The sequence below is a fragment of the Tachypleus tridentatus genome, chromosome 1 (assembly GCF_004210375.1).
Source record: "Tachypleus tridentatus isolate NWPU-2018 chromosome 1, ASM421037v1, whole genome shotgun sequence".
Taxonomy (NCBI): Eukaryota; Metazoa; Arthropoda; class Merostomata; order Xiphosura; family Limulidae; genus Tachypleus; species Tachypleus tridentatus.
In genome coordinates, this window is record NC_134825.1 from 129,850,983 (window position 1) to 129,974,945 (window position 123,963).

General features: G+C 33.3%; 2 protein-coding genes across 6 annotated transcripts; both read right to left on the reverse strand.

Moving 5' to 3' along the window:
- Positions 1–12,465: 12,465 nt before the first annotated feature.
- Positions 12,466–102,478, reverse strand: LOC143223672 (uridine-cytidine kinase 2-B-like). 5 transcript variants are annotated; one of them, XM_076451925.1, is made up of 9 exons: positions 102,164–102,478; positions 97,692–97,851; positions 86,585–86,681; positions 73,799–73,944; positions 72,436–72,533; positions 70,138–70,186; positions 31,082–31,203; positions 13,903–13,998; positions 12,466–12,687 (listed from the first exon to the last, which is right to left on the reverse strand). In XM_076451925.1, exons 1-9 carry the CDS (start codon positions 102,272–102,274, stop codon positions 12,595–12,597), a joined length of 972 nt encoding a protein of 323 aa, XP_076308040.1. In that variant the 5' UTR covers positions 102,275–102,478; the 3' UTR covers positions 12,466–12,594. The 5 variants fall into 5 exon arrangements, with proteins under 5 accessions (XP_076308040.1, XP_076308041.1, XP_076308055.1 ...); XM_076451926.1 differs by lacking the exon at positions 13,903–13,998 and having other exon boundaries at positions 102,164–102,471; XM_076451940.1 differs by lacking the exon at positions 12,466–12,687 and having other exon boundaries at positions 13,973–13,998; positions 31,135–31,203; positions 102,164–102,459.
- Positions 102,479–113,568: 11,090 nt separating this feature from the next.
- On the reverse strand, positions 113,569–116,765 carry Bx42 (Puff-specific protein Bx42). The gene has a single exon (XM_076451961.1). The coding sequence runs from the start codon at positions 116,742–116,744 to the stop codon at positions 115,122–115,124; it is 1,623 nt and encodes a 540-aa protein (XP_076308076.1). The 5' UTR covers positions 116,745–116,765; the 3' UTR covers positions 113,569–115,121.
- Positions 116,766–123,963: the final 7,198 nt, after the last annotated feature.

The following is a 123,963-nucleotide window of genomic DNA, read 5'->3' on the forward strand; positions in this document are numbered from 1 at the left end:
GACTAAACGTTGATAGGTCATAAATACGTACTAACCCTTTTATCAGGTATAGCTTGCATGTTCCAAAGGCTTAGAGACTCATTATGTTGGTCCTGTGTGTATACACTCTTTGGTGACGGATGAGCTCTTCTTAAGTGCTGGCACAACTACTCGTACACATTTATTTGAGTTATTGGTTTTCTTCCCTATAAATGTTATTTATAACGTCAATAATGTAGGACCGTGCCTTTTAACGTTTTATCTTAATTTCAAAGCTTTGTTTTTATCGTGGGTGGATGTATAGTTCTCAATTGTTGTGCTTTTTGTCCTGTGCAGATGAAAAAAATTCCTCTAAACGCCATTATTGTGGGTGAATTATTAGTTTTATTAAGATATTAATATCTCTCAACAATTGCTATACGTAGTGTGACAAAATGTTTGTACACGTTATCAGTAGATGATAACAATAAAAAGGAAGCTAAGACTTTATTCGGTAACCAATGAAAAAGTAAAATTATTGTCATGTCGTAATAATAATTAAATATTTTACGAGAAAATCCCATTGTTAATAGGATCAGTACTATACAAAAGTACAGGGCGCATCCATAAATTGTCACTTATAAAGTCATTTAGTATAACGTTATCGTATTACATCATGAGTACAAACACCAGATCTTAAAAACAATTATGACAGTTATTCATTTAAATCCCTTAGGAAAAGGTGAAATAGAAATTTTATTATATCGTAATAATTAATATTAAATATTTTAATAAAATAACCGATAAGCGACTAGTGAGTGAAGAACTAATACTTGAGCCCAGGGCCATTAGAAGTAGAAAAATTATCACCTATTCCCTGTCTTCTTTTGAGTGTAAAAAGTTAAATGAGAAAACAAAGTGTACGTTAACTGTAAATTCATGAAGAAAGGAAAGGGAAACTCAATTTAAAAATGGTGATACATCTTCTTCAAAGTTGTCATTTTGCCTTGGTCGATCGGAGATAAGTCTATTTACCATCTCTATCAGCCTAATTTCCTTTTCGGCTTCGATAGGAGCTTGTTCTTTCTCTTTTTCGAATTCTATACTGACTTGTTCGTCTTCGAGACGTTTACTTTCTCTTTCAGCTTCGACACGAACTTGTTCCTTCTCCTTTCGGGCTGCGATAGGAGTTCGTTCAAACTCAATTTGCTTACGTTTTAGCTGGATCTCTAACTTATCTTTATCACTCAACCCCAGTTGGCCAATGGAAACACTAGAGTATTCCCCTAATACTTCCTCACAGAACAAATCATCAGCAACTAGTATTTCAACAATACGCTTTTTTTAGTTCATTTTTTTCTCATTGACTTATTAACCTCTAGTTCTAAAACTTTGAAAATTTCAAGCAATTTTCTTTTGTTATACCCTTCTAATTTTTCAAGGGAGGGTGATTTAAGAAAATCTTGATAATAAGACATTATCTTGTTGGCATTGATAAATATAAATTGAAGAATTAAGATTTGAATATGAATTTAAATCGAATTTTGTCTTTGATTCAGATCGCGGACAAGGTCCCAATTTACTATGTTATAATTTCTCTCGAACGAGCCTTCAATTTATTATGCTACGTATTAAGATTTCGAAGATCCTAAAATTGAAATAAATTTCCATTTAGAAGTTAATTAAATGTAGAGATATATCAATTTTTTTATGTTTGCCAGTAAGATCTAATATACAGTTTTCTTTCTTAATACAAATATATTTTAATAAACAAATATACTACAATACATAATAACTGCTATTGCAAATAATGATTCGTATACAAGCGTTTCACAAACTTTCAAACAATATTGATACTACTATCTGATCTGGAACTTCCCTGATGTACTATCGATGTTAACCTACTAAAGTTTAACGATTTGTAATGTTCGAAATCTATAAACGTTCCAAATATCTGTAGTTTCCCGATTAATAAGCGTTAATCACAGTTATAGCTTCCGGGGTTTATAATATACAAACTGTAGCAAATTAATAATATATATTTTCTCTTTGCGTTGCGTTGGTTATCTTTTATAAACTTGGAAGGAGAGTTTCCTGAAATTTCAGTTAAGGCAACAATATTTGCAGTCACCAGTACTTACATGAACGCGTAAATAGGCGGGATTTTCTCAATACACATTTAACAGTATAAGTTGCATGCAATACTAAATATATATTTTTTCACTGAAACAAACACTGATATTAAAATAAATGTATAACAGTAAACATTTGTTTACATTACAGTTTTGTTCAGTGTACTCACTTTTTGCTCACTAACCCTAGCACTTTAGTCACACATAGTTGTTACTTCTATATCCACTTTTTATTCGTTTATTTGCATATTAAATTATCATACCTTTTGTTTTGAATCTCTTTAACTTATGCGTTCATTTTCTACTTCATTTAATTTTCTTATGTTGTTGCTTTATTCGTGTTTAGCTTGGCATGGCCAAGCGCGTAAGGCGTGCGAGTCGTAATCCGAGGGTCGCGGGTTCGCGCCCGCGTCGCGCTAAACATGCTCGCCCTCCCAGCCGTGGGGGCGTATAATGTTACGGTCAATCCCACTATTCGTTGGTAAAAGATTAGCCCAAGAGTTGGCGGTGGGTGGTGATGACTAGCTGTCTTTTCTCCAGTCTTACTCTGCTAAATGAGGGACGGCTAGTATAGATAGCCCTCGAGTAGCTTTGTGCGAAATTCCAAAAAAACAAACGTCTTCAGCTTTTTATTTTTTTTAATTTAGTTATTATAATTTACTCTATTTTTCACCTTTTTACCGAATAATTTATTAAATATATTTTTAATTTCATGTATCACTTTTCTTTTCTCGTTCAGGGCTGTATAATTTGTTTTCACGTCTTGAGACGTGTGTTATTTGTTATTACGTATTATAATTCTTCTACTTACGATAGTGCTAAACTTATCAGCAGCATACTGCGTATTACACCATATCCTGAAACGTTAACCGCTATAAAATGCCTAGAACAGGATATCGAACATAATAAATGTGAATTGTTGACTAAATCATTTCATAAGTTATCTCATCCATTTTTTTTATTTACATAATCGTTATTATAAATTGTTTTGTAGAATAATTTTAAAATAAATATTATAATAAACTCTATTTCACATAAATATTAAAAAGACATTTAACCACAACAGACAAAATGATATCAATGAGGGCTCGTTGTGGATTTGAACCCGTCACCTCTCGCACCCTAAGCGAAAATGACACTCTTGGGCCAAAGAGCCACGTTCAGTAAAATATAAAATATTTATTAATATATTATTATATTCGTGGTTTGTTATTTATAAATGAAAGTTAAATCATAATTTATGTATTTATAGAAGCTTTATTTTTTCAAGCAAATAAATTTTCCAAAGCTGTTGTCACTATTCATATTGGTTAATGATTGTTTGCAAACTTACAAATGTATTAGCATAATATACCTGCATACTGAAGAACTATTACATCATTCTTTTATTTTGGTTGCTGTTAAGTTCGAAACAACATAATAGGCCATTTTTGCTCTTCCTACCGCAAGCATATATATACTTTGATTTTGAAGAAAGTATAATATAGGGGAAAAGGTAGACAGAAATTTATAGTCTGAGCTTAAAATTATTTATAGAAGCTTTTTAACGTAGCCCCCGTATACAAATGCTTACCGAGAAATATGTATATATACTGCTGGTCAAAATCTTAAGGCCAATGAACATAAAAAAAAAAATATGCATTTTACGTTGTTAGACTCAACCACTTATTTGAGTAGAGCTTCGAAAGATGAAAATAAGAAAAGAGGAAAAAACAAAACTTTTTTAGCATTTAATAGGGAAAATGTGAACACTATGAAATTAGCCTAAACACTAGCTGGTCAAAGGTTTAAGACCATACCAAAAAGAACTCCTAAACAGGGTAGGAAATGCCCAAAAGAGGGCTCAGTAGTGAGTTACATGACCGTCATTGTGAATAACTTCAAACAATTGCTTTGATATGGTCGATATAAGCGTTTGCAGAAGGCTGGCTGGAATGTTATCCCAAGTGGTGAAGATGGATTCACGAAGATCATGCACTGTTTGGAATTGACGTCCGTTTCTATAGACTTCCCAAACATCCACCCCAAACATTTTCAATGGAATTCAGTTCGGGCGAACACGCTGGATGGTCCAAAAGAAGCACGTTATTTGCCCTGAAAAGTCCTTTGTCCTGCGGACATTGTGGATTGCAGCGTTGTTCTGCTGAAAGAGCCAGTCATTTCCACCCAAGCGAGGACCTTCAGTCAGTAAGGATGCTCTTTCCAACATGCCAATGTAGCCAACTGTTTTTTTGACGCCCCTGTCTAACCTGCAGTTACATTGTTCATGGAAGGAGAAAGCACCCCAGATCATGTCTCCGGTGAGATATCCTTATCAAGCCAGTAACGTTGGAAGCCATCTGGACCATCCAGGTTAAATTTTTTCTCATCAGAGAACAAAACCTTCGTCCACTTTTCTACGTCCCATGTTTGATGCTTCTCTTAACCGAGTTGTTTCGTGGTGAGGAAGGAGGCGTGGCCTTTAAAGGTTTTAAAAGCCTTTCTCTCGTAGATGCCGTCTTATTGTTCTTGAGCTGCATTCTGAATTCGTAAGGGCTTTAATCTGGTTTGACGATCGGCTGATGTCTTGCCGGACAACCCGTCGAATCCTCCTGCTCAACGCCGGCGAAATTTTCTTGGGCCGACCACTTCAAATTTTTGTGTCGTATCCCTCAAGGTCTTTTAAGAAATTTGCAACAGCAGTTTTACTATGCCCAATCTCACCAGCGATGGCACGTTGAGAGAGACCTTGCTTTTGCAGCTCGACAATTCTGCCACGTTCAAACTCTGTCAACTTTTTTAGCCTTTGCCGTGTTTTTACCCAATATAACACAGGAGCTAATATTTAGGCTAATTTCATAGTGTTCACATTTTCCCTATTAAATGTTAAAAAGTTTTTTATTTTTATTTTCTCTTTTCTTATTTTCTTCTTTCGAAGCTCTACTCAAATAAGTGGTTGAGTCTAACAAGGCAAGATGCATATTTTTTCTTTATGTTCGTTGGCCTTAAGATTTTGGCCAGCAGTGTATATCTAACTCCACAGGATTTGCTGATTTAAAAGTGCAAAGCACTGCTTTTGACTTTTTCATATATAGGCTTAACAGCTAGTATATTATAGAGGTAAAGCCTAAGACTCGTATTTTTGTGACTATGGTTCCTCGCTCAGTCACAACAACTTAAAAAACAGTCACAAACAATAATTTAACTGTGAAATAATGGAAGTTAATCTCAATAAAGATCAAAACGAGAAATGAGAGAGTACTTAAAACCATTAGAACATTTAATTCTAGTCACATGCATTTATTTTCGGACTTGTGTAGCCTTTCTCCCTAAATATGAAAAATATTACTGCACTGGATGCTGTGTCTGAATAATCACTGTAGATATGTTTGATAATGAAACTGAACTCAAGCATTAGTTTTTTGCCTTGTCTTCAAATGCTTAAAAGAAAAGAAACGATGAAGGTCAATAGGTTAAATGACTAATGTTAATTAGTGCAAGATTCGTATACTCACATACACAAGACTTGGTTGTTGGCGAAGGTTTCCCAAAAATATTCACACATCAAATCTCCTCTCCAAAGCACATTTAAGCATGTAATAAAAAGGCAAAATGTTCAAGAAAGTAGGTTCAAACCTAATATGAATTCCTGAGCTAGTAACTAGAAATGTCAACAAATAATAAATTAAAACGTCCATCATTCATCGTCAACCTACAAAAAAAAAATGCATATGACAGATATACATTTGATACCAAAATATCATTAATAGCAAGCGAATAGTATCCAAACGTTGGATCATTGTCGTTCAGCACAGTACATTTAAAGTATTCTTCATAATTGGTTTATAATGTTAAAACTGATGCACTTTGGTATTGCTGAGAAAAATAACAAATACTTTTGTTCTGATTATAGTTTTTATGGAGTACTAACATAAAGGTGATATTATCTAGTTAAAAACAAAAGCATGAAGACTTCTTATAACTGTATATATACCAATAGATCACAAGTGTTACAGCTCACATTGATCTAATTAATGTAAAAAAAATTGGCATTTCTTTTTAAAAACTATAAGGTTCCTCTATCAATAAACTCCATTGACTGGTAAATACTCGTCATTTTTACAAAAAAACTGCTATTCACACTCGTTTTAGTTAACATTTTTCGTGTTTTCAAGACAGAGGCCAAAAGAATGAAGAAATAAACTCATTTCCAAGCAACAGTAATATTCTGACCATTGCAAAACTCTTACTAGGTCATTTTTTTTCTCAATCTTGTTAATGAAATCAGCAAAACATTTATAATAACATATATTTATAATAACGAGTCAAATTACCATATTGGCCCGATTATTAGGCGATATTTTGGGATTAATTATTAGGCTGTATAACTCACAGTCACCTTATAATCGTGGCCAACGATGAGACTCTTCTCCCTATTCTAGCCAGACACATTCCTGGATGTTCAGATAGCAACTGTTAAGCATGCATGTCAAATGTTCAGTAAAGGTGTGACGGATTTGCTGTAATACATTTATTTTAACGCCAAAGTTTGTTTTAATTCGATACATGTAACTTATATTGTTGGAAGCGTATTGTGCAAGTCCTGTCTGTTCTCTAAATTTGAAGAAGATTTTCGATAGCAAGAATCAACAATATACAGTTTACAAAAACACTAGCGTGTCTTCGAACATTGCTGAACATTCAAGAATCTCACCTTAAAGTATATAAACCGATGCACCAAGAGACACAATAGTATATTATTGGTCAGCTACAGACAATATACTATAAGTTTTATAAGCTATAATTGTGATTAACGCTTATTACTTGGATAACTATAGAATTTGACCAAGAACGTTTATAGATTTAGAACGTTACGAGCCTTTCACCTTCAGAGAATTAACTTCGGACGTTACTATTTCTACGAGTACATTAGATATTTATATTCTCTGTTCTTTAAATTTCAAGAAGATTCTCGAAGGCAATAATCAACAATATACGATTTATGAAAATACTATTGCATCTTCGAATACTGTTGAACGTTCGAGAATCTCGCGTGATTGGTATAAAACAGCGTTCCCCAAACCTTTCCAACTGAGGACTGGTTTACTTTTGTAATTTTTCATAAGTCCAGGTCTCCTTAAATACCTAATTAGATTACCCGCTACAACATGGCTAAGTCTTAACATCAAGCTGGAAGCAATCATTCTGTCAGTACATCATCAATTATAAAATCTACAGGTGTTTTATAGTACTGCTGTGTAAAAGAAATAAAAGAAATTATACTTCATTTTCATTTAATCTTTACATTTTTACAGTTATTAATGCTCTTTTAAGAAATAACTTAACTGATGAGAAGGAAAAGATATCAGTTTGATCCTAAAATCTAGCTCGTCATCTAATCTGTTCCTCTGCTTGTTTTTTTTAAAGAAAACTAACGTTAAGAAACCTGACATGCATTTATAAGTCGTGAGAAAGAGCATAAGAAATCTCACTGCTTTTTCTGATAAATTTGGTTACTCAGCACGACAGCTCAACCAAAAATTAATTAACGATACTTAGCGAAAACAGTCTTTCAGTGCAGTATCACAAAACAATTCAATAATAGAATCAATTTCTGATTCATTGAGTTCTAATCCTTCCTCATTTTTTGTATCAACAATAAAAGGGTCCTTGATCCACATTTTACTGCTGTCAACTGGAGGAAAATATCCCTTCAACCATGATTTTAGCCCCAAAATATGCTCTTTGATTGATAAAAAAATCTCATCTTGAATATTACCTTCTTTAATTTGGTTTTGTAATTCTGTTAAAGTAGAGAAACACTTATAATTTCTCTTCTGAACTCGATGTACCCACAAGTTAATTTTTTACAGCTGCTTTTATCTTTTTGTCGACTTTAAAAATATTTATATTAGCACCTTATAAATTCAGATATAATGCATTTAAGAAGCCAAAAATGTCACATTAATAGATCACCTTAATTAACCAATGTAAATTATGAAACCTGTCTCTCAGTTTAAATATTGCATCCTTTGCTGATTGGGGACTGTTGCTCCAAAAACAAGAGATAACTTCATTCCTCATTTTGATTAGTCTTCTTAAGACAATTCCAGTGTAATAACAGATGCTCATGTTCACTTCCTATTTCTTTGCACAAAACAGTAAAGATTCTGGAATTCAACGAACTAGATTTTGTATAGTTTATGAATTCAACACATTCTTGCATAATTAAACTTAAAAGTAAGAGTATTTTCTTCACAACTAACGCCCCTCTGTGAATGCTACAATGGGCCTATTCACAATCTGGTGCCACTGCTCGAATCCGTTGGAAAACCCCTGTATGGAATCCTGCCATTGCGCGAGCAACGTCGGTACTCAATGCAACACTTTTGTTTTCATTGAATACGACTTCGAATTATAAAACTGTCGATTAAATTAAAAATTTCGTCAGCCGTTGTTCTCCTTGGAAGTGATTTACAAAACAATAAATCTTCATTAATTGTGTCCTTATAATTATATCTTACAAAGCACATTAAACTTTCATTATTTGCTATGTCTACTTGTACTGAAGAACTGACTACAGTGAACTCAACGTATAAGAGTTTCTTCAATATTTTCACCATATCCACCTTCATTGTATTATTAAACAGGACAGTAAATTCAATTGATTTTCTTGATTTTTATAAACACGAGATGTAATTCTTTTTACTGCAAGAAATACTAACGTTTTACCAATAGCATGCAGATAATCTGTATCTGCTATTAGTTTTGAAATTTCATATGAGACCATAACCATGTCTTCATTGAAAGATCTCATGAGAAAAGTGTGTAAAATTATTTGTTTGGAAAAATTGTTTCATTGTTCTTATTTATGAGAAAAATCCCTTGGCTTACTCGAGTATTCTAGATATCTGGTATCCAAGTGGTATTTTCGTTTCGATGGCTTCATAGTCTCATATCATAAAGTTGAACATCAAAGAACACAGAGTGGCAAATCATTATTGCTACCACCACTTATAAAACCATACTTCATGGATTCATCACAATACTTTCAAGTCCAATAGCTCTTTGTTTTCTTTTCTTTGCTACCAAGCTGCATCTCACTTAAACGTTTATAATTAGGTATACTATTTTCACTAACTTCAGTTTCACTAGAACTAGGCTGTATTTGCACATCACTTGAGGCTTTCTTGTGTGATGCATGTTTTTTCAGTCTTCTATCCGTATAGGAGAAGAGTTTCTTGAAAATGAACAACTTAAAAAAATTTAATTAGTACAAACTAAGACACAAACAATTGTCTCTCTCTTATCAAAACAAACTAACGCTTCTAGCACCAGCCACCAGCGACTTGTCTGCTTGTCTGCTGCCACCTGGCGCTATCAGATGTAAGATTAAGGTCTAGCATGCCTCTCAATTTCCACTAATAGAGTTAGTAAATTTAACACATTTGGAGTAAAATACCTAAAACTTTAGTGTCGAAGAATTAGTTAACTTGGATGAACAAATGGTCCGTTTATGAAGGACAAAATTCCTTCTTTGTTTTTACCTGTCTGCACAGGGGAAGATCGACTTGGACTCAGCAAGAGAACATGTATTAGCTAAGGTTTAAATTTACGGCATTTTACAAGAATCTCAAGGTTATCAACACCGTGAAACTTAATCCTAGGTTCTTTAAATTATATTAAATGGAAGCACTTTAATTCTTGAGGAACTAGAGGTATGAAGACAACCGTTAACTTGTGAATTCTATCATAGCCTTGAGTACAAGCTTTCACTTTTCCTTTCTGTTATATTAGCTCAGTTGAAATAATTAAGAAATCCATGTTAGATGAAGTGAAAATGTATCTGAAACTATTAATTTTATTAGAATAAATAAATTTACTGCGTTAATTGCATTTTCTTTTTTAGACAACAAGGTATTGGAGAAAGTTTTAAAATGGTAGTTGGTAGTGAAAAGGTTAAATTAATTTCATTTAATTTTTTTAGTTTTCTGCGGGTCGGCATTTTGTTAACAGACCAGTACCGGGTTGCGGATCACACTTTGGGAAACGCCGATATAATAGCTACCCGAGAGACAGTAATAAAGTATATTGTTTGTCAGCTACAGTCAGTATGCTATAAGCTCCGGAAGCCATAATTGTAATTAACGTTTATTAATCGGGAAAACTACAGAATTTGACCAGGAACGTTTATAGATTTCGAACATTATGAACCATTATACTTCAGAGATTTAACTATGTACCTTAATATTTCTACGAGGACATTAGACATCTGTCTTCCTCTGTGAAAAGTAAGCTTCTAAACTGCGTTAAGCCAAACAAAAATAGAGTTAGCTAACATTCCTGTCAAGTGAAGTATATCTGTGTATCAACATAAAAGTAATTTGTGCCTCGTGTACCTGGACAGTCGGTAAAATATTAAATTTCAGACAAGATATAAACTGAGTATTGTTTGCGAACTTGTAAAATGTTTCTATATAAATAATTATTTGTATTAATTGTTTGTAATAATCTTTATTATAAATTGTATTGTTTTTGTTATCTATATTAAAGTATATTTGTGTTAAGAAAGAAAACTGTGTGTATCAACCTTGTTGGCAAATATCGTACATTTGATACATATTAACATTTAATTACGTCTAAATTCAAAATAAAATTTCCGGTTATTTGATATCGTAATACGTAACATAATATATCAGAAACTCGTCCGAGATAAATTATAATATGTAACAAAGTTCATCGCTGATTTTTGCAACTAGTCCGCCTACAGGATGTTCAGTTATAGTATTTAATTTGCGGTCTTAAAAAAAGGGAGTTATGGCAGTCAATTTGTCTTATTTTCCATGGTTTCTGAAAAATGGAAATCGTCTTGTATTCGAGATCGCCTTATAATCGGATCAATGAAGTGCTACAAAAGGAAATTATTTATACACACAAAATCAAATTTTAATTAAATCAGTAACAAAACTTAACTGAGTGTGTGAAATTAGTCCTTTTTATCAAAATCGCTAAATATTCGTACAAATTTAACCTCCTGGTGAAGTAATCTGTTAATGTTTTCCTCACTTCAGCCGAATTACTTTATTTAGATGACATTTCTTGTTGTAAAGCGGAAAGTAATAATCGAGTTTACCATCTAATTACTTCAGATATAAAGTTGTTAGTGTGTATAAGACTAAAGTAGGATGTAATATGGTCGATTTCATATAAAATGAACAACTAACAGAGCGTATAAAAAACAGATCACGTTTTCTCACCGTATTCTTCTAATTCCAGATAAAAAATAAAAGATAAACCTGAATGATCTATTCTAGTTTTCACACCCCAATATAATATTATTGGTATTTCCAGCTTGAAAATCACCTTATACAAAACATCAGACAAGCAATTAGATCAGAAACTTCAAGATTCAGACTTTTTCACATCTACTTTTAAACTGCAGAACAGAAGAGGAAAACTTTAGACACACCACTCAATTTTTATACGGTTACTTTTATCAAGTAGCGATATTAAGTGTCACATTTATAAGTTCTTAAGCTAAAAGTGTGAATCTTCTTCAGCAGCACATCGAGTCCATTACAAATCATTTTATTCATAACCCCATATGTATTAATGTGTAATTCTCTTAATAAAAAACAAATAAAGATGGTTCGAAAATAACGGGTACTTCATGAAAAATGTTTTACCATAAATAATGTAATTTATCAAACTACTCAGCTGATCATAATGTAACAAAATTTATAATAGACATTGAAGTTTCGGGAAACGTCATATCGAAACAATTAGACAAAACAGTTTGTAGTACCTTGTCTGAACATATTCAGAGAAGCATTGAGTTATTTAATTTACTTAAACGTTAGGTCATATCTACCTAAGTTTGGATTTTTAATTCAGTTACTCTCGGCTTTATAGTATAAGTTTGTTTTGTTTGTTTGTTTTAATTTCGCGCAAAACTACTCGAGGGCTATCTGCGCTAGCCGTCCCTAATTTAGCAGTGTAAGACTAGAGGGAAGGCAGTTAGTCATCGCCACCCACCGCCAACTCTTGGGCTACTCTTTTACCAACGAATAGTGGGATTGATCGTCACATTCTAACGCCCCACGGCTAAAAAGGGGAGCATGTTTGGTGTGAAGGGGATGCGAACCCGCGACCCTCAAATTACGAGTCGCACGCCTTAACTCATCTGGCCATGCCGGTCCTGTAGTATAAGTGTGAGAGGCACTTGAATCGTATCTAGGTGTGCAGAAGTATGAAATGATATCAATATACAAATATAGCAGAAAAAAAAAAACACGACAATCTGTTGGAGAAGAATAAACAAAGATAGTTCAAGGTGACCTTATTTACGATAATTACGAGTATTTGTATGACATTTAAATAGTAAAAATTATCAGAATAAGGACAAATAATATTTTTATTCGTTAGCATTACATGTAGACCTAGATAGTTTTTTATTTATGAAAGACATAAGGTTTTACCATTAAAAACACAGATTTTATTTCACATTTATATATTATTTATTCATTTATTTTTGGTTCTTAAGGAACGATGGCTCCATTCTAAGTTCTGAAACAATAGTCATGTCTTGATATTCCTGCATTTTACGGATACGCATAAACTATAAGAAAGAAAAAACGGTTCAAATAAAAAAAATTCACATCTGTACTTTTGACAAAGAATGATCAAAGGTTTGTTATTTCACCTTAAATGTAATAAAAATCAACATCAACTGTCATTCACACTCAGCTGGCCCCCCAGCGGCACAACGGTGTGTTTGCGGACTCACACCCCTAGAAACCAAGTTTCGATGCCCGTAGTAGGCAGAGCACAGATAGCCCATTGCGTAGCTTTGTGTTTAATTCTAAACAAACAAACACATTCAGCTGCGTCATAGGTTAACGATGTTTGTAGAAAACCACAGAATACTAGCTGTACTCTACCCACCACAGGTATCGAAACCGAGTTTCTGGTGTTGTAAGTCTGTGTCACTGGGGACCAGACGGTAGATACATAAACCCATATCTTTTTCACAGTGGAAATTAACTGAAACTACGAAAAATATATTGTTGTAAGCTACAATTTTAACTGCTTAAATAACTTGAATGTTTTTTAGAGATTATAACGTTAACATCGAGAAACGTCGATTAATATATATATAGGTATTTGAAAGTTAGTTGTGAATACGAGTAACGAATTCAGTGAGGTATTTTTTGAGCAGTAATTGAGAACTGAGTGAAGTATTCGGTGCGTGAATCATCGAGTAGTTGTTAATTGAGTAAAGTTACTCAATAAGAGATACTGCTTCTATGAGGTAATCAGTAAGATAGTCGGCATCTGTTATCAATCAGAGAAAATTTTGTTAAATTTTATCAGTGTATTAGGGCTAAAGTAGTGTCAGAGTTTTATTGTTCGGATATTTGTTTGTGAACTAAGTTAGGACTACATCTTGCGTCAAAATGAAAGCAAACTGTAGCAAATGTTACTGAAGAGATAAATTATTTCCCTATACTCGTGTGGGCTATTCGTGCCGTATTTACCACCTAATTAAAAAAAGAATACGCTGAACTACAGAACTCTTTACCACAATATTACCTGACAGTTACTCTTTAACTTTTTAGTTTTGTTATATCAAGACCTATCTGTCCTACATTCAACTGGAGTTTTGTTTTATAACTTTAAAGCATAGAGAATGACTAAACAACACGCGGCAAGCTAACTCAGACAAGAACATCACATATGAAATAATAAATATCGCGGTGTGTGCCGTAAACATTTCCATGAGAGTATGATCAGAAAAGGCTTAGTAAGTTATTTGCTTTTATTATATTTTCACCTTTGTTTTGGAAATCACGGTTTCAACATGGAACATTCTTTTACACTGGAATTTGTTATTTTCCCTTTTAATATGCACAAACCCTTTAGATGATACCTAAAGAAAAGGAAAAAAATAATGCCATCACTCCTTAAAATAACTCACTAAGACAGAGATTAAGAATTTGAAAAATAAGATTTACCAAACGCATTAAGGAATATTAAAAAAATAGTGTAACATTTCGTTACGTATCATTTAAACTGATTTTGACACTAGATGTTCGGCTTCTTTTTTTTTTTTTAATTGCATTGCAAATCCAATCAGCAACGCCATTAGATAAGTTAGTAACTGGGATTAGTTAAATATATCAACTATGATTGTAAGACCTAATCCATAAATGTGAATAGTTACCGAGCTTCTAGAACAGATCACCACCAGGGGGCAACACAAGACAATAAGGAAGGAAAAAGTAGGGATAACGATGTCATAATGTTACGTAGCAAGGACCAAGTTGAACAAGCAGGTGCGTTGCTAGAACAGAAGTTGTTCAAAAAATGTACTGCTGGTGCCAAGAAGTTGCACTACAAGTTGTATGAAAAGCGTGCAGAATTACGTTATAATAACAAAGTCTTAAAACTAATAATTTAATCTAACGTTGATTTTAGAGTTTTGGTTTTTAAGTAAAGTCGGACAATGTCAATGAGAGTATACAGGAAAATGATGAGCTCATCATAGAGTATCCCAAAATTTCTCAACATGTGATTATATCATCAATGTCTAGATTTACTTATGTTCTAAAAGTTACACGTATCATAACGCTGTTACACCTGTCACTCTTTATCATACATATTACCTAAAGTTTGAATGAGGCAAATATTGTAGCAAACAATTTACTTTATATATTTTTATAATTATCCATCATAAAAAGATTTTATTATACCTAATGTTTCATAAATATTGAACGAGAAAGACGATTGTGTTTTTACTATATACAAGTATTGATTAATTTTTTCACTTCTATATCTAATCATATTCCTTGCTTTTCCTGATGGCTTTCACTTTTATTACTGACATCTAATTATCCTGAGAGGGGTGTTTATTTATCAAGCTTAACTTTATAAACTGATTGCCAAAATTCAGATAATTACTATTTCAGAAAATCTTTGTCAAGAACTTACTGACTGAAATGAACAAAAGACAGTTCTTCTTTTTGTTTCTATCTGAAAGTCGTCAACTTAAACAGTTGCTACAACTAAATAAAATAAATAATGCCTTACTGTTTAACCAATCACCTTAATATTATACAAAGTAGTTAAAATAGCAACATTTATGTTTTATATTTATGTTTCTACGAAACATACAAAATTCATAAAACCTTGGATTTTTAGAGCACTGAACTTTCTTCTGCAATATATGTACTATGTGGTTTTAAAGATTATTGTTAAATTCGATAACCTTAATTGTTAGAAAATTCAAAGAAAGTCCACTCTTACATTTTGTCTGAAAATTGAAATTTTTAACACCTCTAACCCAAGTATACATATATATTACTAGTTTGTAACAATATGTTCAAGACATAACACTTTCAAATGTATCTACATTTATTGATAGATCAGGAAATCTATTTCCATATCTTTCAAAATCAGTTTATGTACACCATAACAAACTTGTTATGTAACACGAATGATCTTAGTTTATAAATGATAAAGTACTATTTTCGCATTTCAACCATGTATTATAACAACTGGTCAAAAGCTCAGTCTGTGTAAGTCGACTTAGAATATTTTTTTTTTAAATTAAATATCCATTCAATTGTACTTTGACTATTTACTTAGACATGTGAAACGTATGAGATTTCATTATACAAGGAATGGTAACAGAGTCAGTTGTCTCTGAATACTGTTAATAAGTTTAATCATAAGTGCAGTTTACAATAAACAGTCTAATTTTTCTTTTAATTATCACATGTTATAATTTTTTAAATCTAACTATAAGGAAAGTGATTTTATATGCAGAAAATGACAGTCTCCCTGTAGGGTGTCTCAACTTGTCATCAGTGTCTAAATTTAATTGTATGTTCTATTAAGTTAGAAGTAAAACCATTATTTTAACGACAATCTTATTCTTTCACTAGCTTCACTTTACAGATTAAATACGCCATGTTGAACAATTTAATAATTGCAGTAAGCTTTAAATAAATATTTTCTACAAGAGTAATTCTTTGAACTTTATCATTCAACTTATAAGGCCAAATGCAGTAAATAAACGTCCTTTTCAGGATGAATTGGTGTTAGTTATAGCAATGAAAATCGTCAGTAAATGCAAAAAGTATAATTACATATAGAAGCGAAAACTATAATAAGTACTTTAAATTGTAAAAACACAATCGGCTTTCTCGTTCAATGGTATGATAAATCCTTTCATGATGGATAGTTATAAAATATGTAAAGTAAATTATTTGCTGTAATATTTGCCTTGTTCAAATGGTAGATAGTATGAATGATAAACATTGATATATGTAACAGCATTATTATACTTGTTTAGTTAAAATAGTAGCTTTACTTGTAACTTTTAGAACATAGTTAAACATAGACATTAATTATGTAATCACATGTTGAGACATGTTAAACATCCTAAATAAATTCATCATCCTCTGTTTATAGAAACACTTTTGTTAGATATACATGACTGTTTTGGTTTGAATTTGATATGAATGTTATAATTTAGATAATTTATATAGCGTGAATGTTAAATTTCGTTATTTTTAGAAGTGACAGTTTATCATAATTTTGTTTACGTAGCTGTTCATGAATCAAACATTGTGCAGTTCAGTAGTTGTGAATTGGTGATTGTTATATTATTGTATCATGTCACTAGAGCCTTCTGAAATTTCTCGTTGTTTCAACTGAATATTATTGCGTTATAAGATCTAGTGATATGTAGAATTCTAGACTTCTATCAGGGTATGAGTACGCATTGAATATTTAGTTTGAGAGCTAGATCTAGACTGAGTGATTGTCAATTGAGGATAAAGATCATATTATAAAAAGAGAAATTATCAAAGGTTGTATTGTAATAACAGAGCATAAAAGAAAAATTTGTCTTGTGAACTGTGTGCTGAAATAATAGAACTAGCCTGTGTGGACTCTAACGGAAAAAAGATAATTATTTAAAACAGTTGTGGTAATCAACAGTTATAGTGATGGTTTTAAAGTGAAATTATCGTAGACAGTATTGTAACGACAAAACAAGAATAATAATTTATCTCATCATTGTGTATTCTGGAGTAATTGAACCAGCCTGTGTGGACTTTGACGAAAAAAAGACAATTATTTAAAGCTCTTGATACAACTGTGATGAGCAACAATGTAAAGAACATTTATTTATAAATTTCACTCCTTTTAAGATTGTGTTTTTTGAAACAAGTCAACTTTATTCTATTTGTTTGTTTATTGTTGAAATTCATCATCAATAAATCACGTACTGTAAATATTTCAGCTCATACATAAAACATGAAACTATTCTTAGTAACACTGTTTATTTTGATAAGTCGTATTTAGTTATTTACTTATAAATGTAAAATCAACTTTGGGATAAATTATTATTATTAAGACCTTGTTACTATAATCTCTCCATGATCATCATATCAATGTGTCCTCTAGTGCTACTTCGTGGTTCTAGCAACACTTCCTCAGGACAACTTCTGCTTGTATGGCAATGCTAGCAATGCTCCCTCTTGTTTGGTTCTACTTCTTGGAGCTATAATGTCATTGTCTCTGACGCGTGACACATTGAAATAATCATTTTTAACCCCTTCCCTCCTTATTGCTTGTAGTCAACACACATATGTCACCCTCTCACAGCGTGCCGCTCACAGTTGGGATAATTACTAGCGTGGAACATGACATCATGTGCCCACCATAGTGGTTCATTGGTAACTCATGAAAGCTTATAAAGCTGGAAACCTTATTTCGATGCTTGTGCTGAGCATAACACAGATGGCTCATTGTGTAGCTTTGTATTTTAACAACAAACAAACAAGACATCAAGACTAATTCAGATATATCATATTCGCCACTGATTGTGAAAGATATAGTTGTAATTAAATAACATTATGGAGTCAAATTTTCTTGGATTGCAATTTCTCAACCTCTTTTTGGTCCTGCTACAGAAGAAATTATGACTTTATCCTATGCATTTTTGCGTTCAAACAGACAAAAGTAAATACTGTGTTATATATTATTGTCATCCTACTAATGCTATCTTTGGTAATGCAAAAATGTTTAGATTTAAATAATAACTCCACAACAGTTCACCCAGACCATTTAACAAAACTCCGCTTAATGTTGGTTATCATTTGCTATCGCCGACAATGCTTCTTTACTGCTATTTAAGAAAGAAGGCATTGATTATATTTAGTTATTTTAAACAAGTTGCCAAAAAAGAGATAGTAGAATTGAAAATAATTATATTTTCCTAAACTTGAAATACAACATGTCAGACCAATGCCTTTCTTGAAATTAGACATAATCCTAACTTAACTCAAATTACATTGGATATTATTACAAGAAGAAACATGAGGACAGCTTGTGCTAAAACTGGTGTCAAACTTTTCTAGCATAAAGTAGCATTAGAAATAACAGTACTAAAATCATTTTGTTTAAACTGGACACCTGATGTTAAATTAAAAACGATTATTATAAAATGATACATAATTATTAGTGGTAATAAAGTACTGAGCAAAAATTTTCATTCCCAACCATTTGCCTCCCTACGGTTGATGACTTGGAATTAGAGAAAGTGCAACGCTACCTAGTAGTGCACTAACAAAATTGTCAACTAAACTATGAACACACACACACACACACAAAAACATGAAATAAACCTGCAGACAAATATGCAGGTTGTAAATTAGATTTTAGAGGAAACATTAAATATTACTTTTATTTGGTGTAATATAATCATTGAACAGTTGGTCGCTGTGTAATATCGAATAATATATTAGGCGTAGTATCATAAATCATTTTTATGCTTCAGTTTCTCACAGAACATCTCTCACTTAGGTATTGATCTAACAGGCTCTGGCTATGCTATTGCTTGTGGCATTTATTTTGTTTCGTGTGCATTATTAAATATATTTGTTCAGTAAATATATGTATAATTGGTATTATAAATAATAATAGAAAAAGTAATCTCGTTGCATCATATTAAACACCTAGGTTTGTTTGTTTTTTGGAATTTCATGCAAAGCTACACACGAGGGTTACCTGTGCTAGCCGTTCCTAATTTAGCAGTGTAAGATTAGAGTGAAGGCTGCTAGTCATTATCACCCACCTCCAACTCTTGGGCTAATCTTTTACCAACGAATAGTGGGACTGACCGTCACATTATAACGTTCCCACGGCTAAAAGGACAAGCATGTTTGGTACGACGGGGATTCGAACTCACGACTCTCAGATTGCGAGACGAGTGCCTTAACTACCTGACCATACCTTCAACACTTAGGTATTCCAAGAATTAGAAGAGTGTATAATAATTATAATATATAAACAGAGTTCAACCATCACTGTGTTTTTGTGTTCCCATCATAATAATGAGCTCCGGATTTATTAATTACAGTATTTTCAATGTTACAAACAGTTGTGGGTAGGTGACTGCTCTCCAAAGTAAAAGAAAAAGAAGAAAACTGAGGTATGATACCTACCGCTTGGGGATGTGACTGTGTATGTGTGTGTTTTCTTATAGCAAAGGCACATCGGGCTAACTGTTGAGTCCACCGAGAGAGAAATCGAACCCCTGATTTTAGCGTTGGGCTAGTAAGATATGCTATAGTATTTTTCATTATTAATGTTGAAATACTGATGCAAAAATTAATATTCAATTGATTGAATAAAAAAATTATAAATAAAATTATTAAAATATGTTCGTGAAAAACATAAAAAATAAAAATTAAGGTGCTTTTGTTAGAAGTTTCCCATAGGTATCTTCAGTTTTTAATAAGGTAGTTTAAACAACTTGATTGAACATCTTATCGCATATAAACGCTCGCGTAGGGTCAGAAAACTTGTTAGTTACAGTAAATTTAATGGGTAGCAGTTGAGAGCTACAAAAGTTAATTTAGATTACTTAGTTGGGCTTTTATAACACTAAAATACTTTTTTTTTCCTTCGGAGAGAGTGGTATGCATGTGAGGCGTCATGGGATTGAGCATCCACATTTCGCTCTCCTAAGTTGTATTTTCTTTGACGATTTTATTTGTTTTGTAAATTTCCTCATGTGAGACTAGCGAATGGAGACCCAAACTGATAAGTAGTGTATCCCTACTGTAATGTTGGTCCTACTTTCGAATAATCTCCAAAACCCAGAGCACATTTTATATCCCGCATTATAGCCTGTATCCTGGCATATATATGTATATATACTGATTATTTGAAAAAGAAAACTAATTTTTTTTAATCTAAAACTCCTTCCTCGGACCCTCATCAAATTCCATTCAGCTTTGGTTAATTCCTCCCATAGATTCTAGACCTTCTCCTTATATCTCAATGGAATAGTGGCCCTTTGTCTCATACAATCTTCTTATTTGTTGTAGAGAGACCAGGCTTCCATCCACTCGGATGCCATCTCCTGACAATGGGACTTGAGGAGTGGAATATGCTCTAACATGGGCCAGTTCATGATTGCATTAGGGAGGATAGTAGCATGACTCAGCTTCTTCTGGGATGTCTTATGAAGCAGTTGCTTCATTTCTAGTGCCTCAGAGACTGTAAAGGTGTACATATTTCAAACTCTTCTGGCTGATCCAACGTATACAGTAGAGGCTTTCTCAGTGATGGCAGAATTCACTGTGTGGTGAACCATCTGTTCATCTATACCACTATTGTTCTGGTCTTTGTCTTACTGAAGCCCATCTTACCTTTACTTTTTGGGGACTTGAACATCCCTTAAGATACATTTAGCACTAGAAAGATTTTTAGCTTAGACATTTATCAGTCTCATTGAAGGTGTCAACACATGTGCTGTCTTTTCCTGGTCATTGTGCTATCCCTATGATAGGAAAAGTCATCTTTTCCTCTTTTGGTCTTCCCCTATATGAGTAGCGTAAACGGTGAAGCAGACATTTGCTGATACACTGCTTGAAGGCAAGGATCCTCTAAATAAGATGTATTGACTCTAATGATATAATGTTGGAGACTTTCCAGTGACATCAGAACCTTCATCACCTATTATAGAAAACCGGGCCCTCAGAAACATTAATGCTGATCCATTTACCAACTTGATGAGCTTTCCCAATTCAGACGTGTCAGCAAGCAATGCATCTTCATACATAAACTAGTTACAGAAAAAAAAATCATAAGCACGCTAGAGTAACTATGATGTTAATAATTTGATGAAGATTCCATGATAGATCAGTAACTGGAACTAAAATGAGTAAGGCTGAAGTTCAAAGTGAGAGACTAATTGTAGCTTGAACCTGACATTAAATTTTAGATTCAAAGTCAAAGACTAACTGAGTTCCAATTGAACAAATGTTCAATCGAGTGAGTAGATTAAGGATCGTCAAAACAATCAGTTAGGACAATGAACTCCTAGAGAGCTTCTTCTGCAACTGCCTGGTTTTGAAAATGTTTATTGTTCAATAAGGTGGATGAAGCAGAACCTCCAATACCAATTCGTTCAATTTTTGAACCTTGACAGGTCTCATAACGCCGATTTTGTTGATCTTCAATCAACTCATGTGGAACACACTTATCCAACTTTTTAGTGTTTCCACTCGTACTCAGGTGTTTGGCAATGTTTGATTTGCTTGTGCCTAACTCTTCTGCAAGCTCATGTACTGTTGTACGAGGGCCTATCTGAACTGCTTCCCTTAATGTGTTTCATCTAAGGACGGCTTCCTTCCACGACCTTCGTGATCTTCAAGACTTTCATTTCCATGTCGAAACCTTTGGAACCAACGCTGAACTATACGTTTAGTAACAGATCCAAGGCTAAATGCGTGTTGAAGTTCCGTGTAGTTTCAGTAGCTTTTCATCCAAGTTTGAAGTCGTAGAGGAAAATCAAATGAAAGTCCTTCTTGTCCATGCTGTCTTGGGGGTTGCGAAATTTACTCTGTGTAGAGTTGAAACAGCAGACAATCAAGACACCTTGTAAGCGACAAAAGTTAGATCAAACCAACCAACCAACGACAAGTTACTCAATATTCAGCTTCTAAATATTATCGTGCGAATTCTGACATTTATTTCTGGACAACCTAATACAACTAAAAGTGTCACGCGCTCATTAATATCTTAACTTGATATATCCTTGTACTATTCTTATAAGGAAAACCAGGAAAAAATTGCAATATAATCACCAGTTTAAAAAATGTTCAGTGAAGCAACAAATAAAACTCATTCTTGCCTAGTGTGAGTACCTTTGTTATTATCACACCTTTCATGAAAAATTCACCTCCTGCAGAATGCTTCAACAGTCAAATTAAAACATTTTGTCAGCATTAATGAAAATCACAGGCACATTATGTTTTTATAATAATATTTTCTAGGTATTCATCACAGTTAATCTCATATTCACCAGATCTTTAAGATGCTGTTAAATCCTTTGTCTCCATGCTTTCTTCATTTTTTTTCTCATTATTATTAGGTACTAACATTCTCTTTCAGTAAATATTTCATTTATTTTCATTTTTCTAAACAATGTAATTGCTCAACATGCACATCCTGCTACATATACATTTGATTACAAAGTTATAATGCTATATACCTATACTTACACCTATTTTCAGGTACTCTCCTAGTATATAGTTTGTCATCGTCCACTTTCATAAGGTTAAATTTACATGATAAAATTATAATTGTTAGTGATATAATGCCATCCAGAGGCCTCCAAACTCATCTCATTTCTATTTCAGGCTTCATGATATAAATATGTCACTGATAAAATTCAGATTAATAAAAGCTTTAGAAGTAAAATCTATTTACTGATATTTGTGCATTTACTATTAAACTCTAATACGTACTTAGTGAATGCCGGGTCCTCACAATTACCATAGGTCTGACACATCCTCCTCCAAGATAGATGCTAAATCTAGTAAGCACCAGGTGTTATGTTCTGTAAAATTCTCACCACTCAGCTAGATGGAACGATCTTCTCAAGACATCAAATGTCGATTTGCATCATAGAATTCACCCATTGCCTCAGAAAGCAAAGGATCACAATGCCCTTTCAATCATTGATTTTAGAATCATACAGTTTTCCTAAGTGTTGATAATCGAGTAAAAATGCATTATATCTCAATGTTCTTTCATAACTTTGTAAGCAAGGAATATCATTTCATTTCAGTCCATGATTTTGCAGACAGTGATTGTACAAACTGTAAATAACCAACTAATTGTTATAGCATTGAAAATAGTAGAGTGGTAAAACTGCAGCTTAGTGCATACATTATACTTTCAATACTGCTCAACGGTTTAGAGGCAAGGAATAATGATACTCTTTCATTCAACAGTCTTTCAATTACCTGACTATTGATAATCAGGTAGAAATTACACACTGTAATTTGGAAAAGAATGTTATTTTCTTTCAATTTTCATGTACTGAAATCAATGATCATCCTAACCTTTAATAATTGAGTGATAGTCGCAAAATGTTATCAATAGATTTTCCCAGACCTCATTATAAAGTATGCAATAATAGTATTATCTTTAACTATGAATCTATGATGCGACTGCTTTATATTCATCTACAGTTACAGTACTGTGTAAAAGTATCAAAACAAAATAAAAAATTACAGTTGGAGCTGCTTTCAAAGAACAATGGAAGGAAAATCAAAGGTGAAATATTTAAATTTAGTACAACCGAAACTCACCAAAAGTGCTTGAGTTATTACCTTGTATATTCCCCTCTTGCTTTAATAACTCTTGGTAGTCTTTCAGGTATTATTGAAACACATTTAATCAAAGTATCCTTTGAGATTTTACTCCAGGTATGTCTAATATACTCCGACAAAGTTTATTTGGAAGTAAATTTTGATCTATCAAGTTTTGGATCTACCAAATCCAAGATATGCTCAAATGTGTTGAGATCAGGGCTCTGTGGGAGCTACTGCATCACCTGAATGATGAAGCTTTTTGCTTAGCTAAGTAATTTCTCCATAGGTTGGTTGAGTATTTGGGGTCATTATCTTCATGGTAGTAGAATCCTTTACCAATAACACGCAAACCACTGGTTCTACCGTGACGGATCAGAATCAGATGGTACTTGCTCTGGTCCATTATTCCATCTATTTTACAAATATCTTTTGTCGTCTCAGCAGAGCAACACCTCTAAACCATCCCACTACCTTCCCCATGCTTCATGGTAGGTGCTATGCATTGAAGTATATTTCACCCTTCTTCCACCAGACGTACAACGTACACTTTGAAAAAAATATTTCAAACTTGCACTCATGCGTCCATAACACCCTTTTTCAAGTACCAAAGTCCAGTTTTTGTACTTTTTAGCAAATTTCAATTTCTTGACAATATTTAGAAATCGAAGTAAAGGTTTTTTAACTGCTACATAACAAGATATTCCATTCCTGTCGAGTCTTCTTGATACTGTAGATCTGAACACTTTTCTGTCATTTAGTACATGGTTGTTTATCTCATGCTAAAGATCAGTAGCAGTTTTTCTTCTGTCCCGAAAGTTGCTTAAACAAAGATACTTAACGTTAGTACTATTGCATTTAGGTGTTTTGCCTCTTCCTTTCATATTTTTAAGTTTACCTGTCTCGGTCTCAAGATCTAGCATCACGTAAAACTTTTATGCAAACTCTCTTCTCTTCTGGGCCTTGACATGACAACAAAACTTAATATATAGTGTTTGTCAAGGTTTATTTGTGGAGTACTATTAAGTTGATTTCTTCTAGCACATACAGATACCATATGCTAGCTCCTTGCTAGCTTCTTTCTATATAGTTAAGACACTGCATAGAGTACCATGAAAGTTATTTCAGGACCCTAAATTTTATCAGTATGTTCATTCAAACAGAACCCTTATGGCATGCTCTTGGTACAAGTATACAGGAATTTTAAAGAATGATAAGCACTCTCACCCTGGCTCATTTAGGAAAAGAAAAAATCTAACTATAGGTATTCAATAGCGTAACAAATCTGTAAAGAACCACCACCCATTTTCTGGTTGAGTTACGCCATATGGTTACTTTAGCCTAAATGGAAAGTTATTTTTAGAAACAGCCCCTTCCTCTTCTAGGATAAGAGGACTTCGTCTTTTCAATTTCCCCTACAATGTGATTTACACTCACACTAAAGGGTAAAAGGAGGAATATTCATATTATATATTTAAGCCGAAAAATTTTCAACAGATGAGACCTGGTAAGAGGGGAGTAATAATAGTTTAAGACAGTATTAGACCGCCATGAAGTTATATAAAGATAGTCTGAGGCAACCTTATTTTATAAACACAAAATAAATAGATATTTCTTTAAAAAACAAAAAAATCCTTTGTATTTAATAACAATTGACTCCCTTCTGCTCCTTCCCTCCCCTAAATTAAAAATGCTAGAAACGCCACTGCATTTAGTGTTTGGAATAAAAGCTTGAATAGTCTAATTATTTATCACCAGTTCTTAACTCGGAGATATAGGAATATAATATATATAGTTTGAAACTCTACCAGTCATTGTAGACATTAAAAAACTAGCTCAACAGTAGAATAGATCCTGTCATTCACGATGAAGAGCAGTTACACAAAAGGGTTATTAAATAAATAATTATTTTTCAATTCGACGTTGTGAGAGTATATTCTTTTATTGTAAATACCTGTTAATTAATGACCTTAAGCCATACTTGGTGGCAGACATCTTTGTTTACACTTGTCAAACAAACAACGATCGCTAAGTTGGGCAGAAAATAACTTGTTATTAAGATTTGTGTTCCTATAAGAATTAAATAAATAAATAAATTATTTTTTGTTCAGTAAGTTATTGTTAAGAATAAAATCGGAAACTTAATTTTTATTATTGAAGTAATTGATCAAATATTAACAGAACTACGTATTTTGTGATGTAAGTTGGTTTTAAAACATTCGACAGTTACTTGAGGTTCGAGACAAAACACAAAGACACTGTGCACACATATTTCGTGACGTTTTTTTTATCAAATTTTCTAATTTATATGTCTTAAACTTTAGAAAAAAAGGATTAAAAGGAACGCAATTTTAATGGTGTCCAATATTAAAAAACGTTAAATGACAACAACCGTCGTTTATAATAACATTATTTATTACAATAACAACACTGGAACATTTTTACTTTCCTTTTTTTCTTTTTGGAAAATAACGACAACGTAATTACGATCATTTATTTAGAGAATTTCTGTTTGGTTTATTTCGGATTTCGCGCAAAGCTACACGAGGGCTATTTGCGCTAGTCGTTCCTAATTTAACAACTTAGCAGTGTAAATCTAGAGGGAAGGCACCTAGTCATCACCACCCACCGCCAACTCTTGGACTACTCTTTTATCAAATAATAGTGGGATTGATCGTAATATTTTAACGCTCACACAACTGAAAGGGTGAGCATGTTTGATGTGACGGGGATTCGAACCCGTGACCCTCAAATTACGAGTCGAGTGCCTTAACCACATAGCCATGTCGGGCCTTAGAATTTCGGTATTGGAAGGGTACGAGTAATCAGCGAAAAAAAAAACACAATGGCATGTTAAATACAACACAGGTGGTTACCAAAATGAAGAGATTTAGAAAATATTGTACAGTTATTGTTACAAAACTTCACCTTCCTTTTGTATTATTACCAATAAATTATTAATTACAACTATCGCTCAACACTTCAGAAATGGTTGTTATAAACTTGTTTGTTTAAAGCAGAGCCACATTAAGCTATTTGTTGTGCCCACCGTAGGGAATCGAACCTAGGATTTTAGCGTTGTAAGTCCGTAGACTTACCGCTGTTCCATCGGAGGACTTTGGTACAAGTAACATTTAGTTAAGACGTAGTCAATGTCTTAATACAAGTCTTGAAAGTTCTGGAATTAAATTAATGTAGACAACAGAACCAAAAGAGTGTGGATCAAATGTTATTTTACGTTTTCTGTGTAATATTAGTATTTGTAGTAAATTATTAAGACTATGTCCCTAATTTTGAACTTGTGATCAGAGCAAATGCACTTAGTTAGAAGTACACTATCCATCTAAGGAATTAACATCACTCTAATAATGTACCTACAACTAAAATTGCAAAGAATATTTTGTCGTTTCACACAAATCCAAACCCATAACTCAGAGCTTCACCCCAGGGCCAATCCGCATCCCATATGGATAAATAAAACAATCGCTTACAAATGCATATAGTCTCATATTAAGTGCTTCATGCATATTTTCAACTTGAATAGTACATTCTTTTGCTAATGAGCTAAACAAACAAATCAGCGATCCCTAAGTTCGCTAATTGCCGCTAATAATTTAGGATTCCTAACCAGAGAAAGGATAGTTAGTTCGCAGCACCTGTCACCTATATTACTTCTCTCAACTGAATTTCACGATTGATTGTCAAGGTAACAATGTCCCCGCAGCTCAAAGTGCAAAAATGTTCAACGCAATAGCGTATTACGAACCTTGCACCTTCGCACACATAACCGGAAGCATCCAGCTCATGCCATATACTGATCAACAAACAAGTCACGATTAAAAAAAAAAAAAAAGATTTTTCTAACTTTCAAATATTCGGGATAGAACTAGAATTCATATACTAAAAGTATGGCTCAAAGTTTCAAGTATTTTATATTAGAAAGGTAAATTTAAAATAAAGAAATAAAAGGATTTTTCTGGAATAAAGATAAAAGTATTAACAAAAATGCTTTAACAGATATTTTAGCGAGCATGTTTGGTGTGACGGTGTATCGAACTTGCAGCTGTGCCTTTCTTTATACTAAAGTAACTTGTAATGTTGTGGAAGATAACTACTTATCAGTTTTTTAATGTTTAGTAGTACAACTATGAACTGATTATTCTCTGTAATCACGTGTTATACAGGTACATGTCATTGTTAGTTTGGTGCTTTGATTGATGTGAGTATTAAGTCTAGATTTCGCTAAAATGCTTTTTTTTGTACGAAGTTCGAAAAGTGGGCTATCTATCTGAGGTTATGATGAAAGCCAAACTTAATAAAATTTCAAGATTTTCTTTTAAGAATTAAATGAGTAAAGTGTCATAGAATGATATACGTATGAGTGCTATAGTACAGCATTAAAAATAAACGAACTTCTGTTTCGAGCCCTAAAGTATGTGGCCTGGTGGTTAGTGCGCTCGTCTCGTAATCTGAAGGTTCGATACCCCATCACACCAAACATTTTTAATAACTATTATTATGCATGTTGCTGTTTTTTGTATATAAAATATATTTGTGTTAAATGTGTGTGTGTGTGTGTTTTCCTATAGCAAAGTGACACCAGGCTACCTGTTGAGTCCACGGAATTTGCGTTAAGAAAAAAATTGTGTGTATCAATCTTGTTGGGAAATATCTTAAATTTAATACGTGTCGACATTTAATTAACTTCTAAATACAAATTCAAATTTCCGGCTATTTCAAATCATAATATGTAACGCACATAACATCGGAGACTCGTCCGAGATAAATTATAATAACTAACATAAACTAAAGTCATTTTATTTAAAACAAATAATAAAGAAAGGCCTAAAGCATAATTAATTTGAAACATAAATTACTTCATTTGTGATAATTGAATCACTTAGATTTATTCATTCATTTATTTACCATGTTATTAAGCTGAAGTTGCAGAATTGTCTATCGGCGCCGTCCATCGCGGGATCAAACTGTGAACTTATAAATCTTCAAGTTTATGGCTGACACAGAGAATCTTCAATAAATTATCATATTTAATCTGCCATTGTGGCCACAGGTCATGTGTTAATTTCATAATTTCATTAAAATCCCAGATCATAAAAGATGTATCTCAACGAAACCCTTGAATGTTGTTACTCAATGAACGTTCGGTTTGAATTTAAACAAGAGTACGCTTAAAAATGCAGTAGTTTTGCAATGTTTTTTTTAAATATGTTTAGACTTAGTTTTAAAAGTACGAAGAAAAACATTCAGTGCAAAAGAATGTGTTTTATATCACAAAAATATTTGTTAAGACTATTTTGTACACATGAGAAATATAAACTAATTTCTGACCATCAACCATGCGAACAATTTATTTTCCAACTTAAATATTCTAAGATATAAATTATAAAAAATAACACGAACACAAATAACATATTTTTTATTTTTAATACTTTCATCAAGAACGATATATAATTTTATTTCCTTCGAACTGGAGGATTTATACGTATAGAATTCTCCTAAATCTGTAAAAGGAAGTTAGAATGCACAGTTTATTTTAACTGGTCGACGATGTTAAATGCTCTCTTCAAGTTATCACTACATTCTTTTAGATATGAATAGTAACAATCGTCTTTTGAACTACAACCGAGAAGGTTAAGTCTTTAAACCGAGGATTAATAACCATGGATACTAATATACGAACTATACCAGGAATCTTCAAATACTTTTTAAGAGGGTCGGATTGGGAAAAGTTGGGAGTAACGGGCATACTGCACATGTTGAGCAACGTGGTATATATTATACAAAGTAACGTTGGTATTTTTTCCAGAGGAAAAGGGTGGTTTCATGTCCGTGTTGCATTGCGAAATAATAATAATAATAAGGTACATTCCTTCATCATAGGTTGATTTATGATGTTAAAGTTTTCCAATGTTTATTTGAGTTTGTTTGTTTTCGTAACTTTTATCTACTCTCAGAGGACAACTTGGTTTATCTTCTCGAACAGCCCTTTTGACCTATTTCACCGAATCAGCATTTATTCTGTACTTTAACTTTTATAAAATCCCATTATCTGTTCATTATAATTTCAATAGCTAAGGTCTAGATGATGGCTTCTAACAAGATTGAGCTTGACTGTTAAATAATTTACTCATTCTGTTTTAGTGATGCCGTATTAATTTATTGACTACTTTGTAAAATCCGTGAGCTACTACTCTCCTGATATCGCGCAAGTTTAATGTAGGTTTCACTGAGATCATCTCACACCAGATTAAGCTACACGTATTTCTTCCTATTATAGTCAAACTTTAATTCGTGAAATAGTCGAGTAGCGCTTTTGTTTGTTTGTTGCTAAACACAATGGTACCCAATGTTTTAGCTGTGTGTTGCCCAACGCAAGTATCGAAATTCAATTTTGAGCACTGTAACCCCTTAGGCTTGAAACTGAGCCACTGAACGTCTGGAGGAACGAAACTGTAACTATGTTATTTTCATGTAATACATTAATTACACAATACACACAATCAATGACTGGAAGTTTTAAAGAAATAAAAAATACGTTATTTTTAGTTACACCCATAAGTAAGAATTATTCGAAATACACCCGTGCATTATTAGATGCATATGATTATTCTTTGATTACTTTATTATTGCCAGTGCTTCATATCGTGTAACAAGAAAATATTAAAGGTATGAAACAGAAAAGAGAGATACTCCTCTGAAGACCTTAAATTTAGAATTCAGTAATTAATACTACTCTTCTTTAAGCATAATTAAACTAAGCTCTTAAACATGAGACTGTAAGTTGCGAGAATCTCAATACTGTTTTAAGAAACGACTACAACATAAAAAAATAATATTTTTCCTTTTTCACACACATATGCTAAACATCAACTTCATATGTTATATATTTTTAATTTCGAAAAAATATAATTCAAATTTGCAGCTCTCGGGAATATGAAACATCGAAAATTCTATAAATTTGTTAGGAAAATAATTTGCGAATTATAAGTAACAATACATACGGTTAAGCCTAAATCTAGCACCAATAATATTAAAAATAAAATATTTTTAAAAGTGTAGTGACGTTATTATTAAAGACTAGCCAAAGCATGTAAAACTACATATTTAAACATTAAACAATAACTGTATCTAACCAGTATCTAATTTTTTTAATTACAAACTTAATTATCTGTTGAAACTGATCTGTTTTTCTTAATTTAAGTTCACAATATGTCAAATCCTTGTCTCCGTCACCTCGTAATGTATAACAGAATTTGAGAAAGATATATCATCCACTCTTAAAATTAAAATATGTCAATGAGGCCGTGTTACTTGAGAGTCAGAGTAGTGGCGCGATCTAACGATCCTTCTATCGTGATTTATACCTTGAATCTGAAACCGAGAGTGGCTCTGAAGAAGGTCGCGAATAGTTTGAACAATCAAATCGATGGCCACTAAAAGAAAGAAAATAAGTGATCATGTACACACGCATTTCAAAAACCACCTATTTGAGTTACTATACTTAGTGTTGTTGTTGTTTTTAAATATCAGAGAAAAAAGTAAAGTTTGTGACAGGTAAGGGGTATTGTTTCATAAAGTAGTAATATACTAACAGAAGTCTTTGTTTCGCTACTATAACCATCAACAAGTCATAATTACAATGAAATGTTGAAGACACTGCTTAAAAATCCTTTTTATAGTTGTCTAAACGCGCAACAGTAACTTTTTGTAATCATTTCTCGCAGTCTCTAGCGGTTTTAAAAGTTGTTATGTGTCTTTTTTCTTTAAATATTTCATATGCATTTGCTTCATTTTCTTCAAACATTGATTCTATACCAAAAGTGATTATTTCATTCATATTTTAAAATCAGTAATGTTTTATTAATTCTGGTCACTCAATTGTTTTTCAACACCTATAACTGAATATTAACGTATTAAAACAATCCAGTGGTAGAAAAGTTTATTGCATCATCCAATTTTTTCACAGCATCCTTGTTAATCATCTACTGTAGTACGTTTGTCACAGTTAAGTTATTTATAAAGGAATATATATGTATTTAAATAACTAAAATACGAGTCAGTTTACACCACACAATGCCCATAACCATTTTATATTAGTTATGTATAATCTTATAAAATTTCACAAGAAATAAGAAAAACATGAAAAAATTTGCTGGCACAATAACTTTTACCTCACTTTATGTCAGAGAACTGTTGGAATTACAACGTCCTTGGTTAGCAATTACGTTACAAAATTTCAGAACATCATATATATTTCAAATATCATGATCATTACTATAATCACATAATAACAAATTAATATTTTTTTTGTTTTTACACATGATGTGTTTAGCCTGCCTAAAATCTTTAATTAATATCCGTTTTCATTAAATATCTGTGGAACGATTAATCGCAATTTCGTTCAAGTATTATAATTGGCAGTGGCTTCATGAACTTGTAATCATTACAGTTTATCTTTACTTACTTGCACTTAAGTATAGGACAAGTGCAATAAAATTGCAGTCGTGAAAAGCTTTAAGTCAAATGCAATGGCCACACAATATAATGTTGAATTAGGTTTAATGATATGCAAGAGCCCCTAAAACAAACTCTAGAAATCTTTATTATCTGTTCTTAGGATATTGCTTAAAACAAATTTTCACATTTCATTTAATAAGAAAATTGTTTTCAATTTTTTCCTACATTTCACACTTAAGATTTCAGTATCCCTTAGTAAGTACATGCTACGTGTTCCTAGTAGATTGATCAAGCACATTTTCACACTTTACTTAGTAGGAAAATGGTCTGTAATTGTTTTCTGCTTATCACGTTTTCTCAGCTTCCCTCAGGTCTCTCACAATGTCAAGCTTATCTTAAACAGCCCTGTTTAGCATTTCTCAGCGAGATAGGAGATCACGAAGTCTACTATTATGTTGCGCATTATGGTAACTGAGATTTACTGCAGCAAACTAGGATGGGACACTATATTTCCTTTTCATTTTGAAGAGATCCAGAATGGCAACAACATTCAGAATTTCACCAACATCCACATCTTGGTCCACTTTAGATTACTGGCTAACTATTATCTGTGGGTCCTCTCACGATACGCGGCTCATTGAAGGAGACATTACCCTCATCAGCTTTTGAGGTGGGTTCATCTGACAGGAAAATCGCCTGACAATGCGCATAACTAAGACGACATAAGGTAGCAGAATCTCAAGCGTTATGCACAATCAAGATGCCCCGATACAAATCTATCATTCTTGGTTGATGTCTTTGATGTGGTACACCGATCTCTTACTATACTTGGTCATGAATAAAGAAATGACATCCCATCCAAAAGTTATATGTAGCTGGTTATAGTGGAAGGCAGAAACTTGAGTCTTTTCGTTTTACAGTGGATCCATTTCGGAAAGGATGTGGTAACCCTTATTTCTGAAGCTGAGGCAGAATCATGATTAACGTTGTCTATGTTTTTTGTTGTATAGATAGTCTCATCCATGGACAAATCAAAGCCTCTACCAATCCACCAAACCGTTTTGGTCTACGAGTACCAGTAGCATTGAAACAGAGCCACACCGTGAAAGAATTTTCTTCTCCCTCTTTACGGCAGCAGAGGCGAGAATAGATGTGGGCTTTCTTATGTAAAACAGATCACCTTTGTCAAAGTTTGAGACGGGGTCTCAGTTCACTAATTTTCACTTAAAGTTCTGGTTGCTTTCAGGTACTGCTCCCACATCTGCAGGTGTTACCTCCCCATAACCCTTAAAAAATAAGATTGATCTTAGATATGTGTTGCTCCTTAAAGAAATATAGCCTCCTTTTGCTTTATTAAAGGTTTATATTGACATTCATCTTTTGGCCAAAGCAATGGATATTTTCGATCAGCATGTTATCACTGAGCGTAATCCCCTTAGATTTGGGATAGAAAATCCACAGGTAAAGGTTTTTTTCTAACTACGCATATTTGAGATTACACAACCATGTGCACTCGCCAGACTCAGCTAGTGCTTGTTTTGCTTCAATATTTCTGACACTCTGTTACGACCTGTAGCAGCAGCTTTCACTAAACACATCCATTAAATGAAACTAGATGGTACCGAGATGTCCTTGCTTTTTAAGGCATTTCTTTCTTACGTGTATTTAAGATCTCAACACGATGACGTTCCTTCACAATTTTAAAAAAACTGGCATACTGTTATGTACAAGTCAAATTAAGGGTTAATTCGCAATTTAAAATATCCTGCTTTCATAGAACTTTATCTACATCAAAGTTTACACATCAACGTAACAAGAGACATGCAGAGTTAAGTAATCTCATTTTCTGTGTTGGAATATCAACTAAACAGTAAAATTGCCTATGTAGAGATGGCTCGAATTGTTCACCATGCGACATTTTAAATATCTTCTCAATAAGTCATCAGAACTTTACAATACTATGCAGTTTTTCCTTTTATAACAATATATATGTAATGACCAAGTTACAAATTCTTGGAATGTCTATTAATATCATCGTAAAACATTTGAATTTCTTGTACTTCTTTTTTGATTACATGACAACTCAAAAACAAAACAATAATGTCAACTAATTTCACTGAGGTGGCATAGTTTCAGAGTATCCGTTTTTATCAGTATTATTAATAACCAGTAGTAAGTGAAAAACAAACCATAATTCTATTGTAAAAGGTGTTTTCATTAGCCCCTGAAATTACTGTTTATACAGAAATTTGGCGTTTCTTCAAAAATCTTAAATACTGGGTGAAATAGAAACTCCCAGCCAATAACAAACAATAAATAATACAGTTGGGACTTCATTGTATTTAGAACCTAGTTATAAATACAACCTTCCTATGTTTATTGAAACATTGCATTAAAAATACAAGCAAATAAGTAAAGAAAAACGTTTAAGAAAAACAAAAGGAAGTAAATGGCTAATGCCAATCTTTCAATAACAATTTAAGCAAGATAATAGGGGTAACATTTGCATCATTCCTATTATATTGTTTGCATTTTTTTTGAAGGATTGATATTAGCCATCCTTCCATTTACTTCCTTTTTTTAATTATTGGACCAGTTAGTAAACTCATAACGGAAAATAACTGATTGCACGCAAGTCTTCATCCGGATATTAAGTATCAACTTAATGTAATATTGGTATTCGAGTGCTGACTGTATTAAAATGAGCATCAGTTTTCACACATACAACTGCTAGATAATCGTCATTCAAAGATGTGCCTAATTGTCGTAATAAAGAAAACATTACAGAATGTTCTGCGCCGTACAACCACCGTCTCTGTATGTGCGCCTCTTCATTCGGGCGACTATACTTTTCATCATGACCTGCAATAGTTCGTGAAAAATGTTGGTCAAAACCCCCCAAAAATTTGTTTTCAGTTCATCTACAGCGCATTTAAATGTAGTTATTTTCTTTTTTCTACTCTAAATTGAGCGGTATTAGGATGATTTATGGATTTCCCACTACCAGGGATTATTTTTTATCCTTTTACAACCTGATTACGTTAATTTATACTTTCTTGCGCTGAATATTTACAACAATAAAAAAATACTGGCTCTAATTCTTGTATTCGGCTATGATCTGTCCAGCAGTATCTAGTAAGCACAAGCAATGCATTCCCGATGCCTAGTCGCACTGTTGAGTACCCAAAGTCAAAATTACGCGAGGGCAGTTCAGGATGTAAATTCGGCCTTTCTCCTAGCTATAGATTATTAACCTTTGTTTTGTTTGTTTTTTGAATATCGTACAAAGCTACTCGAGGTCTATCTGCACTAGGCGTCCCTAATTTAGCAGTGTAAGACAAAAGGGAAGGCAGCTAGTCATCATCACCCACCGCCAACTCTTGGGATACTCTTTTACCAACGAATAGTTGGATTGACCGTCTCATTATAACACCCTCAAGGCTGAAAGGAGGAGCATATTTAGTGCAACGGGGATTCGAACCCGTGACCCTAAGATTACGTCGAACGCCTTAACCCACCTGGCCATGCCAGGCCAAGTTATTAACCATTGCAGATTCAATATATGGGTTAAATAGCGAGTGATAATACATCAGAGCGAGTATTATGGTTTATAATTCCTTACCTATTGATGATACATGGGAAATATCTTGATAAGCACTGTTCATAAGGGACACAGTGAAACAAAAACTTATATTCTACTAAAACTGAAAAGTAGAACAACAAACTTTAGCCATTATTCATTTAAGAAAATGCACAACAGATTGTTGGAAGCCGCCATGCCAAATAATCTTGAAAGGTGACAGGACCGGCACGACGGTATTACTCACCCAAAAATTCAGTGTTCGGGTAATATCGTCACCTGGCAGATCAAAGGAAAATCCTGAAAATTCCCAATTTACAATTTAATTGTTCTAGATAAATGAAACATATGTCAACATGAAATTTAAGTTACAATACCAATTCTGGGAAGCGATAATTTTCACATATAGCGTGTTTGTAGCAGCAATCAAGTGTGGCGTGTAAACAACGTGGGAATGAAGGGCAAATCAATGCTCTATAATAGTCTATATGATTCAATCTACAACCCTTATTCTGAATTTTACAGATGTCATCCCAATTAGCTATCGGGAAGAAGAGGCGGCAGTACGATGAAGGGCAAATGGCACGAGCCATTGCAGCCATCAGGGGCGGTATGTCAAAGATGGATAACGCAAAGCGGTTCAATGTCCCCCGCATGACCCTCTCAGACAAGATTGAAGGGAAGACGAAGGAAGTTTGTCCTTTAGATCGGCTGCCAATTCTGCTTATATCAGAAGAAAATGTATTAGTGAAATACTTAGTCAGCATGGTCAAGATAGGATATCCCTTGACAAGGCGTGATCTTTGTCAGGAAGTAAAAAAAATTCTTCTGAGAGATGGGAGGAAATATCCGCTCAAAGACAACTTGCCAGGTATGTTAAACTTCAATAAGACATACGATTTCGCTTCGTTGAAAAAGCTGAGATATGAAAAATAACCATTTTTATTTCTTCTAGAGAGAGACTGGTATCTGGCTTTTGTGAGACGACACCGGACAGTTGTCTGAGAGGAAGCCACAAAAGCTGGGGAGAGAGAGAACAATGGTCACCCGGGAGAAGCTGCAGAATTGGTTCTCGGTATGGTGCAGATTTCTACAAGAGGAGGTTCCGGATCATGTGGAAATCTTGGCCGATCCAAGACAGGTGTTCAATGCAGATGAGAGCAGATTTCCACTTGTCACCTCGTGGTGCAAGGCATATCTATCAGGTTGTGTCCAAATTAGCACCAACATTACTTCTTTCTGACAACACAGTATTTTATTTTTTTTAAAACGATACAACGACTCACAGTTAACTCTTTTAATTCAAAATGATATGAGACAGTAAATTGGTGTGAATAATAAACACATTCTACCTAAAAAACTTCAGTGACGATATTAGCCTTCCTATGACGATATTACAGTACCTTGACACAATATTCCATTTGAAAAATAATGCTCCCTTATTTCATTGTATTCAGGAAAACATGTCAGTTTTATTCATCGCTCATAAGGTTCCTGCCATAAAGCACCACGAACAAAACAATTCATACGTATAATACTTTTCCTTTAAAGTGACCATATTACCCTCCATTGCTCTATTATTTGATTCAAACTTAAGATCATGGTTCGGTCACATGTTGTTTCACACGAGAGACGCAATAGTTGCTGCCCTCACATGGATGAATAAATGATTAACTGAGAACAACTGTCCAGATATGTCACAAATTAAATTACACACAATGAATACCTAGTACACTACTTCCATAAGTGAACAGAGTCCTTGCACGGTCGAGGTCGCATAATTGAGGTAACTAGGGTAAAAACTCGTGTTTCAAGTACGATATACTACAATTATTTAACCACTGAAACATCGATTGGGTGAAGGAAAGATTTCAAATGGATACAGGCGGGATTGTATCCTCGACTTCCAGCATGCGAAACGTGGGATATGCCATATGAACCAAAGGCCAGTTTGTTTGCTTTTTTAACATGCAATTCTGTTTGGTGTTCTTGCAATTAAACACCAAAGCTACACAATACAATACCTGTACTATGCTTACCACGGGTATTAAAATCCGTTTTCTAGCGTTGCAAGTCCACAGACTTTACCACTGTTTCGCTAGAAGTCACACACATGAAGCATTATTAAGTGGAATACAATATATATGCATATATGTATGAAAATAGCAAATTTTTAAATATATAAATCCTTTAAATAATACTGTTGTTGTATAATGAAGTCGGACATGAATATAAAAAATATTAGGCAAAATATCGAGCTGTTGTACTTGCATTTAAAGTAAATAAGTGTAAAAACATGGAGTAACTATAAACGAAATATATCTGTATAAAATATTGTGTACAAACACCTTGACTTTGGGGATAATTTCCATCTTTAACTAAGATGTTTAGATTTTTTCTTGGTCAAACTCTTAATAAAATGACGTTATAAACCAGTGAAATTTTCACTATTTTCTTTTACCTTCCATAATAGATTTAACTCTCTATGTTGTTTTGGTTTCAAATGTCATTATGTTTTTTGTTTTGTTTTTGTAAATTTATTGTGCATGTTTATGTGTCTAAATCGCATTACGATATAAGCTCAAACCTGTTATTTTCTTTCGTACAACGAGTTTTCTGTACAGCATTCGAAATGAGGAAAGTTTTAGCAGTGACTACTATGACTAACTGCTATAAATAAGACAGCGGATAAAGTCGTGCTTCGCGTACTAAACGAATTTAAACTTTAGGCCTAACTGTCGTATTTTAGGCGCCTATTGTGATTTAATAGAACTTCTTTATATATAAACAACGGAAGGATAAAGAATTAACTTTATATATATATATATATTTTACGTGGCTAATTATGTAGCTGAGGTAAATGTTTTTAATGTTATATAAATCAGTTTGCACTCGTACAGAACAATGCGCGTTAAACGTCGGTCCAGGTTTTCACTGTTACGCAAAAGTACCACTGTACAATTATCAATATTGAAATTTTTATATGATCTTACCACGCATACACAAATGGATTGACTAATACGTATTGCTTTTTTAATTACATACATTAGACAGTTAAATGAAAAATACAACGTAATTTATTTTGCTAGATCTTATACTTTTTTATGATTAAGAGCAGTACTCATTAAGTTTTAAACATTTCTTCACAAATAACCATCCATGTAGTCACTTCAGTACTGATGTGTTCCTGTACGAATTCTTGTCAATTTCAGTATACTTTACTAGAATTAAATGTAACTGTATACAAAATGCACAAACTATTTTACTTTACCATGATCGGTTTGGTTTGTTTTGAATTTCGCTCAAAGCTACTTGAGGGCTATCTGTGCTAGCCGTCCTTAATTTAGCAGTGTAAGACTAGAGGGAAGGTAGCTAGTCATCACCACCCACCGCCAACACTTGGGCTACTCTTTTACCAACGAATAATGGGATTGACCATCACATTATAACATCCTTGTAGCTGAAAGGATGAGCATGTTTTGATGTGACGGGGATTCAAACCCACGACCCTGGGATTATGAGTCAATTGCCTTAACCACCTGGTCATGCCAGGCCCTTTACCATTATAGCTATGATACAAGTTGTAAAAGTATATAAATACATATACATAAGAAATAATGTTACAATGCCATTATACTGAACAGACATCATTAATGCCATGTTTGAACACATCATTTAGAGTATATACTCATATTATGCATAGTTGGCACTTATTACCAGAAATTTTTCATCTTTTTTACTGAAAAGGGGAATGCTTTCAGGGCATAAGCTGTACGATAGTATTACTAACAGTTACCGTGGTTAGCCCAGGATAACAGCTCCCGATTAAACACTCAAAGTAAAATTTCTGCATGTTACACTGCTACATGTGCTTCTTAGAATGGTGAATAGATTGTATACAGCTTCACTGTTACACTTCAAATCACTCTTTTGCACTGGTTACTAACACCCAACACTGAACTTTGCATGAGGTGCATTATTTCACAAAAGGATTGAGGGTGAAGAATGCTATCTTCCTATGAGTCTTCAATTTAGCTGATAGTCTACACTGACATTGACATAATGTTTGCAAATATGTTAAGTCACTATGACTAAAAATGTCTTACAGGTCAATTCCATATGCCAATATACCCCACCCCCTTAGTTGCTTTCAGTATAATATGATGACATATCTTTTAAATAGCTTACAAAAGGAAGTATTTGGTGATTTCAACCATACTACATAGACACCCACTATTATCCTCCTTTTAAAAGACAGAAATTTCCTTGTTTTTATCCATTGCCAAAGCTCAAACAATCTGCTGATACATAATATAACCAGTCTATTTATACATACAAATAAATGGAGAAGCTTAATAAAGTGACTGTCAGTGTATTTTACACTTCAGATGCTTACAAGACCAAAATAAGTGCAATTCCACTTGAGATAAACCTGTATAATTTTTGCATACACACTAATTAATAATAATACAATTACTTAAAAACACAGATTCAACACTTCAATGGTATAAGTGATTTGTTTTAACCATATCCTATTACAGGAAGTTACTCAATACCTTAGGACAGACAATGTGATGAAACATTTAAAGCATAATTTTCAATGGGTGTTTAAAACTTGTCAGGCATAAGGTTACAACTATATCAATTTTCTCTTCCATGATAGAAATTTTCTGCACATAAACTCACTGTAATGTTTCAATCTCAAAACTTAAAATACTAACTTTTACCAGTTTACACAACCTATACTATCAATATCTACTCTATTGACACACAGAAAATTCCTGCAGGGAAGAACAAACTGTTTTTATATTAAGTATTAGTTTCACATGGAATTGTTCATGTGCACAAATTATTAACATAGCTTCCATATCTTAATTTTGTTCTACCAGTTAGAACATCAACTACGACTGACAAGCCAAGCCTATATATTAAGCAAAGTGTGTATATATTTGAAAAATTCTAATTAATATAATTTCCTCAGATGATGGTATAAAATAAGGCTTCATATTTAATGGAAACATGTTTATGAATAATGCAGAAAACACAGTTCACATGTATCTTCTTTGGTACTTCTAGAATAAACTACAATAAAATAAAAACAGACTAGAATAATGATCCACATAACAATAATAAAATTTAAGCTTTATGAAAATTGAAGATTTTCTTACTGTACTTGACCACAGACATATTTCTGAGTGAGCATATGCTATGTAACAGAAATTACTTAATTTTTCCAGTTTAATTTATGTAATCAAATTCTCTAGTGTTTAATTGTTACTTCACACATTTACACTTTTAACAGGAAGAGCTTTCACAGAAGTTACTTAAATAACAATATCAAATAAGATTAAACAAGAAAAATTCAAATGTAAAATGAGTTTCTTTAAATCAAAACTAAGTGACTGATTTTATAAATGTACAATGGGCTATATATGCTGTACCCACCCAGATACCAAAACCCAATGTTTAGCATCAGAAGTCTACAGATGCACAACAAGACAACTGGGAGCAGAGGAGGGCAACAACTGTCGACTACTGTTAAGGGCAATATGAATTATTTCCTGTAGCAAACACAACTGCATAGCTGAATTGGAAATTTTCCCTATTAATTTCAAATTAAGTATAATATACAGTTTTAAATTAAATGATACAAGTCTAAATATAAAATTTATTGGGATTAATTAATATAAGCAGTAGTAAACTAAACACTGCATACTACAGTTAAAACCTGCTTTGTTTTATGTAATATGATCACAACTTGATAAAGAAACAAAAACAACACTGTATAAATCCAAGTATTCTGCTTATTATTATACAACAGTTGATGTGTTGTTGAAAAATGCAAATGCATGAATTGATTGCCCCCATCATGTAATCTTTTAAGACACAACAGAAACAAACTTTTATGTTAAAGTTTTAGGTTATACATAATTAAGAATTCTTACAAATTATAATACCAAGCATGTACATATGACACCTAAATTTCTAACTGACCAAGAACACTTGATACATAATACACATGGTTGTAAAGATGCAGTTTGCCTTTATAGACAACTGGTTAAGAAAAAAATGTACTCTTTGATTATGCATAATGACAAAATAATTAGGGTTTATTACAGCACTTGCACACAGAACCAAAGTTTGTAAGACACCCCACAGTGTCATAATGTTGCTCTTACTTCTGCACTTCACCATCTAATCTAGCCATAAAACCTTCAGGTTTTATTTAAAGCTAACAGCAAGAAATAACAGTTCTGACAAACATTAACAAGAAAATTTCCTGCAAAAAAAAACAAAAACAACTTGTATTTCTTCATAAATTTCAACCTCCTCTGCTTAAGTCCAAGTTGCTGAGAATACATCAAAAAAAAAGTTACCTTAACTTCATAGTTTAGAAAGCATTAAAAATTTTATTTATGAAAGTACAGAAAAAAATAAAAAATATTCCAGGGTTTAAAATATCCATGAAGATAAAGAATTGAATATGCAAATAAAGACTTAAATTGATGAGAAAACCATAACTTATGAAATTTAAGATCTAATATAGAGGTTATCTATAACAATAACAATACTTTCAATGGAAAATATAAAAACATACTGCATTAGCAGAGAAACTAAAATATGTAAAGAAACCAATCTTTCTCTCTCTCTCTCTCATGTACTTATACCTCTATGTAATAAATTCAAGAGGTTAACTTCATTCAAAATTATAATCATATCATATAATAGTGAACTTATGGTAACATTCAGGGCCTTGAAACAAACTCTTGATTAAATCCTTAAAGTTTGTCCAAGAAATTTCATTATACAACAATACCACAACAGTCACACTAGTGCCATTCAAGAAAAAAATGAATTAAAGCATCAGAATAGCACCAAACAAGAAAATACAATATACTGTGTATTACATGCATAAAATGAATACTTACAAGTACAAGAAAAATGATGTTGTAGATATATAAAAAAATTAAAAACTACAAAAAAAAAAAGGCATTCAGTAAGTTTTATAGTTACTTGAGTCAATAACCTAACATTTATAAAAATGTGGCTTACAAGATCACATTAAAATGATAGAACAAACTAGTAATATATAACAAAGATTAAAAGGTGCTTTCAAAGCACTTGACACCAATAAATTGGTGATGATGTTTACATAATTCAATCTAAAACAGTGCATTATTTCTTTCTGCAAAACACAATAAGCTATTTACTGAGTACTAAATGTAAAAAATATAATTATGAATTCAACTTTGGTATATCAAAAACCTGAGTTCCATTATCTCTATAAAGTATAGCCATCACTAACTTCAAAGACACATTATATGCATACTGACATAATTACCTCAAAGCTTGCTCAGAATAAAAAGTATCAAATTGATACACACAAGACTTATTACTGATGCATGAACCCAGTTTACCATGTCTTAGATAATTCTAACAAAGAAATGTAGTTTACAGTTTGCTATCTAGAATCTGAAAAAAGTTTCACAATATCATCAAACAAAAGTGGGAAATTAACACAGTAACCACCAAATCAGACACTGTGCTCTCACAATACTTTTGATGGATATTTGGAGTAATAAACAGCCAAAGTGAACTTTTCAGAAATATTAAACCAGTAGATCACGTACAGAAATGCACATTTACAATATCCTACACTCATAACTTTTAACTATTTTAGGTGAAATAACAGCATACTACTACAATATTTTGTGCTTAGTACAAAAAAATTTATATCAGTGCTCAATATTATTTCTAAAATAAGTTGCTGAAACTTCATACCAATTTAAATTTATCCTAGGTTAGCTGTACAACTGTACTCAAATGCAGATGTAACATATTTGAACTTTGTTATTCATAATTTTCACCCATTTTCATGAGTGCAAAAGATGTATGCTGCACTTTAAACAACACAGTTGTTAACACTCCTACGAAAAGTGGGGCCTAATACGCCCCAGAGCAACTTGAAAGATTATTAATATTAGGCTAATAATTTTGTATTTAAATGAAATTGCCATTTAAATCCATTAATGAATGGATTAACGAGGTTCCCACTGTCCCTATCTACTATCTAGCGAAACCACAGCCAGGGGAACGGGCTTAGAGAAATCAGGACTAGAAACGTCTTTTCGTAGGAGTGTTAAAAAAATGTCATTTTCTATCAAAAAATAACTTTAGAAATACACCGTTGCTAATTTTGTGGACTTAAACCCCTTTGTTTTTCTCTCTTTTCCATTACCCTATTTATAATTAGTATGCTTAATGGTATCTTTCTTTTAAAATACACTTATGTCCCTTCATGAGTAACATTTTTAGTGGGGAGGGGACATAAAAAATGTACATTTTGTATGTCCATGAAAACAGTACACAATCCCTTATCAAATTTTAATTTCAATAACAAGCTTTATAGTTCACTTAACATATCTTTATAACTTCCTTTTGCATTATACTAAATTTTAATATACAGTTCAATTATGCATAAATTTAAAAAATCTTTATAAAAATTTAAAGATGATGATCATACAAAAACAATAAATGAGTAAACTACAAAATGTAATAGAGAGTAACTACAGTTTTCTATGTCAATATATATATATAAATATTCTTAATACAGAGGGGAAAATGTACTATCAACCAATGAACACAATTCTTTTACAAACTGGTACAATAAATCCTGAACACCTATGTAGTCATACATTCTGATTCATTCTTCTAGCAGCAGTTTAACAATTTATTCAAGTTACACTTATGTGCAAAATGACTAAAACAAGTCAAAATAAACCTGCCTGTATTATCTTTATTTGTCATTTATTTCCTACTATTAAGCAATATATTTATAAATTCATAAAACTAATGAACAGTTGTTTAAAATAAAATGAAAATAGCTTTTTTAACTAAAGAAAGGTAACTACTGGCATGTGTATGTAGTCATTATATATGCATTTTTATAGTACTGAAGAATCCACTAATGTGATTTTACAGATTAAATACAAAATGTTACCTCTCTAACAACACAAGAAAACATTGATCAAGTTATGGAATTTCTCTACTGTTGCTTCATTTTACAAATCATTAGTTAAAACTTCATGAAAAGTATTATTTGAAAAAAAAATCCTGAACTACATAAACTGAAATTCACCATTTATAACTGAAAGTAAAGAGAATATGAAAATCTGCTAACTTTTTATGAGCAGTACATTAAAATACATCCAAAATGAATGAATCAAGATAAGCACTAAGTTATGCATGTTTAATAAACACAAACTTGAATATCTCTTTTCTTTGTCATGGTAAGAAATTTAACATACCACATTAGCTTTTATATATCTATGGGATTACTAATACAGAAACTATGACCCGTTGCTCTCTATTGTTTGATTAGCATCTTATGTACATATTAGTATAACAGAAATAAGTTCAACATAGCTCATATACACAGTAGCTGTCTTCATTCTTTTAATTACATACCTTTTACCTATAGTTTACCTAGCTCAAAGTTAATTCTTGGATGTCAACTCAGTTTCCTTTATCAAAATATATGATAATAAATAAACATTACAGTTAAGTTTCAATGTCAAGGCAATAACTTAACCCTTAAAAACAAGTTTTACACATTTATTTAATTTTTGTATTTTCCTTTTTAATGCACACTTGGAACTAAACTCTTATCATTGTTAAATTTTAATCAAGTGCTAATGTATGTGTTCTACTTACTTGAGTATATACATTTATGATATATATATATATATATACACACAGAGTAAAATATATATCAAAAAGCCAGCATAATAAAATATCTTCAACCACCAAACACACAAACTACAAATGGAATGAAACATGCTCTGAAGTAACTATACATATAAAAGGGAATTGACAAGGACACCCAGATATTTATTTAAATTACAAATTCACAAGGGGAAGGTGTTGGTGAGAAGCAGAAGAACAAAGTCAGGCTGGGAGCTCATTTGAAGAAGGATGCTGACAAATAGCAGGATCCATGCTGCAGGAGCAACAACGTTGGGTTCTGTTACGGGATATTTTCAGGAGCTCTTCTATATGTCGAACTATCAGATCAATGGCAACTGGAACAAAGGTTAGAGGATGAAACTTGAGTTTAAGTCACAGCATTCTAACTTTTCTACAACTCCAGCATGCATATTTAAATTATATTTTTAATTAGTGACTAGGTCAATATGCAGTTAGTTTAATGAATGCCAAACACTGCAATTTGACATTTGTATAAAATATGTGAACATGCAACTGGAAAAATCAGCAGGAAATATTAATGATGAATACTGTTATGCAAATGACACACAAATATTGAATAAACATTATTTTAAAACTAAATTTGTAAATTCTGATGACATTGGCCATAACAACTAATGTAGCAATATTTCTAGTGGAAATCATGACTGCAATAACTTTAAAATTTTGATAATAGTTTTCATACAATTAAATCCGAAAAGCATAGACACTTTGAATGCAACAATAAAAAACACAAGGATGCAGTAATACTCAAAACTAAGAAGAGACAATGCAATGAATATATTGTACCTGCACCCTCTTCTAGAAGTATCATGTTTGAATGGATTTATTCATAATTTATAGTCAATTTGTGTTGTATTATGTTAATAATTGTTAAAAATGCACTTCAGAGTGTATGATTTTATTTATCATAAGTCATGTGACACATAAGAATTACTGTAATTACTCAAAATAATTGGATATTTAATCATTTAAAGGTTTGTTTGGGTGTTCAAGGATAAATTTTTGTATAGAAACAAAATTATTCCTTCCACTAGCCACAATCTGCAAAACATTTGCAATATTTATTTCATTTTGTGCCCATAGCTTGAATTTTCCTTATTTTATCATTTTTACCCTTGACATTTAAGCTACACTTTCTTTGCAAGCATTGTGTCAGATAAATAAATCCTGGTATATTTGAAAAACTTTTCTAAAGCCAGACGAACAAACTGCAAATGCATATTTTAGATTAAATGAGTTGAAAAAGCCCCTAGAAATTGTATTTTGTGTAATGGTTTTGTTTTGTTTTTTAAAAGGAAATTACATGTGGTTCAAGCATTGCTGTGTGATTGAAATCAAATTCATTCATCGTGTTACAATGACGACATTGTGTCATTGTGTACCATACTCATTGCATTAACCCTTAAGTGGCAGCCATCATCAACTGATGCTGCTACCTTCAACATCCAGCTGTTTAACACTCCTACAAAAAGTGGGGCCTAATAGGCAATTTAATTTAAATACAAATTTATTAGCCTAATATTAATAACATTTCAAGTTGCTCTGGGGCCTATTAGGTCCCACTTTTCGTAGGAGTGTTAAGAGTCAAAAAGACTGACCAAACAAACAAAAAAAAACAGGTGAGGTAATTGTAAATGTAAAAGCCAATGTGCAATCCAAACTCCTTCAATAAAGGCTTTTCTAACAACAAGAGATTTATAGCACTTCACTGAAAAATATGGAAGAAATGTTCCAGAGGGACAAACATATGCATGCTATTTATACAGATTTCTGAAAAGAAACTATTACTGAGTACAGTTTTGAAATCAACTTTCATAGGAAATTGAATCAGATTCAATTAACTAAATAATCATTATAACCCTAATGGAAATCATTAAAATATTTCACCCATGCTTGTTTTTAGAGAAAACACAACTTAAAGTATTTGCAATAACAGCACTTCAGTAGTTACATGATAGAAATTATTACTTTTATAGGGTTGCAATGAGATGAAATTAATGTGCGCATTGTTCAGCCATTTCAAAACATATATAATTCTGGAAATATTAGTTAAATAACAGGAGTTTTACAAATATACTGAAAATATCTATCATTTTATTTACTTTATGAAGTTTTGAAAAATTATACCATGTCAAAATTACTGTGAGGAACAAATATGAACAAAACCATTTAACTTTTTGTTAAAATTACAGTTAGGTATGAACATGCACAAAACATTCAACTTTTTGTTCATTTTTTCTTTAATAGCTTATACATGTATGCAGCAAGGGAGTTTCACAAAACCTAATGACTGCATTATGCTTCAAGTAATATGCACTTTATTAGATGTCTGTTAGCTCTAGTTATACACTAGATTAAGAGAAACTGTGTGATTAGGAAATAAAACTTAATTAGTAATATTATAGAAGTATTTTGTTTCAACTACATATTGTACACAAAAAAAAGAAAAACAATTTTAAAAAATTACATCTTCATAAGATATATCTAGTGTATCTTCATAAAAATTGGTAATGTTTTAGTAAGCATGAAAAATATGTTGTACGTAAAAAAAACAATTTCTTTTTAATAAAATATTTGTGGGAAATATTAATTCCATAGTTGTGTTTGTTTGTTTAGAATTAAGCACAAAGCTACATAATGGTCTATCTGTGCTCTACTCACCATGGGAATTGAAATCCAGTTTCTAACGATGCTAATCCATAGACATAAGAGTTGTTCTACCTGGGGCTTCATAATTGGGATAACTTATACTTAATTTATATAATATCTATAACCTCTTAAAATGAACATGAAGATTTAGAATTTTTTCAGTAACATTATATATTTTATATGCAGATTTCTCTACACATAAAAACATACTAAATTCCAGGGTCATCAGAGACATCATACAAGAATAACCAAAGGAATGGTCGAAGAATGATGAAATCAATTAAATTACATAATTCTTTCCTTTTTTTGTACTGACTGGGAAATTACAAATTATTTATACCAACAGTTTAAGAAATTCTATTATTTTATTAAATTTGTTTCATGTTTTATTTTTATTTTGCTATATGGAGTAGTAATCCCTCCCTAAAACAAAAAACACAGTGTGAACCATCATAATGTTTCCAAATATCTGCTCTGAAAAACAAGCAAAACATTTCATTTTTGCACACACTGAAAGTTCCTTAGCCTACTTCAGTCATTAATTCCATACTGGATGAAATAACTTATAACGTCACAATAAAAACAATAAAGAAATAAGCTACTGTCACAACAACCTGATAACTTTTCAGGAGGTGTTACAGTCCTTGACAGTACAGTTAAGGGCTGGATAAAACAATACCCCTGGCTGAAGACTGTTAAAAACAGATGGGTTCAAATCTGCTTTTGTTGTTACCAGGTAAAGTTGTTGGAAAGAAGAATGTGATGGGTACTACTGGTTCTCTTAATCGGGTTTATACAATTAAACATCACAATAACAGCAGTGATAAATTAGATACAGTAAGAATGAATGTACAAAGAAAAACTGAAAATGTTGAATACACCAATAGTGATGATGAGGGTTGTACATCCAAGTATAAAGTGAGTCTAAAAAATCACCATTTCAAACAACTTATTTTAATGCATAATCAAAGCATACACTTGAAACCATAAATAAACTATTAGGTTTTCCCTTTCTGAAACCTGAAGCGAAAAGTTTAAGATAGACCTCATTTCATGAAATGCAAAAAGATCACATTAAGCAGAGATGCCAACTATTTCAAATGACTGAGTGTAATGATTGTAGACAGAGCCCGTACAGATATTGTACAACTACCGGATACAGTTTGGAGTCATCCATGTCTGTGGATAAACTGTAAACACTGTTAGTAAGTATGCTTGAAATCATTTTGTCATCTTCACAACCCAACATTTGTACAATAGCTGTAGTTTTGGTCCTAGCACAGCCATATTTTTTTGCTATATCAGAGTCTGGGAACATTTTTCTGAATAGATGTCCTGCATGATCGGCTACAGCTAGGGGTAAATTATGAGCAATGACGAATTGCATGAACATCACTTCTGCATTTATGGTTTCATATTGTGAATTCTTACTCATAAACGTTGTTATCTGCATCGTTGTCTTCGCCTCAGCCTTTTGTTGGTGAGATGTCGATTTTGCATGTCTGGAACAATCGTTTATCCCGCCATGCGCCACAGAAAACTCAATGTGACAAACTGTACAAAACGCACGACTTTCACTGACTTTTGATGCAATGACCAGATATTTTGCACGATACTCTTTTCTAAATTTTTGATTCACAGTTTTAGTCCTTTTAGATTTGTCAGAAACAAGACAATCTGGTGAACGAGGCCTCTTTTTTTCCATCTTGTGAATGATCGCATTGGTGTTTCTATGCCGCTTAGAAAACGAGAAATACCCATCTACGCGAGTGCTGATTGGCTGACAAGCACTGATGACGTAACTATGGATTCCCTCACGTAACCAGTATGGAGAAGCACCACACTTAAACTATTGGCAGACGTCAGAGATACAAACATTTTTTATTATTTCAAGCACAAACATTATTATCGCAAGTAGCCATTTGGACTATGTCTTTTATTTGTTATCAAAATTTATTTGTATCTCACTAGAAATTTTCTTTTCACACCTTTCAAGTCCTATGGGAACAATTTATCACTTTATTGTATAGGCCTATATAATATATAATAATTTGGTAGTTGCAACAAGTCGTAATATTTGTCTGTATGAGCGTATAGTCGTAATGTATACACCAAAATCGTAATGATTACACTCAAATCGTAATGGTTGACATCTTTGCATTAAGTTATTTATGTAACGACATTGTAAATATCACCAAAAATGTGACTTTATGGTATCATGAAAGATGAGTTGTGTGATTCAAAACCTTGAAGAAATATGCTGGTCTCTTGAGTAAAATAAGTAAAAATGTTGGGGTGTAAAACCCGATATTGGCAAAACCCATAATTTTAGCCAACATTTGAAAAATACCTTTGTTAAGTTAGGAACAGACATGACCTGTTGCTGTAGTAGGTGAAAGAGCTGGTAAAGGTGTGCAAGTCAGTTTTCTTTATTTGTCACACATATATACTGTATAGTCAAAGACTTGAAAGGTCTGTATCATAAAAAAAAACTAAAAAATTCAAATCAAGATTCAACAGTGTGTATTACTTTTTAAGCACCACTGCAGTATGAACTGCAAAACTGCATAATATTAAGAGCATTTCTAATAAAAAAAACTGCAATTTAAAGAACCACACACTGTGAGATGTTTGAAGCATGAGAAATACAGCTGATGCTGTGTATGATGATTATCCTTCTGTTGTCATAACTCTTTCTGAACTAGATACAATAGATGTGAAAGCTAAATCAGTACACATATATCTTGACAGAATTAAAACAACTTTAATTACAAGCTTCATATTAGATGACAATAATGAAATTTAGGCATTACATTGTGAACATCAGCATAAAAATCTGGTATTCAGTCAAGAGAGACCACTAGCTTAGTCTACTTTAGTTGGACTGGATGAGCTAAAGAAAAGTGGTGAAAAGTTACAGAGATGGTGAACATTGTAATAAAATGATAATGTACAAATTGTATAAAGTTTTCTGTTTCAGAAAGGATTCCTTCAGGAATTAACACTTTCTTAAATCAAATATATATTTCCTCATCTTATACAACAGCTATTACTTGACTGCTAAGAATTCCCTCCTTGCCCCCACCTAAGAATTGGTGTAAATTTTTCTCACTTGCTCCAGTGTTTTATTCCCCACTTAACTGCCCGTGGTGATACCTATCACATGATATTGTGCACCTACATCAATGCATTCTATATCCTGGCACTGTATATAACATTATCACTTTTTCAAAACTAGCCCAATCTTCACTCTATAAAACCACTTTTTAGTGGGAGGAATGGTGTAAAAGGGTATATATTTTATTGAAGCACATTTTCAATTTAAGAAAATGTTAACTTCAAAACATACTTACCTCCTTTCGTACTACAGCTTGAAACTCACATTCATAACGTGAAGGAACTGGTGAGATCATTATCCATACAAAATGCATCTGCATATATCTTGGTTGTGCCAATAGAAGTTTTGCACCATAGTGGGGAAAGCTCACTACATTCATAACAGATATGATCTTCACTTGGAACTTAATTCATGTACTGTGGATGTAAGTTTACATCATCTATCATTGCTGTTGGCTAAACATTAACCAAATAGTCGAGGTTCTAATACTTGAAGCTGAAATATAACAGGGTCATGGCCTCTATAATTCACAATGGTAGCTAGAAAATTTGAACGTTTTGATGATTTAATTAGCACAAGTAATCCTGAAATATATAATGTTATTGACACCTTTTATCCAGCAGAATAAAAAATTGAAAATACTTCAATTTCTAATAGATACACATTATTTAGATTTAGAAATTAAAGCAATTGATAAAAAGGATATCAACATAAATATTTTTAACAGAAGAAAAGATTTTGACTTTCTAATATATAGTTTACCCTCCTTACATAGTAATGTGCCATACCCATCTATTATAAACATTATTACTTCACAGTTATTCATATATTGTAAAATTTGTAAGAAATTACAATATTTTATTAATAATGTCGATACACCAATACAAACCTTAATAGGTAATGGATTTATTAAACAAATTTTAGATAAAATTATTAAATTTTTCTGTAATAAATACAAAGAAAATAAAATCATAGAAATTCTACTAAAACTTATTTTCAGTTAAAAATGAGGTCACCTAAGAACTTAGCACTACTTTACATGAATGTACAATTTGAGCTGCATATGAAAGCATGACAGTCACAGTAAACTATCATTTTACTGATGTCATGTTAATGAGTGCTTCTACCATACTGGGAGCAGGAATGCTAACTTCAAGAGGTAAGTTTTATCTTACTTACACCCAAATGGTAGTACCCCATTTTCCTTATTTTTTATTTTATTTATTTATTTATTTTTCATCTCTTTATGTTTATCTGTTTCTTATTTTTATTTTAACTTGTGAGAGCAGTCACCCTCCCACAACTATCTGCAGGCAGTGAAGGGTGATATAGATGTGGGATGTTCTGGGCTCGAGTACCCACATCTCTCTCTTCTAATTTCTAATGTTCTTATGCAAGACTGCAAACTGGAGGTTAAGACTGAGAGACAGTATATCCCCACCTCAACATGGATCCTACTTCTGCAGTCACCTCCAAAACCTAGGATATATTTTATAACTCCACAATGTAGCATATACCCTAGGATCTTTTTAAAAATATGCTGCATATTTTGTTTAATTTTAATGTGCTTTGTTTATGGTGTAAAGATTTATAATTATAATATAATTAATCATAAGTTGGGGTCTATTGTTTTAAATGCAGTCCTTCTTATGATTTTGTTTACTTATTTGGCTTCATTTGGATGTAATTATTTAATTTCACTAAAATACATATATCAAAATATACTTCACAAGTGAATCGCAACCTGTCATCATAAAGTGATGTATTTCAAGCCACTAGAACCATAACAAGAATGTGAGCAACACCAAAGTGTACAAACCTTCTCTTTCCAACTAAGTGGACAAAGTAAATACTATTTATCTACAGAATTATGAAGAGGACATGAAACAAACTATACTCAACCAAGGATTTGGGATGGCACCACTCTGCATTTAGAATTATAAGGAAACAATGGACCCTCTTAAATGTACAGTGTACTGAACCAACATCAATTAAGAAGAAGGGCCATGCTCAACCCAACTGGATAGCTGAACGTCAAATCCGAACTAGTATTATAGGTAGATTCCCACATAGGCTTGTGCCTCTCCCCTACCCATAACTGGGTAAAAACATCTAAGATCCCATGAGGGAGGGGCAACTTCCTTCTTTTCTCTAAGAGTTGGGGAAAATTCATTCAAACACTTTGGGGAATAACCTCTTTCCACCACCCTAGTGACTGGTAACTGTTTGGTAAAGGTTCCCTAGTTTCACTAGTAGAACAAGGGCAGTAGTACTGACTGGAGAATCCAGAGAAACAGTTCTCTAAAAACAGTGCAATAAGTGAATCTAACTCCCTTAGTATTTAAAACATATCAACCCTAATTTATTCAATCCAAAGATCGACAGGGGCAGGCAGAATCCCCTATTGTTTTACTCACTATAGTTTGTGAATAGTGGTCTAGCATAGTACAGTAATAACACCTGGTCAACCTCTAGGTGGTCTTATGAAACATATCATTCGTACACACCCTACTGCAACCTAGATAAAGTATATTGAATTAATAGTTTAATAAAAACACATCTGTTTGAGCAACAGTTGCTATAGAATGGGATTCTATAAAAAGGAGATAAAGAACCCTGGAAAGTAAAGAAGAGACACAAGTAGCAATTAAAATAACTACAGGGGGTAGTCAAAAACCATAGAATGAAGATACTGCCAGATCATGCAAATAATGTGAAATAAAAGTATTGGAGGAGGTCCACACAACATCCAACACAATGTCTTCCAGCAGGCAATTTAGCTGGGTGACAAAAGATATAGAAATATGATGAATCTGATGATACCTGACTTGCAGAAACCTCCATGCCTTTAGAGGTCCCAGACTAAGTGATATGGGTCAATTTTTGTATCCACCTTGTCAATGTAACTGGGGATAAATCCTGGGAAACTGAATGATGCTAATGAAAAGTCATTGTCTAGCACCTATAAAGGCATTAGACTAAGTAACATAACACTTTAAGACCCTCACTAGACATAAAAAAACAATCAAGATCTGATCAGCCACAGAAATGAGAAATAGTGATCAGATGAATTGGTGAAGATAATTTATCCTCTTCTCTGGCTACATTTCTCAGGGAAAAAGAAATGGTTTGAGAACATAAGTAGAATAATAAAGTGTTCTATGAACAATCAGTGCAAACAACTCTGACCAATGACATCCAAAAGTCAGCAGCAACAATAATTAAACCTTCAGGAAAAGGTGACACATCGTACACAAGGCTGAGGTCTCAAACGGATGCTGAGAAAGGGCATATAATGTCACGTTAATATATTAGTTAAATAACTCAAACAGTCATTTAGAACAAAGGACCCAAAACAATGTAGAAAGCTGGAAAGTACTGGGTACTAAATAATGTTCATCTTAAGTATCAAAAAGTAGTTGAGAAGATCATCTTATACAGGGTAATTGTGGAAAATGCAAAGCTCTTGTCAAAGAGCCAAATAAAAAAACAAATTATGGTTGGCACTCCTGACCAAAGTGGGTTTAACCTTCTCTCAACAGACCATTGCTGATATGTGTGCCATTTCAACTAATAAACGTCCATCTTGGGGCTAAGCAAAGAAAGAAACAGATATATGTCAAACTTAGAAATTAAATCCTGAGGCTGTGCAAAAAGATACTAACTTCCATGCTTGAAGCTTGAGCTTCAGGGTAGCTAGGTTTATAATGTCATATTAAGGCTACCTCAATAGAGATAGCCTAAGAGAAAGTGAAAGAGGTGGGCATTACTGAAAGTAGCACAAAAACAGAAACCAGGATTTAGCCACTATTCTGGTGGTCTCAACAGAACCTGGTAATGGGTTGTAACAAATCAGAGCTAGTACTTTCGGTAACACATAAATTAGTGGGAAAGCCTAGAGGTGTAATTCTGCCCAATCCTCATGAAATATATCAACAGCCAAAGCCCGAGGATGAGGTAAGGGGGGTAAATTGCCAGTAGTTAGGTGTTTAAAGAAATGATCAACGTTTTAAAATGAAAGCCAATCCAACAGAATGCCTGGCAATTCAGTATTTATTCTCTTGGGAGAATCTATTTTAGTCGAGACTATCTGTCACCAAAGTCATCAACCATGTAAACAAAGGTGAGGAGTAGTCTGAAGAAAAAGGATCCAAGGGTCAAAAACAAAAAGCTCTGGACCAAGTGACCCCTTGAGTAGAAATATAAGACACCACAGTAGAATGTTCAAAGTGCAACCTCATGATTTTCCGCTTAATAAGTGCGTACCATGAGATATCACATTTTTAACAGTAAAATGGTCTAAAACATTGTGCAGGGAAGCCTCATCATCCAAGTATCAGATCCTGGAATACCTGAATGCTTACTTTTGGTTTGGTTTGTTTAGAATTTTGTACAAAGCTACACAAGGGCTATCTGCAATAGTTGTCCATAATTGGAAAGAGCAAGCATGTTTAAACCTGTGACCCTTCAATTGTAAGCTAAATGCCATAAACACATGACCATGCCAATCCTTAATGTTAAGATATGCACCCCATATCTGAAGTGAGGCATCCATGAAGAGATGGATCTCTGAACAAAGTGGTGGCAGAGGGATCCACATCGTAGTAATATTCTGATATACCCATCCCTTGAGGAAAAAGATGATGGTTCAGAACAAGGAAACTGGGGATTCCAGTGAACCACTGTTCATGATCCATTGGTCACACAAAGGCCATTGAAGGGATCTTTTGTTCACTTGTCCTGACAGAATGAGGAATTTGAGTGATTTCCAAAAGAGAAAGAACCAGCTCCACAGTGGAAAAAGTGAGGTGCGTAAGTATTGGACTTCCTGTTCCATAGCTTGGAACAGAACAGGAGTCAACTGAGCCCAACTGATATACATGTTGAAAAAGGTACCTAGACTGAGGATATAGTGTGTGGAGTAAGAACAGATTTCACAGCTTTAATAATGAAGCCCACCTTGCTTGTTTCTGAAAGTAAAATCCAGTTGTGACATCCTGCCAACTGATGAGATGGTGCTAACAGTAATGGAATGGTTTGTGTGCACAGGCCTAGAGAAAGAAGGTGACAAGCAAAACCTCAGACAAATCAGCAGAACATGTGTAGTACTGAGGCAAGCCCAAAGAGCAAGCCCTGCACTTCAGCACAAAACACAGTGAAGGATATCATCACTATGGAAATGTGTAGATAGGAGTCAACAACATTAAACTTGGGCATCCAAAATCCTGGTAAAAAAAATGCCAATGCAGAGTCTGGAATGATTCACTTGTTAGGAATTGATATAGATGTAAAGACTGATAACTGGATGCCAATCTCCTACCTTCCTGGGCACAGCAAACAGATGTGATTAAAACCCTAGAAGAACTAGCATAACTCTCTGCACTGCACCATACACCAACAAAACACTGACAACTCTAGAACAAAGTTCCAAAGTTCAAGTATCTGTGGGAGGCAGAAATACTATAGATTGGATGGATAATGATGGTGCAAATGTGAACTGAATGACTTACTCTGACTAAAGGACCAGCAATGCCCATGGATCTGTGGTTATGGTTCTTCACACTTCCAAAAATTCTCGAACCTGAGCCTTGAGAGAGCCCAAAGGCATACAATAGTCAATGCCACCACCAGTGGTATTTTGACCAAACGAATGAACCCTTGGGGATGAACAGAATCTATTCTGGATATCAATGTACCTAGCAGCTTATATCAGAGGTCAGAACCCTCAAATAGAGGTGGAATTGTGACCCCTTGTAGGAGTCAAGAAAAGTCAAGACACCTGCCAACAACAACAGAGATTAATGTACATGCTAAAAACTGAACCTTTGCACATGCTAACAATGGTTTCAACTCATTATCAAATAGATGTGAAGATCCTGAGATTTCCAACAAAGTGATGATAAACATCTCAGCACTGTGTATATGGTGAGACAAATCCTAGAAAGTTGTGATTTATTGAATACAGACTCTGCTATAGAATCCCAAATTTTAAGCAGCAGGTATATTATTTGAAAGACAGAATATGCTTTCACCTAGCAATGGTAGGCTAAATCACATAGTTCCAACAACCATGGGGGAGAAGGCATATATGTCCCTTCTCATAACTGAGCAGTAAACTTTCTTGCATGAACTGCAATATTAGTGGATGAAGAAAGGACTAAGTATTTGCTCCCACACTATTCAGCCATCAAGAAAGGTGCAAGTTCAAATGCAACTGATGAAAGATCCAAAACATAAACTCAATGGACCAACTGAAGGAGCATGAAACAATTTATTTCAAAGTGGTCTCCTAAGTAGCCAACAGAATAAAGGAAGGCTCAAGAAAATGCAAACGTAAATTTTCTCAGAATGTTCAGAACCACTCTCAGAGTGGAACACCACCAAAAAAAAAATAAGGTCAGTGACAGTCTCAACTGAAAGTAACTCTCTCAGCCCCTCCCCAATTGTTGAATAATGATAGACATCAAAAGTGGGATGGGAGAGACCTGATTTGCCTCTGTGCCAGAAATAATAATCCAAGAATCCATGCCATGTATCTGCTTGCCAAGCAAAAGAATTGTTTTTATGCATATCAATTACATAACCCAAAGAATACTCAAAGTATCTCCAAAGATCATAGTACAGAAAAGCTCATTAGTGATGCTGTGTTGAGATTAAAGTGACAATATTATCTGAATGAGGTACTTACATACAGTAACAAGATAGAGGGCACGTTAACACAGGTGGAGAGTGTCATGCAACATATTCCCAAGAACAATTAAGTGGAGAAAAAAAAACTGGAGATTGCAAGAAAAATTCTGACCAATGCTTAGAGGTAGAATGAAGGAAGCCCTAGCAGTCAAGTAATAGCTGTAGTGTAAGAGGAGGTATGTTTTTAAAATAAAGTAACTCATGAGTAAATATACTTTAATAGAACATCACCAGTAGTCTTATACAACAAGATAGAAACATCATACTGGAGCCTTCTATCTTTGGTGAAGATCTTACCAATCTTGCAGATTTTTATGAAACCAATATTTCAAAAGATGCTGAGAGCATCAGTGAAACTGAAGTAATGTCTGTGCTTAATGAAAATGATTTGGTACAAAATAAATAACCTAGGTTCAAAGGCGTATTGGAAAAAACATAAAACTCAAAAAATGGACATTTGTGTAAAAGGGTTATTCAACTGCATGGTGATCAATTTCCTAATATGTTAAACTTGTGCCAAATAGCTTTATACTTATGTAACAAACATTGGTTACGAAAAACACTTTCTGTACAAAACAGACTCAAGGCAAAATTTAAATGTGTTAAAAAGGCTGAAAAGCTAGACTGTTTAATGAGAATTTTAACATCAAATTCAGAAATTTCACTGCATGATCCTAGTCCTGCAATTAAAATGTGGGAAGTGCTAAGAACAAAAGGGTAAAGTTCTTACAATCACACAAACAGAAAATTAAAAAAATTAAAAATAAATGTGTAAATTGACGTGTTTTTGTCGTACTTTCTTGATGCAAAATACACATTCAAATTCCTAAAATATCAATTACGCAATTGCTACATATACCAGAATATAGTCGCTTTTCTGTGATACTGAATTACTAACCACCTTTGACAAATACTAACACAGGCAGAACATATGAAGCACTGCATTAAAATAACAAGCAAACTCGGAATAACCAGAATTTATATTTACATAAAATAAAAACATTACAATTACTTTCTTACATTACTTGAGAAAGTTAAAAACAATAACAACATAATTCATATATTTACATACATGAAGATAACCCAGCCCATTTAAATGGTTTTGTGTAAATATGAACTCTTTACAAGTTTCACAGTTCTTTTAAGCCATTCTGAAAAGTCTAAGAACAAGAAACATCTTACAAGCATAATTCTCAATTAGGTAAGTGCAGAACAAAGACAACAGGAGAATAACTTGCAGTGCATTTTACAATTAATGATGTTTTTTTTATATATTTACAATCATTGATCCTAATAATGAAGATCAGTCCTAATTTCAGAATCAAACGTGTTTCAAAAGATAACATTTTACTAACCTGAGTATGTACTTCTAATAGATACATCTCTCACAATTAATATACCTTCCTTGCATGACTGCCTTACAAAGTGAATAACACCAGCCTTGAGGCTCTCTCACCTAATCTCATGTGAATTGTATTACTGCATGATATAATCATGCTGCAAACCCTCCACTAACAGGAGGACAAAACACCTCCATAAGCACTAACTCCCTCTAAGTGTTTGCACTCATGATCTTAACTCTTTGCAACAAAAGTAAAAAAATGTGTACTGTTAATGTATAAATGGAAGGGAATATGCGTGAAAAGGTATCCATCATAAACATATTTTCAGGTATGAAAAATGTCAACTACTGAGACAATACTACACCTCTTCATATAGTTAAGCTAGAATCTTACAAAGTGATGGTTAAAGAGCTGGTGCAGAGATTTATCTAGATGAGCTCCCTTTATATAGCACACAAAAGAAGCCCATGAAGTGTGAAACCTGATGGCAGGGTTTCCATAGGGACACATTCACAGATGACTGCACCTCATATCTTCCAGGACTCTTCAACCAGGAATAAAGTTGGAAAAAAGCAGACAACTCACATATGTTATACAGTTTGGGGAAGGGGGATAAGAACACAACCATTTGAGTACTTGCACACAAGAGCCAAGAGCCATAATGTGTACTGTATAGTTGGGTAAGATGCATTCAGATGATACCTTGTGCTCACCTCAACTCTACTATCACTTTATTGGACTGACTCCAACTATAGAAGAAGAGCACAGTAGTCATGCCATGACTACTCAACTGAACAGACATCAAGTGCAGGAGAACATGGTTTGTTGGTGCATACTTGCCTCAACTAAAATGTGATGTTTGCAGTGGGAGGGCACAGATGTAAAATGAATATTCATCTCAACTCCATTGGACAGTCACAGGATGCAGGATGTGAATGCAAAATTATGTTATATGCTTACTCCAACTCTATTGAACAGAATAGCTATAGAGGTCAAGAGGTGACCTTGACTATAATGACAGTGTTACCACTGATCCACTCTCCACTGTACTTCAAGCACCAGTATTTAGATCCAATTGCTGAGGATTCTCCATAGTGCACCACCCCAGTAGCTAGGAACTGGTAAGTGTAAAGGGTCTCCCATACTCTTCTTAATGACAAGAGGAAGGGAAGAATTCACAGAGCAGGAACCCAGGAAAAGTGCTTGGATCCAGTCCAGAAAGGTCTTTCACTAGTGACAGTTCAGTAGCTATCCACAACTATTTTTGAAAAACCAGTAAGCACGAGCCAAATAAGCAAGCAAAACGCCACCTGGTGCATTTTTTTGTTCCAAGACAGTCCATAAAATATGTATGATCAGTATTGGACGAACATCAAGTATACCACAAAGATATGTCAAGTAGTCTCATGGAACATCCCATCTCAGAGTGGTATACATATGAAGCCAAGAATGCTTTCTATTATCCTAGCTCAATGTAGATTTTGGAAAATTAGAATACCTTAGGAGGCACCACCAGCAACCTATGAACCTAAAAGGGGCTTAGAAAGAGAAACAATGCATATTCTTACTGAAGAAAGTGGGATGACAAAAGAGGGAGTAGAGGAGACAACCACAGATCATGGAAGCCAATCCAGGTTTAAAACATCCAAGAGACAAGAGGAAGGAATATAGGAAAGAAATAGGCAGTCTTCTAGGCAGTTAAAATACTGTCAACAAACAGGTCAGATGAGAAAGAAGAATATAGAAGTGTAGTAGAAGAGAATGCAAGAAGCAATCATAGGACAAATGTCCAAACAGCAGTAACAGAAGATGAGAAGAAAGAGATGGTACAAAAGGCAGCAAGCCACAGGCTCAAATGAGGCATGTGCCAGAGCATGTATACTCAATTAAGGTCTCAGTCAGTTATGGGAGTAAGATTAAGAAAAATTAAAGAGTGGAACAGATTTGAGAAGACGGGTTTAAACACATTGTGGTCCTGTGAAAGGAGAAAGTCGACAGACAAAGACTCCTAACCATTAGTAGATGCACACACCAACAAACAGTCAAGGAAAAAAGCAGAAAGACAGTTATAGGATGACTGCTAGGAAGAAAAGAGTAACAGAAAAACTAATGACAAAAGACACACTATAATCACTAATAGAAAAAAGACAGTAAAAAGATAGATCAAATTCCATGTGCCAGGAAGGAAAATAACTCCTAATAAAGGGAGGTATACGTATATGAAGCAAGAAAGAAGAGAAGGAAACTGAGGAGAGGAAAAGGTGACCAAACTGTCAGCAAAAGGTAAAAGTTGAGCGAGGCAAAGAACCAAGAACAACAGGAATCATGAAAGTAGTATGTGAAGATGAGGGCCAGAGGGAGAAAGCAGGTTAGGGAATAGACAAAGAAAAAGTGAAGACCAGTCCAGTCTGAGAAAACAGACACACAGAGAATGAAGATGCCCAAAATAGAAAAGTGTGTACCCAAAAAGAGCATGACAAACCAGGAGCAAACCTTATGAAAGACAAGAAATGTAGAGACCACTCTAACAATAGAATACAAACTGGTTGAGAAAGATAGTCTTTTATCAAGTATAAGCTCATGGTAAACGACAGACGAGAATTCAACTTGATGTGAATTGGCCCAGAGTGTTATGCCTAATGCCCAAAGGCAAATGAACATTGAACAAGATCCTATTGAATTTTTGGTACAAGAAAAACAAGAACATGTAAGAGACTGCATGGAACATAATCAAATGGTCCACCAGTAGAGGAAGGAAAGGAAACCCACTCAAAGAATAGAGAGAGAGAGATAGAGAGAGCCAGTCATGTTTGTGGATGTGATAAAAATGTGGGACCAGCAACAAAATGTCCCACCCTTAACAGAGAGGGAAGAACTAAAGAGATGTCATGTAAGAGAGGCAGTAAGTAGTCTGAACACAGTCCAATCTCCAAGACAATACCCTAAAGCGGGGGTCACCAAACTGTGGCCCTCGAGGTCATTTTGTCCGGCCCACCAGCTGCTAGCTGTTTGGAAATAAAAAGTGACAGTTCATCAAATGTCCGACTGTCATAACAAAATAAATCACACCAATGGTCGCTTTAAGCTGGCAAACACAAGACATTATGATAAAAAGAAATAAGGCTGTCACGCCCATTTTTAACCAATAAAAAAATTCTTCTTTCGTCCTTGTTGCTCGTTTATTCATATCAAGGCACATATCTATGAAATCATTAGGATTTCGAAAACAAGTACATACTTAACCCTCGTCCTATCGACTCGTCTTCTAAATTCAGCGGCCTAGGGTTACCGCTTCAGCAACCTCATTTCTCTTATTAGTCGGGTTATGCGCTTTTCATAACTTGTTCTCTGGTAAGTGTTGTGGCAATCATACGTTTCAATATATTTTGTTTGTGCATTCTTGGACCAGTACAATACTTTTCTCACAGCATTCTATGTTTTTCATTTTCACTGTTTTTTTTCACCCATCATTATGGCTGCTTTTAAAATAAGAAAAGTGGACTCAGTGTCGTGCTTTCAATGAAAAATGGGGAGAAAAGTACTTCTTTGTGGAAACAAAAAACCAGAAAGCTACTTGTGTGACATGCACCGAAAGTGTTGCTGTTTTGAAAGAGTACAATCTTCTGCGTCATTATGAAACAAAACATCTATCAATATACTTGGAATTTTCAGGAAATTTCTGTTCTGAGAAATTTGAATCCATGAAACGTGTTTTTGAATCTCAAAAGAATCTCTTCATAAGAAAGTATGCTGAAAATGAATCTGTCACTCGTACAAGTTACAAAATAATTCATAGGATGGCCGGGCGAGGAAAACCTTTACTGACGGCAACTTCATCAAAGAATGTACGATGGAAGCAGCAAATGAGCTGTGTCCTGAAAAAGCCAATTTCTTTGAATGTATCAGCCTTTCAGCAACTTCAGAACTTGGAGAGAACATTGCATTACAGATATGCCAAAAAGCTAGAAACTTCCTATGGTATTCTCTGGCACTGGATGAGTCTACTGATCTCTCGAGTACATCAGAACTTCTTGTGTCATTCATGGAGTTAATTTGGACTTTCAGATCACGGAAGAGTTGGCATCAGTTTGCAGCATGCACGGAAGAACAACTGAAGACATTTTCATGGAAGTGCATAAAACTTTGCAACACTATAACCTTCAGTGGAACCAGCTTAGTGTAACAGTTGATGGAGGAAAAAACATGGCTGGAGTAAAGAAGGGTCTGGTGGGGCTGATCAGGAAACAGTTGGAAGATCTTCAGCTCTCAAGTGCTCTGTTCATACACTGCATCATACATCAGCAAGCACTCGGTGGAAAAGACTTAGATATTTTTGCATACTGAAATCAGTCATATCTGCAGTGAACTTCATTCGGGGTCATGCACTTACTCATTGCCAGTTCAAGGCGTTTCTTGAAGAAATTGATTCGGATTTCTGTGACTTCCCTTATTACACGGCGGTGAGGTGGCTCAGCTGCGGTAAAGTCTTGTCTCGTTTTTATAAGCTAAGAAGAAACTAGATATATTTCTTATCGAGAAATATAGAGCCGATCCACTTCTGTCGGATCCAACCTGGTTGTCAAAGTTGTCATTTTTGGTTGACATCACATCCCACATGAATGAATTAAACTTGAAACTTCAGGAGAAGAATAACCTTGTCTGTGATCTCTATAGAATCATTAAAGGATTTCGGAGAAAGCTGTCATTGTTTGAAGCACATTTGGAAGGAGGAAACCTCTCTCATTTTCAGTATTTCAATGAGTTTCATGCTGGAATCACAGAAGATGTCAACCTGGAGTTTCAGAAAAAGATTATTGGTGATTTAAATAAGCATTTATTAGAGAGATTTTTGGATCTCGACAGAATCGAAAGTGACATTCTCCTTTTTCAGAATCCTTTTGATTGTGTCATTGATGACGTGCCAGTGGAACTTCAGCTGGAGGTCATTGATTTGCAAGGAAATGACTTGTTGAAAGCAAAACACAGAGAGGGGCAACTTATTGAATTTTACAGCTGCATACCTGAAGCAGTTCACATCTGGTATGGCATCAGTGTTCGGAACAACTTATGATTGATGCAGCAATTCAAAACTAAACATTAAAGATATTTTGAAAGCCAAATGCCAATTCCTTTAATCTCACTAACTTTTTTGTGGCTTAGTGAAATTCAGATATGTACTCACTATGTGCAATGTGACAATTGTTTTTGCTAATGTCACCTTCTTTGATAACCTTTTGGTAAATAAAAATGTTGGTTGTATATCTGTTTGTTTTTTATTATATGTGTGTATTGCATTCTACTCCCACATGGCTAATGTGGCATCCTAAATTTAGTGTTAAGTCTTTTACAGAGAGCTTTCGTTCTAGCTTATGAGTATTGAACATAATGATCATGTGGTCTGCACTTCTCATTCCACAAGTAATCTGGCCCACTGTGAAAAAAGTTTGGTGACCCATGCCCTAAGGAGATGCAAACAAAGAGAAAAATGGACCCCAGAATGAAAACAATGAGTTTGGAAGGTCTATAGTTGAAGAAAAATGAGTGGTTTTAGAGAAGTTGGAATCCTCAAAAGCAAACTAACCTCCTGCATTGGAATTCAATAAGATGTGTGTGTCATAGCTCACAAGCAAAAAATAAAGGGAATCTCATTGAGACAAGATAAAACATCCAAAAGTACCAAATATTTAATGGGTGTTAGAAAGAATGTATATCCCTGGATAAGTTTTCCTCTACTACCAAGTAGCCATACAAGGAAAGGGAGAAAGGAGAAGAAGAAACATTCAAGAATGAACTAACAAAAAGAAATAGTTGAAAAAAGAAATGCCAGCCCCTGGTCTTGAACATGGTAAACAAAACCCACACAATGCCAAGAAATACAAGACCAACATGAAGTCAAATGAAAGAGCAAAGAATAGGAAAACATGAAAAATGAGGAAAATGTACAAAATCAAAGGTAGAACAGATGAAAAAAGATGTGTAAGAAGATGTCTGACACATCAAATGATCAACTACATATTGCATGTAAACAACATCAGACGTGATCAGGGGGAAGTAAAAAAGAAATTGGAAGAGAAATGAAAAAAAGAGGTGTAAGTGAAGATGAAAAAAAAAAAATGACTGTTGAAAGAAAGTAAGACATACTGCAAGAAAATAAAGATGCACCCAAAAAATCCTAGTAGTCACTGATAAAAACACTAATAAACTAGACTAGTACAAGTAAGATGAGAAAAAGAGAAAGGTCAAGAATAAGGAATTGAAAGATGAAAAGGAAAAAGATCTAGATGAGACAATGGAGAAAAAGAGTAAGGTCAAAAGTGGAAAATAAAATGTGAGAAGATATTGAGAACAAAAATCTTATGACAGTAGACCCAGTAGCCAAAAAAGAAAATAACAAGACCCAACAAGCTCTGACAGAAGGGGAACAAAATATGGAAGAATAATGCAGAAGAAGTAAAATAGGTTACACAAGAAAGATAACCAAGTCTACAGCATCCAAGAAAAGCATGAAGTGCATCGGATAAAATGCAGAATTAGAAAAAAATAATACTGAAAAGTAAAGAGAGAAAAAAATGAAAAACACCAAAATAGTAAACTCATATGAGAAGGAAGGTGAGAGGGCAGAAAACTCAAGACTAACGAGACAGATACAAAAAATGGAATTGAGAAAAGAAGCATGAACACATGGAAGAGAAATATGATTATGAGAAAGAGAATTATTAGCAAAAGAAAACACCATAAGCTTAATAACAAGCAGGGATAGATGAAACAATGAACACAGAATAGCAGATGACAGATGAGAAAGAAAATAATAAAGAACACAAGCAAAGCATAAAGAACAAAACGAATCTGTGAAGGAAATCTGGAAAGAGAATAAGTTTAAAGCCATTTCACTAAAGGTAAAGTACTACCAAAGCAAATCATGTAAAAAATGTAGTCCAACAGATCATTCCCAGCCACTGAGAAAGAAATTTGACAGAAAGGATGGAAGTAGGAGGCCCATTAAACACATGGTAATTCAAAACACATTGAAAAATGGTTGAAATGATCCAGACAAGCAAATAGCATCCTAAAGCCACAGAAAAAATAAGTCCTAAGTGTGTACAATGTTACACAGTCAAGGTCAAATATAAGAATTCACAATAAAAACTAAAGCTTTTGAAACAAAAGCTAAAAAAAATGAAAACCCATGTTACGTGAACAATGCAAATCTCATAAAATTTAACACAGAATAATTTTTTTTAAAGATGTCTGATTAATACTGTGCCATGGAAGGAATGAAGTTGTGCAAGTGCAGAGAGTGAGTGGACATGCAGGTGTATCATCCTCCTACTGGTGGAGGGCTCTGCTCAACAATTACATCATCATGCAGCAGTGCAATGCATAATTCATGTTAGATCACATGAAGTTAGTGGGAGTTGCCTCAAAGCTAGTAGATGCAAATATTTTAGGCAGGCATGCAGGGAAGATAGTAGCTTAACTGTGTGAAAAGGTGTGGTATCTTCTCAAAATTTACCTTTCAAGTGAAAAAGCAGTCATGAAAAACTACTTATAAATGCAGACACAACCTACAACAGCTATTACTTAAACTTAACTGTCATTGGATTTGAACTGTTTTTGTAGCAAATTGAAGAATGAAACTAGCTTCCATTTAGTACATTAAATGACAAATGTTTAGAAACTAAGTGCATGTATGCATTAATCTAATCAAAAACACCTTAGGTGCAAAAAAGAAATTAATGTCAATATGTTTGGTATCAAATTGTAGATTACAATTCAAGTTTTAGTATTATACATAGTTTAATTTTTTAGTTTAAAAGTACCTATTAAAAGACACCTAAACACTGAGTTGTGTGTGTCACATAGTATGCTGAATGCAGCAATGGTTCAAATTAGATTTTTGTAATTTCAAAATACAACACCTGGAGTTTTGTAAGACTTTGAAACTCAAATTACCAATATCAACAAGCTAGAATATAAAATAAGAACCTCCTATCTTTTCTTTTAGCTGTACAAAATCAGACAAAGTAGCCTTTTCACCTCTTTCCATTTTTGAAAATACTCCCTTATATACACTCACTTCTATCTATGATATGTGAATAACCAACTAAAAGTACATATATCATAACTAGAAGAGATATTTGCTTGCTTTACTTCTTCATTTACTGTTCTATCGTTTAAGAAAAATAAGTTTAAGAACTTGTATGTAAATAGTAATAATGTGTATACAAATGTGTAATAACTGAAATGTGACTATTTTACAAAATACTAGTTCACTTAAATACAGCCAAGACAGATCACTTTGTAAAGACTAAAAATTAGTTTTATATTACTCAATACAGTAACGAGTGTACATGCACTGCATTATCATAACTTCTGTATTGTTAGCCAGACACGACTGAAAAAGTCAATATAATAAAAATAATAAATACATATAAATCTTTAATGTTATAAGATTTAAGCTATTTTGTCTAAACATTTGTGTTCTCATGTTATAATCTGTAGTCATTCTGGAATGAAAAAGGCATAATTTATATTTATTTCCCAATTTTTGTGGTTGTTACAAGATCAGTTAAATCAACTGAACCCACACAGAGACTTGTTAGATAAAATAACAAAATATAAAAGCTTTTTTCTTAAGACAAAATTGATAATTATCTGGAGATTATAAAGAATTTTCATGTGAAATTTGAAAATTTTCTAATGCATAAAAGTATTTTCTATCTTCAAATGAAAATTAATCTGCATGTTAGATAGGCAACATGAAAAAGAAAAAGGCATAAAAAACATTGCTTAACAAACCATAAGATGTAAAAAAAATTTAAGAATCTGATATTTTGCATATGAAAACCAAGTGATGTTTAGTGATAACACTAGGTAACAAATTTTGTTCCTGGATTAGTACGCGTTTTCTTAATTGCTTATGTTGTAAAAGTATAGAAAATAGCCATTATTCCCTCAAACTTTGTTTTTGTGACCTGGATAATGAAATTTAGAAATTAACCTATTTTCTATGTGAAAACGGGCAAATTTGTACATTTTCATTCACATAAGATTTGAATAAAACAACATATAAATCAAGATCTACATGTATTTATACTAAAGTTATACAAAAATAAACAAATATGTTTAAAAGTGAGTAGTTTTTTTAGATTTGTGACTGTAATGTAAATCACTTTCACATATCAGCCCCCAAATATAGTCTCCCATCATGTTTTCATTATATGCTCCCAGGTCACAAAAACAAAGAGTGAAGAGAAAAATAGGTATTTGCTATTTACTTTAGGCATAAGCAATTGGAAAATAACACTTTCTGCCCAGGAACAAGAAAAAATAATAATTTTATTATATAGTGTAATTTGCCAAATTTTGCTTACTAATTTCAAATTTATAGGATGAAAATTATAATTGTAAACACAAAATGTTTACAAGGTCTATTCTAGTGACTGAGGCCATGCTAAAAGAGTTAAAGAAAGAAAATCTAAATTGGTGGCCAAACTGGTAGTTACACTCATAACATTGATAAGTAATTCTCAGTAAATATTCATTCATTAGTTGACCAGACCATACTTATTATTCAAACTAGTGCAAGATGGTGGGCAAAACAAAATACAGTCTATTATTCAGAAAAACCTCTGCTATACAGTACCAACTATTCTTTTAAGTACATGGTGGTAGTTTTCTTCTCAAAAACAGTTTTAATAAGTTATTTTATAATAATTCCATGGAAACTAGATCAAGAGTTTCTAGCCATCACCTGCACGTACTCAGTACGGCCATATTAAGCACCAATATTTATGCTAACTACTTAAGCTAGTATCAAGTGATGCTAAATGCTCTTTAACTAGGAAAATTTCATGCAATTTATCAAATCTGTGCTTAAATGTGGGCAATGAATAACAAATAATAATCATGCACCTGTATGATTCTTTTGAAAACTAGAGCTAAAAACTTATCTAATTTGCTTGGCCTAACCCATATTTATGTGTCTGTACATGCTTTCACCCTACAGTTTTGCTGTTCTAAGTCAGCCAATTTTAAACTGAATGATAAAAACAAAAACCTGTTAACCATTACTCTTAGATGAAACTGTAGCAAAAGTTTCAAACCACATAGGCAGAATAAAACGTTTTTGTCGAATAACTTTATATATGCAGCTAATATTCAGACCAAATTTTATACTTAATTGTAGGTTGTAAAAATCTATTAGTATACCAACTTAAGGAAAAACCCAAGAAAGTATATTTCTCTCTCAAATAGAAGTTTTTGTACTTTTGGTATAAAGAAAGAGAAATTCAAAACTGGAGATTTTATACCTCATGTATTTCTTAGTAAAGTGCTTTGAATGTTGGTATTTAAAGTAAAAATCCAGTAGGGTGCATTCACTGAAAATATGTGATAGTTTAGGTTACCACAGTCTGAGATACAAAGAGTCGAAAAAATGCTAAACTACGCTCCTGTTAATAAACACACAGTGTGTTCTGCAAGTTGTCTTGGCTGCACAGCACACTACTATGTGTCTTTAGTGTTTTATACTTCATCTGTTACAAATAAGGAATGATGGTATGTAAGTACATAACTAATAGTTTTAAAGCATTACATACTTTATTGTACTATGGTAGCTGACTCCAAAAGAATGCATGAAACTGCAGGTAGCACCTTAAAATACTTTATGTAATACTCCAAATGAATAATATTAAATCAGATACTATTCAATATTTTATGTAGACAAAAAAATGTGTAACAAACAAGATTTTATTCTTACCTTCATTGTCTGCTCCTCTTGGAATGATAACATCAGCATACTTTTTTGTCTATTGGTAACAAAAAACTACTATATGGAAAGTCTATTTCTTACACATCTGATAAAAGTAGCAATATCACCAAATACTTTTGTACATAATATCATATAGAAAAGCTTGCATTTACTTTCAGATATTCTAACTACTATTGCTGACACTACGTGGCAGTATAATTGTGTAACATCCCTGACAATTGTATTATCAAATCTGTGCACACACTCAAAAGATACAATTATACAAGTGCACAGATTGATGAGGTGGATAGTGAATTTGCAAATAACATTGAAATAAAAAATAAATACTAAATATCCTAAAATATTGATAACTGTATGCCTAATTTAAATCATCTTTTCTCTGATATAACACTTGTTTGAAAAAAACATAAATGATTAAGAAACAGTTTTATAATGCTGCAGGAATTCGTTTTCTGTGTGCCTATTACCATGAGGTTGTTTAACCTGCTGATTTCACTATTCAAGTTATCAGAAAATTAAAATATGTTAGACTTGAAATAATACCAAAACCCATTACTTCTTACTTCTGTAAGCCCAGTGTCTGAAATTCTTAATATTTACCAATATAAAGGAGGGGGGGCAGAGAGAGAGAGAGGGTTTTTGGGGGAGGAGGAGAGGGGGTTACCCCAAGAACAAATTAGATTTTTTTCAAAGCAATAAATTACCTCTGTAATAATCAGAAATATGATTAGGGATAATTTAAACTGTTAAACAGGCATACAAACTGTGTCTATGAACCAAATATATTATTAAAAGACATAACATACTACATGCATAAAGGTGTTCAATTCAACCTGAAGTAAAATTATGACTACTGTTTTCACCACTTGAAAAATTCTTTGGGAATTAAACAAAATCTACGTATTATGCATAACAGGGTCATCTCCCTGGACACAAGTAATTTTTTATATATTACCCAACTCCTGACAAAAAGCAATATTCTTCCCACAGGACATGTTTTACCTGCCAAAACATGTATGACAATTTCCTACTATTATACAGTTTTTTTGCCTTCTCACAATGGTATTCTAAATTGTGTAACAAAATCATGTGACTATACCTGACTATAGGTAATAGTATGATACAATTATTTATCAATATCAAATTGACAAGCAGGTCACTGTTCTTCTCTATGAGGTTGGTCTGTATATTTTTTTCAGTTCTTGATTTGTTGTTTAGCAAGTTCCCCCCCCAAAAAAAAAAAAACAAAATACGTAGAACTCATGTGTTGTCCTGGGATCACCCTCTTCAACTGTCAGTGTCATGATTCCCCATTTAACAATGACCAACTTTGTACCAGTAGTTAAGACCATATAAGAAACACTTATGATAACATTTCACTCAAATTATCATTTGACACAATCACTGGCATCAATCTAAAAATAAAACATGCTATATTGGTAGGACAAGGCTTCTAATAATGCCATGATAATGAATTAATGTTCTTTTCACATGTTAAAGCCTTAAAGCTTATTCAACTTGTTTCCAATAATGATTGTAAATTAAACTTGTGAAAATCTTCATACCAAAATATGTATTTAAATATTAGTTAAGTATTACTAGAAATATTTCACATAGCTCTAGTTTTAATGTACTTTATATATATTAGCATCTACAAAATAGCATCTAAATATTTTGCTATTTTTTGTGTGTGCACGCACATGCACGTGCATTTCATATAGCAAAGCCACACTGGGCTATCTTCTGAGTCCACCAAGTGTAATCAAACCCCTGATTTTAACATTGTAAATCCATAGACTTACCGCTGAACCAGTTTTAATCAAAGTCTATGAAAAATGTTTCAATCACATAAAAATGCAATTTAAAAGAAAGGTGATGAAACACGTCATTCATCATTAATGACTGTTAAAGGCATGAAAATATATAGTGATGCAGCTGTTGATCATATTATCTTAAGAGTTGGAGTATGATAGTTATCTATCTAAATAGTGAACTTCAATTTTCAAGAAAAAGAAATAAATGCCAAATACATTCATACTTTGAACATACACATTATCAAGTAGACAACAGATCACCATAAATCACAAAAGCTATTCAAACTAGTATTTTTGGTTTCCTTGAGAAAAAAAAAAAGAGCTTGTTTTTTAATAAATTGCATAAGCTCAGTTCTGCCATTAATAGTAAACTTACATGTAATTACATAAATCTTAAAATGATAAAAATTATTAGCCTTTCCCATCATTTACACAAAAACATTTTCTCAGAGAGTATAATTTAAGTACTTACTGGAAGACAAAACTCTTCAAATGCAGGTTTCACAAATGTTGTATACTGAGTGAGTATGTGCTCCAACTCACGCCCTCTCTCTCTTGTATCCCTTAACACTAGAAAAAAAATAATTACACATTTTTTACAGTTTTAGATAATAAATACAGAACAAAGTCAAAGAAAATGTCTTTTGTGGAATTTCTTTACTTTTTTAGCATATTTTGAAATGGAATTTTCTTTCCAATACTAAAAATGAAAGTAGTATAGCCATTGTTCAAAAGGCCACTTGTAGCTTTCCAAAAGACTTACAAAATATAATAAAATGTTATTAACATAAAGCAAATGTGCTAGAAATATTTCTGATTAAATGACCTGTGTACAATGATGAAACTTTATACACTGAACCTATAAATCAACTGTCAATAAATACAGACAAGACTTCAAATTTGAAAAATAGTAACACAGACCACACTTCAAGATGTTTCCACTTCGATTTAATGAATTTCCTATACAACTCTAAAGATGGATGCTTAGAAATCAAAGATATAAATATACAGGTATGTTCCAATTCTAAAATTTAGTTCAGTTATAAGAACTGTACAAAACTTTCATTTTAAATCCCAAATACAATTAAAGTACAACAAACTTTCTTAAATATTAATTTATACTATTACCACATACCTCCTATAAAATAATGGCAAGGAAAGGCTGTACAAATTGTTATGCTAATCACTGATGTACAAATTCTAATTACTTGCATCTAATATTATTAATTTATACTTTTCGTTTATTCCCCATTGACTGAAACTTTATATTATTTGCTCTCACATCATTTTAATACCTTCAGCAACTATGATGTCAATTTTAAAATACCTGTGATTAAAGCTTTTTTCATTATGTACATACTTCAATTACTTTTGCAACTACATTTTAATGCAATATATCATCCAATTTTCACATATTATGAAAAGTTTGTATAAATGATAAATGTATTACAGAAATATCCACAAAATATACATCCTTACAGAAATTATCAGTTTTTCAGTAATAGCAGTCCATTCAATCAATATCAAGGTAAGAAGAAACTGTTGTAAAAGACCAGTAATCAACCACTGCTAATTAGTTTTTGTCATGAGAACAGCATCAAAATGATCCTACTACACAATCTTTTATTTCCTGCATTCAGCTATTCCGAGTTCAGTTGAATTGGAAAATAAGTACCAATCCTTTAGCAGTTAATTTGTTGTCCGAATGTAGGGTATGTATCCTTTCATACTTAAGTTTCATTTAAAAAATAAGTTGTATCAAGTTAGATAACAAAATGCCTAGATCAGTATTCAAGCACAGTTAATAAAGTTCATTTCTAAGAGTAACAACTGACCTCTACGGGATAATCTTGTGTCTGGGTCAGTGTCTACAAAAAGCTTCATGTGGAAAAGATCACGAATTTTGGGAAAATAAAACACAAGAATTCCTTCCAGAAGAACAACATCAGCTGGATAGATAGTCATCACCTCATCTTTTTTCCTAAACCAAAACATAAACAAGACTGAATACTTTTAATCTTAAAGTAATGTAAAACTATTCAAAAGTAATCTAAGCATATACATCAGTATTATAAAAAAAAATGTATTGGGTAATAATATTATAAATTAAGTACTAAGCTTGGTTTTAAATTATAGTTTGTCATTCCTTGCTATCAACAAACTTGCACGTGGATGAAAGAATAAACCACCTGAACTTTATACAACAATTGTAATTGATACCACAATATATTAAATGAAATAAAGAACAATAAGCATATGTGCCCAACAAAACACATTTTAAACAATATAATGAAACTGCAATGGGCAATCTCAAACAATTTCCTCTTAACTTTTTCAATACATGGTCAGTCCCATTGACCAACTGAGTGACCATTTTCACTTGAATATAGTTTTAATATTATAACTTTAAATATGTGCAACTTCACAAAATTTGACATACTTTTCAAAAACATTACAAGAAATTACTTTTTTAATGAAGTATTTTTACAAAAGATTTGATTGATTTATTTATGTTAAGATTAAAAATACTTTTGTCTAAAAAATCTCAAACCTTATTTGTATAATCACAAAATCCTTCTAAAACGTTTTCAGAAAAAAAAATTTATATTTTATCTGTTATTACTTCTACCCAGACAATACATTTTATTCTTAAGCCAGTAGACAAATCAAAGTGTAATGAAAAGTTGTGAAATCAGAAACAAAATGAGCAGCTGTGAACACCATTTTTTTTCTTGATCACTGTTCATTAAATTTCAAAGTATTTCTCTTGAGTTTCAACTGCTAAACATTACACATTTAGTTTACTGTCAGTGACTGAAGTAGAATTCCACTGAAAATAAAGCAACAAATCCTAACTTGTTTCATTAAACTGTTTACACAGCACCATAATATGGTGCTTTGAGAACAGGATGTCTAACCCTTTCTATGTGGGGACCACTTTAAACATTTTTCTGTGCAAGTCAGCATGTTACATTTTACATTTAAAAATTTAATTAAACACTTTACTTTCAATATACGTGCATTAAATTAACAATGTATGTTGGGGATTCAAAGTTATTTTAAGTCCTTTATTTATATTAAAAAAAAAAACAACTTAAAAATTACTTAAAACTTCATATGTATTATCCCACAACTAACAACCTATGAAAATTCTATGCTTTGGTACTCTGTATCTTCAATAATACAATGGAAGTTGTGTAGATGTACATCTAGACTATAAGATGATTACTTACTTAATCTACTGACAAACATTTTAAAGGTATCTGAAAGAATGCTTGTGAAACAAATGACTTGTTTCAGCCTTTAGCATGTGCCATGCCCACATTCAACAGATTTGTTGAAGCTTTATAGCCTACATGTAGAAGTTACATGTGCATGTATATAATAATTAGGAAGAGCTTATTTTAAATCATAATCTCACAACAGTTACATTGAAGTTGGCACATAACTGTCATCATGGAAAACATGCAACTGACTGTAGTATTGTTGGCTGCTTGATTGACTGATGATTGTTTCTCATCTAAATATGTTATAGTTACAGACACAGTTAAATTTTATTTATGTCTTACTTTTATATTTTCATTAATTATGTAATAGCAGCAGAAATACCGATCCTCTGGACAAGTATAAATGCTAGCTCCTGTGGAAAGTTATTGGGCCTGTAGCTTTTTCTGGAATTGTCTGACAGTTCTACAACAATGAACTCATGCTTGAAACTCAATAATGTTCACCATCCATGAGCAAAAAATATTTTATTGAAATTTACGTCTCAAAATAAGCTACCATCACAACATACATCACAGAGTACATTTTATTGAAGTAGTTTTTGTAGATGGAGTTATCAATGAAAGTACCTTGTTTTTTTTCTGTTGCAACACTCATGAGATTTTCACTAAAGAAAAACAAATAATTTTTAAAGTTTGTTTTTGGATTGTTTTATATTTGAAAGTTACTCCTTTTTATTTGTAATTTTTATTGGTTAAATTTAAAACATATTTTTCTGGAAATTCCAATTGTTATATTTATTGCTTAGCTATAAAAATACTGCCTAGTAATAAAAATATTTTCCAGCTATGATTGGTGAAGTAGTTTCAAAGATCTGAATTTTGAATGTATACATCCCAAACTCCATTATAATAATATTTATGTTTTAAAATGTATAACTGAAAGGTTTAAACATTTTTTTAATATACATCATACTTTGTATCAGTTTTCACAGTTTATGACATTACAGAAGGCACAAAAATTTTGCTGAAAATTTGTGCATCTCTGCCAGGGACACTATAATATGCATTAACTTATATCAAGAGGAATAATTAGTATAAAGGACAAGAAAGAAAAATAAAATATTAAATGTTATCTACACATGAAAAGGAAAATAAATGAAATTATGAATTTAACCAAAAGAAAATCTTTAAAGATATTCTACAAAAACATACAAATATATACATATCTTCAGTTTCCTACTTTTAATCATTTCATTGCATCATACATTGATGACAACTAAAATTAGTGATATAGTAGAGAAAATGGAAAATATAAACATTTACATTAAACTTTTTATATTCAATTAGAATGTTCTAAAAATTATGAACAATAAGATGAAGTATAATTATACTTAAAATCACTTGCACTCAAGTTTGAATGCATCCTACAGTGTTTACACAAGAATTCTCCAGAGCAACAAGACTGCACTCTGAACCTATCAAAATACGTATTATATATAGGATTCTTAATGATACAATAACCATTGCATTTCTTTTAATGTTGGTAATTCTGCTGGGATGTTAGAAATTTAGTAGTATACTGTATAGATGTACAGACATTTGGAAAGTATTGTCTTTCTAAAGTGTTATTAATAAACCTTTTCCTTAAGTTTTCAAGCTTCTAATGTTGCATAATTTGTTTTTTATTTTACCTCAATTCAGACAATCAGAAGATAATACAAGTTCAGTAGGCATAACTATAGAGGCTTACAAAGCATAAATCTAACTACAAGACCAGTATTTTAGTATTTTATGAAGTACAGGGAAATTTTGGCTACCATACATTACATATGTGTGTATATATATACACACATACATTATTTATTAACAAATACTTAATTTTTTTAGTTATTTTTCTTAAACCACAGAAGAAGAAATAAAAGATATTTCAAGAACAAAGATTAAGCATTTATGGTGGTTACAAGACTTGGTGATTAAGTGGCACACATGTTAAGCCTCACCATAAGCCTTGTTTATTCTTCCATGCAGAGAATGAAAAGCTATTCATTTTTGTACTTTTCAAATATACATATTATAAAATAAAAAAATTATCAACATATCTCAATTCACATATGATTCCCTATAATCTATTTCGGTTTCTAAACAAGACACACAAGTTTAAAAAAAAAACTAGTTTCAACAATTTTGGTAAAATTATAATTTTCTCCTTGCTATTTACAAACACAACAAGTGCTCTTTCTGTTGGTTGGTTGGTTGATTTAATGATTTATGGCAAAATGCAGCTAGGCTATCTGTGCCAAACATCCAGTAAAAAGGTAACAGTAAATTCAGTAAAATTCATAAAAGGAAATTAAGGTAAAACAAATCAAAGTTAAAAAAATTAATAAATAAATAGCATAAAACCAATGTTTACATCTAATCTACGACGTCAAGAGAAAAACTACAGTAATTCAAGTTGTAAAGGACTTTCTGTAACGTGACTGTAATAATCATAACTCATCACAAAGACTAACAGGTAAGTAGAAAAACCACAGTCAGTCACCTGAAGTTGGCCTTTCCAATCCTGATTTTGAGTTACTTAATGTTATGGTGTAACATCTGTAACACCTGTTGATCCTCATTTTTTTTTATACTGCATTCACTTTCAGACAAACCTTTAGGGCAAATGTCTTCCCTTTTTCATTCAGAAGGGACTAGAGGGACTTGCTGGCTCTCCAAAGTCAGTAAAAAAGCTTTGATCTGGTGATATTGGTGGAAACATCCACATCTCAACACAGTGAACTCCTGTTGCATACCTATTGAGGTTATACCTCACACTACTTTGAATTCATCATGAGGAGTTATTGTTGAAAGGGATTTGAAGAACATTCCAGAATCTGAAATTCTCGCTGGTTTCTCCACCGAAAGAGTTTCTGCAGTGAGATGCATCTCCACTCGTAAAGATTGAATTATGATGCTGACCAATGTCCTCATTCTAACATTTACGTTCCCAAGTCCACCTGTCACTGTCAAGGCAGGTTATCTTAATTGCAGAGTACTGCGATACATTCCAAACTCTCTCCGATGTTTCCAGTGTCAACGGTTCGGTCACTTGAAAACGTCATGTCATGGTTCCTTGACGCGCGTGCTCGTTGCAGTGGCAAGGACCATGATGCCTACGAGTGTTAAGAGACCCTCATTGCATCAATTGCAATGGCTCTCACCCATCCTACTTTCTGTTATACTGTCTGTTATGTACTGAACATCTTTTGAACCATCATTCCTTTCCTATTTGTACAGATGGTTCGAAATCAGGTGACGTTGTGGGCTCTGCCATGGTTTGTTGTGGTTCCTTATTTCTCTACTGGCCCTGGAATAGCTTCATGTTAGTTCACAGCCTGTTCTTGCCAATATTCAAAACCGATTGGCCCATTTCTCTTTAACATCTACTTCTATCCAGTTTTTCTGGATACTGGGCCACGTTGGTATTCGCAGGAACAAGCTCACAGACACTGCAGGTAAGTCTGTCTGCTCTGGCACTATCATTGCTATGCCTGTCCCATACATGGACTGTGGTCGTGTATTCAAGGCTTGGCTCTGTACCAGCTGGCAGTCAACTTGGAGTGAGCAATGTGAAAACAAGCTTTTTTAAATAAAACCCTATATTGGACTTTGGCTGTCTTGCTACAGTAAGAATCGGAAAAGAGGAAGTTATTCTAACTAGAGCATTGGTCACAGTTTTTTAACTCATCGTTTTCTTTTATCTGGATTTGATGCATCAATGTGTAGTTTATGTAACACTCAGATCACAATAGGCCACATTTTACTTTCTTTTCATCTTTACGATTCACAACAACGGCAGCACTTTAAGCATGTTCTGTCCCAAGGTTTGTCCATAACGTTAGACAGTGTTATTGGTAATGGTGACACTGTCCACCTTGGAAAGGTTTTTAGTTTTATAAAAGCCATTAATCTTTTTAATGCCATTTAAGTTTTTTAATTTATACTTTACACCTTTTTATACCATAAATGTAAAGGTTTCTGTTGGTTATAAACTCTTTGTCAAAAGAAGTGAAACAAGAAAAGAGAATAGTGGGAGGAGCCAACCTACTAGATTGGCTAAATATATCTCAACAACTTAAAGAAGTAAAAAGTTCTTTTGTTTTATTATAATTTGCCAATATCTCCAATTTGAGTTTCTAATTCATTAACTACTACACACATTTGTGATAGGCATAATTAATTATTAATAGAGCAACAACACAACAAGAAATGCTATGTAACATACAAAAATATTTGGCATTTTTCCTTTATATTTCCTTTTATTGTAAGAACTTAAAACCTATGTAATATTAAAATTTTGGTTATAAACTAAATTTTAATGTTAATAAGTAATAATGAGATTATTTAACAAAATTTTGAAAATAGCCCTCTCGAATGTCATGACATGCTCTTTGGCCTGTCCACATCAAAAGGGGTTAATGTTGTCCTTATTTTTTACATTAAAATTTTACTGTTTGTTTGGAATTAAGCACAAAGCTACAGATTGGGTTATCTATGCTCTGTCCACCATGGATATCAAAACCCTGTTTCTTGTGGTGTGAGTCAGCAGAAAGACCACTGTGCCAATTGGGGGGGAAGAACTTTCACTGAGGCAACAAAAAAAATACTAATAGTGTAAAACTGAAATACAATGAATTTTATTTTTTTCATAATAAAAAAATTATATCCAAACTAGAGTGTCTAATAAAAATCAGATACCAAGAGGATTAACTACAGACAATTTTATTCCCATTTTCATTATTAAAGTTTTAAGTTGATAAAGCTTTTGTAATTCTGTCAGTATCACAGAACTTAATCTGTAAGGATAACTTCAGTTAAAGGGAAGTCACACATTTTACTAAAATCATTCAATTAACCTCACCTTGACACTAGTTGACACAAGTTGCTAAAAGTAGGGTTGCAAGATTCTCAAAAATGAAGCATTTTTCTGCAACTACTTATTTGTACCATTAATGCTTCCTTTTTCCTTGAATCTGATAGAAAAACATTTAAATAAAAAACTGGACTTCAGATTTTTCACCATAGCACAGTGCCTAAGGCCTCATAGAATAATTTACTCTAATGCTGCTTAAACTAATTACAAATTTGGAGTAGGCTAATAGAGATCTTGAGTAATAAAAATCATATCTTTGTATTGTTGCTGCACAAAAATACAGCTAATAAGAAAAAGGTTTTGTTAATTTACTTCAATCCTGCCTGAAAGAATTATGTGCCTTGGCAACTGAGGATTCCCTTTTGTATTTTAATATAAGAAAGTTGATGGTGTTTATAAAAACTAAATTACAAAGCAATCATTTTCCATGTGCTCAAACATGTGAAAATTTCTATTTTAGGAAGATGTAATTTTAGATAAATACGAAACAACCAACGACTGTTTCTTGTCATATAAAATATTTTTGCATAACGTTTGTATTAGTACATGTAGAAAGTATGCATTTAGACCTGCAACTTAATCCTATCATGATAAGTCACAAGTCAAAGGCTATGTAATCTTGTTTGTTGACTTGCATTCAAAATTTTATTGAACTCCTGTTTTATAAAAACAAACATGTCAATAAGTTAGGGATCAAATTGTATATTATAATTCAAATTTTAGAGTTATACTTTAGTTAATTTCTTAATTTAAAAGTAAATATTAAAAGGGCACACATAAACATTGATTTTTGTGCATCACATGGTATATTGAATGCAGAACGGTTTCAAATTTAATGTTTGTGATAAAGTTTATTATGAATTACAAACTCAAATTTCCAATATTGACAAACTAGAATACAAAATAAGAACTTCATTTTTTTTTTTTTTTTTTTGCCAAGATATGGCTTATGTACTGAATCACACACAGAGACCCCATTCAACTCTATTTTTGGAAACAGTCCCTTATATATGTTTACTTTAATATATGACATGTGAATAAGTAATTGACATTTAGAATGTCCCTCTAGTGAGTTTTTCTAAGTCATTTTAATCTGTTAAAAAGCAACTTCATTCTTTTGAACCAAGACTGCAGGGAAGTAGGTTGTGTCTTTAGTCTGCTTGAAATTTCATGTGTTTTTTTTTAAAGACCTAATTACAGCTTATATACTAACCTTGATAAATTATAGTGGAATTCTGTGGTATCAGTATAATAATTTATGAAGTTTTAGTTATTCAACTATGTAAATAAAAACCTAAAAAAATATTTTGTTTCCTATCTTCCACATGCAAAATTTTAAAAGGCTTAACAACCGACATCAAGCAGTAACTGAATTCAAAGGTTGTAGCTTGAAGAGATAACTGTTTTCTTTACTTCTTTATTTACAGTTCTATGTTTTAAGAAAAACAAGTTTAACAACTTATTTCTAAATTTTAATAATCTACATACATATCCAATGTATAATTGAAAGTCACATTACAAAATATTACTAGCCCACAAAAACGCAGTCAAAACAAGAGTCACTTTGTAAAAAAATAGAGGTCACTTCTATATTACTGGATACAGTAACATTAATGGATGTGCTATAATAAAATATAATAAATTATATAAATGTATAATGTTATAAGATTAAAGCTATTTAGTCTAAACATTTGTTTTTGAATAATTATCTGTAGTCATTCTGGAAATAAAAAAGCTTAATTGATATTTATCTCCCCTTTTTCTTTTCTTTTGTTTTTTTATGGTGGTTACAGAAATTCCTTCTTCAAGAGCCAATCAAAATTAAAATCATTTGGCATATTTATAGAATAAGTAATGAAAAATCAGTTAAATGAGCAACTTTTAACATGCAGAAAAAACTAGTCCATATTGGTACTCTACATTTCAACAATGAATTTTATGTTACATTGCTCAACAACAAAAATATAACCTAATGTTGTTATTAATCTATGTTCTGAGAGAATAAAACTGGAAAAATATTTGTTGATTTCTTATTTTAGAGTCTATTGATTAAAATAACGTTTGTCTTATTAAAAACATTTGTGATATAACAGAAAATACTGTAATTCAGAAGCAATTTAAGTTTAAAATTGAATTGATATTTTTACTTTCATGATAAATTTTATGCACTTGACTCTAGGCCAGTGGTTCCCAAACTGGAGGTAAATTACCCCCCTGGGGTAATTTAACAATTTATCGGGGGTAATGGAGGGGTGACAGAAAAAAAGTTAAAATTCTGAAAATCAAGAAAACATTGAGGTAACTGGTATTAGGATTAATGTTAACTTAGTCTTAGTATGTAAAGTTGTAAATTAAACCTATTTTAAGTATGTAATAAAGTTAAACCAAATAACAATAAACATCAAAAACTAATATACAGTATTAGAAAAGAAAAAATATGTATCTAAGTGTGTGGTAACCTAAAAGTATTTTGACAAGTATGCTTCAGAACACAAGTCACTCAGTAACCCTGATGACTCATCGACATGTCCAGTACGTGTCACTCACTGCCTGAGTTGCCTCTATTTCACACTGTCAGTTTCTATGTGAGCATCAGCTGAGGTAGACAAAACCTGGTATGTATGTGTACTGTCCTGTGCAGTATAGTTAGTATTTACCTACTATTACATCATTCCTATGCTGAATAAGCTCTTTTAATGCTATCTAGAATGCCATGAAAAAATAAATAATAAGTTCACATTGTTCACACTTTTTTATGCAGTTTTCTTTTTCTGCAGATTAAACAATAAAATGTCTAAAAAGCGCACCTACTCTGACGCCTTTCTTCGCTATGGCTTTGTGAATTTACCTTCTGGTGGAGAGGATCGGCCACAATGTGTAGTATGTCACAAAGTGTTGACAAATGAAAGCCTCAAGCCATCAAAACTCTCAGCTCACCTCCAGAAGTGCCATCCAAATCTTCAAAATGAGAATCAGGCTTATTTTCAGCACTGGGCTGTAGCACTGAAAAATATCCAGTTCGATTCATCTGGAATTCAAACCCAAAAGCTTCAAGCTGCGGTCGAAACATCTTACTTTGTTGCATATAAAGTTGCTGAACAACAAAAATGCCACACCATTGCAGAGAATCTGATTATGCCTTGTGCATATGAGATGGTAAGCAAGGTATGTGGGGAGGATCAAGCGAGTGTCATATCTCTATCAAACAACACAATCTGCCGACAAGTCGATGACATGGCATCAGATATTCTGTCCCAAGTTAAAACAGAGATCAAGGAAAGCTCATATAGCAAATTCTCCTTGCAATTTGATGAATCGTGTGACTTAGCCAGTTGTGCTGTTCTCCTTGAGTTCGTTCGTTACGTCCACCAGGACAAGATCAAAGAAGAGTTCCTATTATGCGAAGATCTGCTGACAACCACGAAGGGAGAAGATATCTTCAATATCACCAACAGTTTCTTTACCACAAATGGATTGGAACAGCGTTCAACAGGTAGGGAGAGATGTTTATATAAAGTCTAGATTAGTATAAATACAATGAATTACATGGCATATAGTCATATAGTTTTATTTATTGTACAAGTAGCTGTAGTGTAGCTAATATTTTATACATAATTCACAAAAAAGTATCGTGCCTGTCGTACTGAAATACTAAAGTACCAAAATAAATTAAATTAAATTAAAACCATATAATTATAACGCAAAAGATAAGTAAGAATGACTAACAGATGCAATCTATAATAGTTTTTCTTTTTTAATCTAGGTCTCCGTCGATGGAGCACTGTCGATGATGGGTCGTAATCGTGGATTACGGGGCCTCATACAAGCTGTGAATCCAGAAATTTCTGTAGATCATTGCATCATTCATCGGTACTCTCTTGGATCAAAAAGCCTGCCTGGTAATCTGAAATTAGTGTTTGAAGATGTGTTGAAAATCGTCAATTTCATCAAGTCCAGGGATGTGAATTCGCGCATATTCAGGGAGCTGTGCAAGGAAATGGGAGAGCAGTATCAAGTTCTGCTCTACCACACCGATGTTCGCTGGTTGTCACGAGGCAAGGTTGTGCGTCGAGTCATTGAGCTCGAGCGGCTCTTCAGGAATTTCTGAAACAAGAAGAATCTCCTTTTGCTACCAAGTTCACTGATAAGGAGTGGCTTGCTCGACTTTGTTACTTGGCTGACATATTTGCGGAGCTGAACAGTGATAATCTGCAACTCCAGGGCCAAAACACGACTGTCATTGATGCCCATCACACTGTGACTGCATTTCTGGGAAAACTGAGACTCTGGATTCAACACTTGGAGAAAGGAGTGATTGCTCAGTTTCCCACCCTAGACCAGTTTGTTGAGGAGAATAGTTATGATACTGGATCACTTTTGCAGACCATCAACAAAGAGATGAGCGACCATTTGAAGGGGCTTGAAAAAGCGTGCAGCACTACTTTCCAGAGAGTGACCTAAAAACAGCCAGTCTTCAGTGGATCATTCATCCCTTTTCTGTACCTGATGAGGCCATTCATGATGATGATTTCCCTGTAAAGGAGGAGTGGATCACAATGCGAGCAAACGAAGCCTTGAAAGTCAAATTCCAAAACCAAAATGCAGATTCCTTTTGGATTTCACAACTAGCTGACTCGCCAACTCTGTCCAAGAGAGCCTTGAAGTTGTTGGTATCATTCTCAACAACGTATCTGTGCGAGAAGGGGTTCTCAACCGTGCTGGGGATGAAAACAAAAAAGAGGACTCGCTTGAATGTTGCAAACGATGCCAGGCTGGCACTTTCAACCACAAAGCCAAGAATTCCTAAACTAGCTTCAAGTATGCAACTCCATCCATCCCACTGATGTTCTTGACATCTTTGGCAATATTCATTAGAAATGCACAATGATCAAATACAATAATTAAAAGTGTAATTCAGTGTGAATAAATTATATAAATAAATTGTAAATAAATAAAGTGCAATATATCTCTAGTTTAATTTAGCCATATATATCAATGTTGAAAACATTTTGTGAAAGGGGTAACATGCTTAATGTGGCATGTTAAATTGGGTAACAAGCTGAAAAAGTTTGGGAACCACTGCTCTAGGCTATGTGATTTCACTCACTATACTTACAAGGTTTCACAGCATCCCCCCCCCACAGCCCTCTTTGTACCCCAAACACTAAAATCATAATGGTTAGACAGTAATTAAATGATTCTACCTGGATAAATGCAGTTTGACTTTTATGATTCCTCCTATTTCAAGAAATTAAGAGTAATGTGACACACACTGGCTTCTATATGTATAGGTTAAATGTATATTCATTAGGCACATGTTCTTTCCTGCCAAATCATGCACACTGATGATTATATGACAGTCAGTCAACTGCTCTGAAAGCACTAAGACAACAATACATTTTTGGACATCAGGAAAATTTTCCCCTAATAGAATTGTCTCCCAAAAACTCAAGAGACTGTATTTATAATCATTTAACACTAACCTAGCTAAACATCATGCATAATATGTTGTGAAAACACTGTGGCACTGTTAGACATTAATGGTGAATATATATATATGAAATAAACAATTTACAAATATTTAAATAACATTATTTATGTTTTAAAATACCAAACAACATTATTTGATATATTTTTGTATAATTTCACAATGTTGCAGTAGCATTGAATGTGTAACTTTTATTGAAATACAAACTGTAGCCTAAGTAATATGTTTACAGTTTCTACTGTACAAATACATTATTTTACTTATTTTATGAATGAGAAAATATAAATATTAGTTTTATATGCTAATAACTTGATGCTTATTTTCAGAAATATGGAATTTAAAGCAATGAATATTTTTACTTACAGCTTCATTATTTAAAAAGGTTCAGTTTTCATAAGTTTTATAGATATGTATAATATGTAGCAATGACTTCAAAATAAACAAGAGAAAGCTACCTAGAAACTCAGTTTTTTAAAAATGTGCAAGTATGCTCATAGCTCTTTTTTCAAAAAAATCTTGTGTACTGACATTTGTATGCTTACTTTACAAAACACTGTTGAAATAAAAATTATATTAACTTGTACTTTTTGTGGGAAGCAATTTCCTAGAATCCACATTTGGCATGAATTGTGTAAATTAATTATTATATGCAAACTGTGAACAAAATCATTTTTTTTTTTGTAGTTGAGCATAAAGCTACATAAACACACACACACACACACTGAACTATCTATGCTACATCTACCATGGATACCAAAACCTGATTTTTAGCATTACAAATTTTCAGAATTACCACTGTACCACTGGGATAGGGAGCAGAACAAGAAGAAGCTGTATTTCTTAGTTTTATATTACTACTTTACACATCGCGAGTGACATATTTGCATCAATGCAACTACACTTGTAAACACATTTGTTCACGTTAAATAAACCGATAACTTACCAAATCCTCTTCCAGATAACTGAAAGATAAAAATATCAACAGCCTCACCTTGAATTTTTTCTGAAGTCATAAACTGGTACATTGACTACTTTTTCATTCAGGATTTCATTGAGAGTTTTGTATATTAAGTCATTGTCAAATGCATCTGAAAAAAAGAAATTGTGGTCAATATACACATGCATATAGGTACTACTATTAAAATTCAATGTGTAACACCTACTATTAACACAAGGGAATAAAATGTACTAGTTGGTTTGATAAATATTGACTGTTTTTAGGATACAATGTAAATGAAACAGCATTGATGAAGTAAATTATATAATGAAGTAAAAATTTTAAACCTTCAGAAATCTTGTAAATTCAGAAATAGCAACAGCTACATTTCCACTTTCTTTGACAGTTTTCAGTTAATTCACTAAAAGGTATAAATCACTAGATTTTCCTGCTACAAACAATATGCACAAGTAATGTTAATCTGCAAAGAGTATAGAATTGCAAGACTTCATTACTTGGTAGTTTGTGTGACACTACATCCTTATACGACTGACAATTTATAATAAATCTTTGAGTTTCACAAGATAACAAGTTATAAAAATTATCAGTTTTATTATGATATAGTTTCACAACTCACTGATTTACTGATCACACTATACCACCATAAGACATACTATAGTTATTGCTCTTACTAATATTATGGTGATGAAGAGAAAACAAACAGCAAGAAGTTCATGGGAGTTTTTATTTCATGATACACTTGTTGTTAATTACAAATGTATACTTTTTTCTTGTAATAAACTTTAGGCCACTCCTATGAAACTATAATAATTGTGACTGGAGATACTACACATGTGCTACTTCTGCACTTATCCTTAAAACCAGGACACATCTTACATGAAACATAGTGTGATACCATTTTCACTGTGCAACAATGTATTTTTAATTATGACAAAGGTTTGTCAAAATGTTGTACATTTGTAATAGTTTCTTTCACTACCCATTTATGTCATCTCTAAACTTTGTTTACACTATGTATGCGTGTGTAAATAAACATATAGATATGTATGAAAATAGACTTAGCTTTGTTGTAAAATGATGTGCATAAAATAATTACTAGTATGAAAAATAAACATGCCACAAATTCATACAACCCCTCTCCACAACTAAGAACTTACATTCAGTAAAATCCATTATTCATCACCAACTGGCCTGTAATTTTCACCTACCATAGTCATACACACTCACACACATATTAAAGAATGAGAGGGGATTGTTTGATTCATGTCTGACAACACTTTTTTTTGTAACTTAATAGAAATCAACCAAATGATTTACAAATGAATACAGAATAAAAGTAAAAACCAAAAACCCTGCAACTGGAACAGTTTCAACCCACAAATGTCATAAGTTCAAGGTATGAAAATGTGAAGACTTGACTTATTTTCTCAATGTATTATCTGAGACATGATTACAAAGTTTATCACGTTACTTAGACATATTTTGGATTATTTTTTTCAATTTCTGGGTTCCCAACATGATTTTCAGGAGCATCTGACACAATATGCACATTAATTTCATGCTCTGAATAGATAAAATAAAATGTGCGACTCATTCCCATAAATTCTCTTGCAAGTCATCAGCAAGGCTACATTAATGATTAAAGCTAAACACGACAGTTTAGAACAGCTTGTACATGATTTGTATAATGTCTACCACACATTATATAAGTAACATTTAATCACGATTTACTTTGTAATATATTGACATCCATTACATATTTGTATTAAAGACACCTGTTACATTACACCTATCTCTAAACACTAACTATAATAGACTTTAATTTTTTTTGTTTTAAACATTCGGAATTTTTAATTGAGGTTATTATTACAGTATGCACCTATTTTACAAACCAAACATTATTTGCAACAGATAGTTCACAGTCACTAGCAGTGTTCAGTTTTATATATATATAGCACTTTATTAATGGGGACTATTGGGTTATCCTGTTTAAAAAAAACTGATAATCAAGACATTATATTCACATAAAATAAGTTAACTTTACAACTAGAACTAATAAAAACAAAACTTAATGTCCTTTATTGATTCAAAATTTATCTTCCTTCTCAGAATTTAGAAAACGTAGAATAAATTTTAAGAATTTTTAATCCCAAAATATATGTTAAAGTATTTTTTTCATCTCTATGTAAAATATTTGTGAACTCTAACATAAACACTAAGCACAATGTCTAGGTTTTTCAAAATAAGCTTTTGTTTGTATAAAGGAATCTTGTTTTAGCTGTATTTTTTTTCTGATATACACACTTTACCTACAATTTTTACTTTTCTATTTCTGTAATTTTCATTTACAGCAACAGCTTGGGAGTTTATGGTACATTGTAACAATTTTAAAACTAACAGCTTACAGACGGAAATTTTTGGTTTTGCATGTATCAACACACCTTGTTCTACACACAGTAAATTAACCAATTTCATTATACCTTATTTTTGCAAACACTACTGATGCACTTATGGAGTAATATGAAATCAAACTAAACACAACATAACCATAGTGACTACTAGGGTTTTTAAACCCTTACATTCCTGTAAAGGTGCCTAATGATAGATTCAAATGTATCTATGTGACACACACACACTTATAATAGTAAAATATTTTTATTATGCACTTCTCACCTAACTTTCAAACAAGTATGAGAGAAAAAACAATTTGGTAAACATCTGGTAATAAGAGTCTGAAATGCAGGTTATATAAAACTCTGGTTTTAATAGGAGGCTACAGATCATTCCCCCAACCCCAAAATTCATAATCATTCCTGATTTTCAACTGCTGACCCGTCAACTGCCTATACAATTTCTCTTAAATGAAAAGAAAGATTGGCATTAGTTTTATAATGTGCTCAAAGTTGTTAGTGAAGAGAACATACAGCAGCATGTTGTAGCTGTTTATCACACTAGGCCAGAATAAGCCAGTTCTTTAATCGACTTTGCTGATAAAGTTCAAGTGAAAGCAGTGTAAATAGCAAAGCAATGAAACCATAAGACCTTTTTCTTTCTAAGTTAACTTTGAAGTCTGTTATCAACATCCATGTAACAATACATATTGGTAAAAACAGAAAAATATCAGTTTTGGAATTAAAACTCAACATGTTCAATATAGTTCAACATCAAAAAAAAAAAATACAAGATATTCCTGAATATCTTTCGTAAATAAAAATTTGATGATGTCAAGTTTCAAGGTAAAAATGGCAAGACATATTGTCTGAATCTAATTTGAAAACAGGAGTTGGTAAAATACATCTAGCAACAAAAACAAGATAAATCATAACCATTATATCTACATATCAAATCACAGTATGGCATGCAATATGAAATACTTCAAATGTACTAAAATGCTGCCTATGCTAAATAAGTGTTAAGAAAAAGTTAAATGTGCCTAAATAAGCTAAACGTTGTCTAAACAATGGTAAAATTTTTCACGTATCTTGTAACTTCACACTTAGAACTTATTAACCTACAAAGTACTTACATTACCAGAAAGATTTTATATTATTCAGAATTACAGTACTTTTGATTTAAGCATCTTTTACAAGTAAAATGATATAATTTAATTCAATTTCACAAAAAAAATTTATTTTCAAAGCTGCCTATTTTTCAACAAAAGAATTAGGAAAACATATTTTGGGTTAATGAAACAAATTACTACTTTTTTTCAATGATAAAACATTTTGTTGCAGTTTCATATACATTTTTGGTTCCAATATATTACTTTTATCAAACTTGTCAATAAACAGAGTATGATAATCATAGACTATTCAAAGAGCCACTCATATACAACTTTAACATTAAACAACAAAGCAAACTGAGGTTTTAGTGTTTGAATATCATTAAGAAAAATTCAAATTTTAGGATTCTCTCTCTCTCTCTCTAGAAACATTGTTAATTAAGCACTTAGCTAGTTGGTTGGTTAGCTTGGTGTTTTATTGCACAAAGCAGCTAGGCTTTCTGTGCCAAACATCTGGTAAAAAATTGAAGTAAATTTAGTAAAACTCATAAAAGGAAATTAAGGTAAAACAAAACAAAGTTTAAAAAAAACAAATAGCATTAAAACCAATGTATACATCTATTCTACAGTGGTAAGAGAAAAACTACAGTAATATGAGTTGTAAAGGATTTTCTGTAGCATAATTGTAATTGTCATAACTCACCAGGAAGACTAACAGGCAAGTTCAAAAACTGCCATCATTCACCTGAAGTTGGCCTTACCAGTCCTGGTTCAGAGTTATTTGAAGTTATAGCCATTTTCAGAAAGAAAAGTAATAAATGTTTTAAAAGACTTGTAGCAAAATCTTAATCATTACTAACGGGTAGTTCAAACAGCAGTGTTAGTCACCTGAAGTTGGCCTTTCCAGTACGGGTCTCGAGTTATTTGATGTTACGGCCATTCTCTAATTTCAAATCGAACTAGATAGACTTTGATTCTTAAAAGAGGATCACATTAGAAAAGATCTAATGTATAAATTAAAAAACTCAAGTAGCATTAAAAAGATCAATGGCATTTAAAAACCTAAAAACGTTTCCACGGTGGACAGTGTCACCATCACCAATAACACTGTCTAACATTATGGATAAACCTTGGGACAGAACATGTTTCAAATGGTGCCATCGTTAAAAGTCATAACAATGACAAGACAGTAAAATGTGGCTTATTGTAACCTGAGTGTTACAAAGACAAAACATTGGTGCATCAGTCCCAGATAAAAGAAAACAATGAGTTAAAAAACTGTGACCAATGCATAGTCTAGTTAGAACGACTTCCCCTTTCCAATCCTTATGAAAGCAAGACAGTCAAAGTCCAATATAGGGTTTTATTTGGAAAAGCTTGTTTTCACGTTGCTTACTCCAAGTCAACTGCCAACTGGAATGGAGTTGAGTCTTGAATACAGGACCATAGTTCATGTATGGAACAGGCACAATAGTGATAGTATCAGAGCAGATAGATTTAGATGCTGTGTCGGCAAGCTTCTTTCTGAGAATACCAACATGGCCTGGTATCCAGAAGAACCAGTTGGTTTTGAATATCTGCAAGAACAGGGTGTGAACTAACATGAAGCGATTCCAAGGCTAGTAGAGAACTAAACGAGTCAGCATAAATAGTGCAATTTGAGTACTGCTTAGCTTCTATGTGATCCAGGGCAAGGGAAATGGCATACAGTTCAGCAGAGAACACAGAAGTTGTAGAGGGGATTCTGCGCACAACCACCGAACCACAATAAACCATAGCAGAGCCCACACAGTAACCTGATTTTGAACCATCTGTATAAATTGGAATGGAAGGATGGTTTAAAAGATTTTCAGTACATAACAGACAGTATTTCCAATCAGGAGTGTCTATTTTATCAGATGACTGAAAGACAGGTCACAACTGGGGACTGTAAGAACCCATGGTGGGATAGACTGACCAGTGGATACAGCAATGTTATCCAAAGACACACCCAATTCATCCAACTGCACCTGGATATAAAGGCCAAAAGGAACAATGACAGATCATCTGTTCTGAAAAAGTACGTCCCACCGAGCTAGGAAAACACAACCCCAGGTGGGATAATTTGGTAAGAAATGAAGTTACGAAGTGTACAGCAAAGACAGTTGCAAATAGTGGAGGTGCAAAAAAAGTCCATGAGACTTTACATATAAGCTTTGAACTGGGGAAGTGTGGAGAGCACCAGCGTAGAGCTGAAATCCTTGATGTTGAATGGGGCCCAGCATCCTTAAGGCCAAGATCTTAGCAGAGCCATAGACCAGTGATCCATAGTCAAGTTTCAATCAAATAATAGCATGATATACCTTTAGCATAGAACATCAATCCACTCCCAAGTGGTGGAAGAGAGGACAAGGAGGTTGTTCAGTGCTCTTGTACATTTGACCCATAGCTGCTTGATATGTGATGTAAAGGTCAGCTTACAGTCAAAGATAAGCCCCAAGAACTTTGTCGCAAGGACCACAGGCAGCACAACTTCACAAACACCCAGTTCAGGATCAGAATGAATACCCCATTGGCTGCAAAAGTGCATGCAAATGGATTTTCAGAGAGAGAAGTTAAAGCCGTATTCTGCGGCCCAATTTATTAAATGATTAAGGGCAGTCTGTAGCTGCCACTCAATATACCTAATGTTCAACGACCGACATGAGATGTGAAAGTCATCGACATAGAGCCCATTTGCAACAGTAAGCGGGACTTATTCCATGATGGCATTAATCTTTATACTTAAAAGTGTGACACTCGAAAAAAAAGCTCTGAGGGACTCCAAGTTCCTGTAGAAAAGAACGGGAAAGTGTCGAATCCACATGAACTTTGAATCTCCTGTCCATTAAAAATTTTTAATAAAAATGGGCAAATTGCCACGTAACCCTGGTGTATGGAGATCTTGCAAAATGCCATACCTCCATGTTGTATCACAAGCCTTCTCAATGTCAAAGAATATCGATACAAGATGTTGCCATTTGAGAAAGGCTTCTCTGATTTATGTTTCACATTGAATCAGGTGTTCCTTGATGGAGTGCTGTTGTCGGAACCCACACTGGGTGGGCTAGGAGGTTGTTTGATTCAAGGAACCAAACAAGACAAGCATTAACCATCCTTTCTAAGGCTTTACAGAGACAGCTCGTCAAAGCAACTGGATGGTAGCTTTGAAGGAATCTTGGGATTCTTCCCAGGCTTAAAGAAAGGTTGGACAATAGCCTGGCACCAGGAATCAGGAAAAACAATCTCGTGCCAGATACAATTAAAACAATCAGAAAAATAGCAAGAGAAGCAGGGGATAGATGGTGCAGCATTTCGTAGTGTATATCATCAGATCCAACCGATATACTGCCAGTTTGAGTTCAACCAGTGTAAAGGGATGATTATATTCAGAGACAATCACCTTGAAAGGAAAGAGGTGATCTCTCTGCCTGAGTCTTGATGGCTAAGAAGGTGGAGGAAGAAGCAGAAGTGCTAGATATCTGGCGAAAGCTTTCTCCTAGAGTATCAGTTATGCTCCAGGTAGCAGCTACTTCCTGGCCATCAAAGAGCAAAATTGAGAATGGAACAGAATTACACTGCCCACAGACCTTTCAAACCTTGTCCCATATGACTTTGGAACTGGTGGTAGAAGATATGCAGGTTGTGAATTTAATCCAAGATTCCTTCTGGCTTTGACGTCTTACCCACCAAGCATGTGCACGGGCCTGCCGGAAAGTGATGCAGTGCATGAGTGTGGGATACCTACATAAAGTATCCCAGGCCTGTTTTTGAGCCTTCCACGCCATGTGGCAGGCAGGATTCCACCACAGACAAGAACATCGTGGAAACATGTCAAGATTTTAGTAATACATTGAGCAGCTATTTGTATAATACAATCAGTTACTGCTGCCACACAATTGTCTATTAATGGCTTACAGACGACGGCATGATCAAGTTCTGTGAGACCAGTGAAAGAGGACCAGTTTGCTTGATCCAGCTCCCAGCAGGGCACTCGAGTTGGGTGGCATCAACCACAGCCAGTCTCGAAATTATAAGAAAATGATCACTGCCTTGTGGATTATTGTCAACCCTTCATGAAAAATGGGAAAATAGTGAAGGGGAGCAAACTGAGAAATCAATAGCAGCAAAGGGCATGAAAATAAATAGAACCACTATTGAAAAGAGAAAGGTTGTAATAAGAGAGTATAAGCTCTATGGAGCGACCCTCTTATCAATATCAGCACTTCCCCAGAAGGAATGATGAACATTAAAGTTCCCCAAAATTAAAAATGGAGACAGCAACTGTTCAATGAGAGCATCAAGGTCTGATTGATCATATCTCTCTCCAGGCAACAGGTAGAGAGAACAAACAGTGATGGTACAACCAAAGGAAAAATGGATGGATACAGCCTCCAAAGGTGTGTCAAGTGGCAAGGACAGGGTGGGCACATGCTGATCAACCAACAGTGCTACCCCTCCAAGCACTCATCCATCACACAGCCTGTCATTTCTGTACAAAGAAAACTGCTGAAAGGTGACTGTATCAGCAGGTTTCAGAAATGTTTCTTGTAAGGAAAGACATACAGAATGGTAGAAAACAATCAGTGTTTTGATATCATCCAATGTATCAAGGTGGCCATTTTTATTTATGTGTAGGTGAATTGTGTGGAGAGCCCTTCTGTTTACAACCACATCTTTTTTCTTTACTGTCTTTATTCAGAGGAGGTCTATTGACCTCCATGGATCCTGCCCTGGGTCAATTGGGCAGGTCTTTGATGTTGGAAGAGGATTCCAGCAACTGAAGTCATGAGCAAATGATCATTTTGCATCTTGGAGCAGGAGAAAATATACCTGAGGAATTGCCCATATCCAGAATCAATGGAAGTGGACCTTGGAATTTGCTGAAATGTATGTAAGGGAAAGAGATGGGTGTTGAAGTTGATTCATGAACTTTTTTCACCATAGAGGTCAAGACATTTCATATGGTTTGAGAATAATTCTTTTAGAGGCATGGAAAGATCCATCTGCATTCCACTGTAGTAGTGGAACAGAGTACAGCACCATACATCTGAAATGAATAGGTAGACAACAATTTTCAAACATGAGGATAAGTAATGCTTTGAATCGGCTTCAAATGCTGCATCTTTTTTTTTCCAAACCATTTAGGGCAAGAACGAAAATAGGATGAGTAAGAGCCATTGCAATTGACACAATAAGGGTCTGTTTCACACTCATAGGCATTGTGGTCCTTGCCATCACAATGAGCACACGTCAAGGAACAACGACACGACTTCTTTGAGTGACCGAACTGCTGACATTAAAAACATCTGAGAGGGTTTGGAATGTTTTGCTACACCCTGCAATTAAGATAACCTGCCTTGGTGGTGGCAGGTGGATGTGTTGATGTAAATGTCAGAATTAGGATATTGGTTGGCACTATAATTCCACATTTGTAAGTGGAGATACACCTCACTGCAGAAACTCCTTGAGTGGAAAAACCAGCAAGAATCTCTGACTCGGGGATGTTCTTCAAGTTCCTCTCAACAATAATTCCTCATGATGAATTCAAAGTAGCATGAGGTGTAACCTCAATAGGTATATCCCCAATTGCCTTTGAATGCAAGAGAAGTTCACAATGTTAAGATGTGGATGTTTCCACCAATATGTCACCAGATCGAAGCTTCTTTACTGACTTTGGAGAGCCAGCAAGTCCTTCTAGTCCCTTCTGAATAAAAAAAGAGAGACAATTGCCCTAAATGGTTGTTTAAAAGAGAATGTAATATAAGAAAATGAAGTATGGGTGTTACAGATGTTGAAGATTGCTGCTCAGAATCTTCAAGACATGATCGTTTACCTATGGACTGTTTTTCACTATTTTATTTGAGATTATATTTGGAGGATCCATGATAAAAAAAGGAATATTTCTGTGCCCACTGACCCCACCCACCATGGAGCCCTATGAGGGGATGCACTACAACATCAAACAAGGACATTGTTGTAAGGCCAGGGTTTCGTAAGCATTATACCTGAACACCAGCATCAGATACAGTGTCCACAACACCTGTTGAAAACATCCAACACTGGTACTTGGTTGAACCTAGCCCAAGTGAACCAGCTGAATGACTCAAGGGGGCCACCCTAAGGCTGCCCGTCTACAGAAATTCAAGGCTAAAGTGGTGTGTTAGGGTTGGACCCCTCAACCACCAGGACCCTCTCCTCCCCTTCACAGGTCTCCACGCAGAGCAAACACGTGGGTGGATGTTTAGATCCCAGAAAAGGTAAACTGAAAGAACAGAACCTTCCCTGGGAGGTCCCCTCACCATGTACAGGAATTTACACTAAGGGGTTAAACACTTGACAACGTCCGAAAAACATAAACCCTAATATCCAGGGAAGATGTAATGACTAAATAAGAAGAAGAACCATTATGTAACAAGGGAGGAGGAGGATTGTAGAAAATTGTGGAAAGGGATAAAACTTCACCTACCTTAGAAATCACATCTAAAACACCATATTAGACCTAACTGATTTTACAAAGATATGGCAAAATCTGCCAGTTGAACAAGGTTATCAAAATCTTCAAACTGAAAAGGTTTGGCTTGTTCTTGAGGAAGTGGTGCTAGTTTAGAAGGTGGCTTCCCCATGTAACAATCATTCTCTCAGTGAGTAATTGCAGATACATTCAATGATGGGTCATCACCACCTGCCACCAGTGAGAAAGTGCTTGTAGGAGGTGTGATACCTAAATTGGTAACATTAACCTCAGTATTCATGGTGAATAACAAATCAAACAAAATTTTTTGACAGATGAATACAAACTTGTAAGAAATTAAAAAAAATAAGGATTAGAAAATAAATTGAAAAAGAAAGCATCAGCTGTATAACAAAAAATAATTAATGAAGAAGACCACTTCAGAATAGCAACTATTTAAGTTGTAAAGACAAAGCACACTAAAACAAAATTGCAAACATCTAACATAAGCACTGCCAAACAAGAAATGATAATCTGGTTGAACCGAATAGAGGAAGTTATATGCATAATGAAAGTGCATGGCAATCTCATTGGTAGGGGGTTGCAACATGAAAATGTGAATGAAACACACACACATACACACTAGAATGAGTCATTTCCAATTGAAGGGAGGCAGAAGACTTGTGACATGCACAAGAAAATGGTTTTGGCATATAGAGAGCATAACTGAAGAAGAGTAGATATTTATGTGAGAAGTAATTTTCCATATTAGAACACATGTACACACATTCCTATGTTCACAACAATTTCACACTAAAACAAACAACTCTTAGAAATAACTAGTAAATAATTATATTTATTAGGTTACCTCTTCCTTAAAAATCAGAAAGGCACACAGTTTATGTTGATCACACACAGTACATACTTCTCACCATATACTTGTATATCTGTTTAATATCACAGTAATGAGTAGTTAAAAAGGCTGCTTTAATCACTAGATAAATTTACAGTGTTTATTACAGACACATATCCTATAGTCAATCTAATTTTGCTTGTTTAGAAATTATGTCCTATAACCATTTAGAGTAAAATTAATTTTATGAAAAGTTAATTTTCACAGTTTAGCATATGCCAAAATATCAAGTCAAAACATACATGTAGCTTACCAGGGTGGTCAAAATTAAATAGTCCTTTATTGGCAAGCATTTTCTCTTCATCAGTTAGCTCTTTATAGAAACTGTCTTGACTAATACACACAACTTGCCGTTGACGATGATCTATAGAATCTTGTCCTAGTTTTTCCATTATCTTCTTACATACTGTAGACTGAGTAGAAAATTATACATAAATGTACTAAAAACTAAAGAAATTCTAAATTACTGATTTTAATAATGATATTTATTGTTCTTCTATAAAAACACCACAAGCTTGAAAATCAAAACTGAAGTACATGAAAAAACCATTTTAATGTTAGTTTTATTTTTAATTCTTTGGATTAATGTGTTTAGATTACAAAAAAAATGTAACATTATATTTCCATGGTTTTAATTTTAAGACATAAAAATTTAGTTATGTCCAATAACAAAATATCTAAACTGTATTATTGCCTATTAAGTTAGTAGTCTAATTTGTAAAATTTAGTATAGCCTGAACCACCAACTGACAGTTAAAAAAGTGTTGCACAAAAATTCATCAGAAAATCTGAGCAACACATTGCATGTTTACTATACAAGCATAAAGAATGTGCTTCATCCACTCTTAATGAAATATTGTCAAGTACTTAAAAGTTATCAGTGAACAAGAACTATGCACATGAAGTTAAACTGAAACTAAATTTAATAGAATGTGTAAAAATCTTCACCTGTGTAACTGGAATTTGGGGAATAAACTAAAAAACAAACAACAGAAAATAGAAGGAAAAAAAGGAAGGATACATGAAAACACCTGTATATATAAGCTTATGCTTTGTCAAATTAACTTGAAAAACAACTAAGTTCTTCATTTAATATTAATTTTACTTAAATGTATTTTGTTATACATTTTTCATCTTCCTCATAAGTAATGGCAGATGTAAGATGTAATTCTATGAAATTCCATTAGCCATTTTTGGAACACGTCAATATTCTTCCTATTGTACAAAGAAAGATATGAACACAGTATTTTAAGAGATGGCTTGGTAGGGTTTTATATGAAGAAAAACACCTACTCTTTTAATTAACCATTTTGTAACAGACTCAATATGAGAGTTCATGTACGCATTTGCACACATTAAGTATTTACCCTTTAACTTTTGATACAGCACATATATCTTCATAAATTTGGCAGAATTTATTTACACGTTTTTGTACATAGAAAATCAGATTTTTAATAATATATTTTTTATTAAAGATTTGTTTGGTTACAGTCTGAGTGCAAAGTGATTTCACATTATGTTTAAAACTATTCTTCATCCCAAAAATCTCAAATATTTTTGTAATTTCTAAAACCTCTTAAATAGATTTCAAACATTTGTTTTCAATAACTTTTTTTTTGTGGTATTTTCTATACCCTATGTGACTTTTGCCAACTGACAGACCTCGTAACCATCATAAAAAAAACAAAAACAGGGAATATAAATTATGTTTTTAGTGCTAGATTGTAATTCTAATTTAAATATTACAACTCAAAATATAAATGTTTAGTCAAAGTAGTTTAAGTCTGATAATGTTATACATTTATTATTTTTTATTATCTTGACTTTCTAGTCATGCCTAGCTGACATTACATATTCACACTGATGTGAAGCATGTGCACTCAAGTTACCATATCTAATAATACAAAATTAAACCAATCTTAGCTGTGTTTTAGTAGAATAGTATTTTATATTATACAGTAGCATTTAAATGAGTATACATAATATATTTTTATAGAGTATTACTATTTAGAAATACGTTATGAAAATTATTTTTCTTAAAATATAGAACAGTAACTAAAGAATAAAGAAAATAATCTCTTCTAACTAAGACTTTTGTACTCATTTGCTGATGGACATAGGTTGCCAAGCCTTTTAAAATTTTACACATTAATGAGATCAAATTTTTTTTAGGTTTTATATATGTTTTATATATAAAATTTATAAATTTATAAATAACTCTACTGATACCACAGAATTCCATTATAATTTACTAAGCTTAGTAACTAAGATGTATTAAGGTCTGAAAAAAGTATGAAACTTTGCGCAAACTAATGACACAACCCACCTCCTTGAAATCTTGGATATAAAGAACATGGTAGCCTTGACACAGATTAAGATGGCTGAAAAAAAAACTTACTAGGGGGACATTCTGAGTTCTTGATGGGTTATTCATGTCATATATTGTAGTGTAACAGTATATCAGGGGCCATTTCTAAAAATGGAAGGAGGTGAACAAGACCACAGTGTTTTAGTGCATAAGCTATAATCTCAGCAAAAAAAAAAGAAAAAAAAAAGCAAGGTTCTTATTTTACATTTTAGCCTGTCAATATTGATAATTTAAACTCCTAATTTGTGTAAAACTATTGACTTACTATTTTGGCATCATAAACATCTAATTTTAACCAGTGTTGCATTCAACATACCACTTGACTCACTAAAATCTATTGGCCAATGCCCCATCATGTAAGATTTCAAAATACTTTCAAAACATCGTCTACACTTTTGTTTTTTACAACAAGCAGTTACCATCCAGTTTAGTTCACTTATCATCCATATTGTCTAAATAATCCATCACAAGATGACATATTTCTTCACATTAATTAATATTAATGTACTAGTTATATGATTCACTAGCTTTCATGGAACCAAATCAACATGAGGAAAGAAAAATAGCTCTATAAAAGCATTTCATATGTCCATTTTTCTCATTGCTTGTATGTTAACTAAATAAATCACAGTCTGGCAGTATTATTTTGTATGTTCATTATGAAAGGTAATCCTGACATGAGTCAAGATGAATTTCTTCTTAGCATTTTAAACTTATCCAAACACAGTTCTATTAAATGTGATGTTTGTAAATGTTCAATAATACAAGGTTTTAGAACTACCAAAACTCAAGAAGACATGCTGGCTATCACATGGAGAATCATACTGGATAATTTTGTCTTGATTTTAACCAGTCTTCAACAACCTCAATGTACTTATAAAGATACCAAATCAGAGGTAATGGGCATCTACAATGAGCTGCTATAGCCCAATACACTTCTGGTACTATTACTGTTGCTATTTTAATATCTGTAAATTAAATACATTCCTGCAAACTAATTCATTTGATTATACACTTATCAGGCAGATTTCACAAATCTGAATCAAATAAACTGAAAAACCCATACAATCAGAAATATGTCTCATGCTGATACATACCTCATTATAGTAACTGACAGAATACACAGACCAAGCCAACGTTTGCATTAATCATCCACTAGTTCACATAAAAAATGTACAGACATCTAAGATGATCAAAATGTTCACACACAAATACTTCCTTTTTAAGCATATTTATACAATTAGAGTAATTCATATATACAATATTACCAATTTTCACACCTTCAAAACTTTTGAGAGACTTAGACACCCATACTATTTAAAAAGAGAAAGGTATATAGATCATTGAATTTACTGAAAACTACGAGATTCACAAAGAAGTGGGAGAAAAGGCAACAGCTGAATGCATTGTAAATTATGAAATAACACATTCTGGACAATTTCATTAAATTCAAAAGATCACTGAATATGTTAAGAGCAAAAATCAATAAAGTAGTAATCTCAAGTATCAAATGTGTACCAAAGGCACAGAATGCCCCTAATTATAAAGCACACCACTTTATAAATTTAGAAAAAGTTTATGATGTGTATGTGACACTGACTATAATGAAATTGCCCCAAGTTTATATTTATATAAAAATAAAATACTTTTACTCATTACACCCTCATCTTATAATGAAAAAAGGGGTTCAGTACTATGAAAGATTGAAGAAATGTCTTACTAAAACAAATCTGAACTTTATAACAATATGTTTAAATGTTTCAAAGCACTTAGGCAATTATCAAGCTCTGCAATGTGTTGATAGGTGGAAAGCAATGCCAAATAGAAAATGATGTCACCTTTCATTCTTGAATTTTTGTATAATTTTATAATATTATATTAATTAATCCCATTTTTCCTTCATCTTAGACTACAATTTGCAGGAATAAAATTGAATTACCATTTTTTTTCAAAAATTAATATATATTTATGGTAAACGAAAACACTATAAATTTTAGCTTTCAGACAAAATGTCAGTTAATCCATTGTATAAAACTAAAATGAACAATAATAAATAATGTTATTTTATGCTTAACGTTCGATTTTTTTTTTGCACATCCAGTGGCAACTAATGGTTTAATATGATGAATTAAAATATGGACTATTTATAAATCCAGAACATTTGTATGAAGATAAATCTACACATTATGTTTCTGTTACTAAATACTGCCGACTACTTAATTGATATTTACAACCATCGTACCAGACTTTGTGTTAATTAATATTACTCCATTTCTAGCTTAGGCTTCTCAGTATTATTTTTACTACATTAAGCCTAAGGATAAGTTTTGTACTAATCACAGTATTAGATAGCTTACCTTGCCAGATGCGGTGCCTCCTGCAACACCAATTAAAAAAGGAGTCCTGGTTTCAAATCCATTAAAATTATGAATCTTTTGTCCTGTACCTGTAGCATTAAGAGCAGCCATATCACAAATAAAACTACAACACAATACTATTAAATAACTGTAAGAAAACGACAACGTACGTTCCACACCTTTAGTCTTACTTTTTATCTCACTCTTCAAAGTTCAAGTATTGTTCCCTCTAGGGGAAAGAGATTATTTCACGTTCAATCTGTTTTCTTGAAATGTGTAATATTGTTGAGAATCATAAGTTAATAAAAATGACAAAAAGAAGGACCTCAGATATAGCAAGGGTCACTGAAAGTTTCAAAGTAATTATACTCCATATTAAAATAAAGGACAAAGGTGACAATTGTGAAAATATTAATAATAAGCTAATGTAGACAATATTAAATAAAAGTGAAACGATTTACAAATGTGAACATCAGTAAAATACATAGAATCTCTATAAACAAGGCTTTGTTTGTTTTAGAGCAAGGCCATATTTGTTTGTTTTTAATTTCGCGCAAAGCTACACGAGGACTATCTGCGCTAGCCGTCCATTATTTAGCAGTGTAAGACTAGAGGGAAAGCAGCCGATCAACACCACCCGTCGCGAACTCTTTGGCTACTCTTTTACCAAAAAATGGTGGAATTGATCGGACATTATAACGTCCCCACGGTTAAAACAGCGAACATATTTAGTGTGACGGGGATTCGAACCCACGCCCTAAGATTACGAGTCTAGCGCCCTAACCATCTAGCCGTGCCGGGCCTCCACATTTGTCTGTCTGCTGTCTCCATCGCGGAGAATCGAATTTGAATTTTAGCACTGTAACTCCGTAAACTAGCCGCTGTTCCACCGTAGGAACCAAAATGATACAGCAGTATGTCTGAACATTTACAACGCTAGAAAATGGGTTTCAATACCCATGGTGAGTGGAGTCCAGGTAGCCCATTATGTATTTTTGTGCTTAATTCCAAACAAACCCACCAGAGAAATTATACAAGACATGACGAACATAAAGATTAAAAAATCAAGTGCAGGAACCTTATTGTATTCTTTAACAGTGAAGTTTTGTTTATTAGATTTGTTTTGAGAAGAATTTCTCTAGTTCTGTTGTTAAGCACAATTTATACATTGAATTATCTGTTTCATTAGAGAATTGATGAAAAAACAAATACAACTGTACTTTTCACGAATACTTCATTTAATAACGAAGATGGTTTCGCAAATGAAGACATCATCAGGTACAGACAAAAATAGTTGGTAAACAATTTTAAATATGTTCCTCAGGTTGTAAACAACTTTATACATAATAACATATATAAACTTGTTTACAAACTATTTCAGTCTGTATTCGAAGATATCGTTGCTGGCGAAATTATAGTCGTTAATAAATGAAGTATTTGTGAAATGTACAACTGTCTTTGTTTTCTCCTTAATTTTAAAATTGTGGAGTTTAACCGAATATCAGGGCCTGGCATAGCCAGGTGGTTAAGGCACTTGACTCGTAATCTGAGGATCACTGGTTCGAATTCTCTTCTCACCAAACATGCTCGCCCTTTCAGCCGTGGAGGCGTTATAAGTGATGGTCAATCCCACTATTCTTTGGTAAAAGAGTAGCCCAAGAGTTGACGGTTGGTGGTGATGACTAGTTGCCTTCCCTCTAGTCTTACGTTGCTAAATTAGGGACAGCTAGCGCAGATAGGCCTCGTCTAGTGTTGCGCGAAATTCGAAAAACAAACAAACAGACTTTGACAGTTGTAATATGTAATAATATCATGTTTTCTACATGCTTTAGTAATACAAAGATTTTAAAAATTGTTGATTATTCAGTTTCCGAATTGTAATGGCCAGGTTACATTATTCTAGTTGCTTTATTTCTTTGTTCTCTAGGCCCGGCATGGCCAAGCGTTTTAAGGCGTGCGACTCGTACTCTAAGGGTTACGGGTTCGCATCCCCATCGCGCCAAACATGCTCGCCCTTTCAGCCGTGGGGGCGTTATAATGTGACGGTCAGTCCCACTATTCGTTGGTAAAAGAGTAGTCCAAGAGTTGGCGGTGGGTGATGATGACTAGTTGCCTTCCCTCTAGTCTTACGTTGCTAAATTAGGGACGGCTAGCACAGATAGCCCTCGAGTAGCTTTGTGCGAAATTCAAAAAAACAAAACAAAAAACATTTGTTCTCTATAAGAGATGACTATGTATCTTCCGCCTGAGCGGATATTGTTATAATATATAGCATATTTGTTAAAATAATTGGCACTGTAATATCTTTTGCTGGAATCATTATGACGTTGACTGAATGTAACGGCGGAAAACAGCTGTGAGAAAACAAATATCATTAAATGGCATTGTAGAAAGAACAAAAAAGCAAGTTTAACTTAAGTTTAGTCTTGTTTTCTTTAACTAGTTTCTAATGCTGGATCATCAACTGGGGGCTTCCTTCAAGAATGTGTTTAGTTTTATGATTGAAAAATAAGCTATGGAGCTAAAAACGGTCTGATTAAAAGAACTGTCATTTCTTCTACGTAGGTATGCACATCATGTTTTCGTTTATTTGTTATGGTAGATTTTATTAATTTATTAAATCCTTTCAGGCTTGTTATTTTATACTTATAAGGACACAGTCGAGTTATCTATTGTAATACACCTCTTATTTATTGATCGAATCTGATATTTGTTAGGAGATTAGTTTTTACATGAAAATACCATAAATATATAGGAAGGAAAAAATACCTCTGCCATGTCATCAGGACTAATTTCAAAGTTTCTTGGCCCGGCATGGCCAAGCGTGTTAAGGCGTGCGACTCGTAATCTGAGGGTCGCGGATTCGCATCCCCGTCGCGTCAAACATGCTCGCCCTTTCAGCCGTGGGGGCGTTATAATGTGACGGTCAATCCCACTATTCGTTGGTAAAAGAGTAGCCCAAGAGTTGGCGGTGGGTGGTGATGACTAGCTGCCTACCCTCTAGTCTTACACTGCTAAATTATGGACGGCTAGCACAGATAGTCCTCGAGTAGCTTTGTACGAAATTCAAAAACAAACAAAGTTTCTTAAGCAATAATGTTCTACTAACTCTTGATTGATCTCTTAATTTCAAGTGTTTCAATGAATATTTGAAATGAATAATATTGTTTCTGGATTTAAAAGTACTCGTGACTTGGAGGAAGAACTTACAAGGAAATTGAGGCTGTTATATTGGAATGATGTTAATTCTAGGATAATATCTCTTTCCTGGGCATTGGATCATTGCTGGTGGGGTATCTTTCAGGGCAGAAATGTTCTCTGTCACATTAACAGCATATTGCAATACCTGGGATTGTACAGGACTGTACAATAAACCCATACAAACTGATCATTGTCCTGTATTATAGACTATGGAGTAACTGCTCAATTGGATGCCAAAGTCCCTCTGAGAGGCTTTCAAAAGACACCAAAAACATTAGTGGTATTCGTTTGGATTACTGGAGAAAGGGGCTTTGGCCTGACACAGGGAACCAAACAAGAGAGGTCAAGCAGAGTGAATTTCCAATATTAAAAGAGACAGCATAGTAGGAACTGGATTGGTTTTTAATATGTCTGAGGCAAGTAACTCATGGAATAGATGAGTTCAGAAGAGGTGGTTAATGCCTTATTCAGAGCTTAGATTGTTCATCTCTCGATAATACTGAACCCCTGAATGAGAAGAGAAAAACAACTAGAAACTATTATGTACAAGTTACATCACCAATCCAACCTTGTGGAAAATCAAACAAGCCATTGAAATGAGTTTAAGGCATAGACAAGGATCAGCAACAAGGACTTGGTCACCTATGATAATCGGTAATAATAGTGCAAAAACACATACCTGGCAATAGCCTCTCAAATTGGGGGAAAAATCTTAATTGATAAGTACATTAAAAAATTTGCAGGTACACAGAATACGTGCTGTAGCAGGGTTCACTCACCCTTGAGGTATATGCCACCACAAGGTCTGTCCGTGGAATACACACTACAGCCACAGCCAATGCATCCATATGGCTATTGTACAGTATAGGCAGAGTGAATTGTCTGCATCACTTGTAGTTTTATGGGGCACTGGCAAAGAAACTGCCTGTACTTTGCAAAGCTATCAGTTTCAGACAATAGCTCAACAGATACCTGCCAACTCACTATTTCATCACTCTCTAAATAGCAAAGTAGGTAGGGATATTGACACTGACCACCAGATTAACAGGTCTAGGATGACAAATAACAAGTAGTAGATGTTGTGATAAATAATTTGGAAAATTGAAAGAGCCTAAGTACAATTTAGCCAAAGGTTTCAAGGAGCACAATAAACAGCTTACAATGAATAATTTAGAGGTTAGCCCAGTTCTGTTAGGACTGGGTGAGCTTGTTTATGTCAATAAAGGTTCAAGGGTGAGGAGCTGAGTTCCTAATTACAGGAGTGCCAAAAACCCTATTGGACTTCACAATATTTCAAACATTCTGAGTGAGACCACTAATATGGCCAGTAAATACCAACTTCTTTCTGGCAAATGGCAATAAATTAGACATTAGAGAAGAGCCAGATCTCTAACTAAGTCTAGGGGGTGTCATCTACCAAACAAAAGTGGTCACTTCTAACCTTGGAATTGAAATACCAATATATAGTAGACATACTATGGGGTTTCTCAATCATTGGGCTAATCTTTTTTTTTCCACTGAAAGGTCATCCAGTGTTACCCATGTTGAGCTCAGAAATAGAGGGGGCTACACATGTGTATGTAACAAATGGAATAATAGTACCTCCATATACACAAGTGATATTCTTTGATTTAATCCAGACAAAGTGTAACGTATTGATTCTGTGCAACTAGGTTATAAAAGTAAAACATTAAGTATCAATTTTCCTGTCCAAAAGGTACACAATATTATCTGGAGCAGTAATCTGCCTAACAACAGATTAAATCCCAGTGTTGCCCTTTAATTATGGATATCAGCTATCTAGTTGAATGCTAGTAGTAATACTACAGTTGGATCCATCACACCATGATTAAGATCAAATACAAGACCATTGTCACACCTGAGGGCAACAGTTGGTGATTGTAAAAAGAATACAGTTAAAGCAACTCAGTGAATTGTTGAATGAATATGGCAATATGTTTGTGGGTCCAGGCAGCTGATAAGATCAAACAATAGTGACATAACACTATAAAGACAGAGGCAATGCATTTCCAATTAAAAAAAACTGCTGTAATGAGTTCCTTGAAGTATTAGTGTGAATGATGCTGAAATATAGTGGATGCTACACACAAAATCATACAGCTTTCATAAAACACTTGGTCATCTCCAGTAATGATTCTCAGGAAAAAGGAAGATATATCAAGGCTCTGCATAGATTTTTGGTGAATGAAAATGATACTTCACATTAACACTTTCTCTTTACCATGGACATATGAATGTTTGGATGCATTGGAAGACTCCCATTGGCTTAACACTGGATGCAAGACTAGGCCTGCTTTTAGAATAAGGAATGGTTTATATGGAAGTTCACATTATGGCATTTAGTGTACCAGCTACTTTCAAATTACTGATGGAATTTACACTCAAGGGACTGCTAAGAGACAGATGACTGGTCTATGTAGCCAGATAACTGGAGAAGAGCTGAATAAACTACTAGAGTACTTGATGAAGCATAACGATGGCATATATATATAAAACAATATATGTATGTAAACAAAATTTACCTCTGGGAAATATTACACAGAATCCTTCATGGATGTTTAAACTAAACTAAAACAAATGAAGTAACCACTGAGACAGAGAGAGAGAAACAGAAAGGTAATAAATAATTAGAAAGAAAGAACAACATAAGATCACTTGGAGACAAAGAACTTCACCTCAAAGTTAAGAATTGATGAATATGAAATTAACTGTTATGAATAATTTATAAATTAATGTTGGAAATCATTGTACATCTCAGATTTTCATTAAAGTTGTCATAATGTTTCAAATTCAATGTTGATATTACACATGGATCTAACAATAGTGTCAAAAGTGACTGACACTAGGAGAGAGAAAAAACAAAAAACAGTTTTAACTATGGCTTGTAAACAGCATAATTTTACCTCATGGTCTAACACAGGTTTAAAAACGTTCTCACAAGCATAATGCAAAGATATTTTAACTTGATGAAGCTACAATATAATTGGTAAAGGAAATTGTCAGTAATGTACAAAATTTTCAAGTAATGGTTTTTACATAATATCAAATAAATATATATATATATATATATATGCATATAGTGCATCCAGTGTTTTACATAGTTGTAACATGAATATTGAAAATAATTCTAATAAGCAAAGTTTCATTGAATATCTTCTTAATGTTGTTTAATTACAAAATACACTTTTGAAGAAAAAAATGCAAGCTCTTCATGTACTACAAAACCATTGCATAATTTGTAAATGGTGGAAAGCCTATAAAAGAAGATAATAAAAGCATTGGCAAAAATTAACAGGCAAAGGTGAGATCACTATAGCTTAACTGAACTCAGCTCGACCATGTAGGACCAAAGCAATTTTGACCCTTATTCCTTCCTATTGAAACTGTATTCCTTCTTGGTGATAACCAGATGGTAAGCTAAAAATTAAACCAACCTGAGGTTTGCTCGTGTGTTACCATTGTCCATTGAGACAAAAAAAAAAGAGCAACAGAATAAAATAACCAGTTAACTACAAACCCAGAGAAGTTTGGGAATCAAAAGTCATAAAGTTCCTTAGACACATGTTCTATGGGCAATACCAGGCATGAGTAAACTTCAAATCTATAAACATGTTATTTGACACATAACTGGTTCATAGTAATTGAACATCATTACACCATCATTCTAAACATTCAGCTTAGCCTTTGACCAATAAAAACTCAGTCTACCTTTGCATTTGAACCTGGACTTTCAAGAGTTAAGGTTCAAGTTCAAATTACAGTCAATCTTTCACTTTGACTTGACTTTTCCCAGTTTTCCAATTCTATTCATTTTATTTGCCTCAAACTATAATCCAGAAGAGTATAAAGTCACCAAGGAAACAGGAAGTTCTGAGTTAAACTTTACCATTATTGAGACCATGAATGATGATACAAAACAGTTTGGTGCTGATATCATCAAGGGATGAATTACCCATGATTGATAATGAAGGCCCTGTTGTCACCAGAAAGGCCATGGAAATCCCCACTATTGAAGTGTCAGATGTTTTTTTTTTTTGTTTTTTTGAATTAAGCACAAAGCTACACAATGGGCTATCTGTGCTCTGCCCACCACGGGTATCGAAACCCGGATTTTTGCGTGTAAGTCCACAGACATACCGCTGAGCCACTGGGGGGCTTGAAGTGTCAGAGTCAACACATTGTATCTGGAGAAGCCAAGCATAAGTAATTCAGCAGTAGAAGACAATATCAATGTTTATGATACCCTAAGAAAACAAAGGTTCAGTGATTTGTCCCATTATAGATTATGGCATGATCATGTGAAGGACACAACAGATGTGTTCACATCTTTAGTGAGACCATCACAACCTTAAGTCCAAAAAGAGCTTTCTAGTGCTAGGTGTGTCTCAAATGGCTTCCAAGCCATGGGAAAGCATGCTTCAGTGACATAGTGGTGTCAGCAATGAAGATTTTTTTTTGTAGACCCAATTCCACTATAACTAACATAATCCAAACCAAATTCTGGAGTTGTTTAACTATAACTTACAGGTTACTGTAACAACTTATCAGTAAAGTAAGCAAAACACAATAACATTGCATGGGTGCAAACTTGCCAAGAAGACTACAATTGCAGTAGAAATGACATCAGTACCAAAATGTTATTTTTCTTCTTATGAAAAAAAAAATGGCTTGTAATTTTATTATTTAAGAAGCCTGGATGGCTGGATCATACTATTCTTCTCAAAGTATTAAGTTAGTAATATTAGAAAGTGATAATTTGTTTGTTTTGTTGTATTTTGCAAAAAGCTATCTACATTAACTGCCCCTAATTATGAGGTAATAAACTACAGAAAAGGCAATCAATCAACACTACTCATAGTCAAGTTAACTTCAGTCACACCAAATTGTGGAATTTAATCAGCATTTTTATAATGAACCCATAACTTCAGATTGCAGAGTTTTTTTTTTTGGAAGTGGTGAAATGCAAACCACAGAACCTCAGACCCACAGTTTAGCATTTCCTTCAGCCTGAGAATGTGATAAAATAGATAGTGCAATAACACAAGGAAAGTTTGTTATTTAGTAACAGATGAATTCAAAATTTGAAAATAATATTAGTAATGCATAAATAATGTGGTAAAAGGAACAGACATAGGTTTTATTATTGGTATTAAGTAACATTCCAAACAAAAGTGAATTGTACATCCTACAAGACTGAACTCATTCACTTTTAAATACAAGTGTGCATGTGAGACTAAGGAATTTACTATTAATTTGGGGCATTATAACTGACCAAATGAAAAGTTTCAAAAACATAGTGGACAATTCCAAAGGAAAGCTCACTGAAAGAGTCTGTGGGATTTCAACTCACTAAAACCAGTGCTTATCATTTAAATACTTATTAAGCTTTCCCTTAAACTCCCTCACATTAATTGTATCTGAAGGCAACCTGTTCCAAGGGCCAACCACCCTATTAGAAGAATAAAGCTGTCTTAGATAAAGACTGCTCTGACCCAGCCAAAATTTATAATTGTGTCCCATAGTCCTATGGTTCTCACAATCAAATATGAAGATCTCAAAGATCCCCCCCACAAGTGAAATTATGTTCCAACAAATTTCAAACTTTGTTAAATGAGTTTGCAAGCCATCTTTTATAAGACTTTCAAAAGCTTTTTACACAGTTGATGCAAAACTAAGTTTGTAATTACTGAGGCAACTTTTATCACCTCCGTTGAAACAAGGACTAACATTATCCAACTTCCAACCTTCTTTCACCTGCCCAACATTAAAAAAATTAACAAAATACTCATATATCCAATCCTTAGCTTCCTTTATAACCCTTGGTGACAGGAGCTTTACCATTCTTTAAAGTTCCCAATTTTTTCAAATCAAGTCTAAAATGTGATAATTTTGTTTCTATCTATCAAACTATTCAGAAGGTGGATTACTGCTTAAACTTTCATTAGTAAATGTTAAAGAGAGTAAAATTTAATAACCCAGCCATCTCAAAAACATCAGATATGAGCTTTCCTGTATCATTCCTCAAAGATCCTACTCCCATACTAACATTTGCTTCTCTTAATTTATTCAAAAATATATATCTTTACTATTATTTTTTACATTTTCAGAACTTTTTTTATATAGCTTTTAAATTTTCCACATTTGATCAGTCTCTCCAGTTGATTCATTTGCCTAAGTTACAAAAAATAATTCTTGTCTCATCTATTATTAAAGATTTTTGTTTTAATTTGAAACCAAAATTTCATTACTCCTTATTTTCATATGCAGTAAAGCATCAAACCTGTTGAAGCAATAATCAACTCTACCCAAATATTTCCCAGTCTTCACCACATAAATAATTTCTATAACAGAACTGAAAAATAATCTAATAAACATTATTTTTAGTAGGTTTCCTCACCAACTGGTGAAAAAAAAACATACTGAACACTTTCTAAAAACCTATCTCTTTCATGACTTAACATTTTTCAATTTGTATGTGCCTGAAAGTAGAATCTTCCCCGTCATAATTATGGACTCATTAACAGCTGAATTCTTTATCTCACTGTAGTTTCTCATTAATTTAATAATTTTGATCTGATGGTGTGTAAAAATTCTTATTAAAAGCCTTCTCCACCAACAGAAACCAACATAAATTCAATTTCACTGTTATTAGTTTTGATATCCTTAATATGAACAGGATGTAACTCGCATTTTATCCCCCTCTGTTTTGTCCTTTATTCCTATTAAATAACTTATAACACTGTAGTTCAAAGATATTTCTGCCATCAAAGTTGTCTACTTTTAACCTTGTTTCAGTTAATTGTTGTATTACATAAATATTCTCCATTTTAATCAGCATTATGAGTTATCTCTTTTATTTTTTATATGTCTAGTACTAAAATAATAAATGTTTAACCTACCGTTTGAACTACTACTCTATTTTGTTCCTGCATTATACTTTTTCCTACATTTTATATATTTTCTCATTACTCTGGTCCTCACCACTATCTAGTAACAGTTTAAAGCTGCCCTAACAGATGAGTTTGTAGCCCTTGCAAACAAGCCAGGTACTACCTTATTTGAATGTGAACCATCCATTCCAAAAAACTTTATCTTCCCTTTGAACTGATAAGTCCAACCAGTCAGCCTGCTCATCCTTACATATTATACTAAACCCTACTTATAATTTCGTTCCCACAATTAAATCTGGTCAGTATTTTTTTCTTTGAAGCTTCTACCAATTAGCCCTTCTGACCTAACCTACCTTGAATGATTAGTCCCTACAGGTACTACAAAAATTGCATTACTGCTAGTACCCTTTACTATATCACTTGCTCTGTCAGTTATATCCTTCACTCCTGCCCGTGAATGGCATAATGTAATATATTTCTCTCTGTTCATCCCACAGGCAATCCTATCCACATGCCATACTAAAGTATCACCTATAACTATGACATCCTTATGTTTTTCATTTCTTTACCTATCTTTCTCTTTTGTTTCCCACCTGTAAAAGCTAACACTTTTAAAAAAAATTAAAGAAATTTAACTTGAAGTTTGTATGTAATACTGTTTTGTAACCTATGGAGTACATAATTCTTCTCAATATTCATGGCATGCACATTTTACTGACCTTATGACAGTACAACATATAACATTAAGCATTCTTTATGTAATCATTATTTTAGTCTACTGACTGACAGACAAAACATTACTGTAAAGTGGTTAAAACAGATGACTGCTCCAAATGGCATTTAGCCCCCTGCTGGGGAAATAAAAACACTCATTATTAAGAATACATAGCACAATTACATTAGAGTTCTAGTAGAAGACTAATTAAATTTTTAAAAGTTTAGTTTACGCATTGTATACACGTTTCTAAACTAAGTTTTTATTCTCTCATGTAAATACTGTCTCATGGATTTGTATAGAATATCTGTTTAGAAATGAGTAGTTTCACAGAATTATGTTAGTTTACTTATTCTTAATATAGAAGTATTATCATTATAAAATGGCTGAGAAAAACATTTCAGTGGTGTAAAGACATTATTACGATAGTTTTATTATCTTACATATTCTCTAGTTTAACGCACACAAATTTTTTCTTTGTTTTCTAGAGACATTCAAATATCAAATCTAACAAGGTATTTTGTAATTTGAAATGACTCTAAGGTTTATGAATGCTTTAACATATGAAACAACAAGGATTTTGTTTTTCTGAAGCTTTATTTAGTTCAGTTAAAAAACCCTCTTTCCAATTTTCAAGTATTAATTAACAGCAAAAACATTCATATAAAGATACACCAAGTACAATATTGATATTAGTACACATAAAACAATAATAATATGACTTAAGTCAAAGTTTACAAAGCATTCATCTCAAAATAAATGGATAAAGTATGGTTTACTATATACAAATATTTATAATTCTTTGTGATTTTCACACGTCAAGAAACACCAATTAGAACAATGCACTTCTTTACATCTATATTATTTGATGTGGGTGCACAAAACTAATAAGTAGCTTTAAGTTCTGACCTGTTATAGAGTTATGTCCTAAAATACTCAATATTTCAAATTAGATGATTGATTATATTCACATAAAGGTATGTTTTTGATGTGGTTGTACTTTTAATTCTTTCCATTTATATGTACAAACTCCAAATAAAGTATATACTTAATACCCAGTAACAATTATGTATAGTGGTTTTCACAGTTAAAGACTATACATCTTGTTTTTACAATGTGAAATTGATTTATGTTTAAGAAATATACAGCTGTAACTTCAACATGGCTAGTGATCACTTCAACTTTAGCATCAGAAATTCTTATTTAAGATTTTATTTGTAATCTTTCTTAATATATATATATGTTTTATTTAAAGCAAAATGCATTATTTTTCATATCTTGTTAGGCTGTAACCACCATACACATAAAAACTTATCCTGTTGATAGCCAAGAATTGCAATGTACAAAAAAAATCTCAAATGTTTGAGTGCTTTCAAAAAGTAGGCCCTCTGAAAGTATTTTTTCCTTTAGAATAAACTGACTTTTGAAGTGTTGAACATTTTATTAATTCAAAACACTATTTTAGTTAAAATGATTACAACTAAAAAAAACTTAATATTCTACAGCACTGCCTCACAAAAACAGAAAATTACATGCTATGTATAAAAACCAAAACAAATTTTGAAAAAAATCACATTTAAATGTATTGGAATACAAAATATTCACACCTTTCATAGAATTCTTTGGATTTTCCATTACACCTTGTTATTATAATATTGATTTGGGGAAACAGACGTGTGCACATTTGAATAAAAAATGATTTGCAAATAGAACCAAAATCTTTTTAATGGTCTTCACGTACGAGTACAGACAAACATAGAAACAAACAACTAACAACAAAAATATTTTTACATGTTCTCCATTAACAACAACAAAAAAAAAAGGTTTTAGATGATTCTTCTTACATGCATCTAAAACATTTAATATTTACTTAACAATTTAATTTTTCATTTCCAAAACTTACACAAACATTGTATTTTAGTCTGAAAATGAAAAGCAAAATGAACTTACAGTAATACAATACTATGCCAAATGCACATTCTCAACCTAACTGATTTACACAACTTACAACTAAGAATTTCCCTTGGTAATTTCTGAGTTGCAACATGAATAACTACTAAATATTCTATGTTCAGTTCAGTTATTTCCATTGTTTAAGTTCTATCTTTTCTGAAGTTAAAACATTAACTCCTCACTCTCTTCTCCTTTTTCCACGGTCTCTATCGTGGTCTCGAGTTTCATCAGTTGGTCGCTTGCTTGCACGTTTAGCCTCTGTTAAGAATTTATCTAATCCAAAAGGATCTTCTTCTTCTTGTTTTTCCAAAGCTACAGGCCCTTCTCTACGCACACTGCGATCAGTCCCAGAAAACTCTTTATCTGGAACAAAGCGTGATGTTTTCATCAATTTATCCAAATCATCACCATAAAGATCTTTATCTTGATTACGTGGACGATAAATACTTTGACCAACATTTTGACCAGAACGCCATGGTTTGTCATAAACTGTATAATCTTCCTCTTCCCCAAACCCACTATCCATGCCTTTTGACTGATTGAACAATCGTTGGTCAAACTGCAACTCACCATTAGTTTGCCTGGCATTAGGCATTCCAAGAGCAATCTGTTCACTTATATCTCTCTCTCGTTGTCGTTCAAGTTTCGAACGCTTGTCAGGAGCTGCTCTTGCAAGATTTTTTTCTCTCTGTCTTTCCCTATGGCGTTCATATCGTAACTGATCACGCTCAACAGCTTCATCATCTTTTTCAGCAACAGCTTGAGTGCGTATACCTGCCCGTTCTTCCCGAGCTTTTTGGGCTAGCTGTCTGAGATGCTCTTCTTTTTTCTCCTTTTCTTTTTGTGCAAGTTTCTTTTCTAACTGAGCTCGCATTTCTACAGCTTCTCTTGCTTTCCTGTCAGCAATGTAAAGAGCTTCAGCCAATTTTGCAAAATTTTCATTGATATGAACCTGCTGCAAACCTCTTCCATCTGCTGCTAAACGTTTATCTAAAGGTATAGTGTAACCTTTGGCATTCTTCCAGTTAGAAATGCATGGAGGTATACGCCATTCCTGCTGCTCTTTCACTGTAACTTTTCTTGTGGGAGAGTGCATAACTGGGGCTGGAGGTGAGGGTGGTCCACGTGGAATCTTCTTATTAATTTTAAACCGTGGTGGTTCCATAGGATCCTTTTGGACTTCTACCATTCGTATAATTCTTTGTTTAGCTCCAGAATTAAAAGCAACACCTTGCTGTGAAGGAGTATACCTGATATACTGTGCTGGTGCAGTTTTCTCTGCTGCACGAACTGGCATAGCAGCGGAAATTTTAGAACTTGTCAATTTTTCAAGAGCTTGCCTTGTACTTTCAGTTGTCTCTTCAACTTCTTTTTCTGATGGCTTTTGAAGCTCTGGATCATATTCATTTGTTATTTCTGAAGGTAAAAGATCTTGGTACTTGTGGTAAATTAACTTATCTTTACTATGCCCATGTCGAACTATAGCATCATACTTTATTTTACCTTGGGAATCAAGCTGGACAGGTAATGCATTTGATGTTGTCTTATCTTTTTTGCGTCCCATACCCAAAGGATACTGAGCCACTGGAATTTCAGGAAAAGCTCCACCATCGCCAAAATCCTCATCACTCCTTGGCACCCAGCCTTTTCTACGGCCATAGATTGGAGCAGTTTTTGATGTTGAAACAATTTGTGAAGAAGTAGATACATTTCTTCTTCCTCTTTCTGGATCAATACGGTCATAAACAGTTTGAGTTGGAGGTGGCAAAACTGAAGATAACGACGCCATTTTCTTTATCATGTAACACGAATGTAGCACCCTCTTATGGATAAAGATAAACTATGAAGCGATGAAATCCGAGAGCTTTTCTTATATTTTAATACGACTTATAACACTTTTATCATACATGCTTTTTATCATCGTAAAATTTAAAAAGCGTTATACACCAGAATTCTAGTAATAAAAGCTGATGTGATGAAAAATATTCAAGAAAATTTAAAATATTCTTTTGGTTACACGAAACAACAAAGCAATATTATATTATTTATAGAAATGGATAAAAATATACAACCCGAGCGCTTTTGGAAACGTTCAGGTAATAAGATTTTATTCATTTCTATGAATACTTTTTTTTAACATACGTGTTTTTTCTAATATCAGAAATATTGTTGTTGTTAATACATAACAAACAGCAGCTGTGATATCGTTTATGAGTCGTATATTTTTTCTTAGGTTTATTGAAAATGTTTCATACTACTCGCTAAGTTTTACATAAAATATCGTCAACAACCCCTAAAACGTAGGTTTGTTTGTTTGTTTGAAGCTAAGCACAAAGTTACACAATGGGCTATCTGTGCTCCGCCCACCACGTGTATCGACTCTTGGTTTCTAGCGTTGCAAGTCTTCTTAAAAAGAGTGTATGGCATAATAGCTGACGTGCTCAACTCGTAATATGAGGAATTCCTGTCACAAAGAATATGCTCGCTCTTTCAGCCGTGGGAGCGTTATTACGTATAGTCAGTCCCACTATTCGTTTGTAAAAGAGTAACACAATGGTTGGCGATGGGTGATGTTTACTAGTTGTCTTCCCTCTAATCTATCACTGTTTAATTTCAGATGGCTAGCGCAGATAGCTCTGGTGTAAATTCGCGAAAAAATCAAAATAAAACAAACCTAAGAAAAGAGACCAATGTAATCCTCAAAAACACTTTCAAAACCCCTGCCACTATCATTGCCAGGCTATTAATAGATAAAGCTGTACGTAGCATCACCATAAATAGCGTATGCTATGTAACGCCGCTATGTTTCTAGGAGCGACACATTTGAAAATTCATGACAATTGCAACTAACGATTTTCCATTTAACGTCTGTCCAAAGTGCAATTTGCTGCATTTTTAATAGACAATATAAATTATAATTTCTTGTTTATTGTAAACAACAATATTTTCTATAATTATGTAGTTTGTACATACATATAAGTATTACATATATTGTTTCGGACTTACATTTCACTAATTAATTATATTCGCCTATACTTATTTGCTTATGCTACTTGTCATAATCAGAAGTGCAGGCTCGGCATGGCCAGGTAGTTAAAGCGCTGGACTCGTAATCTGAGGGTTGCAAGTTCAATACCTACAAACATCAAACATGGTTGCCCATTTAGCCATGGGGGCGTTATATGTGACGGTCAATTCCACTATGTTAGTAAAAGCAGAAGTAGCCCAAGTAGTCTCATATTGCTAAATTAAGGACGCCTAGCGCAGACAGCCCTCGCGAAATTCAAAACAAATCAAACCAAAAACAAATCGATCTACAGCTATATTTTGAAGTCGTTCCGTGATGTAATACTGCATAATAATTATAAAGCGTTTTTTTTGCATGTATTTAAATATTATTTTATATCTGCGGACATATACCGCTAGAAACTAGATTTTGATAATGTTGTTAAAAAGAGCACAGATAGCCTGTTATGCAGCAAGCAAGTAAATATTTTTACACACCGTGATCTATAATAAGTATTTATATTATTCAATATATTTTATGTAATTATGTATTTATTATAATATATAATAGTATTACGTAATTTTATATTGCAGTTTATTTTTTTGAATTTCGCGCAAAGCTATACGAGGGCTATCTGCGCTAACCGTCCCTAATTTAGCAGCGTAAGACTAGAGTGAAGGCAGCTAGTCATCACCACCCACCACCAACTCTTGGGATACTCTTTTACTAACGAATAGTGGAATTGACTGTATCATTATAACGTCCCCACGACTGAAATGGCGAGCATGTTTGGTGCAGCCGGTATTCGAACCCGCAAGCCTCGAATTACGAGTCAAAAGCCTTAACCATCTGGCCATGCCGGGCTTTGAATTTCGTACAGTGTATTTCATATAATTGTATTTATACCGCATTTTGATTACGAAAAACAATGAAACGTGTTATGTGATGCCATTGTTTTGTAAATTTATGTCAGAACCGAACTTGTTCTTTATAGCAACCAGATGTTATTTATCATTATATCCGTTCGTTATTCTGTAAAAGCAAAATTTAGTGCGAGGTTGTGTCATAATCTGAATTAGCTGTTGTTATAGAATACAATCGGGTAAAAAAGACGATATTTCTGTTACAGAACATTTTTACCACAAGTCTAATCGTTGAACCTGCCACACTTGGCCTTACATAGAAGATTATTTTTAATATGTTGGAAATGAAAGTGCAAGCGGATCACAATCCCATATTGTTTTGTTGCAAAAATATTTACAGTGCTAATAAGAGATCACTTTTTAATGTAAAGAAATATATTAGTTACAAACATTCTCATAAACTGAAGGATTTTGAATTGTGCATCAAGATACGATGAGAGATAAACAGGCGAAGCAAACGGCCAATTGCAGCAACAGGGTAGGGTTTCATACTTCTAGTAAGCAAAAAGCTAGAAAAAATGAACTATAACAACCAGCTCTTGGAGGATTCGTTGCACATAGAGCCAGGAGGGTTAGATAATGTAAAATAAATGTATTCCTAACTGATTTAATCATTAATGAAATACCTCTTTCGAAAGTTATTAAATCCCAAACTTTGAAAAATATTATTCAGTCATTATAGCCAAATAAAACACTAATTAACAATAACTATTCGCGTCATTGTTGGAGATGACAAAGAAGATTTCTTCAAGTGCTCTAAACAATAAAACCTGCAACTAATTTGCCTCTAAGTAGCAACGATCAAATTACACTTTTTACGAGCAAAGCACCATCTACTTTAAGAGATATAGAATAAAGCCTGTCCCCTTCAACAGCTTTTTAATTTCTCTTCATTTACTTCAATATGTCTATTCAATCAAGTGCAGTTGAAAACTTAATTTCTTAGCACATAGACATTTTGAAGCAAAAAAAACAAAACAAACTAGATTGACAGATAATTTCGAGAAGCTGATGCTTGTTTGTTTTTTAATTTTGCACAAGGCTTATATACGCTAGCCGTTCCTAATTTAGCAGTATAAGACTAGAAGGAAGGTAGCTAGTCATCACCACCTACCGCCAATTCTTGGGCTACTCTTTTATCAACGAATAATAGCACCAATCATTACATTATAATGCTCCCCATAGCTGAAAGGACAACATCTCTAATGTGACGGGATTCGAACTCTCAACTCTCAGATCATGGGTCGTGCCTCCTATCCCCATGACCATGCCGAGTCTCGTTGCTTTATTTTAAATATTTTAACTTAGGTATTTGTATAGGTCGAATGATATTATGGTCTGGAAATTTCATGTAATAAATAGTTTAGTCTGTTGTGAATTTTGCACAAAGCTATATGAGGGATATCCAAGATAGCCGTCCCTAATTTAGCAGTGAAAGACTAGAGGGAAGGCGGCTACTCTTTTATCAACGAATAGTGGGACTGACCCTTAGATTATAACACCTCAAGATTGTGAGTGAATCGCCCTAACCACCAGGTCATGCCAGGCCTGTAGTAAGTCGACTACCTTATAAATACGAGTCATATGAAGCCGAAAATTAACAAATGAATAGTTATCGAGTATTCATGGTGTTTATGAGAAAACTATCAGTGTTAGTAGCGAGTTATCGCCTTTATTCTCTTATTCAGTTGTTCGATGAGTTACGTGTTTGTTTATCGAAAAAAGGCAGTTACTTAGGCATAGATACTATCAGTCTTGTAATTTCTGTTAATACGTTACTTTTGAAGGTAAGCGTACAAAACAATGGGGAAATAGGTGTAAGTAACAACTGTCTTTAAATAACAAATTGGACAGGAAATGATGGAGAAGTTATTTTCATAGGAAATTCTTTAGTAAGTCACATGTAGAGGATAGTCTGTAGTGTAACAGAGAGAAGAAATTTAAATTGTGCTACCCAGGGAAAATAGTAGAAAATAAAATAGACCAAGCAAGTAATAAAGTAAAGGACACTAGCAATGATTCAGTTTCTGTTGTGCAACTAGGGAATGTAGGGAAAGGTAGGACAGAGAAGCTTGTTATTGTATAGAGGGCTTTAATAAAGACATTAAAAGAAAATGGCCATAACCTAATTTTGTCTTGAATTCCGCAGAAACTTAATTGCTGGGATGAAATTATAAATAGGACACTAAGCTTAAAAGCTATGTTTCGTTTAGTTACAAGGACAAACATGTTGGCTGGTTAGATCAGTTCAGTGTGAAAATGAAGCTTTATGGAATAGATGATTTATATTTAAATATGATAGTAGAAGTTGGCGTGTTTGGAAGAGCTGTTAACCAAACTGTAAGGGCTACTTTAATCTAAGAGATGGTCAGAGTAATGAAGGAAAAACAAAATGAAAAAAAAGGGGTATAACGTAAGAACAAGGTACAAAGCTAGTTTTAATGGTAATTCAAACTGTTATCATTGTAATGGTACAAATGTAAGAAATAAAACAGATGACTTTAAACTAATGGTATGACAAAAATGATAAAATAAGAATAACTCATGACTATTCCAAATACATGAATTTCTATGAAATTCATGATTGTTAGGTATTTAACAGGGGTAACGTTGTTATCTTCTTATCAGTAAAAGTGTTAATACCCATACCAGCCGTTCCAAGATATATTTTTATTTCAAGTGGGTTTCTCGTCATCAAGAAAAAAGCAAATTACGAAGTGATGAGACAAAAATTATTTGCTGTGAACTGATTAACTCAATTAAAAAGAAATACTGATCACACTAAAAAAATTCTTAAACATTCTATTTTTTTAAAGGTGGATACAAGTAAAAAAATCGGACTGGCTCACAAAAGATACAAGGGAAAATATTAAAGAATGACATTAAGAGTTTAAAGTGATTGTAATGATGGAAGATTTGGAAGGTTATCGCTGATTATGAAAACTGATCAAATGGGAAATTAAGAAATATAACAAATTACATAAAAAAATGGTTAACGAAAATGTAAGATTTCTTTAAATATACTAAGGACAAACAAAATATTAAGATACAGGAAAGCTAATATCTGATGATTAAGGGGTGGCTGGGTTATTAATTTTTTTCTTCAATTCTTATTTGTTTGTTTTGAATTGCGCGCATAGTTATTCGAGGGCTATCTGCGCTAGCCGTCTCTAATTTAGCAGTGTAAGATTAGAGGGAAGGCAGCTAGTAATCACCACCCACCGCCAACTCTTGGGCTATTTTTTTTTACCAGGGAATAGTGGGATTGACCATCACATTATAATACCCCCACGGCTGAAAGGGCGAGCATGTTTGGTGCGACCCTCGAATTACGAGTCGAACACCTTAACACACTTGGCCATACCGGGCCTCTTCAGTTTTTACTTACGAAGATTTAAACAAGATAATCTCATTAATTTTGAGCTTGTTAAGGAAAAATTAAAAGTATAAAGTCCTTGGCCGGATATTATGACCCAAAGGGTTTTTAAAGAAATCTATCTACTTTGTTCGAGTCTTAAGTCTGCTCATAAACAAAGATGCTGATTGGCAGTCTTTGGACAACTTTCTCTTGTGCTTATCTCCTCTTTATGTAGATGCCCCCAATTTAAGAGTGAATGACGAGATGGTTTGTTTTAAATTTCACACAAAGCTATGTAAGGGCTATCGATGTTAGCTGCCCCTAAATTAACAATGAAAGGCTATTGGGCTATTCTTTTACCAATAAATAGGGGAATTGACTATCACATTATGATGTTCCTCTGACAAAAAAAGGCGAGCATGATTCATGGGACATGAAATTTACCCCATGACACCCCGATTGTGAGTAGTGCCCTAATCAACACTGCCTACTCTTTTGCTACATTTTTTTTCTGTCAACAAATAGTGGGATTGACTGTTACATTATAACATTCTCACAGCTTAAAGGGCAACTATGTCCAATTAAGGGGATTTGACCTGACAACTTGAAGGTTGCGAGTCAAATGTCCCAACCATAAAAGTATGTAAGGCCATAAGTCTGGCTACAAGGGAGGTTTTCTTTCATTAACCATTATATAGCAGCCATCATCAATTGATGCTTTCCCAGAAAAAGGCAGCTATCATCAATTGATTATTTCATCTTTTGCACTCAGTACAGCTATAATCAATTGATTTTAGCTAAAAACATTAGTTGGCAAACTGTTCACACCATAGTAACCGTACTCACTCAAAGCATTGTGTCCAAGTCATTTTCTCAGTATAAGTCATGGAGCAGGAAAAGAAGGGTGCTTTAGCTGAGGAAATGAAGCAAAAACGTTTTTCACCAAAAGATAAAATTCAAGTATTTATTAACACATGATAATTATTCCAATGAAGAAGAAAACTTTTCAGATTTTTAATCATCATCATATTAAATTGTTTAAAGCTCTGAACATGATTTATATAAGTGAACAAGAATCCATAAGGTGTCATGATTTTGATCCACTTATTCATTCTTTTGATAGTAAAAATGCTGAACTTGTTAACTTACGCTCACAGATGAATCTAAGAAATATGAATTTTTTACTGCTATATTTGATCAAAGTATAATGAGCTAAAGGCTTGATTTGAAAAGCTTATTATTTCATTGCTCACTCCAGGTCAACTGCCAACTGGTGTACAGTTAGGTTTTGATAACTGGATTATAGTCCATGTATGGAACAGGTACAGTGGTGATAGAGCCAGAGCAGATGGATTTTGCCCCTCTGTCAGCTAACTCATTCCCACAAATACTAACATGACCTGGTATCCATAAACTGGACAGAGATAGATGGGCCAGTTTGTTTTGTATATTGATAAGAATAGGATGGTAACTAACATGGAAAGATGTCATGGCCAATAGACAGCTGAGTGAATCAGTATAAATTGTACAATTCATATATTGCATAGTTCCAATATGATTCAGGGCAAGAGAAATGGCATACAATTCAGTAGTGAACACAGAAACTGTAAAGGGGATTCTGTGTGCTACAGCCAAACTGTAACAAACCATGGCAGAACCTACAGTGTCATCAGATTTTGAACCACCCGTATATATCAGAATGGATGGCCTGTTTGAAAGATGTTCAGCAAAT

Excerpts from the sequence above, each read along its gene's own strand:
- LOC143223672 (XM_076451925.1), bottom strand. The coding sequence starts at position 102,274 with ATGGCTGCTCTTAATGCTACAGGTACAGGACAAAAGATTCATAATTTT. Across the intron at positions 86,682-97,691 it reads ATTTAATTTTGACCACCCTG|ATGCATTTGACAATGACTTA; the intron begins GTAAGCTACATG and ends TCTTTTTTTCAG. Across the intron at positions 72,534-73,798 it reads CACAAGATTATCCCGTAGAG|TGTTAAGGGATACAAGAGAG; the intron begins GTCAGTTGTTAC and ends TTTTTTTTCTAG.
- Bx42 (XM_076451961.1), bottom strand. The coding sequence starts at position 116,744 with ATGATAAAGAAAATGGCGTCGTTATCTTCAGTTTTGCCACCTCCAACT.